Source organism: Bufo bufo, chromosome 9 (genome assembly GCF_905171765.1).
Source record: "Bufo bufo chromosome 9, aBufBuf1.1, whole genome shotgun sequence".
Taxonomy (NCBI): Eukaryota; Metazoa; Chordata; class Amphibia; order Anura; family Bufonidae; genus Bufo; species Bufo bufo.
The window spans coordinates 170,866,555-171,010,733 of NC_053397.1; the positions used below are offsets into that span (position 1 = coordinate 170,866,555).

The 144,179-nt window shown below is 44.8% G+C and overlaps 2 protein-coding genes across 4 annotated transcripts; one reads left to right on the plus strand and one right to left on the minus strand.

Moving 5' to 3' along the window:
- Nucleotides 1–8,991: 8,991 nt before the first annotated feature.
- On the plus strand, nucleotides 8,992–34,864 carry TEX33 (testis expressed 33). Of its 3 annotated transcripts, none has more exons than XM_040407591.1 (5): nucleotides 8,992–9,074; nucleotides 26,273–26,544; nucleotides 26,626–26,776; nucleotides 28,949–29,068; nucleotides 34,019–34,864. In XM_040407591.1, the coding sequence occupies exons 1-5, from the start codon at nucleotides 9,056–9,058 to the stop codon at nucleotides 34,285–34,287; spliced, it is 831 nt and encodes a 276-aa protein (XP_040263525.1). In that variant the 5' UTR covers nucleotides 8,992–9,055; the 3' UTR covers nucleotides 34,288–34,864. The 3 variants fall into 3 exon arrangements, with proteins under 3 accessions (XP_040263525.1, XP_040263527.1, XP_040263526.1); XM_040407593.1 differs by having other exon boundaries at nucleotides 33,949–34,152; XM_040407592.1 differs by lacking the exon at nucleotides 34,019–34,864 and adding an exon at nucleotides 31,045–31,831.
- Nucleotides 34,865–35,678: 814 nt separating this feature from the next.
- CSF2RB (colony stimulating factor 2 receptor subunit beta) lies at nucleotides 35,679–110,426 on the minus strand. Its single transcript, XM_040408785.1, has 14 exons — nucleotides 110,304–110,426; nucleotides 107,093–107,165; nucleotides 106,108–106,237; nucleotides 105,216–105,385; nucleotides 103,705–103,859; nucleotides 100,294–100,459; nucleotides 98,330–98,486; nucleotides 95,922–96,105; nucleotides 92,103–92,174; nucleotides 91,404–91,598; nucleotides 81,242–81,285; nucleotides 74,755–74,821; nucleotides 72,267–72,349; nucleotides 35,679–36,827 (listed from the first exon to the last, which is right to left on the minus strand). Exons 2-14 carry the CDS (start codon nucleotides 107,151–107,153, stop codon nucleotides 36,098–36,100), a joined length of 2,214 nt encoding a protein of 737 aa, XP_040264719.1. The 5' UTR covers nucleotides 107,154–107,165; nucleotides 110,304–110,426; the 3' UTR covers nucleotides 35,679–36,097.
- Between the last annotated feature and the right edge of the window lie 33,753 nt (nucleotides 110,427–144,179).

Below are 144,179 nucleotides of genomic sequence, written 5' to 3' on the forward strand. Positions count from 1 at the left end.
GCTTTCACAAAATACTGATTAAGTGGTCTGATATACCTGCTTCCACCAAATATTGATTGAGGCCTGTGATACACCTGCTTCCACAAAATACTGATTAAGGGGTTTGATATACCTGCTTCCACAAAATACAGATTGAGGGGTGCAATATACCTGCTTCCACCAAATATTGATTCAGGGGTTCTATATACCTGCTTCCACATAATACTGATTGAGGGGTGCGATATACCTGCTTCCAAAAAACACTGAAAAAGCTGTTTGAAATACCCGCTTCCACAAAATACGGATTGAGGGTTGAGATATACCTGCTTCCACCCAATATTGATTAAGGGGTTCTTTATACCTGCTTCCACAAAATCCTAATTAAGGGGATTGATATTGTCACGGATCAGAGTGGGGGTAACTCTAATCCGTTGGATGTCAATATGAAAGATAGCTGCTAGGCCAGGACAGGAATCAGGGAGCAGGTCACCTCCTATAACATCCCTAATTCTGACCCTGTCTCCTAGCCGTATGAGCCCACCCTGATGGTAGGAGGGCTCATACTCAAGAACCTAAGATCCCTACTAGCCCTCAGGGTGGCCCTGGACTAGGAGCAGAGTAAGACAACCTGTTCCTCCACATCACAGACGAACAGGAGTCTCACTGGCCAAGCTGCAAGGAAAGGGGCACATGTACAGCATATGGCAATGGCAGGTAAGTAAACTAGTATTACACGTACCTGCCATAGACACACAGCCTGGAACCCATGCACGAGAGCTGCTGTCCACAAGAACACAAACGGACACAGCCCACACCACACATCACACAGGAACCCAGGACCATAAGCTGCAATAAAGATAAAGACACCACTAGACATATAACAATACAAGGACAATAATGTCTAACATAACTTATGACCACAAGGGTGGGCCTCATTGGCAGATGGTAAATAACCAGGAGGATGACTCCAGCTAACCATGGCTGAAGTACCCCTCAAATACAGGCATCCAGCAGGAGCTAAATAACCCAAGTAGCCACACCCACACACAGACACACCCAGTGTTCACACACAAAGAAGGGAGTTAACCCTTCCTACACCAGGCAAGGGAAGAAAGCCACTTAAAGGGGAAGTGTACCAACAACTAACAAACTGCAGCTGTTACCGCCGGCAACGACATGCGTGGCAACCATGTCCTGGGAAATAGCCAGAAGGCCGAGACAGTGCCACGACATGTACACAGCAACACACGTTGCCACGGACAACCACAAGTGACGAAAAGTGTCACAATGCACACATACACAACCTTGTGCACAACAAACGGGGAAAGTGCACACATACAAAGATAGGTTGCCAGGTGTAACCGCATGCACTTGACAGCAAGTTGCCTAGCAACCGCTCAGGCTGCTATACTGCCAAATACAGTCATGTTGCCAGCGGCAACCACACGTGAGGCAACCACAAGCAGCCCTCACCATGTGGTTGACAATAAAACCAAACCGCAGGCAACTGCATGCGGATCCAGGAGTCACGACCATAAACATGGGCGTGACAGATATACTTGCTTCCACCAAATATTGATTGAGGCCTGCGATACACCTGCTTCCAGAAAATACTGATTAAGGGGATTAATATACCTGCTTCCACCAAATATTGATTGAGTCCTGCAATATAGCTACTTCCGCAAAATACTGATTAAGTGGTTTAATATTCCTGCTTCCACAAAATACAGATTGAGGGGCGTGATATACCTGCTTCCACTAAATATTGATTAAGGGGTTCTATATTCCTGCTTCCACAAAATACTGATTGAGGGGTGCAATATATCTGCTTCCACAAAATACTGATTAAAGGGTTAGATATTCCTGCTTCCACCAAATATTGATTAAGGGGTTCTATATACCTGCTTCCACAAAATACTGATTAATGGGTTTGATATACCTGCTTCCACCAAATACTGATTAGGGGTTTGATATACCTGCTTTCACCAAATATTGATTGAGGCCTGCGATACACCTGCTTCCAGAAAATACTGATTAAGGGGATTAATATACCTGCTTCCACCAAATATTGATTGAGTCCTGCAATATACCTACTTCCACAAAATACTGATTAAGTGGTTTAATATTCCTGCTTCCACAAAATACAGATTGAGGGGTGTGATATACCTGCTTCCACTAAATATTGATTAAGGGGTTCTATATTCCTGCTTCCACAAAATACTGATTGAGGGGTGCAATATATCTGCTTCCACAAAATACTGATTAAGGGGTTAGATATTCCTGCTTCCACCAAATATTGATTAAGGGGTTCTATATACCTGCTTCCACAAAATACTGATTAATGGGTTTGATATACCTGCTTCCACCAAATACTGATTAAGGGGTTTGATATACCTGCTTTCACCAAATATTGATTGAGGCCTGCGATACACCTGCTTTTGCAAAATACTGATTAAGGGGACTGCTATACCTGCTTCTACAAAATACTGATTAAGTGGTTTGATATACCTGCTTCCACCAAAGATTGATTGAGGCCTGCAATACACCTGCTTTCACAAAATACTGATTAAGGGGTGTGATATGCCTGCTTCCACCAAATATTGATTGAGGCCTGCGATACACCTGCTTCTACAAAATACTAATTAATGGGTTTGATATACCTGCTTCCACCAAATACTGATTGAGGCCTGCGAGATACCTGCTTCTACAAAATACTATTTAAGGGGATTAAAATAACTGCTTCTACCAAATATTAATTGAGGCCTGCGATACACCAGCTTCCACAAAATACTGATTAAGGGGTGTGATATACCTGCTTCCACCAAATATTGATTGAGGCATGCGATACACCTTCTTCCACAAAATACTGATTAAGGGGATTAATATACCTGCTTCCACCAAAGATTGATTGAGGCCTGCAATACACCTGCTTTCACAAAATACTGATTAAGGGGTATGATATGCCTGCTTCCACCAAATATTGATTGAGGCCTGCGATACACCTGCTTCTACAAAATACTAATTAATGGGTTTGATATACCTGCTTCCACCAAATACTGATTGAGGCCTGCGAGATACCTGCTTCTACAAAATACTATTTAAGGGGATTAAAATAACTGCTTCTACCAAATATTAATTGAGGCCTGCGATACACCAGCTTCCACAAAATACTGATTAAGGGGTGTGATATACCTGCTTCCACCAAATATTGATTGAGGCATGCGATACACCTTCTTCCACAAAATACTGATTAAGGGGTTTGATATACTGCTTCCACCAAATACTGATTGAGGCCTGCGATATACCTACTTCCGCAAAATACAGATTAAGTGGTTTGATATTCCTGCTTCCACAAAATACAGATTGAGGGCTGTGATTTACATGCTTCCACTAAATATTAATTAAGGGGTTCTATTTTCCTGCTTCCACAAAATACTGATTGAGGGGTGCGATATACCTGCTTCCACAAAATACTGATTAAGGGGTTAGATATTCCTGCTTCCACCAAATATTGATTAAGAGGTTCTATATACCTGCTTCAACAAAATACGGATTAATGGGTTTGATATACCTGCTTCCACCAAATACTAATAAATAGGTTTGATATACCTACTTCCACCAAATATTGATTGAGGCCTGCGATACACCTGCTTTCGCAAAATACTGATTAAGGGTATTGATATACCTGCTTTCACAAAATACTGATTAAGTGGTCTGATATACCTGCTTCCACCAAATATTGATTGAGGCCTGTGATACACCTGCTTCCACAAAATACTGATTAAGGGGTTTGATATACCTGCTTCCACCAAATACTGATTGAGGCCTGTGAGATACCTGCTTCTACAAAATACAGATTAATGGGATTCAAATACCTGCTTCTACCAATTACTAATTGAGGCCTGCGATACACCAGTTTCTCAAAATACTGATTGAGGGGTGTTATATATTTGCTTCCACTAAATATTGTTTGAGGCCTGCGATACACCTGCTTCCACAAAATACTGATTAAGTGGTTTGATATACTGCTTCCACTAAATACTGATTGAGGCCTACAATACACCTACTTCCACAAAATACTGATTGAGGGGTTTTATATACCTACTTCCTCAAATTACTAATTGAGGGGTGTGATATAACTGCTTCCACAAAATATTGATTAGGGGTTCTATATTTCTGTTTCCACAAAATACTGATTGAGGGGTTCTATATTCCTGCTTCCACAAAATACTGATTAAGGGGTTTATGCCTGCTTCTGCAAAATAATGATTGAGGGGTGCTATATACCTGCTTTCACAAAATACTGAATAGGGGGTTTGATATACCTGCTTCCACACAATACAGATTGAGGTTTGCGATATACCTGCTTCCACAAATATTGATTAAAGGGTTCTATATATCTGCTTCCACAAAATACTGATTAAGGGAATTGATATACCTGCTTTCCCCAAATATTGATTGAGGACTGCGATATACCTGCTTCCGCAAATTACTAATTAAGGGGTTTGATATACCTGCTTCCACCAAATACTGATTGAGGCCTTTGAGATTCCTGCTTCCACAAATATTGAGTAAAGGGTTCTATATACCTGCTTACTCAAAATACTGATTAAGGGGATTGATATACCTGCTTTTACCAAATACTGATTGAGGCCTGTAAGATACCTGCTTCAACAAAATACTGATAAGGGGATTTATATACCTGCATCCACCAAATATTAATTGAGGCCTGCGATATACCTGCTTCCACAAAATACTGATTAAGGGGTTTGATATACCAGCTTCCACCAAATACTGATTGAGGCCTTTGATACACCTACTTCCACAAAATACTGATTGAGGGGTTTGATATACCTGCTTCCACAAAATACTGATTGAGGGGTGCGATATATCTGCTTCCACAAAATATTGATTAAAGGGTTCTATGCACCTGTTACCACAAAATACTGATTGAGGGTGCAATATTCCTGCTTCCACAAAATACTGATTTAGGAGTTTGATATATCTGCTTCCACCAAATATTGATTGAGGCCTGCGATACAACTGCTTCCAGATAATACTGATTAAGGGAATTGATATACCTGCTTCCACGAAAATATTGATTCAGGCCTGCGATATACCTACTTTCGCAAAATTCTGATTAATTGGTTCGATATACCTGCTTCCAGAAAATACATATTGAGGGGTGCGATATACCTGCTTCCACCAAATATTGATTAAGGGGTTCAATATTGCTGCTTCCACAAAATCCTGATTGAGGGGTGCGATATACCTTCTTCCATAAAATACTGATTAAGGTGTTAGATATGCCTGCTTTCACCAAATATTGATTAAGGGGTTCTATGTACCTGCTTCCACAAAATACTGATTAATGGGTTTGATATACCTGCTTCCACCAAATACTGATTAAGGGGTTTGATATACCTGCTTCCACCAAATATTGATTGAGGCCTGCGATACACCTGCTTCCACAAAATACTGATTAAGGGGTTAAATATACTTGCTTCCACCAAATACTGATTGAGGCCTGCGAGATGCCTGCTTCCACAACGATGCCTGCTTGCTAACGTTCAGCGGCGACACCACCTGCCCATCAGACGTCTGATTTGTGACTGCCCGACGCGCTTGTATATGCTTGATAGGCTAGGCTGCTCCAGCAGCAACATGCCATTAACGACTACCTGTACGAACTCTGCAGCAGGACAGGTTCTGGGGAGCTTGTTTTTTTTCACCTCGCCAGTGCTGCTCATGCGCGATGCATACAGACTTCTGCGGCCATTTAATGAGATCACCAAACTGGTCAGTCGCAGCCAGGGCACTATAAGTGACATCGTACCTTACACTTTCTTTCTGGAGCGTGCATTGCATAGTGTCATTGATCAAGCAGTTGAGGAGCAGGAGCTGGAAGATGAGGAAGTCGCAATGCTGAATGAATTCCCAGGGGGGCTACTCCATCTGAGACAAGTCAGCAGGAGTCTGAACAGGAGTAAGAGGAGGATGGTGGCTAGGGGGGAGGAGGAGGAGGAGGAGGAGCAGGATTCGAGGGGGACTAAACTTTTCGGGGATCCCTGGTGTTGTCCGTGGCTGTGGGAGGAGACTGAGGACGACATTCTCCTGGACGATGAGCATGAGCAAGGGTGCTCCACTGCTTCTAATTTTGTGCAAATGGGGGCCTTCATGCTCCAGTGCTTGCTGAGGGACCCCCGTATAAAAAGCATAAAGGGCAAGGACCAGTACTGGGTGGCAACGTACTTAGATCCTCGGTACAAACACAAAATGGCGAACATGTTACCAGCATCACAAAGGGCTGTCAGAATGCAGCATTTCCAGGCCTTGCTGTGAGAGATTCTGCATTCTGCTGTTGCAGGTGCTGGCAGAGGAATTTCCACCCACAGTGAAACAGGTGCGGGTACTAATCCTACCGCGCCTGCAAGAAGAGGAGGGTTTAAAGATGTGTTGGTCACTTCGGATATGAGATCATTCTTGCAGCCAACCCATCAACAGCCGCCCTTCGGATCCAGCCTCAGGGAACACCTAGACGGACAGGTGTCTGACTACATCAGGTTAACGGCCGATGTGGACGCTCTGAGAAGCGAGGAACCCCTGGACTACTGGGTGTGCAGGTTTGACTTGTGGCCAGAGCTGGCACAATTTTCCATGGAACTCTTGGCTTGCCCCTCGTCAAGTGTCCTGTCCAAAAGGACGTTCAGCGCAGCAGGGGGATTGTGACCGATAAGCGCACTCGCCTAGCTCACGACAGTGTAGACTACCTCACATTTCTAAAAATGAATGAGGCATGGATCTCGGAGGAATTCAACACCTGTAATGACCAATGTCTAATTTTTGGGGCCTCCACTCCAGTGGCCTACAGTAAAATAGTTATCCAGTGACTATCTAATATACCTCCAGCCACATAATCACTTGTTCTTTACTGTCAGGTGAATGCCTAATTTTTGGGGCCTGTACTGGCCTACAGTAAAATTGTTATCCAGCGACCAGTGCAAATTAATAAATTGTAGCATCATATGGTGGCTCCTGCCTATTCTGCTGGGTAAGATAAATCTTGGTTTGTTTTAACACTTTGGTGGTCCTAGTGCAACTGTTTCACAAGTTCCCCATCTCGAACATTGTTCATTATCTTCTGAAGTTTATACAGTTAAATAGTATAAAAACTATTTTATCTGTTTAGGGAACCTTTTTTAGACATAAGAATAGGGAAGCGTTTTGACTCATAGGTGACCCCTTCTCTAAGTGTGGTCATTCTATTTACCTTTTCTTCTCCATCTGACCCAGACTACTGTGACAACTTCTCTCAGCAATGACTCATCGCTGTGGAGGGAACAGACCAGATATCTTTGGCTCCTTGGTTTTGAGCATATCATCAACATCATCTCCAACATGAACTTCCAATTCTGCTTCTCCCTTAACAATACCATGCTTCTCCTAATAATGTGCATGGTGCTACCCTTGATGCCTTCATAACTATAATTACCCTCCAAATATAGTGAGAAATAGATAGTGCTTCAGATGGTAATAGTGTTCAACATAATAATATTGCAATCCTTTGCATCCTATACTTATTGCCCTCCTTTGCAACCTATACAGTAATTGTGTTCCAATAGTAGCATCAAACCATATTCAGGAATAGTGCCTCCACACAGCAACAGTAACCAACTTTGTGTCTGCACACAGTAGTAGTGCCACTAATACAGTAGGAGTGCCCCACACAGAGAAAGTGCCCTTCCCCCATTAACAATGCCCCTTACTACCCCTACACAGAAATGGTCTTCATTAACAAGACGTGTGCCCTGTTTGTAAATATTGTGTGCGCTACATAAAAAATGGTCCAAAAGAACTGGTACTGTATATTGTAATTTTGTAATTACTAGTTATAGTTATAGGTCCTGAAGACCTTAACTGGTGGCAGGGGCATATTTAGGAGGGGTTTGGTGGGTCATTTGCTGTGTGTGCAGGGTGCCGGGGGGGGCCAATAAGCCACTTTCTGTTAAAGGGGTTATCCAGGAAATAATAATGATAACTTATTCTCAGGATAGGGCATCATTACCACATTGATGGTGGTCTGAGTAGTGGCACCCCCGCCGATCAGCTGATTCAGTGAGCCGTGGCGCTCACCAGAGCTCTGTGGACCCCCGTCAGCTTTCCAAGCACATCGCTGTACACCGTATAGTGGCTGTGCTTAGTATTGCAGCTCAGCCTCATTCAATTCAATGGAGCTGAGCTGCAACAAGGCGATGTGACCGATGTATGATGATGTTATGTGACTCATGGATCGCCTGGCCTCTTCTAACAGCTAATCGGCGGGGTCATAATAGTCGGACCTCCACTGACCTGATATTGATGACCTATCCTGAGGATAGGTAATCAATATTAATTCCCGGATAACCCCTTTAAAAAATGTTTTTACATATATAGTGGACCAAGGGCACCAAGTGAAGGAAAGCGCCTAGTCCAAATGGTGGAGTTGCTGTTGCCTGTCTAGAGTTTGCTGTACTAGAAGTGGACACAAACACCTGCAGTGTCTACTGGATTCAGATGTATTTGCAAACTTGTTGGGAGCTTAGGCATGGTGTTGGCGGTGTATGGAGACTTTTTAGCAATGCATCATCGGAAAAAAATATGCAAAGAGGTATCTTCCAGGGAAAAAGAACCATCTCACTAGTCTGACTAGTCAACAAGCTTTGAAACATGACAAACCTGTTGGAAAGTAAGTATAGCCTGCATTTTCTTTTCTGTCAATTTCAGTTTTTTTTTTTGTCAAGTAGCTAATAGACAAAATGGTTACTTTTATTAAAAGCGACTTAACTTTTAATAAAGTTTGGGGTTACAATTCCCAGAACAATCTTCTTGAGGTCTATGAGCAGTTGATGAATGACTCTGCCTTTTCCTGCTATGAGGCAGCGCCATCTAGAGGTAACTGAGAGAATTGTGCTCTCACCGACATTCATTCCTGTTCTGTCCTTTTTGCCGTAACAACCACAACAAAATGGTTTCCTAGCAACAAGCTTAAAGGGCAAAAGAGAATGAGCATTGTGCTGAATGTCTACAGACGTCTTCGATGGAGTCTAAAAGCTCAGGTGAGATAAGACTCTGGATCATACTGTCCCTCTCTTGTCTCAGTAGGAAAGCCTATGCGTGATTGAGTTGTAATGCTATCTGAACCACTCACGAACAAGTACATTCGCTCACACAAATAGCTTCATGTAAAGGTTCTCTATAAAAGTAAATTGGGTATGCATGTCTCCACCTGTTACAGTCTTCAAAGTACCAGATTTGTTCAGTCTATACCGCCAAGAATCCTTGTATTAATATTTCAGATGCCATGTGTCTATCCGTGGTCTACTGGATTTGTGTATGCTCGTAGGGATACTGTGGTTTTTATAACGAATCAATTAAAAATGTCTTCAATATACACCCCTCTTTTTTATTTGGTTTATTAAAGGGGTTGTCTCACTTAGGGCTCATGCACACGACCGTATGTATTTTGCAGTCCGCAAAACATGGATGCGCAAAAAATACGGATGACATCCGTGTGCATTCCGTATGTTGCGGAACGGAAGAGCTGGCCCCTAATAGAACAGCCCTATCCTTGTCCATTATGCGGACAATAATAGGACATGTTCTATTTTTTTGCGGAACGGACACAAGGAAACGGAATAACTTCTGTTTTTTTGCAGACCCATTGAAATGAATGGTTCTGCATACAGTCCACAAAAAACCCGAACGGACACGGAAAGAAAATACGTTCGTGTGCATGAGCCCTAAAGCAAATGGCATTTATTATGTACAGAAAGTTAATACAAGACACTCACTAATGTATTGTGATTGTCCATATTGCCTCCTTTTCAGGCTGGAGTCATTTTTGCCATCTCATTATACACTGCTCATTCCCAGGGGTTCTGGCCACCACTGCAGCACAGATATAATGTGGCTGGCCACCAGAGAGGCTGGCGGTTTTTCCTACAGTGTGCAAGCATGACCACCGATACTGGATTGTAGGTCCTAACCCCTGGGAACGAACAGTATGTAATGTGATGGAAAAATGAATCCAGCCAGCAAAGGAGGCAATATGGACAATCACAATACATTAGTAAGTGCCTTTTATTAACCTCTTCTACATGATAAATTCCATTTGCTGAAGTGAGACAACCCCTTTAATGGATTTCCGTAACTTACAATAAGGACTCATGTGCTGGCCATGCCCGTGTTGCGGACCGCAAATTGCGATCCGCAATGTACGGCCACTGACCGTGTGCGGACCCATTCACTTGAATAGGGTCTGCGATCCGTATCAGACGGTCCGCACCGCAAAAAAAAATTGTGTATGCAAGTCTAATGAGTGTATGCGGGCCACAATACGGGCACAGCCGGCACAACGGTCGTGTTCATGGGCCCTAAGACAGCAGCTACAAAATGATACAGCAAATTGGTCACCTCGGACAGTGCACAAAGAGACATCTTAGACATATCGTATAATGTTAGCCTATCACTTTAGGGCACATGGTTCATGGGGGAGTCAGAATAATCGGCATTGGCATCTGTGACTGTTAAAACTAAAGAACGAAAAGAACCCCTACCTGGTACCCTCTTTTTCCTTTTTATCAGCAGATCTGCTAATTCTCTGGCTCTTCTTTTGCCCTCCAAGATGGCCACGCCACTTCTCATCCTATCTGATACACACTGTGTATCGGTAGCCCAAGACACTTCCTACTTGTCTAGCCTGGCTCTTGGATTGGTCAGCACTGTTCATGTGAGCAGTGCTGGCCAATCCAAAGGCAGCAGGAAGTGTCTTGGGCTACCAAATGCACAGTATGCATCAGACAGTCTGAGAAGCGGTGCGGCCATCTTGGATTTGGATCTTGAATTGACGGATTTGTAGCCACAAAGATGAAAAGGAGGGTGCCAGGTAAGTGTTCTGTTCATTCCCCAGTTTATGTGAATTTTTTTCTTAAACTGGACGGTCGCTTTAAAATGATATGAGTGATAATTAGAAGTATCATTATTGCCTAGATGGGTAATGGTGGAACAAAAAAGGAGAGGGGAGAGGTTAGAATCAGCCTGAGGCTACTTTTACATCTGGGTTCAGTTTTGTCCCCATTCATTGTCAATGGGGACAAAACTGATCAGTATGCAACTGTTCAGTTTTGTTACGTTTTGGTGCCGGACGCAAACCACTACAAGCTGCGGTTTTGTCTCCAGTTTGCGAAACAAAACGGATCCGGCGCCCATTGACTTGAAACAGATGTATCTGGATGTATTAAATGACACAGATTCATTTCATTCTGGTTTTGAGACCCTCTGCTGGAGGATTACAATGCAGATGTGAAAGTGCTGGCCGGACCTGCGGCTGGAAGCCTGGGGGAAGGCCAGGCATGACTACGATTGGAGGGAGTGATAGTGAGGGTAGGCGAGCATAGGGTTAATAGGGGGGCAGGAAGGAGCAGTGTTTTAGGGGAGGAGGTTTAGGTGTTATATAGGGGTTGTTGGGGTGGGAAAAGGTGCCATTTTGGGGAGACAGAGAAGCGAGCAGCCTGCTAAAAACCCCAGTGACTGTTCCCGGTACCTGTTTGTGGCGGTCCCGATGTCGGACGTTGAAGCGCTGTTGGTGCAGCTTCGGGCTGCGACGGTGAGCAGAGGGGCGGACTGGTTGGAGGAGGCCATCCAGGGATTTCAGCAGGGGTCAGGGGAGGCAGGTGCCACAGCTTCCCCCTGTCGCCGGCCACGGAGGACCAGGCCTCCGGCGCGCCTCAGCCTGGAAGAGACCCCGCGGGTTCGGCGCCGGATCAGGAGCCCCTCCAGGGACCGGAGCTCCGTGGCCCGGTGTGCGCGTGCCGGGAGGAATCCTACTGCAAGGCGGGACCCGGAGAAGGGGAGGCCGGACGTCTCCTCTTTAGCAGCAGGCGGCAGGGATGCAGGACCAGGATCAGCAGCTGCCCCAGGCGGGGGTGAGCATGCCCGGCGTGGGATGGTGCGGCAGGCAAGTCTGGTGGAACGGCGGGGTCAAGATGGCGGCCCTGTGCTGGATATATTCTCGTTACTCCCACTGGAGAGATTTAATTTGGATAGGGACCGAGGGGAAGAGAAGAAGGAGGAGGAGGAAAAACGGCGGCATCGGCTGATTCCGCGGACGTTTTCCAACTGGTTGCAAGCGTTTGTGATCCTGGCTAGTGTGATTGGGGAGAAGGCGCCTGAGAACTGTTCTGCGCTGTTTTGTTACCTGGATGCGGTGGGGGAGGCGTACCGGGTATACGGGGGCCAGGGATGGCTTCGGTACGATGAGCAGTTTAGGCAAAGGAAGGCGGTACGTACGAGCATCCGTTGGGACCACAAGGACATTGGATTGTGGATGCGGGTGATGGCTCCGAGTAGGGCAGGGCAGTCCTTTCAGGGAGTAGCCAGGAGTTCCGGGCAATCAGAGCGCTCGGTGGCCTCTCAAAAGGGGTTATGTTTCTTGTTCAATGAAGGGGGATGCAAATATGGGGACAGGTGCAAGTTTAAGCACGAATGTTCCTCGTGGGGGGGGAGTCACAGGGCACAGAGGTGCTTCAGGGGACGCAAACGGGAAGAGTTGGGGGGGATGCAGCGGGAAAAGGGGCGGACGCCAATTCGGGTGGCCGAGATGGTGCCATTTCTAAATAGATATCCGAATGCGGCGGCGGAGTTCCTTCTGGCGGGTTTTAAGGAGGGTTTTCGTATTTCGTTTGTGGAGGGCGGTGTTGAAAAAGGGGGGAGGAACTTGAGGTCGGCGGCAGAGTTTCCGGGGGTGGTGTCGGAAAAATTGCGGAAGGAAGTGGAGTTGGGTCGCATGGCAGGTCCCTTTAGGGAACGGCCGATGCCGGAGTTAAGGGTGTCGCCATTGGGGGTGGTGCCAAAGAGGGAGCCTAACAAATTTTATCTTATCCATCACCTTTCCTTTCCGAAAGGTGGTTCGGTTAATGACGGGATTGCGCCGGAGTTGTGTTCAGTGGTTTACACTTCCTTTGACGAGGCAGTTCGTTGGGTTAGAGAGTATGGGCGGGGATCTCTTTTAGCTAAGGTGGATATTGAGGCGGCTTTTCATCTTTTGCCTGTGCACCCGAAGTGTCAGCATTTACTGGGTTGTTTTTGGGAGGGGGCGTTTTTTGTTGATAGGTGCTTACCCATGGGTTGTTCGGTTTCGTGTGCGTATTTTGAGTCGTTCAGTACGTTTTTGGAATGGGTAGTTCGCGAGTGGTCGGGATGGGGGTCCATCATCCATTATTTCGATGATTTTTTGTTTATCGGCCCGCCGAAGTCGAATGGTTGTTCAGTTATGTTACGCTCTTTTAAGGTTATGGTGCACAGTTTTGGGGTTCCCTTGGCATCTACTAAAACGGAGGGCCCTACTACCGTGCTGAGTTTTTTGGGGATAGTTATTGACACGGTGGCGATGGAGTGTAGGTTGCCTGAGGATAAGGTGGAGGACTTAAGGCAGGTCCTGGCGGCGGCATGCGGGCGTAAAAAGTTGCGGTTGCAGGAGGTTCAGTCATTGTTGGGAAAGCTCAATTTTGCATGCCGTATCATGCCCATGGGGCAGAATTTTTGTAGAAGATTGGCTACATCGTGAGCTGCGGGATGATTTGGGGGTGTGGGCGTCCTTTTTGGAATCATATAATGGGCGTTTGTTGTGGATGGCGGAGGTGATGGGGCAGCGGACCTAGACTTGGTTACGGACGCGGCAGGGGGTATGGTTTCGGGGCTTATTTGCAGGGCCGGTGGTGGGTGGGGCAGTGGCCAGCGCAATGGAGGGATGAGGGTTGGGTAAAAAATCTGGTGTTGTTGGAGCTCTTCCCCATTGTGGTGGCGGTAGTTATTTGGGGGGATTTTTTCCGGAATAAAAAAGTGTGCTTCCATTGCGACAATCTGGGGGTGGTGGAGGCCATTAATCAACTTTCGTCATCATCTCCACCGGTTGTGCGCTTGCTGCAGCATCTAGTTCTGGTCGGTTTATCCTTTGAATGCTTGGATTGTAGCGGCCCATGTTCCTGGGGTGGAAAATTCTATTGCGGATGCTTTGTCTCGTTGTTGGTGCACGAAGATGGATCATTCTTGTCGCATTTTCAGTTCATGGCTGTTTTAAGAGGGTGTTTGAAAAGAATGGGGAAGGACCCCTCGCTTTTTGGGAGTCATTCATTCTGTATTGGGGCGGCTACTGAGGCGGCCCGTAGGGGTTTGGGGATGATGTTATTCGTCGGATTGGTCGTTGGGAGTCCATTCGATTTCGGTCGTACGTTAGGCCGGCGTTGTTATGAATACAGTTGGTTTGGGGGGAGGAGTCAGGTCGGGGGAGGGGGGACTTCTAGTTGTTGACTTTGTGTTTTTTGTATTTTGCAGGTGGTGCGGCTTGTCTGGTCTGGATTATGGGCCACTCCTATGTTTTTTAGGGGGCATTGCGGGCGGATGTCAGGCCGGATGGAAGGCAGCTACGTTTTCCGAGGGAGGTAGCAGTGATTAGGTGGTTGGGGTAGAGGGGCATGCGGTGGAGTAGGGTGTTACCAGAATTCCACAGGTTTGTGAGATTAGATACTTCTCCGGGGGTTTTAGTGTTGCATGTGGGAGGTAACGATTTGGGTGTGCGTCCGTGCAGGGAGTTAATAAAAGATATAAAATTCGACCTGCTTCGGCTTTGGGCGCAGTTCCCGGATATAGTGACAGTTTGGTCTGACATTGTGCCGAGTAAGCATTGGAGGGAGGCCAGGTCGGTGGAACGGCTGAACAAGGCACGGATTAAGGTCAATAGGACGGTGGGTCGTTTTGTGGCGAGGAATGGTGGTGTTGTAGTGAGGCACAGGGAGCTTGAGGCGGGGGAGGGGGCGTTTTGGAGGAGTGATGGGGTGCACCTTAATGCGGTAGGTATTGATCTGTGGTGTGTAGGATTGCAGGACGGGATTGAGGTGGCTTTTTCGGGGGTGGCGGGACGCAAGGGGATGAGGTATGTCTCCCCGTTGGGTCGTGGGCGGTGGGGGGTCCTTGGAGTTAGTGGTTATGGTGGCTTTGGCGTGGTGGGGAGGGAGCCAAAAGAGGCTCTGGACTGCCCAGGGATTGGTTTATGGAGTGGCGTATGGCGGGTATCTGCCCTCGTTGTTGCCCAGGGTTACCAGTTCTGCCTCTGAGCTGGCGTTTAACGACTAGAGGTAATTTAAAAGGAGGGGCGGGGCAGTTACCCGTCAGATTTGCGGGGCTCCAAGAACTCCCCCCGTGATTGGTAACAGGCTTTAGGTTGGGTTTAGGTTCTGGAGGCAGGCCTTCAAGTGGGAAGGCCTTGGGTACGGGGTTATTTAATATTTATGTTATTTATGTTAATAAAATGGCTGCTGTGGCCAATAAAATCCACCTTTTGTGTTGTGTCTTATTTGGAAAGGGGGTATTGGAAGGGTGAACGAATTGACAATACGATAGTCAAGTAGCCTTACTCAGTCATCCACAGGGACTAAAGTGTCTGCAGATGCACACCAGGAGGACCACACCTTCTGAAACTTCTGTGGGCATTTCCAGTTCTGGTATATTACCTTCTCAAAAGGTAAGATGTTATTAATCAGGGCCTGCCTTTGTGTCAAGAGTATTTGGTGCTATGATTGCTATCCATCAGAGGGCAATAGTCTTTCTGGCCTTAAACAGTGTTGCTCGCAGGAATTTTTTTGGGTGGTACAACCATTAGATGTCATCCAGTAAACAAAAAATTCAGAATTTACTATCTAGTGTAGAGCTTGCACCCATATTAGAGCTTAAACAGAGGATAAAATCCTCTCAGAATTGCGGGTAAATAGAGCCTGACTAACATCAGTCAGGCTCTGCCCATCCGCTTTATTTGTGAATAGTATTAGTAGGGGAGCGCTGGGGCCTGATCAGTCTCGGACTGTCCCACAGGGATACAGGTGAATCCCCCGGTAGGCCCCTGAGCGAGGTGGGCCCCTAGTCTCCCACTTCCTGCACAAGTGGCACATAACACAGTAGACTCACTGCACTACAGACATATATTCAATGCACAGCACCTGAACCAGCCTATGTTCTTATAAAAAAACTTGATAGATTATTAAATAAACTCCCCAGTTTAGTATTATAGACACGATCAGAGCTGAGATGACTTCTAGGTATAGAGGAAAGCTACCAGTGTCCCATTTTCTCCAGAACCTACCTTCTCAAAATTTCTGCAGGGACCCCCATATTCAATCATCTGGTAGCATCTTGCTGCTGTGTGAGCAGGTAATATTTGAATGTATCTGTATGGTGAGCCCCCAAAATAAATGGGCCTGATACTGGGCCTGACAGATACTGGATCCTGCAGCTGAGATGAGCGCTTTGATGGGGCCCAGCTCCGATGGGGCCTGTTACATGTGAATGAAGACTGGGGGCAGTGGGGGACATTACTGGGGGCAGTGGGGGACATTACTGGGGGCAGTGGGGGATATTACCGAGGCAGTGGAAGGACATTACTGGGGGGAGTAAGTGACATTACTGGGGGCAGTGGGGGACATTACTGGAGGCAGTGGGGGACATTACTGGAGGCAGTGGAAGGACACTACTGAGGGCACTATAGGGATATTACTGTGTACCAGTGGTGTGCCCAGGGTGTTTGGCACCCGGGGCGGGTCATTTCTCTGGCCCCCCCCCCCCCCCCGCCCCAATACTTGACCACATACCTCTTACATCCAGGGACATCTCCTGTCATGTAGACCTTCTCTTTCCTCTTCTCCTCCGTTGAGAGGAGAAATTCTTTCAGCCGCATCTCGTCTCTACAGAGTTTGTAACACAGACACGTTAGATTTCTAAATTTTTCCATCAACCTCTCCATCCTGGTGCCCCCACAGTGTCATCCTGCTGCCACCCCCAATACCTGTGCCCATTGTGCCCCCAATGCCCCAGGTACTATACTGCTGAAAAAATAGTTACCCTAATAGACATAATTGGAGTCCTTTATCAAACTGGTGTAAAGTAGAACTGGATTTCCAAAAAGAGCTGTCAAAAATAAAAGGTGGAATCTGATTGGTTGCTATGGGCAACTAAGTCAGTTCTACTTTACACCAGTTTGATAAATGACCCCAAATGTTCCTATAGTGTCCACAGCAGCTATAACGTCCCCTAGAATGCCCCCAGTAATAATAATAACACCCTATATTGTGCTCCAGGTAATAATCCCTCTATAGTGTCCCCAGAAATAATAGACTGGCCTCTACAGTGCCTCCCCAATAGCAATGCCCCCATGCTGCCCCCCACACAGTAGTGCCCCCCACACAGTAATTTCCCCCACACTGCCCCCCACACAGTAGTCCCCCCACACTGCCCCCACACAGTAGTGTCCCCCACACTGCCCCCATACAATAGTGTCCCCCACACAGTAATTTCCCCCACGCTGCCCCCCACACAGTAGTGTCCCCCACACAGTAATTTCCCCCACACTGTCCCCCACACAGTAGTGTCCCCCACGCTGGCCTCCACACAGTAGTGTCCCCCACGCTGCCCCCACACAGTAGTGTCTCCCACACTGCCTCCATACAGTAGTGTCCCCCACGCTGCCCCCAACACAGTAGTGTCCCTCACCCTGCCCCCCACACAGTTGTGTCCCCCACGCTGCCCCCCCACACAGTAGTATCCCTCCCATAATAAATTGCCCCCCCCCCCACTGTGCCACACAGTATCCCACCATATTCCCCCCACGTCCTCCTGTGTGCACCCCCCTCATGTCCCCCAAAGTTGCCACATTATAAAATAAAATAAAAGTTTGCCCCCACACATCCTCTGTCCACCTCGGCCCCCTCATGTCCCCCAAAGTTGCCACATTATAATATAAAATAAAAGTTTGCCCCCACACCTCCTCTGTGCACCCCGGCCCCCTCATCTCCCCCCAAAGTTGGCACATAAAAGAAAAAAAAAAAAAAAAGAAGGAAACCCTAAAAGCTAAATACTTAACTGCGCTTGCTTGCAGAGTCCCGACACTGTGCTGCTGAGTCCCGGCACAGGCACGCGCGATGACGTCATCACGCGCGCCTGCGCCGGGATTTCACTACCGCATAGGCTTCAGGCCTACTAGGCCTGAAGCCTATGGCGGTGATCGGCGGCGGGGCAGGGAACTATGCGCTCCGCTCCCTGCCCTGCCGCAGTATGTGGGACTGGGTCAGGGGAGTCAGCGCTTCAGCAATGAGCGCTTCCATCTGTATTGATGGAGCTCATTGCTTCTGGGCCTGCTGGCACCCCCGTCAGAGCCGGCACCCGCGGCTATAGGTACATTGTGGCAGACACCCCAAACACATGGAAGAAGGTTTTTAGATGAGACTAGGGGCTTATGCACGCAAACGTATTTTTTCTCCGTGCGTGTTCCATTTTTTTCTTGCTGCCCATATGTGGAACCATTCACTTCAATGTGGCCGCAAAGTAACGGAAATGACTCTGTGTGCATTCCATGTCCATATGTCTGCATAGCTGTTCCTCAAATAAATAGAACATGTCCAATTATTGTCCACATAACGGGCAAGGATGAGACTGTTCTATTAGGGGCCGGCCATTCCATTCAGCAAAATGCGGAATGAACACAGTCGGCATCCGTGAAAATTGTGACCATCATGCAATGCTATGTGGGTAATATATCAAACCCTGCACTTCAGAATTCTGGCTCAAAAGATGCAAAATAGGGCTTTTACAATGTTTAGGGCCTACTTGCACAAAAAAAATTGCAACTTTTTGTTGTTTTGTACTACTCAGTCTAGTTTTGAAAAGTGGGTGGGAAACTGGGTGTTATTAGCTACATTAATTATCTTCACTCCAGATTTATCATTTCAACTTTTTTAAAAGTTGCAAACTGATTCTGGTAGTGGAGGGGTTGTGCAAAAAACTGGAGTAACTTGGCACTGGAACTGGAGATCGGGTGCCTTAGGCTACTTTCACACTCGCGGCAAGCTTTTCCGGCAGGTTGTTCCGGCAAAAAAAGATGTGTGCTGCCGGAAGTCCGGCCCAGTCCCATTCACTATAATGGGAACCGGCCGCAGCAAGACAAACATGCAGAGAATCTGTGGCATAACTTGAGACCGCTGTACACCAATGCAGCCCATCTAGCGTGAAGGAGTTGTTTTACCATGAAGAATGGACAAAAATCTCAGTACCTAGATGTGTTAAGCTAATAGAGACCTACTCCAAAAAACTTAGGTGGGTACTCAAAGTACAGAATTTCAAGGGTTGAAAACTTATGCACAGAGGTGTAGGTAGTCTTTCCCGCACCTGGAACAAGGTTTCAGCATTGCGCCCCCAAAGACACCCCTCGCCGCTTTTGAACACCAGGAAGTCGCTGGTGTGTCTGCAAGATGTCCACTGGATCCTGAACAAGATCCAGAGCAAAAGGAATAATCACATAAGGAAGGGATGGTAGCTGCCCGTTTGAAATCCTCAGCAGGGGGGCTCTGTGCTGCCCTGTAAGACCGAGCTATCCCAATGTATAACAAGGTAATCTAGGGCATTTACCCTTAGTGCTAGCACACAGTACTAATGCCCACATTGTGCCCCCTCTCAGTAGTTATGCCCACCTTGTAGCCCCTTCACAGTAGTTATACCCACCTTTTTACCCTTTTTATAGTAGTTATGCCCACCGTTGTGCCCTTTCACAGTAAATATGCCCGCCTTTGTGCCCCATCACAGTAGTTATGCCCACCTTTGTGCCGCTTCACAGTAGTTATGCCCACCTTTGTGCCCCATCACAGTAGTTATGTCCTCCTTGTGTTCCCTTCACAGTAGTTATGCCCACCTTTTTGACCCTTCACCGTAGTTATGCCCATCTTTGTGCCCCTTCACAGTAGTTATGCCCACCTTTATGCCCATTCACAGTAGTTATGCCCACTTTTGTGCCCCTTCACAGTAGTTATGCCCCTTCACAGTAGTTATGTCTTCCTTGTGGCCTCTCACTGTAGTTATGTCTTCCTTGTGCCCCCCTTTGACCCCTAGTGCCCTCTCCAGCTCCATTAAAAAAAACACAAATACTTCCCTGCTTCCCTGATGATGAGGCACATACTGCATTCTCCAGCAGCAGCACAACGTGCTCCCACACACATCATGCTGCTGGCTGTGCAGGAGGCTGATTCCCGGGCTTTGACAGCTCCTCCCACAGTCAGCAGCACGATGTGTGGACTGCTGGGAAGCGCTGGAGACCAGCAGAATGGTAAAGCAGAGAGCAGACGGCTCATCATGGAAATAAACCACCTGGTTGGTGTGCCCCCCAGCCTCTTCTCCCGGGGCATGTTCCCCAGCTGCCCCCCTCCCCCTGCTTATGCACATTAAAGTCCTCTTTTTTTGTCTTAATTGTTGTTTGTGGCACAGGAGAAAATGTTTTGCACCTTCAGAGTGACAAAGTGATCACCCCCCCCCCCCCCAAAAAAAATATAATAATAATAATTCCAGGTTGTAAGGCAACCAAAGAGAAATGAATACTTTTAAAAATATGTAGAGCTGGGTTGGCTCATTCATAGCTGCAGAATCAGATGAGACCATAGTATGGGAGGCAAGCATGTGCATCCTGCTGGAATTTGCTTGCGCCTTTAAAGGGGTTGTCCCAATACAACAACTTATCCTCTATCCACATAATAGGGGATAAGTGTCTGATCAATGGGGGTCTGATTGCTGGGGCCCCTGATGATTACGAGAATGGGGGTCCATGTTTCCTTGTTTGAATAGAGTAGATGACAAGCATGTGTGCTGTGATTCCATTACATTCTATGGGGCTGACAAAAATAGCTGAGTACTTGTACTCAAATGGGGGATTTGCCTCTGTTCTTGTGGTCAGCTGGAACCCCAGCACCAGCAGTCGCATCCCCCTCTGATCAGACACATATCCCCTAAGGGATAAGTTCTTGAGTTCTTGTAATAGGACAACCCCTCTAAATGCAGTTTATGGTTTTCCAGAAATCTAAAAAATGTAAAGGGTCAACGAGTTTTCAAAAAAACTTCTGATATGTAGAGAGACATATCAAAAGTTTTGATTGGTGAAGGTCTGAGTGCTGAGACCCCCACTGATCCATAAAATGAGGAGAGAGAAGCGCTTGCATATCACTCTCTCCTAACTGCAGAGAATGGAATCAAGATGGGACCATAGACTTTCTATAAAGGCCATGTCCCTCAGCTTGGGGGGAAAGCACGATATGCGAGCGCTTCTCTGTCTTTGTCTTAGTGATCGGTGGGGATTACAGCTCTCAAACCGTCACCAATCAAAACTTTTCATATATATCTATGACATCAAAAGATTTTTGAAAACTCAGTGACCATTTAAAACGTATATATAGGGATATTTACTGATTATCTATGGAAAATGCCTGCAAAATACAAAGGAAATAGTAACAGTTTGTTATCATGATGTTCCTTGGGACATCATTTATTGCACGTTACTAAAGATGGCCTTGTGGTTCGCCCGGCAGTCATTTCGTGGCGAACTTTGCACATTCGCGATTCGCCGAACAAGCGAACATATGGCGATGTCCGCCGGTGCCATATTCTTTTGCATTGCGCCGAACTTTGACCCATGACACACACATTAGGTGGAACGGGACAGCCAATTGAGACGTTTCAGCACATGGACACACCCCCACCCTATAACAGAACCCGATCTGGCAGCCATTTTAAAATCTGTGTTTTGCCAGTGTAGGAAGAGGTTGCTTTGTGGAGCAGGGACAGACTGTTAGAGACACCAAACGCTAGCTAATAGGGCCACAAAAGTCCTTTCAAGGACTGGTATAGGTGTACTAGCGATAGGTGTGATATACTGAGGGGTGTGATATCCTTATAATATACTTTCTAACATAGAAAGTATATTATAGTGCATTTGTATTGTGCAGCAGTTGTGTGCAGTTCTGCTGCGATACCGCAGCTATATAGAGGGACAAACGCTATTGGAATAACTATTTGCAACAGGTGAGATATACCTGTTGTCCCCCCAAAAAAAACTGATTGAGGGGAGTGATTTACCTGCTCCCACAAAATACTGATTAAGGGGTTTGATATACCTGCTTCCACCAAATATTGATTGAGGCCTGCGATATACCTACTTCCACAAAATACTGATTGAGGGGTGCGATATACCTGCTTCCACCAAATATTAATTAAGGGGTTCTATATACCTCCTTTCGCAAAATACTGATTGAGGGGTGCGAAATACCTGCTTCCACAAAAAACAGATTAAGGGTTTTTTATATACCTGCTTCCACCAAATATTGATTGAGGCTTGCAATACACCTGCTTCCACAAAATACTGATTAAGGGGATTGATATACCTGTTTCCACAAAATACTGATTGAGGAGTGCAATATACCTGCTTCCACAAAATACTGATTAAGGGGTTTGATATACCTGTTCCACAAAATACAGATTGAGGGATGCGATATACCTGCTTCCACCAAATATTAATTAAGGGTTTCTATATACCTGCTTCCACAAAATACTGATTAAGGGGTGTTATATATCTGCTTTCACAAAATACTGATTAAGGGGTTTGATATACCTGCTTCCACAAAATACTGATTGAGAGTTGCGATATACTGTACCTGCTTTCACAAAATACTGAATAAGGGGTTTGATATACCTGCTTCCACAAAATGCAGATTGAGGGTTGCGATATACCTGCTTACACAAAATATTGATCAAGGGGTTCTATATACCTGCTTCCACAAAATACAGATAAAGGGGATTGATATACTTGCTTCCTCCAAATATTAATTGAGGCCTGCCATACACCTGCTTCCACAAAATACTGATTAAGGGGTTTGATATACCAGCTTCCACCAAATATTAATTGATGCCTGCGATACACCTGCTTCCACAAAATACTGATTGAGGGGTGAGATATACCTGCTTTCACAAAATATTGATTGAGGCCTGCGATACACCTACTTCCACAAAATACTGATTAGGGGATTGATATACCTGCTTCCACCAAATATTCAACGTGTCAGCTGCTGACATCTGCAACCTGTGCTGCCAACGCATACGTCGCGGTAAGCCCAACACTCACCTAGGGACGAGCGCCTTAAGAAGGCACCTGCCCTCCCATCACCGAGCCCAGTGGGAGCAACACCGTTAGAACCCACGAAGCCACACTCCCGTCACTCCACTTCCTGCCTCTTCTCATTCTTTTCTCTCCTCCCACTTGTCCTCCACTCCACCTTCCACCGTGCCGTCGTCGAGTTCATCTGGTAGAAGGCAGGCTTCCGTGGCCCAAATGTTCGAGCGTAAAAAGTTGAAGACGCCGGATAACACTCTTACACAACGGCTGACCGCTGGCTTGTCGGAATTGCTAGCCCGCCAACTACTGCCCTATAAACTGGTGGACTCGGAGGACTTTAGAAAATTTGTGTCCATTGACACACCTCAATGGAAAGTACCCGGAAAGAACTATTTCTCCCAGAAGGGCATCCCAGAGCTACATGGCCATGTTTAGCGCAAGTGAATATTTCTCTGGCACACAGTGTCGGTGCCAAGATACATCTGACCACAGACACAAGGTCAAGCAAACACGGGCAGGGAAGGTATATAACTTTTACTGCCCACTGGGTGAACCTTCTGACGGCTGTTAAGCATGTAACCCGTTGCACCTGTGTGGATTTGGTGTTACCGCCACGGATTGCATACAGGCCTGCCTCTTCTTCTCCTCCTCCTACTCCATCCTCCGTCTCCTCCTCGGCTGACTCCTCCTTTTCCACTGCTACTGCCTCTTCCACTGCACCCCCAAGCTCCCCAGAAACTATTCGACATCCCAGGTGAGACGTTGCCATGCTGTGCTGCGGCTGTTGTGCCTGGAAGCCAAGAGCCACACCAGTCCTGCACTACTTTCAGCTCTGTGGTCACAGGCCGATCAGTGGCTAACCCCACTCAATTTGACAGTTGGTAAAGTGGTGTGCGACAACGGTGCCAATCTGCTGAGCGCGCTGAAACAGGGCAAAATGACACACGTGCCATTCATGGCACACATCCTGAACTTAGTCGTGCAGCGATTCGTTGCCAAATACCCCGGGTTCCAGGACACCACTTGCCCGTCAGATGTTTGATTTGTGACAGCCCCGACGCGCTGGGACTCCACCTTGTATATGCTTTATAGGCTGCTCCAGCAGCAACGTGTCGTTAACGAATACTTCTACGAACTATGCAGCAGGACAGGTTCTGGGAGCTTGGTTTCTTTTCACCGCGTCAGTGACTGCTCATGCACGACGCATGCAGACTTCTGCAGCCATTTGATGAGATCACCAAACTGGTCAGTCGCAGCCAGGGTACCATCAGTGACATTGTACCTTACACCTTCTTTCTGGAGCATGCATTGCGTCATTTCATTGATCAAGCCGTCGAGGTGCAGGAGCTGGAAGATAAGGAAGTCGCAATGCTGAATGAATTCCCAGGGGGGGGGGCTACTCCATCTGAGACAAGTCAGCAGGAGTCTGAAGAGTAGTCAGAGGAGAATGGTGGCTGGGGGGAGGAGGAGGAGCAAGAAGAGCAGGCTTTGAGGGGATCACTGGTGTTGTCTGTGGCTGGGGGGAGGAGACCGAGGACGACATTCTCCTGGGCGATGAGCAAGAGCCAGGGCGCTCCACCGCTTCCAATTTAGTGCAAATGAGGGCCTTCATGCTCCAGTGTTTGAAGAGGGACCCCTGTATAAAAAGCATAAAGGGCAAGGACCAGTACTGGGTGGCAAGGTACTGAGACCCCCGGTACAAACACAAAATGGCAGACATGTTACCAGCATCACAGAGGGCTGTCAGAATGCAGCATTTTCAGGCCTTGCTGCGAGAGATGCTGCATTCTGATGTTGCGGGCGCTGGCAGAGGAATTTCCACCCACAGCGAAACAGGTGCGGATACCAATCCTACCGTGCCTGCAAGAAGAGGGCGGTTTGAAGATGTGTTGGTCATTTTGGATATTAGATCATTCTTGCAGCCAACCTATCGACAGCCGCCCTCTGGATCCAACCTCAGGGAACACTGACTATATTGGGTTAACGGCCGATGTGGACGCTCTGAGAAGCAAGGAACCTCTCGACTACTGGGTGTGCAGGCTTGACCTGTGGCCAGAGCTGGCACAATTTGCCATGGAACTCTTGGCTTGCCCCTCGTCGAGTGTCCTGTCCGAAAGGACGTTCAGCGCAGCAGGGGGGATCGTGACCGATAACTCGCTTAGCTCACGACAGTGTGGACTACCTCACATTTCTAAAAATGAATGAGTCATGGATCTCGGAGGAATTCAACACTGTGACGACCACGTGTAATTGAATTTCCTCATGCCAGCCCACACATATCCGTCACCACCCAGAACAAAGAATGGTCCTTGTCTAATGTACTGTATATACAGTGGCATAAAAGGCCTTTTCTGTCAGGTGAATGCCTAATTTTTGGGGCCTGTACTCCACTGGCCTACAGTAAAATTGTTATCCAGTGACCGTCGAATATACCTCCAGCCATATAATCACTTGTTCTTTTCTGTCAGGTGAATGCCTAATTTTTAGGGCCTGTACTCCACTGGCCTACAGTAAAATTGTTATCCAGTGACAGCCTAATGAACCTCCAGCCACATAATCACTTGTTCTTTTCTGTCAGGTGAATGCCTAATTTTTGGGGCCTGTACTCCCGGGTCCTAAAATAAAAAATGTCTAAGCTCCAGCAGGGCACATTTTTGAGAGTTTCCCTTTAAGACGCATAAAAATGGCCCCTGGTTAAAATACATATTTTTTGTGGGAATTTTTGCCATTGATTCCCCTCTGGTATGTCACTGTCCATGTTGTGGGACTATTTGTGCACTTCTAGTAAGTATTTGGTGGCTGCAAATATGTCCTAAAGGTTTTTCAGGTTCGCCTGCCATTAAAGTCAATGGGGCCCGCCGCAAATGCGCGGTATGCTAATATTTGATCACTAACGTGCATTCGCGAATTGTCCTAGTCGATGTTCGTCCATCACTACATGTTACCCCCCCCCCCCTATGTACTGAGTAAAAATTGTAGAATGCATATACAGTCCATTAGACTACAATCATTTCAGCACAGAATAGCATTTTATTATTCAAGACATGTTTAGAAGTGCTGCATTCTCTGTCAGGAAACGTCCATCACTTACCAGTGAAGGGAAAATGTTCTGCAGCTGTGTATGTCATTATTTATTGCTTGACTTTTAGATCTCAAAGCTTTTAAAACATCACATTTACAGTATTGCTAAATGGCACCGCATTGTCAGATTTCACTTGTGCCTTAAGTGACACATTGAAGTGTTTCATATACCGTAATTCGGAATCTCTGGTTATCCTTTGCTTCCAGTTAGCAAGTGCTATCCGTCTTTACCCACCACAAAATCCACACCCTCCCATGCAGTCCATCTTCCTAATGAGAAGCTTCAAATGAGCTCAGCAAAATTATACAAGATGAATCCACACTCTAAGAGAAGCCAAAGTGGAAACTGTGGTAGAAGAAGGAACACCTCTGAAGGTCATATAGAAGCTCAACAGGAGGATGTCATGAACCTGATACCAGCTAATATTAGACACAAGTATGGCAGCTCTGTGGTTGCCCAGCTTATCTATCCAGAGCAGGTAAGATGTGTGGTGTAGAAACATTTTCTTAAGTCTGCTCCATAACTTTTTAAAATAAGCTTTTCTTCTTGTCCCACATAGGCAAGAAGCTGTTTGAATGAGGAGGAGAGAGCACATTGCCACCAAGGGTATTGCATACCAAGAATGAGAATAAAACCATGTTTCATCGAGGACTATCGACATAGGATCTATCATGAACTGGGACATTGCCTCCGCAGTAATCTGTTCCCAGGTCTTGCTCAGTCTCTTGTCGCCTACCTTCAACTTTCCCTTCTCTTTGGACTTCTTGTCTTATCTTGTCTTATGATTTTGTGTTTTCATAATGTTCAAAATTGTTCCCTAAAGTGACCCTCTGGTTCAGGAGTAAAAAATCACATTAACTAAAGAACACGGCCTAACAGCCCTTGATTGGCACCGGTGATATTCCTTGAACAGAGTGCGGTTCCTCACTTTACTACACATTAACTAAAGAACAAACAGAACACTTACCTGCAGCAGATCCATCATTTCCCAGGCTGCACTACTGTCATCCAGGTTGTCCGCACCACTTCTCAGACTATCTAATGCATATTGTGTATTTGGTAACCCAAGGAACTTCCTGCTGCCCTTGGATTGGATAGCACTGCTCACGTGAACAATGCTGACCAATACAAGGGCAGGGCTGGACAAGTAAGAAGTTTCTTGGGCTAACAAGTGCACAGGGTGCATCAGGTAGTCTGTGAAGCGGTGCAGCCATTTTGGATGGTAGAAGAGGAGTCCGAGAATTAGCAGATATGCAAATAAAAAGATGAAAAGGAGGGTACCTGGTAAGTGTTCTGTTTGTTCCCCAGTTAATATGAATGTTTTTTTCTTGAACCATACGGTCGCTTTAAAGGGATATTGTTGTTATATCACGTTATTCCCCACATAAAGGATAGGGAATTACTATCAGATCAATGGGGGTCTGACCGCTGGGACCTCTTCAGATCACGAGAACCTGAGACCCGTACCCCATGTGGCCCTCTAAATGAATGGAGCAGCCGATCGAGCATGCACACTGACGCTTCCGTCATCTCTATGGGACTGCCAGAGATAACTGAGTACAGTGCTTGGCAATCTTGGTCACACCCATAGACTTTAAATGGACGATCAGCGTCCATGCTCAACCACCACTCCATTCAATCTCCTCCTTACTGCAGTCATACAGTAAAAAGGAATGAGGGTCTCCAAACCTCTGTTCTGCTGATTGTGGGGTCCTAGCAATGGAGTCCCAAGCAATCAAACATTTATTACCTATTTTGTGGATAGGTGCTCCATGTCGATTGTAGGACATCTCCTTTAATGCATTTTGCTATACATGTATGACATCACCTTGTAGTGAACATATGGAGCGGGCTCACACTTTGAGCTCACGCTGTACTTGTTGGGTACTGGCTTTATAATACAGCTGACACCCACTGGCAGTGATCCTAGATTGGTGATGATGTCGATCTTTTGCGGTTAGACAAAGGGAGGGGGCTCCCTCTGTCCTCCGATTGGAACACCAGCCTTGAGAAGACTCCCAGCACTGCTATAGCAAACTGCCTGCTAAACTGTGCCTGTGCTTAGCAGGCAGCCTGTCAGAATCACATAGACTGCAATAGTATTGTACTGCAGTCTATGGTACAAGTGATCAGAAGATCGTTTATAAAAGTCCCTATAGGGGACTACAAATTGCAGTAATTTTTTTAAGTAAAAAAATATATAAATAAATAATAAATCAAATAAATTAAAAGATAAAAAATTCAAATAATCCCCTTTCACAATTTTACATATAGGTACTGCCATGTCTAAAAAATCTCCAAAAATATTTTTCCTGCATGGTAAAGGCCGTAATGAAAAAAAAAAACTCAATACACCACTTTTTGGTCACCTTGTCCCCACAAAAACTGAATAAAAATGTGATCAAAAGTCATACATACCCAAAAATGGTACCAATAAAACTACAGATTGCCCAGAAAAAAAAAAAGCCCACACACAGCTCTGTAAAAGGAAATATAAAAAAGTTATGGGTGTCAAAAATTGCGATGCAAAGAAAATTTGTATTTTTTTGCCTTTGGGCTCTCTCAGGCACTAGGGACCAGGTGCAACATCAGGAGAGTCCATCTCTTTTCAATCAGGATAGCATGCTGTCTCCAGTCAGTGGGTGACAGAGCATCAAAGCCTATGATGAGTTACTCCTTTCTATTGCTCACTTGTTACATTTTGCAATGTTATTTTCTCAGCCGGTGTATGCGAAGCTGCCACTTGTCAGCGAGTATATGAAAAGCTGTCTCTTGCCTGACTTGTGCTGTCTGATGTTGTAAATCAACCTCTGTTCTGACTTCCCAATCTAGTCACTATCAGTTCTCCACTCTTGTAATATATGATGTCATACCTCTTGCAGGGGCGCCCATAAAACATAATAGCTTGGTGCATGACTCCTATACGGCAGAAGTGAATGAGAAGGGAAGGCTGGAAAGACACAATACTCATCAGTGGTATGGAAGGAGGACCGACGAGTTAGGTATGTATCATTTTAGTTAAAGCCAATATGTTTGAGACTTTGCTTGTGTGCCTAGAGACACAACTTGAAGCCCCTGGTATACTCTGCTTGTGTGCTTAGAGAAGTAACTAGAGGTTCCTGGAACCCGATGCTTAATCTGTACCAGGGTACCCAACTATAATTTGATAATATTGGATACCACTTGTGTGGTAGAGGGAATGTTTTGCCCTGTATGTAACTGTGACTTCTGTGCCCCCTATAGTGTGCATATTATTTTATTAGGCTACTATACTTTTATTTATAATACACCTATCTATAGCTGTCTCCTCTGCAGTTACTGTAGGTGAGCTAGGCGTCTTCATATCCTTGGGGAAAAGAATATACAAAATAGACCGCTTAAAAAAAACTTTGCCAGCAGGTTTAGGAGCTTATATATAAAGTCATACTTTATTTCTCATAACTTCTTCATAGACATGAACACTCCTGACCCTTCCTACCCCCTACATCTGTTACTGGGTGAGAATTAGACATCAGCATTACACATAAAATTATTGGTGATCCCACTAAAATCAACAATCAAGAGTATTGTCCCAAGATCTATATTTATCTATATTTACAGGATTAGTGATAAATGTATGATCCCTGGGGGTCCCACCACTTCATTTTCACAACATGGCCGCAATAAGTACAAGTTTGAATACAATATTGGTCGAACGTGCTGGACTGCCACTCCATTTGACCTCCTCACTCGAGGGTTGGGGGTGTGGGTTAGGATGATGCACTAAAAAGGAACGGGATAAGGGCCATTGTTCTAGGGACCCAGCAATCAGACACTTATCACCTATCCTATGGATAAGTGAGAAATGTTGATCTTAGGAGTACAGCCCCTTTAGATAGTGGACCCAGGAGCTTCAAGCTACACCTCTGAATACCAGTACAGACTTACAGCTGCTGGGGGTTGCTGTATCAGCAACATAAGGGTGCCTGGCAAAAGACAACCCCTGAGGTCTATATTGTGAAACATGGGGGCACATTTATTAAGACCGGCATTTTAGACGCAGGTGGTTCTGCCGAAGTTATGAAGAGGCGCTGATCCTCTGCCAGTTCTAGATGTAAGACAGCTTCCTAGCTGTCTTACATTTAGACCTTTTTCTACGTTTTTTTCTACTAGCTGTTGCGATGCAATCAGTGCCTGATTAAGTGTCAGCTTAATAAATGATTGTGTTTGGCCCACATGAATACAAAAATTGGATTGAAGGGAGTCCTGTTCCTGACTCATCTCTGGGACAGGACTCATCTCAGGTTAATTTGCATATGTATCAAATCATTTTTTTTTTACACAATAAAAGCACACAGAGCTATGGGGACTGGGTATTGCAGATGTGCTAGTGACCATCTAGCAACCCATGTCCTTAACTCTATACACAAAATCCCGGTGACAGGTTCCCTTTATACACTCAAAAATTGGATTAGCCCACCCATCAGGTAGATATACTCTACTTTATCTACAATACATGTAGATGGTCATTTTATGCATTTTATTTTATCCACAATACATATAGATGGTCATTTTATGCAGATTTTATATTTTATTTTCAGAACAGTATTACGGTAAATTGTAAAATAACCAATAAATATTTGTGAAGGTTTAGAGAATAAGGGATTTTTTATAGAGTGAAATTTGTGACTGTGAAGATGAGTAGAAATAGTACCTTTTATGTACTGATAGCAGCAAAACTTCTGAATTGTTTGAACCAGGTTTTCACTGTAATGTCAAAGGGTCAAAACAATTTTCCAGTTTTTCTAGTTTATCTATGTCCCTATTGACATGACCTTCACAGGACTGCAGATATCTTCAGTGAGGACAATTGGAAAGGCAACCACATACGCTACGGTATAGCAAACACACAGGCCTAGTCTAGTGGGATAATTCTGCATGACGTCATTTTGAATATGGCAGTGATCCTGTGGCTGACCGGTGTCCTCTACTTTTCCAGGCAGGTGGCATGAGAGGAACTTTAATTACCTCAACCTAAAGAAGGCTGTAGAGCAGAGAACCAGGGAGACTCAGAAGTGATACATGACAATAAAACAACTTCCCAATCTGACTCTTTTTATAATGAATGCACCATATTTCAGCTTTGACGTAATTTTTCTCAACCACTGTTTCACAATTGTTTCTCATTCTAATTGTATTTGTCTAGTAGTTTTCTTTACCGTCAAGTATGAATTCAGGTTTTTGACCATAAAGGGACTAATCTCCCAACCTAATCAACAACAAAAACATTATATGTAACCGACAGTGGACATGGACCCACTGAGCCAACTAACCAATTTGACTTTGGGCTAAACCCTTTTAACCCCTGTACAGAGATCTGGACTTCACTGCAGAGAACCAACCAGGCTGTTACCTCCTGGAGTAGTCCTGGTGTATTTGGAAGCTGACCCATGGTGATCAGAAATGCCAGTGCGAAGCACAAGGGATCAGGCAAAAGAGTTAGTCTAAATATAAACCAAGGTCAGGGCAGGCTGAGTATGCATGTAATCTAGATAGCAGATCCAGTCAGGCGGCAAGAAGCAAAACAAGACACAGCCCAAGGTCAGGACATGTGATGTGACAGCAGAATCAGTAGTCAGGCTGAGTGTGGTACACAGGTAGTCCGACATTAGAGCACACCTACGCTGGTTACTAAATACCAAAACAACCTAAAGCTCAGACACCCTCCTTCTGAGGAGGACATCTTAAATACCCAGGGAGAATCAGCCTTTGGCTAAGTACACATTTGAAAGTGCATGCGTTCACTCTTGGACTCTTAAAGGGCCAGCACATGCACTGCACCCTAGGAGACAAGTCAAGAAAAGCCTAGCAGCACATGCAGGCCTCAGCTTGCAGAAGTCACAGCCTGCGCTGGCGCCACCAGCTAGGACAGGAGAGAGAGCGCGGCAGCAGGTGGGGACCAGAAGGCAGAAAGATGCGGTGTCCGTGCCCACAGGAGAGGGCGGGCACCGACTGCCAGGATATCAAATTGACTTTGATCCGAATTCCAGGAAAAATTTGATTGGCCACAAAGCCTAATTTCCTCCTACTTCGTGGTAATAAATACATTTTCTCTAAAATGGCAGTAAAAAAATAATAATACATACTCACCTAATCCATTTGCACGTGAAGAGGCTGTCGCTGCCATGTTGATTGAAGATATCGTACAAAATCTTGCGCGGGGAGATGAATGACTTCAACACACCAAGCGCGATGATGTCATCAGCAGTGTCTTCAATCAAGATGGCTGCGATGGCCTCTACATGAGCAAATGGATAAGGTGAGTATTTTATTTATTTTTACCCTGATTAACCCTTAAAAGGCCTAAATGGTAGCCTCAGATGCCACAATGATGGGGGACAGCGCGAATCGCGATCGCCGTTCCTCGTCATTGCGCCTGCTACATACAAAGAAATGCACTTTGTGAAGCAGCCGAATCGAATTTTTCATAACTTCGCTCACTACCTATGATATTATGCATTGGGGGACCCTAGGGAAACAGAATTTTGGAGGTGAATATCAAGTTTAGTCCGACTCCGTAGTCTTTTTAACAACGATTACATACAATATATTCAATGTTCTCTTCAGAAATTGTGAATTTTCCCCAGAAATTTATAGCACAACTCCAGTTATATTCATGGGGTGTTGATTTGGGCTGCTCTATTTTGGATTTCCATACTGAAGAACCGAATTAGCTGAATTGATAAGGCAGGTAGCCACCAGCGAGTATGGTCAACTAAACTCGATGGGGGAAATGTATCAAGATGTGACTTTTGTAAGTGAGTTTTGCTTTGATGTAGGATTGGTGCAGGGTGCAACAAATTTATCAAAAGTCTTGTAAGTGATAATTTTGGTGCATTTGTAAACTATCTAGAAATGCTTCTCCACCTTTCACTTGCTGGTGTGCGTTTGCAACTTTTTTTGCAAGTTTGCAAGTTTTGCAAATTTTTGCAAGTTTAAAAAGTAGCATTGATAAATATGTAGAAAGCCATTACCTCACCAAAGAATGGCAACCTTCGTGACACTTTTCAAAAGTGGCAAACATGCCATTGAGTGAGGTTCCTTCATACAGCAGCACTGATATCTGCGAGTATGACTGTGACAGTAGTGCCATATGGAGTTTGGTGTCAGTAAACCCTTAGGGGGTCATTTATCAAACTGATATAAAGTAGAACTGGCTTAGTTGTCCATAGCAACCAAATGAAAATGAAAGGAAGAATCTAATTGGTTGCTTTGGGCAACTAAGCCAGTTCTACTTTACACCAGTTTGATAAATAACTCCCTTAGTTGTTAGAGGGAGGTAGAGATGAGTGAATTGTTTCCACTGGTTCAAAATTCATTCCGAATTTCCCAAATAATTTGGATTCTAACGTACCCAAATTTCTTGTGAAGACCCACATGTAATGACCACTGGAAATGAGATTTGCAATCCAGTTCTTCTTCCAAAAGGACAAGATTACTGGGTGTCCCAGTATTATGAGTCATGCAAATACATTCTCCTTTCAAAAGGACAAGAGTACTGGGTGAAAATTGCCCTGGTTAGCTGAGTGGCCTTGGGGGTACTCTTGTGGGTGCTCTTTCTGACTAGGGAGACAAAGTATGCATGAGAAGTATTGTAGTCCAGCCAATGCTGCTCAGAGTTTCTAGAAAAAAGTGGTGTTCTCTCTCTCACTTTCTCTCTCTCTAAGCATATTTCATTTGGACCAGAAACATCTTTCAAGACATTTGCTCATCTCCAGTGAGAGATATAATTTAAAATTAGGAACTCCATTTAAAATGTTTGAAATGTTTTTTAATCTTATGTAATAAACTTGGTAAATGGGTTCAGATTATTTATTAAGTTTTTTCTTCCCTTACTCTTCAGTGATCTTACTCTCATAACTTATCATCTTCTGATATCATGTCGCTAACTGCTTTTATTCTTATTGTGTAAGCCATTTGGTCTGAAATGTTAATGAGAAGGAAGGCCATAGCCAAGATCCTGCAGAGCCAACTTAAACCATCTTGTGCTTTCCCACTCCCCATCCGGACTAATGTTCCCAAAGATGTTCCTCCTCCAACATCTCCACCACTACAACCACCAAAGAAACCAAGAAGACAGAAACACCAGACAAATAATGGGAAGCCAGAAGTGCATCTTCCTCCAGTCTCACTACCCAAAGAAGAGGATTACTTTTGGGATTTCTATGATAAATCTATTTAGTAGTCTCAGACAAACAGACAGAACTTTATTACCTGACAATCTTCAGGAACCACCATCAATGTTCATTTGGCTAAAAACTGGTCCTGGTCATATAAATGGCATACAGGTGCTTGGCTCATTACAAGACAGACCTCTGAACTATAACTCTAAGATTCCATTCAAATTATGCTGCTGATTTACATTTGGAGTATACTCCCGATGTGTGTGCAGAACTCCCAACATATGCAACTGTATGCCAATTTTGAAAATTGAGCTATGTTCATGATATAATAAATATAGGTAAAAAAAACCTGCTCTATAGAGAGGTTTCAGTAAACTTACTGCCTGTTGAACTGCTCGAAACAGAATGTGAATAGTGGCCACAATGCTGATGTAGAGATTATGCTAGCTGACTATTTAATAAAAATGTTCTCTGGGTATGATTTCAAAAGACTGCCAGCAACCTGTCCTAGAATGTGAGGAGGTCTGGTTGCCTCCACTTGCAGAGTTGCCTAAGGGTGTGTGAGGGAGTAGGGACTCGCCACTCACTACACTCTGGCACTTGCATATACTATATATTGGTGAGTGCTCCTGTCAGGCTGTTTAGCCATGATGGCATATTGTAGGCAGGATCACATCATTACCATCTATTGTAGAGCAGTGTAATGAGGGCCCGCCCACTCACACCCTCCTAGGCAGTTCTGGAAGCCGAGGCAAGCAGTTCTTTTCACATTCTAGGACAGGTTGCTGGCTGCCATTTGAAATCATTCCCAGAGAGCCCATTTAAGGTTGGTGCCCCATAACTGCTCTGTTGGAATATACAGTTATTTTGGCTCATACATATTCATACATTCATATGCCACCATTGTAAAGTAGTAAGAATCCAATGTGCATAGCGTTATGCAGCTTCCAGATGACATTTTGACTACACATTCACTGCTGACCCATGGCTGAATGTGACTGACCAGAATGTCCTATTGACTTTTTTTAGTCTCTGGAATACCTTACTGCATCTTATGGCATATTATTAGTGAAGTGCTTGATACTTCCCGTTCCCAGGCCAATACCCTTATGATAGAAGGGTTCCCTGAGACTATCACAGGGTGTCCAACTACTGGGAACCCATGCATTCAGCTGTAATCGGAGCTGGGCCAAGCAGCATTAGGTCTATTCCCATGCACAGGACATGCCATAAGTGTCTAACTTTGCGATCTGCATTTATCTCGACAATGGGGCCACCTCTCCACTCACAGTGACACTCTCCATTCACTTCTATGGGCATTCTGAAAATAGCTGAACATGCTTATTTGGCTATTCTCTAAACTACCATAGAATGGACTGGAGAGAACTGTGCGTGCCAGGCAACTCTCCACTCACAGCAGCCATGAGGCAGGACCCCATTTTCAAGATGACATGAATGTGGAGATAGGAATAATCCTTAGGTATTACACGGTTCTTACTAAGCCCTTCATGGCTCTGTCTAATAGATGAGAGTTTTGAATAGAGGACCCCCTTTATTTACACAAAATTCTTTAATAGGGCATTTGAAAAAGTTTTCCTTAAACCAGACAACATCTTTAAATGTAGACTGATTTACATTAAAGCATGCATACAATAGGTATACTGTATAAAAGGGCATTTGCTGCCAGAAACCCTAAATTGTATGGTTTCTCATCTCACTGTCCATCAAGACATCTATGCAAGTTTTATTGTCTTGGACATATCTTAGCAGTAGTATAAAGTAATTGCTTCGGGCTATACTGTTCTATGAAATGCATTATTCATTCTTTGCTAGCTCTGAAGATATAGTACATAATTTCACCATAGCTTGCTAATTTTGTGGTAAAGCAAGGTAATCTCTTTGCATGACTTTAAATTCTTGCACAGCAGGAAGAGATGGATCTTTTGCCATGTGTGGAGGCACTTTGTCATTTACGGGCGTCATCTTCTTTTCTAAATTCTCTTGACTTCCATGAATTCCAGGGAAGAAGCAATAATCTCCCACCTGCTTCAACACAAGAGGACCGGTCCCATCAGGATTAGTGATCATCAAGGGTCCTTCTTGGGGAACTTTGACATCAGAGGGTGATGGAATGGTAAAGTACCTGCTTTTCTTAGGATCATCATCCTTCTGGGGTGTCTGCAGAGGAGGATGTTTTTTCATATTCAACACGTAACACATTTCATTTACAGGGGATATAGTCTGACACGATGGGATGAACTCCTTGGGAGGACTCAACATCTTGCTGTTACATTTAGGCAGCATAAAATAATCTGACGACTTTGATTGTTTTGCAATTAAATTTGACATTGATTGCGCTTGAGTAAAAATGAAGTATGGACTGTTGTGGTCCATCTTGGAAAGATGTTCTGTAGGTTGTGATAAGAGTGGTGCTTTTACTTCATGAGCAATGTCTAGCAATTTGCAAGAAGCTTGGTGATTCTGGACATTTTCTGCAGTTGGTGGAGCCATTGAGTATGGTCCCAGTGGAGATGCATTAGGCTTTGCTGGTGTCTCCATTACAAATGCTTCTGAAGTGGATTTCGGTGATTCAATTGGACTGTGAAGGATAAAGTAGAACACATGTTTTTAAATTATTTTCACTTGAAAATACATGACACATCATAAAGAATGACACGCTGTGTTAAAGGTGTATTCCAACACAATGAACATGCTCTTCCATGACCTGCAAATGGTTAAAAAATAATCTTATACTCACTGGCGGGATTGCCACTCAACCAATCACTTGCTGTAGCGATGACCCACCTCAACCAGCCAATGATTAAGCATTCCCAGTCATTTCCTGCTGTGTCAAGAACAGGAGAGGAGCAAGACATAGAGTGCAGCTGGGACCCGGGCACCATTGGACTAGCAGTGATAGGGAAAAGTCAAGGTGTTTTTATTTTAACCATTTGCAGGCCATGATACAGCTTTTTGATTGTGCTGGAATACCCCTTTAAACTTTTGTTATCCTCTATATAAGACAACCAGTTTATATAGTTTACCGGTGAATGCAGTGCTTTATTAAATCGTTGGCATATTGGGTCATTGACTGTGGGAAGAGATTACTGATCATTTAAAACATTCTAAGAAAAGGCCCTGACACATATTTCGCTGCACCGCTTCTTCTGAGGAGAACTGGGATTTGAGGTGGAGATCAAGCCCATATAACTAGTGATACCTTACACTGGTTCATAATCGGTTTCCTTTCTACAACATTGTCACTAATCAAGTAAGGCGAGTCCTGACAAAGGCAGCCAGAGTGTTCCGAAACGCCTTTCTAGACTGCTGTACACTAAAGTGTGATGTCACAGTCAGGAAGTGTAGAGCTTGTATGGGAACAGTTGGAACTGGAGTGTCTCCCGGACTAATAGCTATTGCAGGACATTCACTCTGTCTACTAACTACAAGCTACTGAACTATTGGAACCGGAACTAATGCATTACATGCATGGAAACGACTGCACTTGGAAGGGACACTAGCTGCAGTCTGAGGATCACCGCTGCCAACTTCTTCACAAACACTTTGTGCAGTTAGCAAGTTTTTTTACTACCTATGTAATTTATACTGTATGGCACATATGTAGTAATAGGTGTATCATGCTGTATGGACTTTTTGGCTTTTATAGACAGAGAGCGGTGCATGTGATTAAAGGGGATGTTCAGTTTTTTTTTTATGTGCTCCCCACGAGCGGTATCTGTGAAGAGAGCTGAACTCACCTGCTTCCTGACACTCCATTTGGGTTCTGTGGATCCTGGGGTGTCCTCACCGGATTTCCAGTCCCGCATGTAAAATTCCTGCCAATGACTGCTGGGTCACATGCCGCTTGGGAACATGTGAACGCTGAGGCCAGTCATTGCCTGTAACAGTACATATAGGGACAGGAAGCCTTCTGAAGACAGTGCAGGAGCTATGGAGTCTGGCCAGAGTGGCGGGCAGCAGTTTAGTATAAATCTCTTCACAGGTACCACTGAGGTTGAGGGGGGGGAAGGGGGGGGGGGGCACTGAAAAAAAAAGTTCCTGGATAAACCTTTTAAGGTGGAAGTGTTTTTGTTTTATCAGTGTGGAAATATGCCATTGAGAATCGTACCATTGGTTAAGTGCCTATGTTCTATTCACTTATTAATTTATATTTTGTGCTTGTGCGCTGCATATTACCTAAAGAGTCACTGAGTTTTGAGAAAACTTTTGATATGTCATAGACATATCAAAAGTTTTGATCAGTGAGGGTCTGAGTGATAGGACCCCCAACGATCGCTAGAACTAGGGGAGAGATCGCATATCACTCTCTCTTTACTGCAGAGCACGGGGTCGCAGAGGACCCATAGGCTTCTATTGAGTCCGTCTCGCTTCCTCTCCTGCAGTGAGGAGAGACAGCACACTATGCCGCCACCCCCAAAAAAGGGTGCATAACCTTAACTTGTTTTTAATTATTTAGTTAGAATTAATAACATGTATAGTATTTTCACAATTGTGACTCGGTTTATTAGATATATCAAGGGTATTGATGTTCATACCTGGAGGTGACTGATGGGGCTTTTGTCTGGACTGTAGGAGTCACTCACTGTGCCAGCTTATAACTGGCATAGATTTGTTTTACTCTCACAGCGCCCACAGCACATCATGATGGTGATTGCTAGTATCACTGCCATGGTTTCCTTGGCAAAGAAGATAATATTAGGCCTCTTTCACACTTGCGTTGTTGGGATCCGGCATGCACTTCCGTTGCCGGAGGTGCCTGCCGGATCCGTAACAACGCAAGTGTACTGAAAGCATTTGAAGACGGAACCGTCTTCCAAATGCTTTCAGTGTTACTATGGCACCCAGGACGCTATTAAAGTCCTGGTTGCCATAGTAGGAGCGGGGAGCGGGGGAGCGGTATACTTACAGTCCGTGCGGCTCCCCGGGCGCTCCAGAATGACGTCAGAGCGCCCCATGCGCATGGATGACGTGATCCATGTGATCACGTGATCCATGCGCTTGGGGCGCCCTGACGTCACTCTGGAGCGCCCGGGGAGCCGCACGGACGGTAAGTATACTGCTCCCCGCTACACTTACCATGGCTGTCAGGACTTTAGCGTCCCGGTAGCCATGGTAACTATTCAGAAAAAGCTAAACGTCGGGTCCGGCAATGCGCCGAAACGACGTTTAGCTTAAGGCCGGATCCGGATCAATGCCTTTCAATGGGCATTGATCCCGGATCCGGCCTTGCGGCAAGTCTTCAGGATTTTTGGCCGGAGCAAAAAGCGCAGCATGCTGCGGTATTTTCTCCGGCCAAAAAACGTTCCGTACCGGAACTGAAGACATCCTGATGCATCCTGAACGGATTACTCTCCATTCAGAATGCATTAGGATAATCCTGATCAGTATTCTTCCGGCATAGAGCCCCGACGACGGAACTCTATGCCGGAAGACAATAACGCAAGTGTGAAAGAGCCCTTAACTGAGTCTGGTTCTGATTTTGTCTGTTGCCCCATCCCATGCAATGACTGTGTATTTTCATGCTTAAGTAATCTTGGCTGGAATACACAGGCAGTTATGGAAGTTCCATCTGTTCACCCAAGACGCTGTATGCCCTGTGTTTGGGTTTTATGTACAGAACGTGTGTAGTTGGCATTCTTCATCTGGGAGCTCAGCCAGCAACAAAAAAATCTGTTCAACAGTCTAGATAACGTATGAGCACTGCGGCTTAGTGAAAACTGAGACCTACAACAATGGCTTCCTTTCTAATAGATATTCATCACGGAATGTGCATCTTTATACATTCAATTTCAGCTCTTTATAGACACATCCAACCTCTAATACATAAAGACACCTGCTCAGAGAAGAGAAAATAGATGGTTTTTCCAGCAACCAAATTTGAACACAGTTCATTTAAAAATTGTCAGAACCTATTGATGTCAAGCAAAAAAAAAAAAAAAACATTTGAATGCTACTCTACATCCACGTTTGTCCTTTTATTGCTCCAGTGCATCTAAAAAAGTAAGAAGCTTTGCAAACAGCCAGGGTAAAAAATATTCTGCTCTCTTTAGGGTACCTGCACATGGTGCCGATTTCTGTGCAAAAATTTTCTGCATGAACTTCCAACACCAAAGTCGCACACAAAAAAATAAAAAGGACATAAATCTGCACTATTTATTGTCGTTTTGGTGTGGTTTATGTTGTGGATTTTGTTCAGATTTTCTGTTTATGTAAACAACCCTATTGAAGTCTATGGGAGAAACCATCCACGGAAGGAGTGGAATCGCACAAATAATTGACACGCTGCGAATTTTAAAATTCGAAAAAACAGGTCATTTTCCGCGCCTAAGACAAAAAGCATAGATACTTTTCTGCATTGTGTGCATGACAGATTATGCTCCACAAATTTCTGCGACTGAAAATTGGGTCCATTTAACTGAATGGGGCTGTTTTGGCAGAAAGCACATGGATTTCTGCAAGTCACATTCAAGTGAATGGAACAGATTTTCAGTTGCATAAAATTTCTCAAGTGTAGCATAATTCCAGTTTAGGGCTCTTTCACACCTGCGTTCTTTTCTTCCGGCATAGAGTTTCGTCGGGGCTCTATGCCGGAAGAATCCTGATCAGGATTATCCCCATGCATTCTGAATGGAGTGAAATCCGTTCAGGATGCATCACGATGTCTTCAGTTCCGGAACTGAACGTTTTTTGGCCGGAGAAAATACCGCAGCATGCTGCGCTTTTTGCTCCGGGACGCTAAAGTCCTGGCAGCCATAGTAAAGTGTAGCGGGGAGCGGGGGAGCAGCATACTTACCGTCCGTGCGGCTCCCGGGGCGCTCCAGAGTGACGTCAGGGCGCCCCAAGCGCATGGATCATGTGATCGCATTGGACACGTCATCCATGCGCATGGGGCGCCCTGACGCATGGGGCGCCCTGAAGAATACTGCTCCCCCGCTCCCCGCTCCTACTATGGCAACCAGGACTTTAATAGCGTCCTGGGTGCCATAGTAACACTGAAAGCATTTTGAAGACGGTTCCGTCTTCAAATGCTTTCAGTACACCTGCGTTTTTCCGGATCCGGAGTGTAATTCCGGCAAGTGGAGTACATGCCGGATCCGGACAACGCAAGTGTGAAAGAGCCCTAAGAGGTGTGTTATGACATAAGCTAAAAATAAAGGGGGTCATTTACTATGCTGAATTACGCCTAAGTTAGGCCGGCACATCTCATTTGCAGTTTTCTTTGCCTGTTTCAAGTGTAGAAAAAGGTCTAAATGTAAGACAGCTCAGAAGCTGTCTTACATTTAGAACTGGCGCTGGATGTGCTGAAGTTATGGAGCCCTAGTTTATGGCTTTGTTAAGATCAGCGCCTAAAACGTCAGTCTTAATAAATGTGCTGCAAAATAATTATTTTAGGCCAGATTCACACATGACAGTTTGTTGCAATTTTTGAGTTGTGTTCATTTATTTTAGTAGCTGATGGTGAATCCTGAACACAGAAAGAGTCAGAAAAATAGCACATCATGAAAAGCCCTGTGTTATTTACTCTTAGGCCTCTTTCACACAGGCGAGTTTTCCACGCGGGTGCAATGCGTGAGGTGAACGCATTGCTCCCGCACTGAATCCGGACCCATTCACTTCTATGGGGCTGAGCGGTGATTTTCACGCATCACTTGTGCGTTGCGTGAAAATCGCAGCATGCTCTATAATGTGCGTTTTTCACGCAACGCAGGCCCCATAGAAGTGAATGGGGCTGCGCGAAAATCGCAAGCATCCACAAGAAAGTGCGGATGCGGTGCGATTTTCACACATGGTTTCTAGATGACGATCGGGATGGAGACCCAATCATTATGATTTTCCCTTATAACATGGTTATAAGGGAAAATAATAGCATTCTTAATACAGAATATAAGTAAATTATGGATGGAGGGGTTAAAAAAATTAAATTAAATTAAACTCACCTCATCCACTTGTTCGCGCTGCCCGGCTCATCTTCTTTCTTCTTCTTGATGACCTGGGAGAAAAAGAACCTTTGGTGACGTCACTGCACTGATCACATGGTCCATCACATGGTCCATTACCATGGTGATGGACCATGTGATGAGCGCAGTGACGTCCCCAAAGGTCCTTTTCCTTCCAGGTCATCAAAGAAGAAGAAATAAAACGAGCCAGGCAGCGCGAGCAAGTGGATGAGGTGAGTTTAATTTTTTATTTTTTTTTAACCCCCCCATCCATAATTCACTTAGCATTCTGTATTAAGAATGCTAATATTTTCCCTTATAACCATGTTTAAGGGATCGCTGTACTTGGGGGGGGTCATTCTCACAAGAATCGTCGTCCACTGCAGCTTTCGAGGCCAAACATTGCATTTATTGGGACATTTTTCATACACGGAACAGTCCAGTTAATAATCACTGGGTGTGGTGAGGTTCCCACATACATCAAAACAAAACAAATACCTGCCCGGCTGGGCTCTCACCACACCTGTTAATGTGGCCCTGACTCAGCTACAGAACCCTGTTCACACACGGAACCCATATGTGGCTTTTTCTCAGCCCGTAGTTCCCCAGCCTCTCCGGCTGTAATCAGTCTGTACCTGTATGGGGAAGTGTGGCCCAACAGTCCTCCCGACTCCGGCCTTGTGACCCTTGAATCCCGGCGTCACAGCGTTCCCCAAACTTCGGGCTGTCACAGTGCCCCGGGGTCTCTCAGCCTGGCGAGCTTAGACCACGCACAGAGCCTCTGCTCTGGGTCTCTGTATCTCACAGCATATCTCTCCCCAGACTGACCTACTCTGAGGCGCTTTATGCCAGCCTGATTACAGCAGGCCTCACCTCAGGTAGAAAGGAAAACCGTACTGGAAGGGTGTGGACTGGCAACTCCCTCTACCAAGCCTAGCCACCAGTCCAAGTAAAATCCAGCCCAGAAAATGTATGCAAAAATGTCTCAGCAAACTATGCTTTGCTGAGACTACTGCCACTCTCTGGATTTTATCTGTCTCACCCATCTGAGGTACCTGAAGTGGGACAACACAATTTCCAGCACTGTTCACATTACCACACATGTTGTAAGGGAAAATAATAAAATCTACACAACACCGATCCCAAACCCAAACCCGAACTTCTGTGAAGAAGTCTTGGTTCGGGTCTGGGTACCAAACATGCCAATTTTTCTCACGCATTAAAACGCTTTGCACTCAGGCGGAAAAAGCGCACATTTTCCCGCGACGCACCCGCATCCTATCCCGCCCTCACACGCGACGCCCATGTGAAAGAGGCCTTATACTTCTTTTTATGCTGTTATGGCCCAATCTGCTGAATATATTCTGACAGACAGAGTTATTTGTGTCTTAAAGAGGTTTTCCGGGATTTTTATATTGATGAGTCATAATAATAATCTTTATCATATTCTGCAGCGCTTTAAAATTCAGAGTGTTCATGCACAAATCAAAAGACATAACAAAATGACAGGGTAATAAATAAACAACTAAAACACCAGGAGTGAGGGCTCTTCTCGCAAGAGTTTACAGTCTATGAGGGAATAGGGGGACACAAAAGGTAAAGTGGTTCAGCCAACCTACGTACTAAACAGATTTGTGCAGGCTGAGCTGCATGAACTACTGCATTGGACGTGGGGATTAATGTCAGAAGTTGTTCAGTTCACAATAAGAGTTCGAGGCGGTAAACGGTGAAGAGTCAGTTTACCGAACATGATAACTAGAGATGAACGAATTTCAAAAAAATTTGATTCGGCCGTTTCGCCTAATTTTCCGAAAAGATTCAATTCAATACAAATTTATTCGTAGAGAATCGCATTAAAAAACAGCTATTTCCTGGCTGCAGAGAGCCTTTATAGTGCTGTAGATTTGTAGAACACTGTGCCTTGCAGTAACACACATAGGGAGTCTGCTGTGGTAGTGAAACAATACTGTGAGTCAGTATGACATGCAGATGACAGGAGTCGCTCTTAGAATCAATGCACACTTCACTTATTTGGGCAGTTACGGGGCCAAAACTGACCAAATAACTCAAGTGTGAACTCAGCCTTACAGGTCGATGTTACCTCCTTTTACACCGTTGTCAGCTGATTCCACATAGATGTCTACAGAATCTGTTCTATTAAACGCTTATATGAGTAGAGCCCCCTCCTGACAGAGTGGAAAGGGTGTCAGCAGTAAGTTTGTGTTGACATCACTGATTATTTTGCCCTTCCTCTGATTCGTCAGAACAATAGCCCCCAAAAAACGGATCCTGTCTGTTGAGCATCCGCCATCACTCGGTCAGCATTTGGTCAGTAATCCATCAGTATTGCTAAAGCAAAAAAACAGGAGTGGATCCAAAACAGAGATGACACGTAAATAGAATATTTGCATATCTTCTGTGTTTTGTACCCACTCCTGCTTTTGGCTATCAAATCATAACCCAATTCTGATGGGACCATACAGGTCTTACAGCTGCTACATAGACAGGATCCATTTTGCGTAAAATTTTTACTTCCTTCTCACAGATCAGAAAGAAGGGTCAAATAAATGATGTCAACCAGGCCAAAAATGCAAAATAGTGTCCCAGTCATGAAGTGGGGAGGGTAAGAACTGCACAAGAAGTCCACAGAGTGGCCCAATAACATAGTGGTGAGGTGGAAGCAGCATGAGAAGACCACAGAGTGGCCCAGTGACATAGTGTTGAGGTAGCAGCAGCATTAGGAGACCACAAAGTGGCCCAGTGACATAGTGGTGAGGTGGTAGCAGCATGAGGAGACCACAGAGTGACATAGTGGTGAGGTGGCAGCAGTATGAGGAGACCACAGAGTAGCCCAGTGACATAGTGTTGAGGTAGCAGCAGCATGAGAAGACCACAGAGTGGCCGAGTGACATAGTGGTGAGGTGGCAGCAGCATGAGGAGACCACAGAGTGGCCCAGTGACATAGTGTTGAGGTAGCAGCAGCATGAGGGGACCACAGAGTGGCCTAGTGATATTGTGGTGAGGTGGCAGCAGCATGAGGAGACCACAGAGTGGCCCAGTAACATAGTGTTGTGGTAGCAGCAGCATGAGGAGGCCACAGAGTGGCCCAGTGACATAGTGGTGAGGTGGCAGCAGCATGAGGAGACCACAGAGTGGCCCAGTGACATAGTGTTGAGGTAGCAGCAGCATGTGGAGGCCACAGAGTGGCCCAGTGACATAGTGGTGAGGTGGTAGTAGCATGAGGAGACCACAGAGTGGCCCAGAGACAGAGTTGTGAGTTGGCAACAGCATAAGGAGACTACAGAGTGGCAAGGTGACATAGTGTGGAGGTGGCAGCAGCATGAGGAGGCCACAGAGTGGCACAATGACAAAGTGTGGAGGTGGCAGAAGCAGCATGAGGAGACCTGAGGGATGAAGTGGTAGCAGCATCAGGAGACCACAGAGTGATCCGGTGACAGAGTGGGGAGGTGGGTGGCAATAACAGCACCCGTTGACGATGGTGGGTGTAAGAAGGAGCTCTTAGCATCAGATGTGTGGCATCAGGCAGGTGGCAGCATCAGAATAGTAGCTGAGGCAGGTAGCCAGAAGAAACCGGTCTCTTGTCAAGGTTTGGGTGAGGCAGCATGGATGATCTAATATGATGTATCAGGCATTGGTGGGTTGAAATTCTGGCTGATCCACGCCTGATTCATCTTGACAAAGGTCAATCTCTCCACATTTTGAGTTCTCCTTGGGGTAACTATGGCCCCCACCGCACTAAACACCCGCTCTGATGCCACACTTCTAGCCGGGCAGGACAGTTTTTCCAGGGCAAACTCGGCCAGTTGCGGCCACAAATCCAGTTTGGCTGTCCAGTAGTCCAGCGGATCTTCAATGTAGGGTCGCAGGGTGCTGTCCAAGTATGCCACCACCTGCTAGTTCATGTTCTTCTCCAGGTCTAGCTGCTGGTGAGTATTTTCTTCACTAGGTGGGTGAAGAAAGCTGCTCATCAGCGACTCTAGACTCAAGTTGCTGCTGATGGAGCTGGTGCTGCTCCTACCCACACACCCACCCCACCACAGCAGCCATGGCAGTGGAACGTGAGTGCAGAGGGCCCCCCTGGTCAGACTTGCGAGAGAATGGGCGATGGCGCACATAGGCAGCAACCAACTGACTACATAAGATGTCTCTATAGTAGTTCAGTTTATCCTCTCTCTCAGCTGGTGTAAAAAAGGCCCCCATTTTGGACCGATAGCGAGTGTCCAACAAGGTGGAGAGACAGAAGTCATCCCTCTGCCAAATGGTGACAATTCTGCTGTCACTACCCAAGCAAGTGAGCATGCAGCGGGCATTTGCGCAAGTGACTCGGAGGGACTCCCTGCCTCCGTCTGCACTGCATACTGCCACGGTGTGCCTGGGTCATCTGCCTCATCGTCCTCATCTCCCTCTTGCTCCTCCAGCTGCTCCTCCTCTCCTGTCACCTGTGTAGAAAAACCACCCATTTCCCTACACATTGTTTGTGCTCCAATGTCCTCCTCCTCCAGTTCAGCCCTCACAGTGCTCATGTGGCCGTGACCAGCCAGATTTAGCAGCATCTGTTCCAGGACATATAGTAGTGGAACGATGTTGTTCATCCCGTAGTCCTGGCAACTGACAAATAACGTGGCCTCCTCAAAGGGCCTGAGCAAACGGCAGGTGTCACGCATGAGCTGCCACTGGCTAACATCGAAGTTACACAGGGGAGTTGTAACGATTCGGTGTGGGAGGGAAACACCACACCGAGCATATGTGTGAAGGGGAAACAGGGAATCAGGCCTGAGAACTAGGGAAGGAAGATGGACACATCATAATTAAAACCCTAACCAAAATCCTGACTGACTACCAGTATTAAAGGACCCCAAAGGTAGGTGAGTTCATACGCAGGAATACCTAGAGTCCTATCTAGCCCCATAGGACCCTGGAACTAATGGCAGGGACGAGACTACCTGTTCCTCCAAAAGGAAGGGCGAACAGGAGTCTACTTTAGGCCTAATACAAACAATAGGGAAATGTAACGCACAGAACCCAAACAAAATACAAAAGGGAAAGGAAAGACTTAACTTCAAAGAGTCTATGGAATCACCAGGATCTTAGCTGAGATCCAACCACAAACAATCCACAGGCACAGAAGCTATAAACCGCACAGCATAGTGGGAGAAACAACTATAAATAAGGAAGGTTAAATAACCACATAAGCAACACCTGGAGGCAAGGGGTGTGGCCATTACCAGAAACAACACAGACGCCTATTGATCCACAAGGAAAACCCTCTCAGATCAATCTCCTGCCACTCACTGTCACGAGACGTCCGTATGTCTCTGTACGTCCGTGACAGGAGTACCTCTGTCCGCCTGGATCATCAAGAAATCGTTTATGGCCTCTCTCTGTTCATATAGTCGGTCCAACATATGAAGGGTGGAATTCCAAAGGGTTGAAACGTCGCATATCAGCCTATGTTGGGGGATGCCTTTCTGCCGCTGCAGCTCAAGGAAGGTGTGCTTTGCAGTGTACGAGTGGCTGAAGTGCATGCAAAGTTTCCTGGCCATTTTTAGGATGTCTTGCAGATAATTGGAAGACTTCAGGAACCGCTTGACAACCTGATTGAACACATGCGCCATGTAGGGCGCATGGCTCAGCCCTCCTTGACGCAGCACCGACACCATTCTCCCCGTTGTCGGTCACTATTGTTCCGATTTTGAGTTGTTGCGGAAAAAGCCAGGATTCGATTTCTTGATTAAGGACGCAGAGAAGTTCCTCCCAGGCAAACGAGGTGTAGAACAGCGTGACAACACTGTGCCCTGCACATGTGGTATGCTGGAGAGGCACTGTGAATTGTCCCTGCAGTGGAGGCTGAGGACACTGTGGAGGATGAGGAGGCGGACATTGTCGCAGGACCAACGGCGTGAGAATGTGTAGGCAGAAGTGGCGTCACCTGGCCAAATTGCTGGTGTGGCTGGGCAGGAACCACATTTACCCAGTGGGCCGTAAAGGACATATATTGTCCTTGCTGTAGTTACAGCTCCACATGTCGGTGCTGCCGTGCACTTTGGCAGACACCGACAGGCTCAAGGACTGGCCCACCTTCTGTTCTACATACGTGTGCAGGGCTGTTACTGCCTTTTTGGCAAATAAATGACGGCTTGGGACTTTCCACCTCAGCTTGGCACAAGCCATCAGTTCTCTGAAAGGTGCAGAGTCCACCACTTGGAAAGGGAGGGACTGCAGCACCAGCAACTTGGCCAGGAGCACGTTCAGCTTCTGCGCCGTTGGATGATCACACGTGTATTGCTGTCTCTTGCCAATCGCTTCGGTGATCGACTGCTGACGAAATGCATGATGAGGAGTAGGAGGACGAGGAGCATCAGGATCGGTAGATGATGGGAAGGACAGACAGCTCCCTTCGGCTGAGGTGGTGGAGCCTTGACTGCCTGAAATCGGGTGCATGCCACTGGGTGATGCAGCGGTTTCTGCAGTAGGCTGGACCACCACATTGGAGCCACGGTTTTCCCAGGCCACTTTATGTTGACGCTGCATACGTTGACGGAGGGCCGTGGTGCCAACATGTTGACACCCTGACCACGCTTACCCTTCTGCCCACAGATTCCTCAAATGGCTATGTTAACCTCCTCCGGCGGCTTAACGAAAAACGGACACACCACCGATTAGGTGATTTTACCCCCAACACTACGCACTGACTGACTGCTACTGCTTCTGCCTCTGTGAACCCCAGTACCACTATTTTACAGGCAGGTAGGCTCCTGCGAAGCGGGTGTCTACCCCGGGCACATTTGGCTCTTGATCTCCCACTGCTGTCACCCTGCTGACTCCTGGCCACGCTACCAATTTGCTGGCTCCGCCACTGCCTTACGCGCAAGCTGCCTCCCTCTTCTCTCAATGATGATGAAGCCCCTTCGTCACCCGGCTCCCAATTGCGATCGGCTACATCATCATCGAGTACTGTCTGCACGTCACTGATGTCCTCCTCAACGGTCTCTGAGCCAGGAGCCTAACCGCTCGCAACACCAGCTCCCACGCCATCTTCCTCTTCACTACTTGCCAGCCTACCGGAGGAAGCGGTGGATGTCTCCTCCAGATGTTGGCTGGGCAGTAGCTGCTGACTGTCTTCTAGTAGCTCGTCCTCGCTGTATAGTGGAGCTGAGCCCACAGCATATAATACTTGTCTGGCTGAGGGAACAGAAAAGGACAGAGGCAGGTCGAGGACAGGTGAGGACACAGGGCCTTGCCAAGTAAGGGTTGTGTCTGAAAAACCCACAGACGCTTGGCTGGAGGTGTCTGATGTCACTTGGGATGAAGTGGATGACCGAGTCAACAATTTAAGCAACCCTGGGTTGCTGGTCAAGAGACAACTGCTACATGACACCGGGAGCTCAGGTCTCTCAAAGTGACCCCTGCTGCCATGCCCCCTTACTCTGCTGCGACCTGTGCCTAAATTAATAAAAAGGAAATTAATACACCCCAAAAAAGGCTTTAGAACATATAACTGCACCGCTGAACGGCAAATAATACTTTTTTCCCACTAATACACCCCCAAAAAGGTTGTAATTTTGTAACTTCACCACACAAGGCCTAATAAGCCTTTTGTTTCACTTATACACCCAAAAAAAGGCTTTAGAACATATAACTTCACCGCTAAACGGCAAATAATACTTTTTTACCACTAATACACCCCAAAAAAGTCTTTAGAACATATAACTGCACCGCTGAACAGCTAATACTACTTTTTTCCCACTAATACACCCCAAAAAATGCTGTAATTTTGTCACTTCACCGCACAAAGGCTACTAAGCCCTTTTTCCCCACTAATACACCCCAAAAAAGACTTCAGAACATATAACTGCACCGCTGAACAGCTAATACTACTTTTTTCCCACTAATACACCCCAAAAAATGCTGTAATTTTTTCACTTCACCGCACAAAGGCTACTAAGCCCTTTTTCCCCACTAATACACCCCAAAAAAGACTTCAGAACATATAACTGCACCGCTGAACAGCTAATACTACTTTTTTCCCACTAATACACCCCAAAAAATGCTGTAATTTTGTCACTTCACTGCACAAAGGCTACTAAGCCCTTTTTTCCCCACTAATACACCCCAAAAAAGACTTCAGAACATATAACTGCACCGCTGAACCTGAACAGGTAATACTACTTTTTTTCCCACTAATACACCACAAAAAATGCTGTAATTTTGTCACTTCACCGCATAAAGGCAAATAAGCCCTTTTTTTCCACTAATACATCCCAAAAAAGGCTTCAGAACAGATAACTGCATAGCTGAACGGCAAATAAGCCCTTTTTTTCCACTAATACACCATAAAAAATGCTTTAGAACATATAACTGTGCCGCTGAATGGCAAATAATACTTTTTTTTCACTAATATACCCCAAAAAAGGCTTTAGGAAAATATAACTGCACTGGTGAATGGCAAATAATACTTTTTTTTTACCACTAATACACCCTAAAAAGGCTTTAGAACTTATAACTGCACCGCTGAACAGCTAATACTACTTTTTTTCCACTAATACACCCCAAAAAAGGCTATAATTTTGTCACTTCACCGCACAAAGGCTAATATGCCCTTTTTTCCCCCTAAGACACCCCAAAAAAGGCTTCAGAACATATAACTTCATCGCTGAATGGCTGATAACACTTTTTTTCCCCACTAATACACCCCAAAAAAGGCTGTAATTTTGTAACTTCACCGCACAACGGCTAATAAGCCTTTTTCCCACTAATACACCCCAAAAAAGGTTTTATAACATATAACTGCAACTCTGAATGGCAAATAAGCCCTTTTTTTCCACTAATACATCCCCAGAAAGCGTATTTTGAAGAGGGATAATCAATTAAGCTTACAAAGACAAAACCCTCTAAAACATAACCTTTAATATGACATGATAAAAATCGCAAATTATGGATACCCCCACAAAATATAACAAACATATAATTTAAAGTGTGCCCACAATTAAAGTGTGGCCAGATACGAAAACAGATACTGAGGCATTTCCTGGGCACATATGCATAGGTGGTACCTTACGATGGTAGTGTGGACCACGAGGGTCTTACTCACGTTTCCTGTGTTTTTTTCTGATAATAAGCCCACTGGTTCAATTCACCACAATACATGTTGGTGTCGGGAGATGAATTGTCCATGGGTGTCCCTCTTAGGCTATCTCTGCCTAAAAGCGGAGCACCCACCCCAAAAGGGGCAACTCCACTTATTAGTGGCTAGACCCTAAGTGACCCTGGAAATGCCCTATAGAATTTGAAGTTACTGGCCCCGACACGTTTCCCCGTTGAAGATAGTCATCGGTTCCTCAGGGGACAAAATACAGAAGATAAGGTGTAGATAGTGGCAACCAAGATGTTATGTTTTAGAGGTTTCTTTTTTTCGTAAGCTTCACTAATACACCCCAAAAAAGGCTTCAGAACATATAACTGCACCACTAAATGGCAAATAATACTTTTTGTCCCCACTAATACACCCTAAAAAAGACTGCAATTTTGTCACTTCACCACACAAAGTCTAATAAGCCCTTTTTTTCCCACTAGTACACCCCAAAAAACGCTTTAGAACAGTGGTACCCAACCTTTTTTGCACCAAGGACCAGTTTCATGCAAGACGATTTTCCCAGGGAACGGGTGGGGGCTGGGAGTTCTGGGGCGGGTCTTAGGGGGTGGGCGGGGCTTAGGGGTGCTGGTCGTCGCTGACTGATTAATATAATACACCATTTTGAGGGTCAAACAAATCTAGGCGGAGATGTGTTCAGCCAGGTGCCGCCTTCTCACTTGGGCGGTCTTGCTGCGCTCCGCTGCTAACCGGAAGTGACATGGTGCTGGGGAGTGGCTAGTTGTCAAGGGGATCTCACGCCGCGTGCCCGGCCGGCTCACTGTATAGTAAGATTCTGGTTGGTGATGGCTATATGTCATCTTGGGCTAAATAGGATTCAAAAGAAGGAGTTAGCAATTACACAATTAGATATTGCATCGTCCCTAACTACCATCGATGTTATAATGCAGTTTTTAGGCACTATGATATCTACATTCATATACTGACCAGGGTAAACAAACCCTAGTGTAGAGAGACATCTCAAATAGATAGTCATTGACTTGACTACTATATAGTTATTTATATATGGAAATATTTATTATTAAGATCATTCTACATTATATTGTTTTTACAGTCCAAGACAGTAAATGAGTATGGAGGTATACTGGGTCCATTTATTTATGCATATATACATATATATATATATATATATATATATATATATATATATACACACACATGTGCTGCATGCCTCCATACACATACATGTATACACTGCATATTTTACAGGAAGGGTTTATAGGAAAGGTATTCATTTAATCCATTTGGTGTTACTGATTCCATTTTGTAGATCCACCTTGTTTCTGCCCTCAATATCATTTTGTCCCAGTCTCCTCCCCTCCTGGGCTTAGGCACCTGTTGGATACCTATGAATTTAAGGCAGGCAGTATTTCCGCCGTGGCAGAGGTTAATATGCCGTGCCACTGATGTGTCTTTGTTGTTTTGAATATCATTATAGTGGTCTCTAATCCGTCGCCTAAATTCTCTTTTTGTTTTCCCTACATAGTCAAGGGGGCAGGAGCATTGTGCCAGATACACTACACCCATAGTTAGGCAATTCACATAATCACGGATGACATATTCTCTGCCTGTATGTGAACATGTAAAGGTCTTGGTGTTAAGTACCTGGCTGCACGCCATACATCTGCCACATTTGTATGTACCAGTAGGCTTCCTTGACAGCCAATTGCCAGGATTAGTAGGAGGCTGGTAATGGCTGTTAACCAGTCTGTCTTTGAGGCTTCTTTCCTTCCTGTAGATAATCATAGGGTAGGGTCCTATTATATCCTCCAAGTCTGGGTCCGTTTTAAGGATATCCCAGTGCTTTGAAAGTACCTTTCTGACCTCCTGATGGACATCGTCGAAGGTCCCTATGATACGAGTAGTGTTCGAGAGTATGATAGGCTCCGACCTCTTTTTCTTTGGTATGAGGAGCATGTCTCTGTTCTCCGAGCATGCTGCCTCATATGCTACCCTCAGTACTCCATCTGGGTATCCTCTTTCCCTAAATCTGTACCTTAGATCCCTTGCTGCGCTTTTAAATTTTCTCATGGTGGAGCAATTGCGCCGGAGTCTAAGGTACTGACCTTTGGGTATGCCCTTACGTAGAGCATAGGGATGAGAGCTCTCCCAGCGGAGTAAACTGTTGGTAGCTGTTTTTTTACGATATACAGAGGTAATTATGTTATTGTTTGGGCCTCGTTATATTAGCACATCTAAAAATGGTAGTGAATCATGACTAAATTCAGATGTAAACCTTAGACCCAGAGCATTATCATTAATCATCTCCATGAAATCCATAAAGGAGTCTTCAGTCCCTTTCCACAGTACAAAGACATCATCTATGAACCTCAGCCACAGAACTATCATGTCTTGCCACTTATCCATCCTCTCTGAGCCAATATCATTGGCTTCCCTCCAGCCCAGGAGCAGGTTTGCGTACGACGGCGCACAAGAACTGCCCATCGCCGTGCCCCTGAGCTGGTGGTAGTGGCGGTCGTCAAAGACAAAACAGTTCTTAGTGAGGCTAAAGTTCAATAGTTCAAGTACAAATTGGTTATGTCGAGACCGTCTTTTGTCTCTCATAGATAGATAACTTTCCACTGCCTTGAGGCCTAGATCGTGTTTGATCGAACTGTATAGGGCCTCGACATCAATGGACACAAACATAGTTTCATCATCTATACATACGCCACTCAGTCTCAACAATAAGTCAGAAGTATCCCGTATGTATGACGGCAGTGTCTCCACAAATGGTCTTAGAATTTTATCGACATAGATACCTATATTTTGCCCTAGGCTACCTAACCCTGACACTATCGGGCGCCCTTTTACGGGTGTAGTACCCTTATGGATCTTGGGTGTGGAGTAAAAGGTGGCTGTGACCGGGTATTTTGGAAGAAGGAAGTCTAGTTCTGTCTGGTCAATTAGTTTTTCCCTCAGTCCCTGGTTTAGAATTTCCCTAAGTTCTGAGAGAAAGAGAGGTCCAGGATCTTGTGGTAAAATTTCATATGTTCCCCTATCCTTCAGAATGTCTAGGCATATACTTTTATATGCGTCTTGATCCATTATGACCAGATTTCCTCCCTTATCTGCTGGTTTTATTATTATATTTCGGTCTTTTTCTAGACTAATTAGGGCTTGATGTTCTTCCTTACTCATGTTCGATATCACCCTGGTGATATTTATTGATTTCAGGTCCCTCGACACTAGTTTATGGAATATGGACACACTAGAGTCTGGTAGAGGTGGTGGCATCTGGGTACTTTTTAATTTCAACTCAGTGAATGGACCCTCTGCTCTATCTTTCTTACCTTCTTCCATCAGTTCTACAAGGGTGCGTGTGGCTTCCAACTCTCTGGGGTTCATGTTGAGCTCTTCAAATTTCTTGCGGTCCTGAAGGCGGAAGTGTTTATGCCAAAGTAGTTTGCGTGTGAATAGGGCTAAATCTTTGCTCCATTCGAACGTATCGTATTTTACCGTAGGAACAAATGACAAACCTTTACTCAGGAGGGATATGTCACTAGAGGACATGTTATAGGATGAAAGATTAATAATTTGCATCGTACTTGGCGGATTCACTTTTTGTATATATCCCCCTACACTTTGTTTCTTAATTGATAAGGCATCTGTGTGGGGGCCTGGGCCAAAAAAGTAGAGGATTCAGCTGATGATGAGTGGGCAGGTGTAGATCCTAGAGTGTTGCATGTTTGATAGCTTTCCCCGTAGGTATTCCTAGCTATTCTGGGTCTACCCCTGCCTCCTCTCCCTCTGTATCTCTGTCCCCTGCCTCCTCTTGTTCTGCCTTGTTCCCTTTCAGAGCCTACTGAGTTGAAATTAAAAAGTACCCAGATGCCACCACCTCTACCAGACTCTAGTGTGTCCATATTCCATAAACTAGTGTCGAGGGACCTGAAATCAATAAATATCACCAGGGGGATATCGAACATGAGTAAGGAAATACATCAAGCCCTAATTAGTCTAGAAAAAGACCGAAATATAATAATAAAACCAGCAGATAAGGGAGAAAATCTGGCCATAATGGATCAAGACGCATATAAAAATATGTGCCTAGACATTTTGAAGGATAGGGGAACATATGAAATTTTACCACAAGATCCTGGACCTCTCTTTCTCTCAGAACTTAGGGAAATTCTAAACCAGGGACTGAGGGAAAAACTAATTGACCAGACAGAACTAGACTTCCTTCTTCCAAAATACCCGGTCACAGCCACCTTTTACTCCACACCCAAGATCCATAAGGGTACTACACCCCTAAAAGGGCGCCCGATAGTGTCAGGGGTAGGTAGCCTAGGGCAAAATATAGGTATCTATGTCGATAAAATTCTAAGACCATTTGTGGAGACACTGCCGTCATACATACGGGATACTTCTGACTTATTGTTGAGACTGAGTGGCGTATGTATAGATGATGAAGCTATGTTTGTGTCCATTGAAAAGCGCAGCAAGGGATCTAAGGTACAGATTTAGGGAAAGAGGATACCCAGATGGAGTACTGAGGGTAGCATATGAGGCAGCATGCTCGGAGAACAGAGACATGCTCCTCATACCAAAGAAAAAGAGGTCGGAGCCTATCATACTCTCGAACACTACTCGTATCATAGGGACCTTCGACGATGCCCATCAGGAGGTCAGAAAGGGACTTTCAAAGCACTGGGATATCCTTAAAAAGGACCCAGACTTGGAGGATATAATAGGACCCTACCCTATGATTACCTACAGGAAGGGAAGAAGCCTCAAAGACAGACTGGTTAACAGCCATTACCAGCCTCCTACTAATCCTGGCAATTGGCTGTCAAGGAAGCCTACTGGTACATACAAATGTGGCAGATGTATGGCGTGCAGCCAGGTACTTAACACCAAGACCTTTACATGTTCCCATACAGGCAGAGAATATGTCATCCGTGATTATGTGAATTGCTTAATTATGGGTGTAGTGTATCTGGCACAATGCTCCTGCCCCCTTGACTATGTAGGGAAAACAAAAAGAGAATTTAGGCGACGGATTAGAGACCACTATAATGATATTCAAAACAACAAAGACACATCAGTGGCACGGCATATTAACCTCTGCCACGGCGGAAATACTGCTTGCCTTAAATTCATAGGTATCCAACAGGTGCCTAAGCCCAGGAGGGGAGGAGACTGGGACAAAATGATATTGAGGGCAGAAACAAGGTGGATCTACAAAATGGAATCAGTAACTCCAAATGGATTAAATTAATACCTTTCCTATAAACCCTTCCATATGTGTATGGAGGCATGCACCACATGTTTGTATATATATATGTATATACAGTACAGACCAAAAGTTTGGACACACCTTCTCATTCAAAGAGTTTTCTTTATTTTCATGACTATGAAAATTGTAGATTCACACTGAAAGCATCAAAACTATGAATTAACACATGTGGAATTATATACATAACAAACAAGTGTGAAACAACTGAAAATATGTCATATTCTAGGTTCTTCAAAGTAGCCACCTTTTGCTTTGATTACTGCTTTGCACACTCTTGGCATTCTCTTGATGAGCTTCAAGAGGTAGTCCCCTGAAATGGTTTTCACTTCACAGGTGTGCCCTGTCAGGTTTAATAAGTGGGATTTCTTGCCTTATAAATGGGGTTGGGACCATCAGTGGCGTTGAGGAGAAGTCAGGTGGATACACAGCTGATAGTCCTACTGAATAGACTGTTAGAATTTGTATTATGGCAAGAAAAAAGCAGCTAAGTAAAGAAAAACGAGTGGCCATCATTACTTTAAGAAATGAAGGTCAGTCAGTCAGCCAAAAAATTGGGCAAACTTTGAAAGTAAGGGCTATTTGACCATGAAGGAGAGTGATGGGGTGCTGCGCCAGATGACCTGGCCTCCAAAGTCACCGGACCTGAACCCAATCGAGATGGTTTGGGGTGAGCTGGACCGCAGAGTGAAGGCAAAAGGGCCAACAAGTGCTAAGCATCTCTGGGAACTCCTTCAAGACTGTTGGAAGACCATTTCAGGGGACTACCTCTTGAAGCTCATCAAGAGAATGCCAAGAGTGTGCAAAGCAGTAATCAAAGCAAAAAGGTGGCTACTTTGAAGAACCTAGAATATGACATATTTTCAGTTGTTTCATACTTGTTTGTTATGTATATAATTCCACATGTGTTAATTCATAGTTTTGATGCCTTCATAGTCATGAAAATAAAGAAAACTCTTTGAATGAGAAGGTGTGTCCAAACTTTTGGTCTGTACTGTATGCATAAATAAATGGACCCAGTATACCTCCATACTCATTCACTGTCTTGGACTGTAAAAACAATATAATGTAGAATGATCTTAATAATAAATATTTCCATATATAAATAACTATATAGTAGTCAAGTCAATGACTATCTATTTGAGATGTCTCTCTACACTAGGGTTTGTTTACCCTGGTCAGTATATGAATGTAGATATCATGGTGCCTAAAAACTGCATTATAACATCGATGGTAGTTAGGGACGATGCAATATCGAATTGTGTAATTGCTAACTCCTTCTTTTGAATCCTATTTAGCCCAAGATGACATATAGCCATCACCAACCAGAATCTTACTATACAGTGAGCCGGCCGGGCACGCGGCGTGAGATCCCCTTGACAACTAGCCACTCCCCAGCACCATGTCACTTCCGGTTAGCAGCGGAGCGCAGCAAGACCGCCCAAGTGAGAAGGCGGCACCTGGCTGAACACATCTCCGCCTAGATCTGACAGGTAACCAGGGGGGGAGAGCACTGAATGCGCAGCCCACATCCTGATCGATTGGTCAATTCAAACATGGGTGGAGCGGGACGCACATAAAGAGACGCAAATGCACTAAAAGCTTGCCACTGCCGCTTGATCCAAATAGGCGCACAGCCACTGCTCCTGGCGCCCGAACAATCCTTTATTCTCCCTGAAGAGCCAGGTTCCTACCTGGCGAAATGCGTCCGAGGAGGACACAGAACATATCTACTAGGGAGGTAAGAGCATAGGGACATATAGTTTAGGCCCGAGGTTCCTGAGGCTGGGGGTCGTCCTTTTAAGGACGAGTACCCCGACTACAGCCAGTAAGGCACTTCCACTGACCAGACTAGGCCAAGTAGGGTTAGTAAATAGGGAGAGTTACTGGTCCATTCAGGCCCATCCCTAATATACACTATACACCCCCTACAGGCAATCTAGCAGGCCTATATCCTATTTATTCAGACCCTATCCCCCTTCCCTAAATAGCGCAGGAGTTCACTTCACTCCACAGTCTCATTTATTTAATTTTTTGGATATAAATTAAAAGTTAAATCTTAACCTAAATACAATAAGGCATACTCAGTACAGATTACATATAAAACTGCAGAATGGCTGTAAACTGACTAAAATGGCTGCTGCTGGCCTCAGGGAGTCTCTCTGCTGCTCTGAGTGCCTCTCACTCACACATCCCACTACCCTGCCCTGCTGCCCCTCAACATTCATTCAAATTTACTATTGATGGAGCTTTGGCTGCTGCTAGTCTTCCTTTTTGCTGCTTTCTTAGTGGCCACAATGACACTTCTAATCTGCAGCCGCCCACAGACCCAGCCGAAGCTGTGCTGGCACTGAGAAGACTGGGGACGGGCACATCGGCGCTGGTGGGGATAAAGCACTGCAGCTTCAACTTCTGTGCCGGAGGAGGAGGCGGAGCTGCCTGAAGTGAGTGACTGAGTCATGGAGCCTTCCTCTCCTCTCTTCCACCACGGCGCTGATAGGGGCGAGACCAACCTGGCTGTTAGAGTTTGCAGCAGGCAGCGGTAAGTGAAGCGGTGCTGCTGCAGATATGTAATTTGCTCTTACTGTGGCGCAATCGCAATGTCGGCGATGGGCCCTTTTGCCGCAGCCCGGCAAACAATCTTCCAGGGTCCGGTCCTGGGCTGCGGCCCGGCGGTTGGGGACCGCTGCTTTATAACATATAACTGCACTGCTGAACGGCAAATAAGCCCTTTTTTCCACTAATACACCCAAAGAAAGCTGTAATTTTGTCACTTCACCGCACAACGGCTAACAAACCTTTTTTTTTTTCACTAATACACCCCAAAAAAGGCTTTAGAACATATAACTGCACAGCTGAACGGCAAATAATACTTTTTTCCCCACTATTACACCCCAAAAAAGGCTGTAATTTTTTCACTTCACCGCACAATGGCAAATAAGTTCTTTTTCCACTAATACAGCCAAAAAAAGGCTTTAGAACATATAACTGTGCCACACAAGGGTTAATTCAAGACGTACAAATATTTCCTAGTAATACACCCTGTTAATGGCTGTATCACATAGCACTTGCACCCCCATAACAAGCAGGGTTTGCTAGAATTACAGAGATATCATCTATTGCAAACCTAAAAGCAGCAGAATAATTCCTCCCTATCCTTTCCCTACACCTAGACTAATCTTTCCCTGAACTTGTAAATTGTTTTATCAGTACAATAAAGTATTTTCTAGCACTGTCCCTAGCGCCTGCTGACGTCTCTTTCTGCACTAAGCAAACTGGAAAATGGCAGAATCAAAAATGGCTAAAGCTTTTTATAAGGGCTGTGACATCACAGGGGCTGGCTGCTGATTGGCTGCATGCATGGCATTGTGGGTGTTCCCTCGTTCAGAAATAGTAGAGTAAGTGGTCAGTGATTAAAACGTAACATTTAATATGATAAACTTTAGAAAATAAGTCCCACGATAATTAGATACATAACATAAACAAAGAAGCAACGCGGCGGTTCACCACACAGGTAATAGTGGTGCTAGCAACCAAAACACACTTAAGAAAGAAAAAGGTGCTCGGCGGCACCAGAAAATAACCAGGTTGTCCTACCGCTCTGATGAAAATGCTCCTTGGTACAACAGGTGCCTAGCCGGTGTTAATTGATGAACACACCGTTGCTAGAGGCAGTTGTTAAACGCAGGGCAGTATGCTAGGCTAGTTGGCCCTAGTAATACCCTAGGGACCTACGATGACCTAAGTGACCTGACCATGGATCCCCATGACCAGTCACAAGCAGGAACCTCACCCTGGAATTAGTGCGCCCTAGAAATCCCTCGCCTACCTGATCCCTACACGCATGTCTCGCTAAAAAAGATGAGTAAAAAGCTCATCAGGGGAAACACGGGAGCTTGGGCTGAAACTGTGCAGGGTGCACTGACAGTGATGTTGAATGTGCGCTCTGCACAGAGGCAAAGTGTGACCACAATCCTGATGTGGATACAAGTGGGCAGACTAGCTATAGGGTAAGAGGGGAAAAACTGATATAGAACCCCTCTCCTATTAACAGACTCTTGGCGCATGGGCTGATGTAGCCTGAGGTAGCGCAGAAAACCGCTACCTTTGAGGCTTGGCTGGGACACTCCTACCTCACTCAGAGGATGCGGTGCACGCCTGCGCATGCGCAAAACGACGGATCACATGAAGAGAAGGGAAGGTCACTGGGTAGACGTGAGTGATGAAGATGACGTCACCGCGTCCAATCTCGTTTGTTCACATGAGATGACGCGACAGTTGCCAGGCAATCGGGACGCTGTTTCCAGGCACTGTCGGACAGCACAGCTCCTGATATGCAGCTGTGCTTATTAAATATATGGCATTAATGGCAAAAAGGAAAGTATTAGAATCATGAATATGTTAGCGATATATGGACACATATGAAAAGGGAGAGAGGGAGTGGAATAGAATATCAATCAAAGAAAGGGTGGGGTGGGGGGGAGGACTGGAGTATACTGGATTATGAAGTATACACATAGACACAGGACAGCTAGATGAAACAGCTGTAATTGAGCTGCTCGTTAAGGCTCGTGGGTGAGACTGTACCTAGTGTGTAAATCCAGCGGGACTCTCTCTGGAGTAACACACGATCCCAGTCTCCACCACGGATTGAACGTCCAACCTTTTCGATTCCCATTGCTTTTAGGCAGCTGGGGTTACCCCGATGACAGTCATGGACATGCCTGGACACTGCTGTGTCCCTATTGTTGGCAATGTCGCCGAGATGCTCACTCAGACGTCTGGGTGAGCATCTCGGCGACATTGCCAACAATAGTAACCAGCTCTGTCCACTACACAATGAACGGACCTGTGTAAATAGAGTTGTGCAGGCTGAGCTGCATCATAGTGCATTGGGCTTAATGTCAGAAGAATGTGTTCAGTTCAGAATAAGAGTTTGAAGTCCTTCACGCGCTGTGACCTCACACTGTGCGTGCCCACACAGCAGACTATACAAGAGTGGTGAAGAGCGGCAGCATCCGTAGCAGGAACAGTGTTTTTTTTTTGGGGGGGGGGGGCTAATGGAGGCACTGGGGGCTGAAAAGAGGCTGCTGGGGGGCTTATATGAGGCACTGGGGGGCTGATATGAGGCACTGGGGGGCTGATATGAGGCATTGGGGGCTGATCTGATGTGAGGCACTGGGGGCTGAAGAGGGGCATTGGGGGCTGATGTGAGGCACTGGGGGGGCTGAAGAGGGGCATTGGGGGCTGATGTGAGGCACTGGAGGGCTGAACAGAGGCTGCTGGGGGGCTGAAGAGGGGCACTGGGGGGCTGATATGAGACACTGTGGGGCTGAAGAGGGGCATTGGGGGCTGATGTGAGGCACTGGGGGGCTGATGTGAGGCACTGGGGGGCTAAAGAGAGGCTGCTGGGGGGCTTATATGAGGCACTGGGGGGCTGATAAGGCACTGGGGATTGATATGAGGCACTGGGGGGCTGAAGAGGTACACTGGGGGGCTGAAGAGAGGCACTGGGGGCTGATATGAGGCACTGGGGGCTGGAGAGAGGCTGCTGGGGGGCTGAAGAGGGGAACTGGGGGCTGATATGAGGCACTGGGGGCTGAAGAGGGACACTGGGGGGCTGAAAAGGGGCACTGGGGGGGCTGAAGAGGGGCACTGGGGGCTGATATGAAGCACTGGGGCTCTTATCTGAGGTCTGATTGGGGGTCATTCACATTGGGGTCTGATCTGAGGTCTTATTGGGGTCCTATTAACATTGGGGGTCTTATTGGGGCTGTCAGCTGAGGTCTGATTAACATTGGGGGTCTGATTGGTGATCTGACCTCGGGTGTAATGAAAAATATTTTTTTCTTATTGTCCCTCTCTAAAACCTAGGTGCGTCTTATGGGCCGGAGCATCTTATAGGGCGAAAAATACGGGTAAGTTTAAAAATGATTTCTTCTCCCTTCATTATATTGATAGTGCAGGTCTGTATGTATGTATGTATGCAGAATGTATTTGTATGTATATATATATATATATATATGTGTGTGTGTGTGTATGTGTATATAATATATACATACATACACGCGCGGTGTGTGTGTGTGTGTGTTTGTGCTTTAGGGTATTAGGCTATTCCTAGCCGTCTGGGCTATCCCACAGATCATCCCCCAACCCCCCTTGTACTTGTTCCGATACTTGCAGGTTGCACGGGCATGAGTTCAGAACTTCAGTCACTTCGGTCCGAAATTCTGAACTCATGCCCGCACAGCCTGCAAGTAGCGGAACAAGTACAAGGGGGGTTGATGGGTTCCAACTTCTGTTATTAGTTTATACTACCCCGGTGTAATATATGAATCATCATCAATTTTCATTATTTATTGTTTATTTGTCATTATTGACTATTATTGGCACATGTTTTTAGAGCACCCTATCATCATATATATTTTTAGACTCATTATTGTGTTTTTTGCATTTTTCTTGGTATTATGCATTATTACTCATGTATTGTTTATGCACATTTGCACATTACATCAATAAGTATATGTGTTGTTATGTAATATTGTTATGTAATATTGTTATGTAATATTATAATTGTTTGTATCAGCACAAAATGTATTTACACTATTGTATTCATTATTATATACATGCTTATGTTCATGCACTTATGTATAGTCACACAATGCATTTATTATGTATCATTATTCTTTTGTATTTTTTTGTATCATTCACTATTATGCTTTATATATTTAATATTTAAGAGAGGTGCATATAACTTATGTTACATTTTGCGCAGATGATCAATTTATATAATGTGGCGTATGTTATTGTTCTTCTCCTCCCCTGTGATGTGTGCGCGCGGTGCACGGCGCCGCCCCCCGGCGCCTCTCGCCTGTGCGTCCTCACACTGTCATCGTCCGATCATGTGGCTTCATCACGTGATGTGGGCGTGTAGGCGGGACGCCGGGGCCGGGAGGTGGCTGGGCGCGGTTTGACTGGAGCCCCGCGCGCCAGCATACATGCGCAGGTGGGGACAAGTACATACAATCAACATCCGATTGGTGGAGAGAGCCTGTAAATAGGTGATTCACAGTGATGGCGTTACCCCTGGACGAAGGCACGCCGAAACGCGCGTTGGGGTAACGCCATCCTGGGTGATATAGCACACGGTCTTTTCTGGTAAGTCTCTGCCTCCTTTTTTACCTATACGGCATTAGATTCAGGTTATTTGATACCTGGCTACTATTGGGGTTTGCCTCTATTTGGTTTATGCTGCACTTGCATGCAACCCCTGTTCATTTTGCCGTGTAGGTATCTATTTGATTGTTGACTCAACCGATACCTATGTTTCTATTTTTGGTCAATTGCTGGTCACTGTACCATATATAACCTATTTCATTGATCATCATGTTGTACATTTGACACGTGTGCTATCCCAGGGTGGCGTTCTTTTCTCTGCTTCTTTTCACTTTTTAACGGTACATTATTTATCGCCTTATATTTTAATCATGTCATAATAAAATTATATATTTTTATACACGGTACTATGAGCTCCGTTTCCTTGTTTCCTGTATGTATGTATGTATGTATGCAGAGTGTATTTGTGTATATATATATATATATATATATATGTGTGTGTATGTGTATATAATATATACATACATACACGCGCGGTGTGTGTGTGTGTTTGTGCCTTAGGGTGCACACCCTAATGCAATAAGCTGCGCACGCCTATGCTGGTGGGATTTTTTTATTTATTAGCCTATTCCTAGCCGTCTGGGCAATCCCACAGATCATCCCCCAACCCCCCTTGTACTTGTTCCGATACTTGCAGGTTGCACGGGCATGAGTTCAGAACTTCAGTCACTTCGGTCCGAAATTCTGAACTCATGCCCGCACAGCCTGCAAGTAGCGGAACAAGTACAAGGGGGGTTGATGGGTTCCAACTTCTGTTATTAGTTTATAGTTGGGGGGTTTGCTTCATTTTAAATTAGGCTGACCATAGGTTAAGATGATCTGTGGGGTTGCCCAGACGGCTTGGCCCTTCATTAAAGTTATTAACCCCTTTCAGCAGTCCCCCATTCACTGAAGGGGTGACTGCTGAAAGGGGTTAATAACTACTGTGAAGGCCCCCGATGCCGATGAGGGCGTGGCTTCATGGGGTGGGGGCGTGGCTTCACGTGGGCTCGTGCCCCGGATGTCTTCAGACCCTAGCAACGCCCCTGCTTTAGACCTTTATTGTGAGCCCCTATTTTAGGACTCCACTTTGTTACGCCTTCGCCAATATAATAAATGTGGCGTACGGCATGTGCAGAGCGATGGCGTGCTATATCTACTAGGTGAGGAATGGTTCATTCTTAAATTTGGCCCATTTCTTATAATTTCTTGCCAAAACCAGACTACCCCTTAAAGCTACATACTTTTTGGCTTCCTAAAGTGGTGGTTTCATATGTGGTTGTGGTGTACTGTAAATTTGGTTATGTCAGACATTTAAAGGGGTTGGCTCATCTTGTACATTGGGGGCATAGCTCTAGGATATGCCTCCAATGTCTGATGCCTCCAGAGGCGTGACCCGCACCTATCTTTAGAACAGAGTCCGCAAAGTAAAGAGGGATGCACCATGCACGTGTGGCCACCCTTCATGAACTTCTATGGGAGTGCCAAAATGAATAGGAAGCGCTCCGCGCTCATCTCTATGGGGCTGACGAAAATAGCTGATCTAGCACTGGACTATTTTCGGCACCCCCATGGAAATGAATGGAGGGTGGCTACACATGTGCGGTGAGCCTTCCTTCACTTTGGAGACTATGTTCTAAAGATAGGTGGGACCCATACCTATCAGACATTGGGGGCATATCCTAGAGATATGTACCCAATGTACAAGATGGGCCAACCTCTTTAATATTATTATACTTGCAGGTGTATAGTGTCCAAGCACCTCATATGCCACTGTATGGTGTCTCCATAATTTGGCATGTGATGGAGCAACCTCCATGTGTTTTATATCTAAAATTGAAGGCATACGATGGTACGGTATTGGTCCATGGCAGTCTACGGTGCAATATTGGTTCACAACAGTCTATGGACGCCGTATTAGGTATCGTCTGTAACGTTCGTAATATAGCCGTGAGCATAGGCCCAAAGTCAATGACACTAAATCATATATCTCACTTTACAGACATACACTAGATTCAGTCAAGCAAGTCTCTGCAAAGTGAAAGGGGTGGCAGATTTCGCTTTTGTAATTGACCATCAGGGGGACGCAGGGGGTCAAGTACCTTGGGGTGTCTAAGTGACAGAGAAATTATGCTATGAACTTACCTTTATAATGTTGTTAAAAAAACTAAGTGCAACATAACTAGGACTCACTTACTCCCTGTTTTTTTATAATTATATGAACAGTGTGGTATGGGACTTGTACCCGTTATTCGGCATGTACCCATCTGCACTGACTCATTTTTATAGTAGAGCGTCTTGTGAGAAGCTCTGTTCTGCACATTACATGACAGAACATGTTTTTATTTAAATGATTCAGTTTGTAATAGTTCATGCACTGCTGGGTGTGCGCTTCCGCTTGAGACTAGAAAAAAAGTACAAAATGTCACATGAGAAATGAAGTATGGGCCAAAAACAGGAACTTTAAAAAAAAGTCTTAAAATGAGTGTCAGGTTTCTGCCTGTTCCCGTGCTCTAGCTTGTTTTGCTTTATGACAGTATTATGCAGCTAGAGCAGCAGGTCGAGAAGAGGAGTGGAGGACAGGAGTGGTGGTAGCAATAATGGTAGTAGACACATTGGTGGTCCTTACACTGGCGCCTCCTGGAGCTGTGCAGTGATGGGAAAAGGGGGACTCTTGGTGGAGATTAGAGATGTCGCGAACATAAAATTTTCAGTTTGCGAAAGGGCGAACGCGAATTTCCGCAAATGTTGGCGAACGGGCGAACCGCCATATTTTTCAATAGGCAGGCGAATTTTAAAACCCACAGGGACTCTTTCTGGCCACAATAGGGATGGAAAAGTTGTTTCAAGGGGACTAACACCTGGACTGTGGCATGCCGGAGGGGGATCCATGGCAAAACTCTCATCGAAAATTATGTAGTTGACGCAGAGTCGGGTTTTAATCCATAAAGGGCATAAATCATGGAATAACGTGCTTTAAAACATCTAGTGTGTGTATACGATCAGGTATGATGTTGTATCGATCAGGTAGTGTAAGGGTTATGCCCGCTTCACAGTGACAGACCAAACTCCCCGTTTAACGCACCGCAAACAACCTCAAACAGTCCATTTGCACAACCGCAAACTCCCTATTTGCACAAGGTTGGATACCAAGCTAGCCATGTCCCGTTCCTTGTCCTCACTGACGTCATTGAAGGTCTCTTCCTCCACCCAGCCACGTACAACACCAAGGGTCTCCGAAAGGTGACAACAAGCCCCCTGGGACGCCTGCTGTGGTTGGTCTTCCACCTCCTCAAAGCCACCTTCCTCCTCTGACTCCTCTTCTTCAGACTCCTCTCTCTGCGTTGCCGCAGGTCCAGCAATCGACGACGACAAGGCTGCTTCTGGTGGTGATGGTGACCACAACTCTTCCTCTTCATGTTCATCTACGGCCTGATCCAGCACTCTTCGCAGGGCACGCTCCAGAAAAAACGTATATGGGATGAGGTCGATGATGTTGCCTTGGGTTTGACTGACCAGGTTTGTCACCTCCGCAAAAGGACGCATGAGCCTACAGCCATTGTGCATGAGCGTTCAGTTACGCGGCCAAAAAATACCCAGATCCGCAGAGGCTGTCCTCTTTTTTTAAATTAAAAAAAATCTGTTCTTACCAGTTTAATCTCTGTTTAATCTCTGTTTTGTCCCCTATCAGGGGCCGGTGTATGGAATAGATTTTAGGAACCGGGAGATGGAAAAAGATGGTTGGTCGGCCCTCTTACTTTCAATTTGGGGCACTGCGCGTGCGCCGTGCAATGTACTGTGCCACCCTATATGAGTGGTGTGTTAAGTAGTACTATTCCTATCAGTTTAATCCCTGTTACGTCCCCTATCAGGGGCCGGTGTATGGAATAGATTTTAGGAACCAGGAGATGGAAAAAGATGGTTGGTCGGTCCTCTTACTTCCAATTTGGGGCACTGCGCGTGCTCCGTGCAATGTACTGTGCCACCCTATATGAGTGGTGTGTTAAGTAGTACTATTCTTATCAGTTTAATCCCTGTTATGTCCCCTATCAGGGGACGTGTATCAAATAGATTTTAGACAACCGCAAAGAGTTGTCAATAGTCCTCTATGCGTCAATCTTGGTGTAGTGATGACTGTGCTCGTGCGCACGTTTGGGAGATTGCAGGCGATGGTGGTTTTTCAAAGCCTATGGTCGTGCTGAGGTAGTTCAGTGACAGTTAAGTGACCCAGAAAGCAATGATTCTGCAGTGTGTGCCCATTGTTGGCCTAGTAGGCTTTAATGATCACCTTAGATGATCACAAAGAAAATTAATGTTTTTTTCTATGCAAAATTATCCAGCCGATCGCTTTTGGTCTGTTCACAATGAAGCAACGACCTTATCATCTGGGCTGTGCCAACATTGCCAACACACTCATAGAGGTGATCGCTTCATTGTGATACGCAAGCCCCTTCACCACAACAAGGTAACGGTCACGAAGGGGAATTTACACATATATGTGCCTTTTTTTTTTGTTTTGTTTTTGCAGCCACAGTGCAGCACCAGAGGCCAGAAAAATTAGGCATGTACACAGGCCTGAAAAATTAGGTATTGTAGCAGCGGCCGGAAAAATCTATGTTTTCCAGGCAGAAAGTGCACTAAAACATTGCGGTTTGAACCCTAGTTGGTGGCGGAGAAGTCACGCAAGTCATCCGGCAAGATTAAATACAGCAGCGTGTGGACCATTTTTAGCCCAAGGCATCTCATCAGGCCTTTTTTAGTCAAATGCATCCCCCACTGTCAGTCCCTTCAGGATCCATGCCTCATTCATCTTAATAAAGGTGAGGTAATCTAGACTTTTTTGACCTAGGCGACTTCTCTTCTCAGTGACAATACCTCCTGCTGCACTGAAGGTCCTTTCTGACAGGACACTTGAAGCGGGGCAGGCCAGAAGTTCTATCGCAAATTGGGATAGCTCAGGCCACAGGTCAAGCCTGCACACCCAGAAGTCAAGGGGTTCATCGCTTCTCAGAGTGTCGATATCTGTAGTTAAGGCGAGGTAGTCTGCTACCTGTCGGTCGAGTCGGTCTCTGAGGGTGGACCCCGAAGGGCTGTGGCGATGCGTAGGACGTAAAAAGCTCTGCATGTCCTCCATCAACAACACGTCTGTAAAGTGTCCTGTCCTTGCCGGCGTGGTCGTGGTAGGAGGAGGATTACTTTCACCTCTTCCCCTGTTAGATTCCTGTTGTGCTGTGACATCACCCTTATACGCTGTGTAAAGCATACTTTTTAACTTGTTTTGGAACTGCTGCATTCTTTCCGACTTCCGGTAATTCGGTAACATTTCAGCCACTTTCTGCTTATACCAGGGGTCTAGTAGCGTGGCCACCCAGTACAGGTCGTTCTCCTTCAGCCTTTTTATACGAGGGTTCCTCAACAGGCATGACAAAATGAAAGACCCCATTTGCACAAGGTTGGATGCCGAGCTACTCATGTCCCGTTCCTCATCCTCACTGATCTCATTGAAGGTCTGTTCTTCCCCCCAGCCACGTACAACCCCTTGGGTACCAGATAGGTGACAACGAGCACCCTGGGATGCCTGCTGTGTTTGGTCTTCCTCCTCAAAGCCACATTCCTCCTCTGACTCCTCTTTCTCAGACTCCTCTTCCAGCATTGCCGCAGGTCCAGCAAGCGATGATAAGGCTGTTTCTGGTGGTGATGGTGGCCACAACTCTTCCTCTTCACGCTCATCTACGGCCTGATCCAGCACTCTTCACAGGGCACGCTCCAGGAAGAAAACAAATGGGATGATGTCGCTGATGGTGCCTTCGGTGCGACTGACTAGATTTGTCACCTCCTCAAAAGGACGCATGAGCCTACAGGCATTGCGCATGAGCGTCCAGTAACGTGGCAAAAAAATACCCAGCTCTACAGAGGCTGTCCTAGCACCCCGGTCATACAAATACTCGTTGACGGCTTTTTCTTGTTGGAGCAGGCGGTCGAACATTAGGAGTGTTGAATTCCAACGTGTCGGGCTGTTGCAAATCAAGTGCCTCACTGGCATATTGTTTCGCCGCAGAATAGTGCGCCATGGCCGTGTAGGAACACTGTGTGCCAGACAAGCCATGACTTCATTTTCCACAATAGAGTACAGGTTGGGGATTTTGTGAAAAAAAAATTCGTCCGGGTACCTTCCACTGCAGTGTCCCAATAGCTATAAATTTTTTGAAGGTCTCAGACTCCACCAGCTTGTATGGTAAAATCTGGCGGGCTAAGAGTTCCGACAAGCCAGCTGTCAGACGCCGGGCAAGGGGGTGACTCTGTGACATTGGCTTCTTATGCTCAAACATTTCCTTGACAGACACCTGACTGTGGGCAGATGAGCAGGAACTGCTGAAGGTAAGAGGCGGAGTGGTGGGTGGTTGAGAGGGGGCAAGGAGGACAGCAGTGGTTGACGTGGCTGAAGATGCTGGACCAGGAGGAGGATAGTGGCTTTGAGTTTGTGTGCTGATTGTACTCATGTGCGTTTGTGATGTGAGATCATGTGCCTTCGCAAAGCAGATGTACCTAGGTGGGTGTTGGACTTCCCACGACTCAGTTTCTTTTGGCACAGGTTGCAAATGGCATCGCTGTTATCAGAGGCAGACACACAAAAAAAATGCCACACTGCTGAGCTTTGCAATGACGGCATTCTGGTGGTGGCAACAGCATGCATTGATTGGCGTGCTGTCTGGCTGACCCCGGGTGCCGATACATGCTGTCTGACTGTGCCACTAGCTCCTTGCGACGACCTCCCCCTGCTTCCAACTCGTCTCCCCCTCCTCTCTGTCTCCCCATCTGAACTTTCCCTCTGTTCTTCTTCTCTTCGAGCGGGCACCCATGTGACATCCACGGACACATCGTCATCATCAACCGCTTCACTTGTATCTGACAACTCAGCAAAGGAAGCAGCAGCGGGTACAACATCATCATCATCACACAGTACATCCATGTGTGTAATGCTGCCTGACTGAGACATATCCCTGTTATCTACATCCTCTGGCAATAATGGTTGCGCATCACTCATTTCTTCCAACTGATGTGTAAATAACTCCTCTCACAGATCAAGTGAAGCGGCTGTGGTGCTAGTGTTGGTGGTGGCGGCGGGTGGGTGAGTGGTAACTTGAGAGGTGCCCGAAGCTGAGCTGGAGGAGGATGGTGCATCAATGTTCCGAGCGGAAGCTGTAGAAGATTGGGTGTCCTGTGTTAGCCAGTCAACTATGTCCTCAGAATTTTTCGAGTTCAGGGTATGTGGCCTCTGAACACTCGGCGTTATTCTGGGGCCAAAGGGAATCACAGCACCACGACCACGACGGCCCCTGCGGGGTGGCCTGCCTCTGCCTGTCATTTTTTTTTAGATTAGTGGTACTATGCGTGCAAGGTACTGTGCCACCCTATATGAGTGGTGGGCAGTGGGCACAGTACAGTCTGTGGGCCTGACACACACTGGCAGGCAACTGCAATTATATTACAGATAAAAAATTAAATGACTTTTTTATCTGCAAGGTACTGTGCCACCCGATATGAGTGGTGGGCACTGGCAATGGGCACAGTACAGTCAGTGGGCCTGACGCACACTGGCAGGCAACTGCAATTATATTACAGAGAAAAAAATGTATGACTTTTTTATCTGCAAGGTACTGTGCCACCCGATATGAGTGGTGGGCACTGGCAGTGGGCACAGTACAGTCTGTGGGCCTGACACACACTGGCAGGCAACTACAATTATATTAAAGGGTAAAAATGAAATGACTTTTTTATCTGCAAGGTACTGTGCCACCCGATATGAGTGGTGGGCACTGGCAGTGGGCACAGTACAGTCAGTGGGCCTGACACACCCTGGCTGTACTGTGCCCACTGAACACCACTCATATCGGGTGGCACAGTACCTACCCACTGACACGCTGTGTGCTGTCCGCATCCATTCCTGCCCCATAGAGAATGAATAAGTCTGCACCCGTTCCGCAATTTGAATGGATGTGGTCCCATTCTGCGGACGTGTGAATGGACCCTTAAGACCAGCAAATGACCCTTTTACGGGGAGATAGAGAAGCAATAATCAGGAATGAAAAATGTTTGTTCCCAATCACTATCTGTTCATTAACTGTAATGAGGCTACAATCGTTGGATGGAATCTGATTGGTTGCGATGGGCAACTGAGACAGTTTTCCGTTACTTCAGTTTTGATAAATCTCTCCCCATGTTTTAGGGTCCATTTACGTGTCCATAGTGTATTGTGGATCGGCAATACACCCGGCCGGCACCTCCATAGAATTGCCTATTGTCGTCCGCAATTGTGGACAAGAATAGGATATGTTCTATTTTTTTTCGGGAGCCGAGGACCGGAAATATATAGTGTGCTCTCCACATCCATTCCTATAGAGAATGAAAGGGTCCGCACCCGTTCCACAATTGCGGAACGGATGCGGACCACACTTGCGGACGTGTGAATGGAGCTTTACAGTATAGGAAATCTCCACAATGTTGGTTTCTTACCTGATATGAGATACCAATGGCCCTTCCACATCTGCAAAGAAATCCTGACTAATGAACGGGGGGAAATTTGTACCTCCGTATCCCTTATAAATATAGAAAAGAAGCATTAATTATTATTTCCATATTCATATACTTTCAGTACCTACAGTATGTATACATGAAGCTAATTCAGCATTTCCAGAATATCATGAACATGGTTATGAGAATATATGAAACACAGGAGATGACCCAATACTAGACTCCATACTGAAATATTTTTGGGTCAAATCAGGGACAGGAATTAAATAAAATCCCCCAAGGCTTTAACTATCAAGTTTAATTCTTTGTCATATATTAGTAGGCCTGAAAACGGTGGTGGAAACACAATGGGGGAGATTTATTAAAGCCGGTGTAAAGCAAAACTGGCTTAGTTGCCCATAGCAACCAATCAGATTCAACCTTTCATTTTTCAAAGCTGCCTTGGAAAATGAAAGATGGAATCTGATTGGCTGCTTTGGGCAACTAAGCCAGTTTTCCTTTACACCCGTTTTGATAAATTCCCCCCAAAATATACATCCAAATACCTATTTACTATTCTAGGTTCATCAGCTATGCAAACCATGTGCTTGCAGGGCCATTATTAGGAAACTCAGAAATGAAGGGGGCGTCACCGAGAACTTAAAGGGCTTGCTTGGCTTAGGAGCAAACATGTCAGGAGAGGTGACAGGTCCTGTTTTACCACCAAAACCACAGCTGTAAATTATCAGTACACTTTTTTTTTCTTAGAGCTCTTATAGTACTAGTATAATAGTGCTCCAGAGAATGTCAAACCTAATGTGATTTAAAGGGGTCATCCAGCATTTTGCTATTGATGGCCTATCCTCAGGACAGGTTATCAATATCTGTTCAGTGAGGGTTTGACTCCAGGGAACCCCCTCTGATCAGCTGTTTGAAAAGGGCGATCCGGTGAGCGCTGTGGCCTCTTCCTAGGCCAGTGATGTCACATTCGTTGATCACATGACCTAGGCGCAACTCAGTCCCAGTCAAGTAAATGGGCCTAAGCTGCAATACCAAACACAGCCACTACACTGTACGGCGCTGTGCTTTGTATGCTGTCAGCAGTCCACAGAGCTCACTGGAGTAAAGTGACCTCTTTGAACAGCTGATCGGCGGGATGTTAGGTGTCAGACCTCCACTGGACCACTGATATTGATGAACTGGTAAAACCCTTTAAATACTGCTTTCCACTAAATTGACACATTGAATGGACAATTAGGTGCGCAATATGCCGGATGCTATCGACCATACAGCATGTGGTGGCTTCCCCCTATCTAGCAGCCAGAAACACTACGAGGACTCACTATAGTTAGGCCTCTTTCACACTACAGTATCGCTATTTCAGTGTTTTGCGGTCCGTTTTTCACGGATCCGTTGTGTTTCCGTTTCCGTTCCGTTTTTCGTATGGCATATACAGTATTACATTAAAAAAATTGGGCTGGGCATAACATTTTCAATAGATGGTTCCGCAAAAACGGAACGGACACGGAAGACATACGGATGCATTTCCGTATGTGTTCCGTTTTTTGGGCGGACCAATTGACTTGAATGGAGCCACGGAACATGATTTGCGGGCAATAATAGGACATGTTCTATCTCCTACGGAACGGAAAAACTGAAATACGGAAACGGAATGCATACAGAGTACATTCCGTTTTTTTGTGTGGAACCATTGAAATAAAAGGTTCCGTATATGGACCGTTTACGGAACGCAAAAAACGGCCCGCAATCGAACCGCCATATCAATTGGGCCGCAAAAGATGCGGACAGCACTCCGTGTGCTGTCCGCATCCGTAGCTCCGTTCCTCGGCCCCACTAAAAAAATATAACATGTCCTATTCTTGTCCGCGCTTTGCGGACAAGAATAGGCATTTCTATTGCCGGCGCCTGTTCCGCAAATTGCGAAAGGCAACACGGTTGCCTTCCATTTTTTGCGGATCCGCGGTTTGCAGACCGCAAAAAACGGCACAATCGTGTGCATGAGGCCTTACTAGGAGCTTCCTTGTGGCTCCTTCATTCATATGACTGATAGGGATCCTGAAACCTCACCCGATCACATATTTATTGGCTTATCCTAGTAATATATCATCAACCACTAATAGCACAAAATCCTTCCTTTAATCCTTTAAAGGAGTTGTCTCATCTCAGACAATGGGGGCATATTGCTAGGATATGCCCCCTTTGTCTGATAGGTGCAAATCCCACTGCTGGGACCTTTACCTATATCGAGAACGAATCCCCGATAGTGGTGGAGGGTGCACTGCACATGCTCAACCGCCCTCTATTCATTTTCTATGGGGCTGCCGAAAATAGCTGAGCACTGGCTCGGCTATTTCTGTCAGGCCCATAGAATTGAATGGGAGCTGGGGCTGCTCATACGCAGTGCTCTCTAATTCACTCCTATGGGGAGCACTCTTTAAGATGTGCTATTCATCTAACTTCGTATACTTACCAGTAGAAACTTGCTGAGTTTACTTTTTTTGGGGTCCGGGATGGAATTCTCCCACTGCTGCTTTAGTCTGAAAAAAATGTATTTAGTCAGTAGTTTGCATCAGAATTTGTACGCTGAAACCAGGAATGAGTCTAAAGAATAGAAGAGGCGCAAATGTTTCCATTTTAGGTTTTCTCTGTTTAGGTTTCTCTGGTTTTTGGCTTAGAAATACTTACAAAACACACAGGTGTGAAAGTAGCCTAAGGGTCCATTCACACGTCCGCAATTTCGTTCCGCATTTTGCGGAACGGAATTGCGGACCCATTCATTTCTATGGGGCAGCACGATGTGCTGCCTGGATCCGGAATTGCGGATCCGCACTTCTGGGTCCGCAATTCCGATCCCGAAAAAAATAGAACATGTCCTATTCTTGTCCGCAATTCACACGTCCGTGGATCCGCAAAACACACACGGACGTGTGAATGGACTCTAATGGACATGAAGTGCAGTGGCCAGAAATATACTGCCATATGGCCATATAAAGAGAGCCTCCCAGTCTTGGAGAACCCCTTCAATTAATTTTACTCTAGATTTATCACTGCGGCTTTAAAAAAAAGACGTGGTAAAAAAGATAAAAACTCACTGCTAGGGATGAGCGAATCGACTTCAGATGAAACATCCGAAGTTGATTCGCATAAAACTTTGTTCTAACACTGTACGGAGCAGGAGCTCCGTATAGTATTAGAATGTATTGACTCCAATGAGCCGAAGTTATTGCTTCGCGAAGTCTCGCGAGACTTTGCGCAATAACTTCATAAATTAATTAGTACTGTAAAAAAACATTTCCCCAACTCGGGTTCGGTTCCAAGGTACCACTTTTTTTGCACTGTTTTTGCACAGGCTGCCCAATGCCTTGCACGGCATCGGGACCTGCCTTCTACGGGGGCCGAGGAGATCCAGCCCCAGGCCCGGTCTCCTAGGCAACCTGTTAGTGTATTACTCAGTGTAATACAGTAACAAGCAATGCATTACAATAGAGATATATTGTAATGCACTCTAGAGGGGATCAGACCCCCAAAAGTTGAAGTCCTAGAGTGGGACAGAAATAAAGTTTTAAAAAGAAAATAAATAATATTTAATTAAAAATTTAATAAAATAAAAAAGTTTCAAGTAAAAAAAATAAAAAAACACCTCCTTTTCCTGATTTTATAATAAAAATTTAAAAAAAAGGAAAAACACACATATTAGGTATCACCGCGTCCGTTACGACTGGCTCTATAAATATATCACATGATCCACCCCATCCGATAGACACCATAAAAAAAAAACGGTGTCAAAAAAAGCAATTTTTTTGTTTCCAAAATGCTATTATTGTGTTAAAGTGAAATAAATAAAAAAGTATACATATTAGCTATTGCCACGTATGTTACAACCCGCTCTATAAAAATATCATATGACCTAACCCCTCAGCTGAACACCACAATTTTTTTATAAAAACAGTGCCAAAAAAAGCTATTTTTGTCACCTTGCATCACAAAAATTGCAACACCAAGCGATCAAAAAGGTGTATGCCCCCCAAAATTGTACTAATCAAACCGTCACCTCATCCCGCAAAAAATTTGATCCTACCTAAGACAATCGGTCAAAAAATAAAAAAAACTATGACTCTCAGACAATGGAGACACTAAAATATAATTTGTTTTGCTTCAAAACTGCTATTATTGTGTTAAAGTGAAATAAATAAAAGAAAGTAGGCATATTAGGTATTGCCACGTCCGTAACAACATGCTCTATAAAAATATGGCATGAGACTTAACCCCTCAGGTGAACAATGTAAAAAATAAAAATAAAAACAGAGCCAAAAAAGCTTTTTTTTATCACCCAACATCACATAAAGTGCAACACCAGGCGATCAAAAAGGTGTATGCCCCCAAAATAGTACCAATCAAACCATCACCTCATCCCACAAAAAATGAGACCCTACCTAAGACAATAGGTCAAAAAATAAAAAAGCTATGGCTCTCAGACTATGGAGACACTAAAACATATTTTTTTTTTTGGTTTAAAAAATGCTATTATTGTGTAAGACTTAAATAAATAAGAAAAAGTATACATATTAAAGGGTTTCTATCACTTCGTTTCACCTATTTAGCTTTCAGACACTAGCGATCCGCTAGTGTCTGCTCTATCTAACCATCCTAATATAAGAGCTTATTGTCCTGCCGTTTAGCTAAAAAAATAACTTATATAGATATGCAAATGAGCCTCTAGGTGCTATGGGGGCGTGATTAGCACCTAGAGGCTCCGTCTACCTTAACAAACTGCCGCCGCCCAGCGCGTCCCTCCAGCCCGCCCATCTCCTCCGGAATGCGATGCTCCTCGTATTCGGCGCATGCGCAGTGAATGTCTGATCGCTTCCCTGCTCAGACATCTCCACTGCGCCTGCGCCGATGACGTCATAGTGCTCCGAGGAACAGGTGCAGTGGAGATGTCTGAGCAGGGAAGCGATCAGACATTCACTGCGCATGCGCCGAATACGAGGAGCATCGCATTCCGGAGGAGATGGGCGGGCTGGAGGGACGCGCTGGGCGGCGGCAGTTTGTTAAGGTAGACGGAGCCTCTAGGTGCTAATCACGCCCCCATAGCACCTAGAGGCTCATTTGCATATCTATATAAGTTATTTTTTTAGCTAAACGGCAGGACAATAAGCTCTTATATTAGGATGGTTAGATAAAGCAGACACTAGCGGATCGCTAGTGTCTGAAAGCTAAATAGGTGAAACGAAGTGATAGAAACCCTTTAAGTATAGCCATGTCCAAAACTACCTGCTCTATAAAAATGTCACATGACCTAACCCCTCAGGTAAATGCTGTAAAAAGAAAGAAATAAAAACTGTGCCAAAACAACCAATTTTTTGGTCACCTTGCCCCCTAAAGTGTAATAATGAATGATCAAAAAATCATATGTACCTAAAAATGGTACCAATAAAAACGTCAACTCTTCCTGCAAAAAACGAGCCCCTGTCGATCGTCTTTTAAAAAATAATAATATGGTGTTCAGAAAATGGAGACTCAAAAACAATTTTTCTTTTCAAAAATGCTTTATTATGTAAAACTAAAACAAGCAAACAAAGTAGACATATTTGATATCATTGCATCCGTAACAACCTGCTCTATAAAAATAGCACATGATCTACCCTGTCAGATGAATGTTGTAAAAAATAAAAATGGTGCCAAAACAGCCATTTTTTGGTTACCTTGCCTCACAAAAAAACGTAATATAGAGCAATTCAAAATCATATGTACCCCAAAATAGTACCAATAAAACTGCCACCTTATCCCCTAGTTTCAAAAATGGGGTCACTTTTTGGGAGTTTTTATTGTAGGGGTGCATCAGGGGGCTTCAAATGGGACATACTGAGTTTTGTTTGGCTGTTAACCCTCGACGGTGTTAAAGAAAAAAATGGATTTAAAATAGAAAATCTGCCAAAAAAGGGAAATTTAGACTGTCATCTCTATTTTCCTTTAATTCTTGTGGAACACCTAAAGGATTAACAATGTTTGTAAAATCAATTTTGAGTAACTTAAGGGGTGTAGTTTCTACAATGGGGTCATTTATGGGGGGTTTCCACTATGTAAGCCCCACAAAGTGACTTCAGACATGAACTGGTCCTGAAAAAGTGGGTTTTGGAATTGCTTCTAAAATTCTAAGCCTCTATCGTCCTAAAAAATAAAAAATTACATTTCCAAAATGATTCCAACATAAAGTAGACATATGGGGAATGTTAAGTAATACATATTTTATGAGGTATCACTTTCTGTTTTAAAAGCAGAGAAATAGAAATTTAGAAAATTGCACATTTTTAAAACATTTTGGGAAATTTGGAATTCTTTCATAGGTAAAGGTGAAATATATTGACTCAAATTTATGACTATCATGAAGTACAATGTGTCACAAGAAAACAATCTCAGAATGGCTTGGATAAATAAGTGTTCTAAAGTTATTACCACATAAAGTGACACATGTCACATGACCGTTTTGCAAAAAATGGCCTGGGTAGGAGGACGAAAACTGGCCCGGGGTATAAGGGGTTAATGATGGGCCCAATTTAGTAAACGGGGTCACTTAAGAAATTTGGGGCAAAAAACAGCAACACAGACTCAAGCAAAACTGACTTAAAATATTACCCTCATGATGAATCCCCCCCAGTATATATGAGTGAATAGAATAAACACTGAAGTGTTGGCGATATATAAAATTTGCTAAATGAATACAAATAATAAAAAATAAAAAACAGCAGCCCTGATATGAATTCTTGTGAATTGTAGACTATATTGTATACTGCAGGAGATAGCCAAGCCCTGTACTCTACCTGCAGCAGTTCCATAGAGAATGAATGGAGAAGCAGCATGCTTGAGTCTACTGTCACCGCATTCATTTGGGGAACTCAGGATCTCCACTCTTATCAGTCATCAGTATGACTCCACCAATCAGCAGTCATCAGTCTGACCCCACCAATCTCCTATTCTGTGGATAGTTGGATGTTTGTGTCTTAAAGGGGTCTTCTGACACTTTTATACTGATGACCTGTCCTTTGGATAGGTCATCAGTATCTGATCAGTGGGGATCCGACACTCCGGACTTCCGACGATCAGCTGTTTGAGAAGGCACCGGCACCTGCAGTAGCGGCGCAGCCTTCTCCTTGCTCACCAAGCACAGCGCTGTACATTGTATAGTGGCTGTGCTTGGTATTGCAGCTCAGCCCCATTCACTTCAGTGGGACTAATCTGCCCCTAGGACATGTGATCGATGAACGTGATGTCACTGGCCTATGTTAAGTAACAAGAAGACCGTAGCGCTACTGCAAGTGCTGCTGCCTTCTCAAACACTCGTTAGCGATTATCTGCCGAAAAATTGGGCAGTGTAATACAGGCTTAAAGGGGTTGTGTCACTTCAGCAAATAGTGTTTATCATGCAGGGAAAGTTAATACAAGGCACTTACTAATGTATTGTGATTGTCCATATTGCCTACTTTGCTGGCTGGATTCATTTTTCCATCACATTATACACTGCTCATTTCCATGGTTACGACCACTCTGCAATCCATCAGTGGTGCTCGTGCTTGCACACTATAGAAAAAAAAGCACTAGCCTATGCATGCTTCCACAGTCCTGGCCACTAAATACGCCAGTACTTTTTCCTGTAGTGTGCCACCACTGATGGTTGCAGCGGTGGTCATAACCATGGAAACAAGCAGTGTATAATGTAATGGAAAAATGTATCCAGCCAGCAAAGCAGGCAATATGGACAATCACAACACATTAGTAAGTGCCTTACATAATAAATGCTATTTGCTGAAGTGAGACAACCCCTTTAGGAGTTCCTGCTTTAGATTCCATTTAGTGATTGAGTAAATATTGACCCAGTGATAGGTTTGTTCCAATTACCACAATTACTCAGTGCTTTTTATGAGCTTATTAGGTTTCCAAATATGTTAGAGTAACCTCTTTTAACTGTTTATTAAGGCCTAAAATCAAGAGTGAGGTACATTTTATGGCCTGATCAAATCACTTTCAAGTGCTTCATTTACAAATTATAAATGCTCTACATATTTTCTCATACACAAGGCCTATTATGGCTTTGTTCAATAATATGGTGCCCACAGAGTTCTCTCGGCTTTCATTTGAATCTGACAATCAATTTCCCCATCAGATGCCATGTTACAGAACTGTTCTCCTCTAGAAGCATTGTATTCCATATTCCATAGGACAGCATAAAGGTGTCTAGAGCTACAACATATGAAGCCTCAGAGGCCTAAGACAAAAGTTAAAGATTCCACTAGGTACCAAACTCTGAGTCTTCCACCACCTATAGGAGTTGTCTGCCATCTTCCCAACTCTGTTGGGGAATAGAATCTACATGAAACTAGTTTCTGCCCAATAGATCCACAACAGTGCAGAAACCATTAAAGGGTTACTCCCATATCGGTCTTTCATGCTTGAGATGGAAATAACCACAGTAAGCCCGAGTAGCTCCCATTCACTGCTTTGGGAGTAATTGGAATCAGCAGACCGCCAGCTGTCCAGATGTTTCCATAACTCTGACCACCTGGTGGTTACTGTGATTATTCCCAACTTATCCATGAAAGACTGAGAAGGGAATAGCCCTTTAAGTCATGATTATATAGATATTTATTGCTAAAGAGATTGAACGTGCTGCACCCACACATTTTGCATAGCGTGTGTGATAGTTACAGTTGATAAGGTTGAAAAAAGACACTGGTCCATCAGTGTCAACCTATAATGCTACCATATTGATCCAGAGGAAGACCTATACCGGGGAAAAAATCCTTCACCAAACCAAATACGGCAATCAGAATAAATTCCTGGATCAATGATCCGTCACCAAAAGTCTGGTACTTAAAACCTGAAATATTATATTTTTCATCGACCATCAGTCACAATGCAGGGCAGAGAGTTGAGGTATCTAGAATTCTGACACCACTCACCTTTTGAAATACGTAATCACAAAATACAAGCCAAGCCAAGAATCCTACAGATGTAATAAATGTAGTAACACCTATTGGCACTGTATTCATGGCTGGAAGAAAAGAAAAAAACATGAATGTGAGAGAAAAAAATTAAGCATCAGCTATTAATATTTAGATTTGTTCTCCCATTATACATTGTAAAAACTTTCTTTATTTCAATAGGTGAAGGGAGACAAGTTTTTGCTAAAAATCACATTTTCAATTGTCCTTTATTAAAAATATTGAGCTGTTCTGTCACAAAGGGTTAACTGTTTTTCTAGCTGTGTGACTGGTACTTTCACTTTCACTTTGTGCCTGTCATTAGAGATGAACGAATTTCTCAAAAATACGATTCGGCCGGTTCGCCGAATTTTTCTAAAAAATTTGGTTCAATACGAATTTATTTGTGGTGAATTGCGGTAAAAACTGCTATTTCCTGGCAGCAGAGAGTCTTTATAGTGGTGTAGAACACTGTGCCTTGCAGTAACACGCATAGGGAGTCTGCTATGGTAGTGAAACAATACTGTGAGTCAGTATGACATGCAGATGACAGGCGTCGCTCTTAGAACCACTGCACACTTCACTTATTTGGGCAGTCACGGGGCCAAAACTGACCAAATAACTTAAGTGTGAACTCAGCCTTACAGGTCAATGTTAACGTCAAGAAGAAGTGCACTCCTTTTATACCGTCGGCAGCTGATTCCACATAGATGTCTACAGAACCTGTTCTATTAAATGCTTATACAAGTAGAGCCCCCCCGACAGAGTGGAGAGGGTGTCAGCAGTAAGTTTGTGTTGACGTCACTGATTATTTTGCCCTTCCTCTGATCCATAAGAACAATAACCCCCAAAAAAACGGATCCTGTTTGTGAAGCATCTGCCCTTCACTTGGTTAGCATTTGGTCAGAATTCCATCAGTATTGCTAAAGCAAAAAAAACAGGAGTGGATCCAAAACAGAGATGGCGCTTGAATGGAATATTTGCATATCTTCTTTGTTTTGTACCCACTCCTGCTTTTCGCTACCAAATCATAAGCCAATTCTGATGCAAAATAGGGGACCATGTCATGCAGGCCTTACAGCTGTTACATAGACAGGATCCCGTTGTGCGTCTCATTTTTCCTTCCTTCTGACAGATCAGAAGAAGGGTCAAATTAAAGGATGATGTCAGCCAGGCTGAAAGGCAAAATAGTGGCTCAGTCATGAAGTAGGAAAGGGTGGGAAAAAGCATCGAGAAGTCTACAGAGTGTCCTTATGACATAGTTGGTGAGGTGGCAACAGCATGATGAGGATCAAACAAAATGTATGGTAGGACAGGCACCACTTACTTGAATGCACTCAAGAAACTTTGCGGCGGTGCTCGTGGCTGTCAGGTCTCGGCCTCAGAGACCCCCAATATACCAGCAGAGATGAAGAAGGTCACGGCACTCCAAAGAGCAAATTCAATGTGTTTTTAATCCACCAAATGTTCGCAGCAGCGACGTTTCGACAACAGTCTTTATCAAGCTGCATACAAGTTTACAAGTGACTCACATTACATATATATAAGGGTACAATTCATACCAATTAATCAGTGGGTGTGCTACCACCAATAAACCCGCCTCCTCTCAGGTACAAATAATCATATAATTAATTCAGCCTACCAACCACCAGTGTAAATTAATATAAGGCTTACCGAGCGTTCATACTTGGGCTGTTATTCCATAGTGTGTCATGATGAGCGGCGTCTTCCGCATGCGACTGCGGCTGCGCGAATGTTCGAACGGGATTCACATACATCACATGTTCAACTATACAGTCATGTGATAAATGACGCTACTCCCGGTCACCTGACAGATGACGCGCCTAAGCGTCTAGTCACTGTCATAGTAATCCCAGGGTCCTACTGAGAGAGTATGTCATTTCCTGTGATTCTCTTTATCCAGCATTATTTCAAAGACGTATAACTACATGCCTAGACGCCGGTCACCATGGACCCAACAACCGAAAGATGATACTATTTAAGGGAAAATATAGTTTCGTTTAACAGTGTCATAGGAGCCGATCTATGTGGGTGAGACCACACAGGCCTGCAAATTGAGGATTAACCAGCATAGGTACTCCATCCGGAAATTGTTCACAAGGATGGAGAATGCGTCTGAAAATTTGGAAGGTGAACTTCCAGTCCCGAACATTTCTATAGATGTAGACACAGCGTTGCACAATTGAGGTTCAGGATTATCGATGGCGTCCCCGCACCACGGAGAGGTGGTGATCTGTGAAACGGCTATTAAATCGCCTCTAGAACCTCAGATGGATCTTTGGAGATGGACACCATTGTGCCTAAGGGAACTCAATCGGGAGTTCAAGGGTGGGCTCCCCTCTTTTGAGTCGTTATTTAGGATGTGAAAATAAGGTTTTTTTTATATTAGATGTCAGTACCCGTTATTGCATCGAGATTATTAACAGATTTTATTCTTCTTGTTCTTTCCATTTCCCTTTTTTGTTTATCACTTATAGATAAGGCTGCATGCGGGAAAAGGGCGAGGGATGGACTAAGGTGTTTTGGGAGCAGTGACCTGGGAGACGTCCAGCAAGAGTTCTTTTTACCATCGCACGAAATTGGTGTGGATGGTTTTGATTCCATAGAATGGATATGAGGGACGGTAGTAGAACCAATATATGACGGGGTGGTATTTTTACTAGACCCTTATTATTCACCTGGGGAGTGATATGTAGTATTAGGGTGTATATCGAGCTCTGGTGGCGTAGGGTGATGCTTATATAGAATACGAGAAAATATTTATATTTACAGGAGGCATTGGGGATTAGCGTGGTAGGGGTCTCCCACTTGGTGGTGGGGCCCAGACCAGGCAAGGGCACATATCGGTTGTCTCTCTTTTGACAGAGGGAGGCAATGGTTGTGGCCCTAACATCCCTTGTCCAAATGCATTCTTTAGCATATTGAGAGTACAACACACCAATACATCCCTGGGTATTTACCTATGGGAGGTAGGGGTTTGTTTACTCTATACCGTGTGGCACACGGGATTTACCCTATATGCCATTTTTTTTAACTCATTTTTTTGAACTTATTGCTTTGTAAACGACTGTTGATAGGATCGCATTTATTGATCAGCTCCAAACTCCTATGAAAGGGCTTTCCTTTATGTCTATGTGTGGCATTATACTATTCCGTTTTTCGCATAGCCAGTCAGATACTGAACCGCGGTATTGATATGATTGAGGTGTCATATATCCTGCTGAAGATCGGCTCCTATGACACTGTTAAACGAAACTATATTTTCCTTAAATAGTATCATCTTTCGGTTGTTGGGTCCGTGGTGACCGGCGTCTAGGCATGTAGTTATACGTCTTTGAAATAATGCTGGATAAAGAGAATCACAGGAAATGACATACTCTCTCTGTAGGACCTGGGGTTACTATGACAGTGACTAGACGCTTAGGCGCGTCATCTGTCAGGTGACCGGGAGTAGCGTCATTGATCACATGACTGTATAGTTGAACATGTGATGTATGTGAATCCCGTTCGAACATTCGCACAGCCGCAGTCACATGCGGAAGACGCCGCTCATCATGGACACACTATGGAATAACAGCCCAAGTATGAACGCTCGGTAAGCCTTATATTAATTTACACTTTGGTTGGTAGGCTGAATTAATTATATGATTATTTGTACCTGAGAGGAGGCGGGTTTATTGGTGGTAGCACACCCACTGATTAATTGGTATGAATTAGTACCCTTATATATATGTAATGTGAGTCACTTGTAAACTTGTATGTAGCTTGATAAGACTGTTGTCGAAACGTTTGCTGACTGAACATTTGGTGGATTAAAACACATTGAATTTGCTGTTGGAGTGCCGTGAACCTTCTTTCATCCTCTAACAGCATGATGAGACCACAGAGTGGCCCATTGACAGAGTCTGGAGGTGCAGCAGCATTAGGAGGAGGCCAAAGAGTGGCACAATGACAGTGTGGAGGCGGAAGCAGCAGCATCAGGAGGCCACAGAGTTGCACAATGACAGAGTATAGAGGGTGGTGCAGCAGCAGCATCAGGAGGATGCACAGAGTGGCATAAGGACAGTGTAGATGTGCAGCAACAGGAGGCCCACAGGTGGGCACAATGACAGAGTGTGCAGGTGGCTGGCAGCAAGCATCAGGAGGAGGCCAACAGGGTGGCACAATAACAGTCTGGAGGTGGGCAGCCGCAATTAGGAGGCCATTAGATTGGCACAATGACAGAGTGTGGAAGTGGCAGCAGCATCAGGAGGCCACAGAGTGGCACAATGACAGAGTGTGGAGATGGCAGCAACATCAAGAGGCCACAGAGTGGCACAATGACAGTGTGGAGGTTGCAGCAGCAGCAGCATGAGGAGACCACAGAGTGGCACAATGACGGAGTGTGGAGGTGGCAGCAGCAGCATCAAGAGGAGGCCACAGGGTGGAGGTGGCAGGAGCAGGATTAGGAGGCCACAGAGTGGCAAGGTGACATAGTGTTGAGGTAGCAGCAGCATCAGGAGACCACAGAGTGGCAAGGTGACATAGTGTGGAGGTGGCAGCAGCATCAGGAGACCACAGAGTGGCAAGGTGACATAGTGTGGAGGTGGCAGCAGCATCAGGAGACCATAGAGTGACAAGGTGACATAGTATGGAGGTGGCAGCAGCATCAGGAAACCACAAAGTGGCAAGGTGACATAGTGTGGAGGTGGCAGCAGCATCAGGAGACCACAAAGTGGCAAAGGTGACATAGTGTGGAGGTGGCAGCAGCATCAGGAGACACAGAACGGCAAGGTGACTTAGTGTGGATGTGGCAGCAGCTTCAGGAGACCACAGAGGTGAACCCGATGACAGTGTGGGGAGGTGGGTGGCAATACAAGTACCAGCTAAAGATGGTAGGATGAAGAAGGAGCACTTGTCATCAAGTTGTGTGGCATCAGGCGATGTGGCAGCATCAGAATAGTAGCTGAGGCAGATAGTCAGAAGAAACCGGTCTCTTTTGTCAAAGTGTTGGTGTGGCACCATGGATGATCTAGTCTGATGCATCAGGCATTGGTGGGTGGAAATCCTGGCTGATCCACGCCTGATTCATCTTGATAAAGGTAAGTCTTCTTGGGGTAACTATGGCCCCCGCCTCACTAAACACCCGCTCTGAGGCCACACTACTTGCCGGGCAGGACAGCTTTTCCAGGGCAAACTCTGCCAATTGTGGCCAGAAATCCAGTTTGGCTGCCCAGTAGTCCAGCGGATCTTCAACTTGGGGTGGCAGGGTGCTGTCCAAGTATGCCACCACCTGCTGGTTCAGGTTCTGCTCTATGTCTACCTGCTGCTGCTGGTGAGTAGTTTCTTCACTAGGCGGGTGAAGAAAGCTGCTCATCAGCGACTCTAGACTCAAGTTGCTTCTGATGGAGCGGAAACTGCTCCTACCCCCCACCCTGCCACAACAGCAATGGCAGAGGCACGTGATCACAGAGGGCCCCCCGGTCAGACCTGCGAGAGGATGGACGATGGTACAGATAGGCGGCGGACAACTGACTACATAGGATGTCTCTGTAGTAGTTCAGTTTGTCCTCCCTCTCAGCAGGTATAAAAAGGCCCCCATTTTGGACCGGTAGTGAGGGTCCAACAAGATGGAGAGCCAGAAGTCATCCCTCTGCCGAATGGTGACAATTCGGCTGCCACTACGCAAGCAAGTGAGCATGCATCGGACCATTTGTGCAAGTGACACGGAGGGACTCCCTGCATCCATCTCCATTGCATACTGCCACGGTGTGTCTGGGTCCTCTGCCTTATCTTCCTCATTACCCTGTAGATCCTCTGGCTGCTCCTGCTCCTTCTCTCCTGTCACCTGTGTAGAAAAACCACCCATTTCGCTACACATTGCTGTGCTCCAATGTCCTCCTCCAGTTCAGCCCCCACAGGGCTCATGTGGCTGTTAGATCTAGGTGCCACGTCTCCAGTCCCCTGACCAGCCAGATTTACCAGCATCTGTTTCAGGACATGAAGCAGTGGAATGACATTGTTTATCCGGTAGTCCTGGCGACAGATAGTCGGTCCAACATATGGAGGGTGGAATTCCAACAGGTGGAAACATCGCATATCAGCCTATGTTGGGGGATGTTGTTCTGCCACTGCAGCTCAAGGATGGTGTACTTTGCGGTGTACGAGTGGCTGAAGTGCATGCAAAGTTTCCTGGCCATTTTTAGGATGTCTTGCAGATGGGTGGAAGACTTCAGGAACCGCTTAACAACCAGATTAATCAGGTGTGACATGCAGGGCGCATGGCTCAGCCCTCCTTGACGCAGCACCAACACCATGTTCTCCCCTTTGTCGGTCACCATGGTTCTGATTTAGAGTTGTAGCAGAGAAAGCCACGATTCGATTTCTTGATGAAGGACACTGAACAGTTCCTCCCCTGTGTGACTCCGTTCACCCAGGCAAACGAGGTTCAGAACAGCGTGACACCGCCGTGCCCTGCACATGTGTTATGCTGGAGGGGCACTGTGAATTGTCCCTGCAGTGGAGGCTAAGGACACGGTGGAGGATGAGGAGGCAGAGGTGGACATTGTCGCAGGGCCAACGGCATGAAAACGTGCAGGTGGAAGCGGCGTCACCTGACCAAGATGCTGGTGTGGCTGTGCAGGAACCACATTCACCTAGTGCGTAAAGGACATGTATTGTCCCTGACCATAGTTACAGCTCCACATGTCGGCGCTGCCGTGCACTTTTGGCAGACACCGACAGGCTCAAGGACTGGCCCACCTTCTGTTTTACATACGTGTGCAGAGCTGGTACCACCTTTTTGGCAAAGAAATAACAACTGGGAACTCTCCACCCCAGCTCGACACAAGCCATCAGTTCTCTGAAAGGCGCAGAGTCCACTACTTGGAAAGGGAGGGACTGCAGCACCAGCAACTTGGCCAGGAGCACATTCAGCTTCTGCGCCGTTGGATGAGTGCACGCATACTGTTGTCTCTTGGCAATCGCTTCGGTGATCGATTGCTGACGGAATGGCTGGCGAGGAGTAGAAGGAGAAGCAGGAGCATCAGGACCAGCAGATGATGGGAAGGACAGATAGCTCTCTTCAGCTGAGGTGGTGGACCCTTGACTGCCTGAAATCGGGTGCGTGCCACTGGATGATGCAGCGGTTGCTGCCGGAGGCTGGACCACCACATCGGAGCCATGGTTCTCCCAGACCACTTTATGCTGACGCTGCATATGTTGACGCAGGGCCGTGGTGCAAACATTGGCACCCTGGCCACTCTTCACCTTCTGCCCACAGATTCTACAAATGGCCATGTTCACCTCCTCCGGCAGCTTAACAAAAAACTGCTACACCTCCGAGTAGGTGATTTTACCCCCAACACTATGCACTGACTGACTGCTACCGCCGCTGCTTCCGTGAGTCCCTGCGCCACTACTCTCCAGGCAGGTAGGCTCCTGCGAAGCGGGGTGGTCTACCCCGGGCATGTTTGGCTCCCGACCTCCCACTGCTACACCCTGCTGACTCCCGGCCACGCTAGCGACTTGCTGGCTCCACCGCTGCCTCACGGAACCGGCTGCCACCATCTTCTCCCCAATGACGATTGAAGCCCCCTAATTCACCCCGGCTCCCAAGTGTGATCAGCTACACCAATCATCATCGAGTTACTGTCTGCATGTCACTAATGTCCTCCTCAACGGTCTCTGGGTCAGGAGCCTGACCGCTCGCAACACCTGCTCCCATGCCACTCTCATCATCACTACTTGCCCATCCATCGGAGGAGGAAAGCGGCGGATATCTCCTCCACATCTTGGCTGGCCAGTAGCTGCTGACTGTCCTGTTGTAGCTCGTCCTCACTGTATTAGTGGATCTGAGCCCCACAGCATATAATACTTGTCTGGCAGAGGGAACAGAAAAGGACAGAGGCAGGTTGAGGACAGGTGAGGGCACAGAGCCTTCTCCCGGGCCATGCCAATTAAGGGTTGTGTCTGACGAACCCACCAACTCTTGGCTGGGGATGTCTGATGTCACTTGGGACAAAGTGGATGACCGAGTCAACCATTCAAGAACCGCTGGGTTGCTGGTCAAGACATGACCGCTAGATGACACCGGGAGCTCAGACCTGTGCCTGCACAAGAAACATTTAGGCCTCTGACAGTCCCCTGTGCAGGGCCTGGCACTTCTCTGTCTGACATACTATTAGATCAAATAAATAAATAAGAAATTAAAACACCCTCAAAAAGTCTGTAATTTTCTCACTATCTTACACACAAACGGGTAATAAGCCCTTTTTTTTCCCACTAATACACGCCAAAAAAGGGCTTTTGAACATATAACTGCACCGCTGAACAACAATAGTCACTTATTTTTTCCCACTTATACATGCCACAAAAGGCTTTAGACATATAACTGCACCGTTTTTGAACAGCAAATATATATATTTTTTTCCACTAATACACGCCAAAAAGGGCTTTAGAACATATAACTGCACCGCTGAACGGCAAATAATATAGATTTTTTTTGCCACTTAATACACGCCAAAAAGGGCTTTAGAACATATAACTGAACACGCTGAACGGCAAATATATAATTTTTTTTTGCCACCAATACAAGCCAAAAGGGTTTTAGAACATATAACTGCAGTGCTGAACGGCAAATAGGCTCTTACTTTTTTCCACTTATACACTCCACAAAAGGCTTTAGAAAATATAACTGCACCGCTGAAGGCAAACAATATATATTTTTAGCCACTAATACACACCAAAAAAGGCTTCAGAACATATAACTGCACCACTGAACGGCAAATATATATTTTTTTTTTGCCACTAATACACACCAAAAATATACTGTAACAGCACCGCTGAACGGCAGATATTATATATTTTTGTGCCACTAATACACGCCAAAAAGGGCTGTAATTTTCTCACTTCACTTCATAATAAGCTAATAAGCCCTTTTTTTCCTACTAATACAAGCCACAAAATGCTTTAGAAACATATAACTGCCCTGCACAAGGGCAAATAAGACGTAGAAATTTTCCTTGTAAATAAACCCTGTTAATGGCTGCATCAAACAGCACTTGCACCCCAATAACAAGAATGTTTTTCTGGAATTACAGAGCTGTAAAATGGCAATTTGGATCCCCAGTCAGTGCAGGAAGGTGTAATAGGATTGTTCCTATTACCCAGGCTGTAAACTCCCCTACTGAACCCTGTTCTGCTTCAAAATTGTGGAATGATTCCTCCCTATCCTTTGCTGCTGAACTTTCTATACAGCAAAATTAAAGTTTTAAAGTCTTTTCTACCACTGTCCCTAGTGCCTGCTGACGTCCATGTCATTGTTCCATGTCTTAAACACGTGCAGCAGCCATTAAAAAATGTGATTCGTTACCACGAAGCGTGAGGTAATTCGGATTCGGTGCGAATCGAATTTTTATGAAATTCGGATCGAATTCCACTTCATCAACTTTGATTCCCTCATCTCTACAGGTCATCTAATTAACTTCTCTCTAAACTACTAAGAGGTCATAAACACTTATTTAAGCCCATTCTTATCAGTAAGATAAGAACTGAGCTATAATGAGTGTTTAGGAGGTCAGAGATCAGAGATAAGGAGCCTGTCAGCTCCCAAATGACAGGAAAAAAAAAAGAAAACCCAGAGGTTGCTTCTAGAGCATCTCAGCTCTGTACAGAAAAAGGGCTCTATATTTTTATTAAAGACCAATTGAAAAAAATGTTTGTTTGTTTTTTAGCTCAAATGAGTACAATGCAATAATTTAAAAAAACTTGCCCCAAAGGTGTACATAACCTTTAAAACTAACATGTGGATCCTGACTTCTCACAACAACTGAAATAGGGACGATCTGGAGGCCTCTTAATAAAATTAAATTGTCTATGGACAAGAAACTAGCTATACATTAAAATAGGCCACATTCCAACTTCCCATGACCAGTAGGAGGCAGTTTACTCTACTGTAGATTTGGCCACCAAATAATTTTTTGTCCCCTGCCAAATATAGATTAGTGGCTGTTGTGTGAAAAGAACAATGAGACTGTTACTATGTATGTTATGATTATTATTATTCTTTGAAGCGTTACATGACCATTAATTAGAGGTAAAGAGGATATAATGTGGACATCATGTCAGCAAATGACCTCACCTGTGTCAGTTGTCCATGGAATAGCTCTGACTCCAGGTCGCTCCATGGCCCATTGTATCCAGAACTATCATCAGGCTTTGCTCTCAACTTAGCTATGTAATTAGTTGAGCTCAATAGTTCAGAATTTGGAATGTAATATTCAGGCACATTACCAGACACATTAACCAGTAAGAGATCAGGACATTCTTCATCTCCCTACAGGTAAAAACACGATAAATAGTGCCACCTTACATAGTATATAATGACAATGACTAGAGGCACCCTACAGGTATAAAGTGTCACTCTACAGGTACAGTGACAATCACTACTTTCACACTACAGGTATAAAGTATCACTCTACAGGTACAATGACAATAAACAGTCACGCCACAGCTATAAAGTATCACTCTACAAGTATAATAGCAATTACTATAGTCACTCTACAGGTATTAAGAGTCACTCGGCAGGTATAATGACAATGAACAGTCACTCTACAGGTATAAAGTATTACTCTACAAGTATAATTGCAATTACTTTACAGGTATATAAGAGTCACTATGGGTAAAATGACAATGATGAGAGTCACTTTACAGGTATAAAGTGTGAATCTACAGGTATAATGACAATGATTATAATCACTCTACAGATATTATGACAACAAATTTGTCAGAATCACCACCAGAAAAGTACAGATAAGGTGATAATAATCTGCAGGATTACTTGCTTCCAGTAGCACAACTGGTACGTCAGCTTGATGGTGGAATATGAAACCTCTGGTGGACTCCATCCCAACTTGTATTATGGTGTACCGTTCCAGTTAGCCGGAGATGTGTGGGATGGTCAGTCTGAACTAGAAGACATGAAAATACACGAATGTGTTAAAACTAAAGATAAGAAGTGGCTCTTAACTGTAACCCGTGTGGTCACAGTAAGTCTGCCCGAAACCAGCAGAAGCGGTCTCACTGCGTGGCATCATTGTAGCAGGGTGCTGCAACAATCCATCGCAAAATAAATTGTTGTAAAAGCTGGCAGGGGAGCTCTCTTCTCATATGAGAGCACCTCCTGCTGGTCCATAAAATGAATTATTGAGCCTGCACTCTCTGAATTAACCCCATACTGCCCTAAACTGTTTTTCATAAAAGAAATGTAAAAAAAATAATACAAAAATATAATTAATTAAAAAAAATAAAAAAGTTAAATAAATGAAATAAAAAAGTACTGCGAAGCTGGCAAAATCAAATTTTCAAAACTTCGCTCATCTATAGTTATAATTCTTCTTGATGTAGTCTTTTTATATTCTTGGGGATTTATCATGTGTGTATAAATTGCTTTTTTTTAGATGTAGGGCTATTTTTAAATGTCTTTGATCCCACTTATTGTCAGATAGTTGCCGGACGTGCACCTTTTTCCGGGAACGGACATGCTCAGCTATTTTCGAAGTCCTATAGAAGCAAATGGAGATCCACACTGCGCAAACGCAGCTACTGCTCTATTTACTTCTACAGGACGGCCAAGATAGCCGAGCCAGCACTCGTTATTTTCGGCAGTCCCATAGAGATGAATGGAGGGGGTCATGCATCCGTGGCTCACAAATGGGTGTCCCATTTTGGAGACCCGCATCTATCTGACATTGGTGGCATATCCTAGCGATACAGTCCCTTTAATGGGTTAGATGATAGGATGATAAGAATAAATTTAGTTGCTGTGATTTAAGACTTGTTTAATGCAGTTTATAGCTATGAGACTTTTTTTTTGCTTTCTTTGCTTATAGCACCAGGATGGGGTGGGGGGAGGAATGGGTGTATTGGGGTGGTGTGTTTTTTGAGACTATATACTACTTTAAAAAATAAAATAAAATAAATAAGGCATAAAGACTGGTGAAATTATAAACCTGTAAAGTGCTATATTTCTAATATGGAAATACATTTATTAAGTAGATTTTTGTGTTTTTTTCATGATTCTTGCCATAAATGGCTGAAAACTTATATAGGGTCATATCTCCACTATAAAAAAAAAATTGAAATATCAACCTACAGTTGTAGCAGTCTTTAAAAGCGACACTTAAAGTGCATTAGAGTGGCAGAACTTTTAAACTGACACTTAACACAAACAAAAGCCATTGAAAGCCAAGATAACGTCTACGGCAACTTAAGTCTGTTTTAATGCACCGCAAGTGTCAAGTTAACCAGTGCTTCATCTATACACAGATCCATATCTGTTGGCAGATAAAACCATAAATGGAGTCTGTCCTAAATGGACTATATGTGGTCATCATCATCTAAGCAATACGGTCCCACCTTGAATATGATGAATATCAGAATAGTTCTGAATAACCGATACCAACAGGTACCGTTGGTAGAGTTTGTGGCTCTACAATGGGAGATTACTTCAATGGTGCTATTCATGTAAAACAGAATGGGATTACATTGCATGTGAACATATGTATAAAGCAGTGTAATGAGAAAATAATGTAGATGACAAAAGAATAACAGAGGCCATTATAAAAGATGAAAAGGCTCTGTCCGTAGGAGCCTGCAATCTAAAGGTAACAGGAGAAAGAGACAGAAGTGGGGTCGGTAGGAACTATATAAGATTATGTATGTAGTTCTACTGGAGAGGTAGGTTGTACGCTTGTCTGAAGAGGTGAGTATCTTGGTTGCTTCCGAAAGCTTAAAGGGTAGGAAACAGTCTTATGTGTTGGGGTATTGAGTCCTGAAAGCAGATACAACAGGAGGAGTCCTTGAGACGAGAATGAGAGGACCAGACAAGTAGAAGGGGGAGACAAAGACATCATTGGAAACGTGAAGATGTTGCAGTAGTCTAACTGAGATATGATCAGGATAATATGAGTAAGGAGTGTACAACCATACAGTATATTATAACATTTCACACATTTTCTATAACTACAGTTGCACGAAAAAAGTATGTGAACCCTTTGGAATGATATGGATTTCTGCACAAATTGGTCATAAAATGTGATCTGATCTTCATCTGAGTCACAACAATAGACAATCACAGTCTGCTTAAACTAATAACACACAAAGAATTAAATGTTACCATGTTTTTATTGAACACACATGGTAAACTGTCACAGTGCAGGTGTAAAAGTATGTGAACCCTTGGATTTAATAACTGGTTGAACCTCCTTTGGCAGTAATAACTTCAACCAAACGTTTCCTGTAGTTGAAGATCAGACGTGCACAATGGTCAGGGAGTAATTCTTGACCATTCCTCTTTACAGAACTGTTTTAGTTCAGCAATATCTTGGATGTCTGGTGTGAATCGTTTTCTTGAGGGTCATGCCACAGCATCTCAATCGGGTTGAGGTCAGGACTCTGACTGGGCCACTCCAGAAGGCGTATTTTCTTCTGTTTAAGCCATTCTGTTGTTGATTTACTTCTATTCTTAGGTCGTTGTCCTGTTGCAGACACCCATCTTCTGTTGAGCTTCAGCCTGGTGGACAGATGGCCTTACGTTCTCCTGCAAAATGTCTTGATAAACTTGGGAATTCATTTTTCCTTCGATGATAGCAATCCGTCCAGGCTCTGACGCAGCAAAGCAGCCCCAAACCATGATGCCCCACACCATACTTCACAGTTGGGAAGAGGTTTTGATGTTGGTGTGCTGTGCCTCTTTTTCTCTCCACACATAGTGTTGTGTGTTTCTGCCAAACAACTCAACTTTGGTTTCATCTGTCCACAGAATATTTTGCCAGTACTGCTGTGGAACATCCAGGTGCTCTTGTGCAAACTGTAAACGTGCAGCAATGGGTTTTTTTGGACAGCAGGGGGCTTCCTCTGGGTATCCTCCCATGAAATCCATTCTTGTTTAGTGTTTTTACGTATCGTAGATTCGCTAACAGGGATGTTAGCATATGCCAGAGACTTTTGTAAGTCTTTAGCTGACACTCAGGATTCTTCTTCACCTCATTGAGCAGTCTGCGCTGTGCTCTTGCAGTCATCTTTACAGGACGGACACTCCTAGGGAGAGTAGCAGCAGTGCTGAACTTTCTCATTTATAGACAATTTGTCTTACCGTGGACTGATGAACAGCAAGGCTTTGGGAGATACTTTTATAACCCTTTCCAACTTTATGCAAGTCAACAATTTTTAATCGTAGGTCTTTGAGAGCTCTTTTGTGCGAGCATCATTCACATCAGGCAATGCTTCTTGTGAAAAGCAAACCCAAAACTGGTGTGTGTTTTTTATAGGGCAGGGCAGCTGTAACCAACACATACAATTTCATCTCATTGATTGGACTCCAGTTGGCTGACACCTCACTCCAATTAGCTCTTGGAGATGTCATTAGTCTAGGGGTTCACATACTTTTTCCACCTGCACTGTGAATGTTTACATGATGTGTTCAATAAAAACATGGTAACATTTAATTCTTTGTGTGTTATTAGTTTAAGCAGACTGTGATTGTCTATTGTTGTGACTTAGATGAAGATCAGATCACATTTTATGACCAATTTGTGCATAAATCCATATCATTCCAAAGGGTTCACATATTTTTTCTTGCAACTGTATATCACAGTACCATATAAGTAGAAGATAACTCACTATGTTCATAAGGTCTGAAATTTCTCAGTTCCTCCTGTGGTTGGACTTGAATGTGAAAAGATCTGTTTGCTTGAGAAGATGGGATTTGGAATGTACAACTGTACAGTATGTAAGGAGTTTCATCTTTCAGTTGACGTGACAGGTTATTGCATGGCTTCCTCCTGCACAAAAAGACACACATCCTCTATTAAAGAAAGGAGCTAGAATTATGTAACTACATGTCCCAACATTAATTGATTTCTGCAACTTTACAGTAATCTGGTGTAACATCAAAAAGAATGGAGCTTATCAAAGATGTTATATATGAATTTACACAACTAGAAAATGACAGGCTTCTGCATACAGTTGTGGATTTTCAAAGAGATTTACAAACATGAATAAACTCCATAAGCTCCTGAATTTTTTATTGCGGATCCGCAAAACACGGATACCAGCCGTGTGTGTTCCGCATTTTGCAGAACGGAACGTCCTGCCCTCTATAGAACTGTCCTATCCTTATCCGTAATATGGACAAGAATAGGACATGTTAAAAGATATATTTGTGTGCATGATCCCTAACTGCAACTGAGGCAACAAGCAGACAATTACAGTCTCTGATTAAGGACACAAACCTGACTGTTACACACTCACACACAGAGCTTGGCAGCAAGGTGGCTCAGTGGTTAGCACTGGGGTCCTACGTTCGAATCCAACCAAAGACAACATCTGCATAAAGTTTGTATGTTCTCCCCATTCTCTCCTATCCAAAGACATTCTAATAGGGAATTTAGATTGTAAGCTCCACTGGGGACAGAAAGTGATGATAATGTCTGTAAAGCTCTGCGGAATATGTCAATGCTATATAAATTAGTAAAATAAATAACTCAACAGAGGACAAAAGGACAGTTTCTATAACTCCTCAGGTGGTCGCCCCTATCTACAAGATGGTCTCTTTCCTTAGATTTTAGTACACTCACATCAGACAGTTGCATAGCAACTGGGTCACAGTCTCTGGTCACCACTGAAATCCAGGGTATCCGACTGAGGCCTACCCACATTGTAGTCTGTAGGCTGGAAGTGGTCCAGGACAGTGGCGTACGTAGAGAAGTAAGGGCCCATAACAAAGATAAAACCAGGCCCCCCACATAGGGCAGAAGGGTTTCTGCCTAAACCCTTTTCAATGACCCTTGAGCCATTTTTCCACTACTTCATTTGCTAAAAGTTGTTCCTTTAGAGGGTAGAGTCCTGACCAAGTTTTCACCTCCAGTAGAAGAGGGCACCATAGCAGTCACATGGTCTGCCACTATGGTAGTTACGCCCCTGCTCCAGGACTCCAGAACCACTTGCAATATCAAGGGTTATGTCTATCTTTGGAGCAAGTACTTTTTCCAACAGGTCCAATCAGTGACAGAAGTCCACAGCAGGTCCATGGTAAAGGCAGTGGCCCATAACCAACCTGTTGCATCTCAGGGTCGCTACTCTTCTCATCAGGCTCAACTAAAGCCACCAATCTTCCTCAATGGTAACTAGCTCAGGCAGGTGTGCCTTAAGTTAACAGCACTGTGCCATACATTGACTGACCACTAGGAGCTGGGAGCTCCTCCTATTTATGACCCAGCCCCATCTTGAAAGCAAGCAGGAGCGTAGCTATAGGGGAAGCAGGGGAAGCGGCTGCTTTGGAGCCTGAACTCAGAAGGGGCCCACTTAGGAGGAGAACTACAGTAAAAGATTTTACTGTCAGGGTCCCCTAAGCAGTATGTACACAATGACATTATAGGAAATGGACGGGACGGCTGCCGGGCCTCGTCTGAGAGTGCAATCTTGACTAGTCACAGGAGTGGGGGTTGCACAGGAGTCGGGAGTTGTGAAGAATGTGCTGGGGGAGAAAGGCTCATTCAAAAAATTGCTGGTTACGCCACTGGAAGCAAGTAATCATTGCATTAGCGCTTCTTCAATTCGATATGCTTTTATTCCCATAACATAAATCGTTACATTAGGACACATATTGGCCCATCCTGATCCTTTCTCAGCATATTGAAGTGAAGAAGAGCCAGTGCTGGGATTACTTGCTTTTTGAAAAGATGAGAAATGCATACCTTCTACGTGCACCGCCAGTCCCAAGTGCCAACCAAATCCCTTACTAGCCCCATCTAGACACAACCTGTGATGTGCAACACTAGTGCTTTGGCACTGTGACCACAACTACACAGCATTATCACCTTAAAGGCACAGAACACACCAATTGACATATAGGCACCACCTTACTCACCTACCATATGCCATTTATAACACAGGTTTCTTCTTATGTGGAACACAGGCCAATCTCAAGCACCAGAGCCTAGGTGCGGCTGCTACCCCTGCACCCCCTATAGCCACAGTGCATCTCTGAATAAACTCATAACTTACTCATGAATAGACATCTTGGTTGTACCATAATCAGCACCATCCGTGTAGTATAACACGTAGGACATGGACCTCAGCTCTTTTCTCACTTCCCAGTTGCACTTCATCTGTGTAAGGCCATCATATTCACAGTGCAGGTTTTGAGGGATAGCTCTGTCCTCTGAGGAAACAACACATTCTGAAGAGTTGTGTAGTAAATCAATAACTAACTAATAACTAAATAGGTAATAATTAACAATAAAAAGTGAAAAGTGTAATTTCCCAATGACTGATGTATAATAGCTATTTGGGCACTATACGTATTTTTGTATAAGGAACCATTAACCAGTTGCCAACCACAACGCATGGACACGGGTGGGAGTCACTCATCAGGAGATTTCATGATTTCATTACATGTATGTGGATGTCTCCAGAAATTTGGTAGTTTGTTAAAGACACGGATGACATTAATGTATTCAAGGGCCTATGTTGGAGGTAGTAGTTTACTGTAATCAGTATTCAATAATTCAATACCATTCACTAGGGGCTCTTGGGTTTCCGAAGATGACAGCAGCTGAGCACAGACTGCATTATGAGTCCATCACCCTTCATATAACAGCATGAATAATAAGTCTGCATTCATTAGGGATGGCTAATCACTTAATTTACTTTAGGGTATACACAGTAAAGAAAAACTTGTCCTGGACTTCTGCTCACATGATGATGGGATGGTCACAACTGGAACCAACATGAGGACCAGCAGCAGACAATCTCGTCTGAAGCTCTCAGTAGAACAGGACTCCACTGCGGGGCACTTATCACTTTTGTGGGCGATTTCACAAGTAACTTACATAATTGTATCATCAAGACAACCCCTCTCCATATGTTGGATAGGGGGCATATGACAACATAGAGGTGGAGGGTCCAGTAACTCTCTAACCTGGTTCATTCATTAGACAGTTATTCATTTGAATGGCTGTGTGTAATAGTAAATTTTCTTGTAGAGAAATGTGCAGCCAACAGCAACAAAATAGTTTGTTTTGATGGGGGTCTTTGGTGTCAGACCTCATTAAAGGGCATCTATCAGCAGATTTGTACCAGGCATGATGAAGTTCCCACCCATTGCTCCTTGAGCCTCATTTGCTTATATTAAAACATCATTTTTCTCAGCAGTGCGGGCACATATGAACATGGGACCAACACAGATGTCTTCAGCTGCCAAGCGCACATGTAACAGGTCAGCTAAGATGACACAACCTCTTTAAAGATGAGCATTTGTTCTGGAGGGTCACTATATTCCAGCTGACACCACTTTGGTGGGAGACTATAAATACAAATAAAATCCAGAAAAGAGTAAAGGGGTTCTCCAGGACTTTGATGACAATCCTTAGTAGGAATCCTGCCTCCGAACACCCTGTCTCCACAGCTGTGTCTGACCCTCCTTTTCCATTAACCCACTGAGGTTTGTAAGGTCTACATTGTCCTTTCTATGGTTATCTGATAAACCAGAATATTTGACCCAGGTTCACAGACTAGATACCGTACATGCGCAATCTACCTGGTTATACAGAAATATTTCCTACTCAGCATTATAGGGACATGGCCACACGTGTTGGATAAAGTGCAGATAAAAAAAAATCACATCCACACACTGCAAACTTCAGAAATGGAATCCACACATAACTTTACATGCAGTGTGTATTTCAGATCTGCAATGCAGTGGGTGAAATTCCTTGCAAACCCACAGCAATTAGGCTATGAATTCTGCAACATGATCCATACTATTTGGTTCTGATTGTGCTGCTGCGGAATACCTGCAGATGCGCTGTGGATATTTTCCGCTGTGGATAATCTGCAGATGACCCATTCTGTGTGGACATACACCAACAGTTGTGATAAGATTTGCAGAGCAGTAACTGGGAATATATTTTTAGTTTGTACTGGTAGCATTGGTCTTTGGTTATATGTCTGTTTTGTCCAAAAAATACCTTCTTCGGGCATTATCCATGCTATATGGTTACTCCAGGCACTCCGATACAGTTGTTCTTGGTCTGGTACAGAACGGACTCTGAATATGTAGGTGCTCCCTGGTACAAAAAGCTGTGGACTGAAGCTGATTTCTGTCTTTCCCATAACATTAAGTACAGCTGCATCCTGAAAAGTAAAGATTCTAATTATATGCAGCCTGCAAATAGGAAAGCTCCCACTAATGAGACAATTATTAAAGGGACACTGTCACCTGGGTTTTGGGTATAGAGCTGCGGACATGCGCTGCTAGATTGCTGCTAGCAGGTCCGCAATATACATTCCTCATAGCTCTCAGGCTTTTATTTATATGTAAATGAGGCAAGTAATGAGCCCAAGGGCTGTTACTAACGTTTCAGGAGCCCAGTCACGTCCACTGAGAAGAAGCCAGCACCGCCCGCATCCTCCGAATCTCCTCCTTACTCCCCTGATGTCACATAGTTGAAGCGCCGTAATCTTGCGCGTGCTGGCAAGCGCATGTGCAGTTCGTTTCCTGAGGCTGATGCCAGCACCATAGGCGTGCGCACAGGGTGTGCTGGGTGTGCCTGGGCACACCCTAATCAAGTCTGTTGGCCGGTGAATACTAATGAAGCGCTTCCAGGAGCAGAGAGGTAAGTGTGTGTTTTTTTTTTTTTTAATGAGGCTGCTGGGGGCATAATGGAGGCTAATGAGAGGCATAATGGGGGCTAATGAGAGGCATAATGGGACTACTGGCATAATGGCTATATTATAATATATTATATTATATTATATATATATATATATATATATATATATACACACTGCTCAAAAAAATAAAGGGAACACAAAAATAACACATCCTAGATCTGAATTAATTAAATATTCTTCTGAAATACTTTACATAGTTGAATGTGCTGACAACAAAATCACACAAAAATAAAAAAATGGAAATCAAAATTTTCAACCCATGGAGGTCTGGATTTGGAGTCACACTAAAAATTAAAGTGGAAAAACACACTACAGGCTGATCCAACTTTGATGTCATGTCCTTAAAACAAGTCAAAATGAGGCTCAGTAGTGTGTGTGGCCTCCACGTGCCTGTATGACCTCCCTACAACGCCTGTGCATGCTCCTGATGAGGTGGCGGACGGTCTCCTGAGGGATCTCCTCCCAGACCTGGACTAAAGCATCTGCCAACTCCTGGACAGTCTGTGGTGCAACGTGACGTTGGTGGATAGAGCGAGACATGATGTCCCAGATGTGCTCAATTGGATTCAGGACTGGGGAACGGGCGGACCAGTCCATAGCATCAATGCCGTCGTCTTGCAGGAACTGCTGACACACTCCAGCCACATGAGGTCTAGCATTGTCTTGCATTAGGAGGAACCCAGGGCCAACCGCACCAGCATATGGTCTCACAAGGGGTCTGAGGTTCTCATCTCGGTACCTAATGGCAGTCAGGCTACCTCTGGCGAGCACATGGAGGGCTGTGCGGCCCTCCAAAGAAATGCCACCCCACACCATTACTGACCCAATGCCAAACCGGTCATGCTGGAGGATGTTGCAGGCAGCAGAACGTTCTCCACGGCGTCTCAAGACTCTGTCACGTCTGTCACATGTGCTCAGTGTAAACCTGCTTTCATCTGTGAAGAGCACAGGGCACCAGTGGCGAATTTGCTAATCTTGATGTTCTCTGGCAAATGCCAAACGTCCTGCACGGTGTTGGGCTGTAAGCACAACCCCCACCTGTGGACGTCGGGCCCTCATATCACCCTCATGGAGTCTGTTTCTGACCGTTTGAGCAGACACATGCACATTTGTGGCCTGCTGGAGGTCATTTTGCAGGGCTCTGGCAGTGCTCCTCCTGTTCCTCCTTGCACAAAGGCAGAGGTAGCGGTCCTGATGCTGGGTTGTTGTCCTCCTACGGCCTCCTCCACGTCTCCTGATGTACTGGCCTGTCTCCTGGTAGCGCCTCCATGCTCTGGACACTACGCTGACAGACACAGCAAACCTTCTTGCCACAGCTCGCATTGATGTGCCATCCTGGATAAGCTGCACTACCTGAGCCACTTGTGTGGGTTGTAGACTCCTTCTCATGCTACCACTAGAGTGAAAGCACCGCCAGCATTCAAAAGTGACCAAAACATCAGCCAGGAAGCATAGGAACTGAAAAGTGGTCTGTGCTCACCACCTGCAGAACAACTCCTTTATTGGGGGTGTCTTGCTAATTGCCTATAATTTCCACCTGTTGTCTATCCCATTTGCACAACAGCATGTGAAATTGATTGTCACTTAGTGTTGCTTCCTAAGTGGACAGTTTGATTTCACAGAAGTGTGATTGACTTGGAGTTACATTGTGTTGTTTAAGTGTTCCCTTTATTTTTTTGAGCAGTGTATATATACACATACACACGCGCAGTGTGTGTGTTTGTGCTTTAGGGTGCACACCCTAATGCAATAGGCTGAGCACGCCTATGCCCTGCACAGGGAATGAACAACATGCTGGCACTGCTCATGAGCCACCTCTCGCATTGCGAGATTACAGCGCTCTAACTTTGTGACGTCGGGGAGCAAGGAGGAGATTCGATGGATGCGGGCGGTGCTGGGCTCCTTTACAGTGGGCGTGGCTGGGCTCCTGAAACGTTAGTAACAGCCCCTTGGGCTCCTTACTTGCCTCATTTACATATATATAAATCGCTTTTTTTAGCTAAATAAAAGCAATGAGAGCTATGGGGAATGTATATTGCGGACGTGCTAGCGGTGATCTAGCAGCGCATATCCGCAGCTCTATACCCAAAATCCAGGTGACAGTGTCCCTTTAAGATATACAACATTGTGGAGGTTAAATGCTTCCTTTCTACAAAAAGGGTCTGTGTCTGGTTCTAGTCTTGTGTCTGTGCACTGTACCTGGTACTATTATTGTGTCTATGTACTATGCCTGGTACTATTATTTTGTCTGTGTGATTTGCCGTATACTATTATTGTGTCTATGCACTGTGGATGGTTTTATTCTTGAGTCTTTGCACTGTGCTTGGTACTTTTATTGTGTCTATGTACTACACCTGGTACTATTATTTTCTCTGTACTTTGCCTTGTGCTATTATTGTGCCTGTGCACTGTGACTGGTTCTATTGTTATATCTATTTACTATGCCTGGTACTATTATTTTGTCTATGCACTTTGGCTGGTATTATCTTTGTGTTTATGTACTATGCCTGGTACTATTTTTTGTGTTTATGCACTGTGGCTGGTATTATGCTATCTATACAGTTTGTCCATTACTATTACTGCATTTGTATATTATGTCTGGTGCTGTTATTGTATCTTTTCACTATATGACAATGACTGGCACTGATGTGGTTCCACACCACCCCCAACCCAACTCCCAGACCCCATAGCAGTTATAAGCATACCTCCCAAGTCTCCCAGTCCTTTCTATAGTATGCGATTTGGTACAGTAGAAGTCTAGGGTATGAAACATTATCAGGCATCCTCCAGCGTAGAGTTATTGAACTGTTTCTTGAGCCAGACTTTTGGACCATTAACCCTTCTGGTGGTGGCATCCGAACTGGAAAATAAACAAAACATGATTCATTGTTAATGGACGATAAGTAACTGTGTGCTCCTTCTTTCTACAATGTTCATCGTTTACAAGCCTCCCATAGCTGTATTTTGTGAATTTTCCCAAATCATTGACATGTGACTTTAGATACCAGTCCACCAGTCTTGGTTCCAATTTAGTTCAGTTAAAAATGTGGTTAGCGTTAGATTTTCAAGTAAGTCCATGGTGTATTGATAGGATATGCCATCTATGTCTAATTGGTGGGGGTGACCAACCATGTGGCCTCCTGAATAGACAGGAGAAGTAATGGCATGTCTCTTTCCTAGCCATTAGTGGAAGTCACTATGGTCAGACCCTTACAGATTGGACATTGATTCCATATCCTAGCTCCCAATGCTTGTTTTCAAGCAACTCATTTAAAAGGAGTCTTTCACCTATAATGACCATTATAGAACACTAACACCATTATCAGCATTATAGTCCCCATATTGGAATGCTACTTACTGATTAGCTGTCCGTCGCTTATTTTCTTCAAAAAACACTTTTATTCAAAATGCTAACTAGGTCTGAAGGTGCCCAGGGGCGGCGTTCAAGCGGCCGGTGGCCAGGCCCCTCGTCGCTATTCATATGAAACACCTCCCCTTTCACCCCTCTGGCCCGCCCTAGGTCCTTCAGAAATCCAGCGCCAGCGCCATTCACAAGGTTTGCCGCGCCTGCGCACTTCATTCCCCATTCCAGCACATGCGCATTAAACGCTCTTGTGCCTCTGCCCATAATGGGGAATGAAGTGCGCAGGTGCGGCGAATCTTGTGAACGGCGCTGGGGCTGGATTTCTGAAGGACCTAGGGCGGGCCAGAGAGGGGAAAGGGGAGGGGTTTCATATGAATAGCGACGAGGGGCCTGGCCACCGGCCGCTTGAACGCCGCCCCTGGGCACCTTCAGACCTAATTTGCATATTGAATACAAGTGTTTTTTAAGAAAATAAGCAACGGACAGCTAATCAGTTATTAGCATTCACATATGGGGACTATAATGCTGGTAATGGTGTTAGTGTTCTATAATGGTCAGTATAGGCGAAAGACTCCCTTTAAGTAAATGGATTCTGAAGTTCATTTTCATTAATTCACTAATCTAATTTATCAGTGCAAACTCTCCTTTTACATTGGGCCTCTTCTTTGATTGACCACCGCTCTAGAAGACCATTTATACTGGGTGTTCATTTCAAAGTGGTGTCACTGTATATAGGGGCTGGAGCTTCATTTCTGTAATACAATTCTCTCATTCACATGCTCATCTTTACAGCCAGCATCATATATTGTATTTTTTTTCCATTGCCTAGGGATTTGTTGTCTATTACCTTACCATTAGAGTTAGGGATGATGTGAGTATTTCTACTCACATCACGTTTTGGTTGGAAGGTGTATGTGGTAGTCATTGTATAGATGAACTTTTCATTTATTCGACAAGTCATATATAATTCTCCATCTTTTATCTCACCAGAGTCATCTGGTTCACAGAGCTGACTTCCACTGCTGCAATTGGGAAGAAAAAAAATATAGAAATTATGATCTTACTTTATATAATTCCCCTGCTTAACAAATTGTGTATGGTGGGTTGCAAGTTATTTCTCGCTAATACTTATAGAAGTGCTGGTGATTATGGATGGTGATTGTCTCCTGGAAATTCAGAAATTCCACCCAATTTTGACATGATACCATGACTACAGCCCAGTTTTCCCCTGGAAGGGTTGGGCGGGAGGCGTAGCAGTTAAAGGGGTAAACTGATCCCCATATGTCTGGCACACTGATGATTTTTTTTCCAGTAGATTCAGCCATCTATGCACTTTGCCAGAAGCCGCAGGGAAAACTGAGTATTACATGGTAGCCATTGAGATCAATGACAGTGCACATAATAAATGAGCAGCTCTAGTCCACCAGTGAGACCCTCTGCTCGTCATCGGCTTTCTGCTCTGGTTCTTGGAGGAGGGTCCCAAGTGGAAGTCCCATCAGTATGAAGTACATATGGTCTTAAAAGCAAGTGGACAAGGCACCGTCATTATAGGACAACACCTTTCACAGACACAAAGTAAATCCCCAGGGTTCATGAGCAAATTGGCCCAACAGAGTACCGTAGAATCTTCCAGTGGTCTTACACAAATGATAACTAACATTAGCTACTGTCCAATCATGAAACAAAGCCATAATTGCTTCCAAAGCTTCCTCGGGAGTTTTTAAGTCTTTCACACAAGAAATACCTGGTCACATCACTCCAGTAGATTAGGTTCATGGGGAGCAGTTCATGAGCTTCTGCACTTATTTTCCATTGACACCGCCAGTGTGTTTTGTAGTTGTTGACACAAGTAAGAGAATCCAGAACTGCAGAACCTAATAAGTAACGTAAGGCAGATGTCTAAATGGGAACCAGGCTCTTATTTATTAAGTGCTATGATAAAATAGGCAGAAAAAGTGAATAAAATATGGCAATCATAGTAACATAGTACATAAGGCCGAAAAAAGACATTTGTCCATCCAGTTCGGCCTGTTGTCCTGCAAGTGGATCCAGAGGAAGGCAAAAAAAAAAACTTGAAGCCAATTTTCCCTACTTAAGGGGAAAAAAAATTCCTTCCCGACTCCAATCGGCTCAGTTATCTTCTTCTAATGCTCCTATAATTGACATAACTGTTATACAACTATACAATTAGCAGATTTTGCATTATGCACAATTGTCTTGTATAGTTATAGATGACAATGAAGACAATCATGACGTGCATATACTTGGTACATGGTCCGAAATATAAAATACAGAGTAAGAATAAATCATGTGAGATTGTTGTGGCCATACCCTGTGGTCTGCGCAGAGGTCATTGTGCAGGGATTGGGAAGAGATGAGCTGTGGCCATCATCTATTGTACATGGTATGATCCTGTTTTATCTATAAGTAGGTGATGCCTTTCATTGTAATCCCTCTTGTGACGATAATGAGGTGAATGCAGAAAAGTGATCTCGACAGAACAGCAAGTGTCAGTCTATTATAAGGCTTAGTGACCAAAGTGAAAACAAGCAAGATTTCAGGAGTATGAATTTTAAAAATTCACCAAAATTCTTTAAAAAAATCAGGAAGCCCTATATGAGTTAGATTGTCGGACACATTAATATAACTTTAGTCAGCAGAGTTAATCTTGCTGTTCAGCTTGATATCAGCTGCATAGACATTTTACTAGAGAGAAATATTATACATACCTTGTATCCCCTGTATGTGTTGCAGGCTGCAGAGTAGCACAAATAGCCCCCTTGTTCCCATTTTCACTTCATCCTTAAAAGCATGAAAACGTCAACAGAGTTACAAATGTCCCCACTAAATCAGAACACGAGGACAATAACAAAGTTATAACTTTACTAATCTCTTCCAGTCTTGCATAAAACGATCTTCCCTTTTTGTGGGTTTGTTGATCATGGGGAATTTTGTAACACAAAAACAAGAAAAAAGCTAAAAAAATTTAAGGCAAGATTTTAGTTTTTTCTCTTCAATAAATTAATAGATTTCAGTCACGCTGTTTTCACTTTCTGGGTGGGATGTTGAGTGCAGAATAATTGGGGGGGAAAATTGTTTTTTATTTTATTTTAGCACAAGGCCGCAACATAAAATGTGAAAAAAAGTGAAACGGTCTGAGGATTTTCAAATGCACAGCATATTTTATAAAGTGCAAGGTATGATATCGCAGAGTTTTTTATATGTAAAAGACTCTGGAATGTGTAGGACAAAAACTTTGATCTCTTTCATGGACCTTTTACTATTAGATTTGTCTACGTGACCTGAGTAATAAAAAAAGTGTACAATTTCAACATGGTAAGGCCTCATGCACACGACCGTTGTTTTATTCCGTGTCCGTTGTTCCATTTTTCGTGATTTTCTGCGGACCCATTGACTTTCAATGGGTCCGTTGAAAACTCGGCTAATGCACCGTTTGTCATTCGCATCCGTGATCCGTGGTTCCAGTCTGTCAAAAAAATATATCCTGTCCTATTTTTTTCGCGGAAAACGGTTCGCGGACACATTCAAGTCAATGGGACCTCTAAAAAACACGGAGGCACACAAGATTGTCATCCGCGTCCGCGTCCGTTTTTTTCCTATCATTTGCATGGCAAACCTGTCTTAGATTTATTTTTACTTTCCTTCATGTCTGGTGATCCTCCAAAAATAAAGGAAGACACACGGAAACGGATCACGGAACAACGGAACCCCATTTTTCGGAACGGAACACAACAACGGTCGTGTGCATGAGGCCTAAGGTAATTGAAGGTGAGCAGCACTGCAGGTTTTGTCAGGCTGAGTTTGCATCTAGGTTAAGGTCATGGGGTTAAATGTCTCCTTTTCTTAGGTCCCTTGCAGACGAGCGTGAGCGGATTAGGTCCGGATGCATTGCTGATGCGTTCAGTGAAAAATGCGCGATTTCGCAAGTAGGTGCATTCAGTTTTGTATGCGATCGCGTTCAGTTGTTCAGTTTTCATCACGTGGGTGCAATGCGCATTGATGCGTTTTTCACGCACGTGATAAAAAACTGAAGGTTTACAAACAACATCTCTCAGCAACCATCCGTGAAAAACGCATCGCATCCGCACTTGCTTTTCACGCAGCCCTATTCACTTCTATGGGGCCAGCGTTTCGTGAAAAACGCAGAATATAGAACATGCTGCGATTTTCACAAGTGATGCGTGAAAACCAACGCTCATGTACACAGACCCATTGAAATGAATGGGTCAGGATTCAGTGCGGGCGCAATGCGTTCGCATCACGCATTGCACCCACGTGGAATACTCGCTCGTGTGAAAGAGGCCTTGCAGATTCTTTGTACGACACAACAATTACTGAAGGAGGGTATGGGTACACTTTTCTCGACCTGTTTTTAGAAAAGGCATAACAAGAAAGGTAATGTTAGCCAGTCCGCAATTTACATCTCAAAAGCCTGTATGCGCATTGTCTGACACCTTAGACCCCACCTAGGCCATGTACAGCCATGTAAGTCACATATAGCAATAAAATGTTTGTCTGTTGTTACAGTATAAGGCCTTGTTCACATTTTCATTTTTCACTGATGTGTGCTGTCCGCATTTTCTGCAGACAGAACACGTACCCATTGATTTAAATGTGTCGGTTCACATTTGAGTATTTTTTTTACTGACCGTGGGTCAGTAAAAAAATCACGGGGACATGTGCTACTTTGATCTGTGATGCGGACCAGGCACGCCTATTGAAGTCTATGGGTCCGTGAAAATTACTGAGACAACACAGATAGCATCCGTGTTGTGTCCGTGTTGCGTCCGTTTTTCACTGAAGACTAATAGGAGAATCTTTGGAAATGCATTTTCAGCTGAGCAACTTCCGTGAATTACGGATGACACATGGATGGTAAAAACAGCCCAACCACGGATCCTTCATGGACATTTTCACAGATAAAACGCGTACGCTTTTTTCATGGACGTGACACTGACACGGAAATGTGAACAAGGCCTAAAGCAGAACATTGTGGAGTGTCCTGTCATATAGCACTCTCTAAGCCTTCTCCTTCCTCTCCAGGTGTCTCATTGTATCAAATAAAAGAAAATCATGGAAACAAACAAAGTACCATGTACATCACATAAATGAGTCCAGTCCATGAGACATATCATTTCATTGCACAGGCATTTGCTCAGCATATACATCAAACATATATATGTTGCCTATGTCACTGGGCCAGGTGCCACATGAAGGACATGTAACCGCCTCAGGCTGCTGTTCCCCCAAACAACCCAATCAAACTGAATGTTGACAAGTGGGACAAGACGGCTTCAGTGGCTATGGGGGACCAAAAGAGCAAAAACCTAGCAACGGGGAGCAGGTAAGTATGCTTCGCTCCACAGGTCCAGCGATATGGTGGAGGGGGTATTGGCCAAAGGCCCCCAAACCTGGACAACCCTTTTAAGACTGTGAGGAAAACAACGATAATCTTTTTAATTTCTCAAATTAGTATGCTGCTGATTGTGGTTATTATGGTAAGGGGGTCTATTACCAATTTTTGACATCTGGCTCCATGCTTACTTATTATGTTGAAGACAAGGCCCTTGTGTGCAGAAACTATGCCACCAACCCAATTTTCACCTTCTATACTTTCCCTGGTAATGAAATTACAGGTGGCAAATTATATAAAACCTGACTGATTTTGTACATTTTATGTATATAAAGTCAATTCTATAAGGTTCACACAGTTCACGATATCTCACAGAATAGAAGAGCAAGTCATAGGCATGATACAAATAATAGCTATATATACAGTGTTACAAAGATGGCCGCCTTCTATTTTTACTTGAGCAAAAAAATATCCACTCTCTACTACCAGTTAGCACGTGTATTCTTATCCAATCTATTAGACAATATCATATTGTCCACTATAAGTTCCCTTATTCTTTATCTTACCTGTTTTCATCTCAAGGTCTTGATTTTCTAGATGTCTATACACAGATCGCATCAAGTGAGAATTGTGCTTGATCAGTCTTTGTGTGCGTGTACAAGAAATATGTGGTTAACTGTTTCCTGTTTGTTGCATCCACTTCTAGGAATAGGGAAGTGGCTTTATGACATTTAAGATCACAAATAGGTGGGAACTTGGAAGAGAATTCTCTTCAGAATGGGGAATTCCAAGTGGTACAGTCTTATTTAAAGGGGTTGTCTTATAACTTTAGTATTGCATATGTGCAGCGAGCTCTGGAGGAGCCGGTGCAGAGGATGGGAGTGGTAGGGGCCCTGATGAAGTGCTGTGTCTTGATGTACTCCCTCAGGCCATTGCTCCCTGGGGGAGCAACATATAACAGTCTCTTTTTACTAAGTGCAACATATAACTTTTGGTACGGACTCAAAGTGCAATGTCTGGCACCAGTAAAGGAAGTATGGAGGCAAGTTGGATGGATGCAATTTAACACTTGTGGGTATAAATGTCCACTACTAGGTCTAGACTTGAGCTTTAACAGACCTAGTAGTTGTCTTGGGTGATGGGGGTCTTAGCTGTAGTCCCTCAACTTACAGCAGTGTCTTCAGCTGTTTATCTGCTGTCTGATTTCTCAAGTATTTGCTTGAGGATGACTTCAGTTGTTCTTTCTGGAGAATCCTTTACAAAAGCAGGAGCTCTGGTGTGTGCTTTCTCTCCTCACTGTCTCTTAACAGTAACTCCCGCTCCTGAAAGGAAGCAAGACCAGCCCACTCCTACCAAGAGGGCAGAAACAGGGTGATTAGCTCTGTTCCTGCCAACCTTTGCCAACCAAACCTTTACTGTTAGGGTACTTTCACACTTGCGCTGTTTGATTCCGGCAGGCAGTTCCGTTTCCTGAACTGACTGCCTGATCAGGCAAACTATATGCAAACGCATGTCATTTTTTCTGACTGATCAGGCATTTTTCAGTCTGAAAAATGCCTGATCAGTCAGAAAAATGCATTGCAATACCGGATCCGTTTTTTCCGGTGTCATCAGGCAAAACGGATCCGGTATTTATTTTTTTCTCATTTTTAAAGGTCTGCGCATGCGCAGACCCGAAGGACGGATCCGGCATTCCGGCATTTTGAATGCCGGATCAGGCACTAATACATTCCCATGGAAAAAAATGCTGGCATTCAGGCAACTCTTCAGTTTTTTTTTTGCCGGAGATAAAACCGTAGCATACTGCGGTTTTCTCTTTTGCCTGATCAGTCAAAATGACTGAACTGAATGCATCCTGAACGGATTACTCTCCATTCAGAATGCATAGGGATATGCCTGATAAGTTCTTTTCCGGTATAGATCCCCTGTGACGGAACTCTATGCCGGAAAAGAAAAACGCTAATGTGAAAGTAGCCTTAGGCCTCTTTCACACTTGCGTTGTTGGGATCCGGCATGCACTTCCGTTGCCGGAGGTGCCTGCCGGATCCGTAACAACGCAAGTGTACTGAAAGCATTTGAAGACGGAACCGTCTTCCAAATGCTTTCAGTGTTACTATGGCACCCAGGACGCTATTAAAGTCCTGGTTGCCATAGTAGGAGCGGGGAGCGGGGGAGCGGTATACTTACAGTCCGTGCGGCTCCCCGGGCGCTCCAGAATGACGTCAGAGCGCCCCATGCGCATGGATGACGTGATCCATGCGCTTGGGGCGCCCTGACGTCACTCTGGAGCGCCCGGGGAGCCGCACGGACGGTAAGTATGCTGCTCCCCTGCTCCCCGCTACACTTACCATGGCTGTCAGGACTTTAGCGTCCCGGCAGCCATGGTAACCATTCAGAAAAAGCTAAATGTCGGCTCCGGCAATGCGCCGAAACGACGTTTAGCTTAAGGCCGGATCCGGATCAATGCCTTTCAATGGGCATTGATCCCGGATCCGGCCTTGCGGCAAGTCTTCAGGATTTTTGGCCGGAGCAAAAAGCGCAGCATGCTGCGGTATTTTCTCCGGCCAAAAAACGTTCCGTACCGGAACTGAAGACATCCTGATGCATCCTGAACGGATTACTCTCCATTCAGAATGCATTAGGATAATCCTGATCAGTATTCTTCCGGCATAGAGTCCCGACGACGGAACTCTATGCCGGAAGACAATAACGCAAGTGTGAAAGAGCCCTTAGTTACGGCCAAAACATACAATTGCAATACATAACAATTTACAATGTTACAATGTTAGCAAATACCCCCAGATCAGGGGTACTGCTGGACACTTTGAACTCCCTCTATGAAGCAGAAAAGAATGCAAATCTGTAAGCATGGATTCTGATCTAGTTGGAACCTGTCTGTCTGTGAATGGATGGTCAGCACTCATTGAAATGTAATGCAGCCTCTCCAGGGGGAATGTACACTCTGGTGAGATGTGGCTTCCTCTAATCACATTTTTTTGCCTTCCTCTGGATCAACTTGCAGGATAACAGGCCGAACTGGATGGACAAATGTCTTTTTTCGGTCTTATATACTATGTTACTATGGCTTATCACTAGGGTGTGTATTAAATGAAACGGGGCAGCACTCTGCTGGAATGTTGTATTCTAATTTATCCAAGTATTTATTACTTTACTCACACTGAACCACAAACCTCTTGATGGTTACTATCACTTTAAGGCCCCTTTCACACGGGCGAGTATTCTGCGCGGATGCGATGCGTGATTTGAACGCATTGCACCCGCACTGAATACCGACCCATTTATTTCTATGGGGCTGTTCACATGAGCAGTGATTTTCACTCATCACTTGTGCGTTGCGTGAAAATCGCAGCATGCTCTATATTCTGCGTTTTTCACGCAACGCAGGCCCCATAGAAGTGAATGGGGTTGCGTGAAAATCGCAAGCATCCGCAAGCAAGTGCAGATGCGGTGCGATTTTCACGCACGGTTGCTAGGAGACGATCGGGATGGAGACCCGATCGTTATTATTTCCCCTTATAACATGGTTATAAGGGAAAATAATAGCATTCTGAATACAGAATGCATAGTAAAATAGCGCTGGAGGGGTTAAAAAAATAATAATAATAATTTAACTCACCTTAGTCCACTTGATCGCGATGCTGGCATCTCCTTCTGTCTCCTTTGCTGAACAGGACCTGTGGTGAGCATTCATTACAGGTAAAGGACCTGTGGTGACGTCACTCCGGTCATCACATGATCCATCACATGATCTTTTACCATGGTGATGGCTCATGTGACGACCGGAGTGACGTCACCACAGGTCCTTTACCTGTAATGAATGCTCACCTGTCACGGATGGTGTACAGGAAACAAGACAATACCATATAAACAATGACTCTCTGGATCCACAACTAAGGAACAAAGGGAGACCCCTGCAATAGACCTGCCACTCTCCCTCACTGCTCAGCCTATGCGAACACCCCAAAGGTCGATGGGCGCATATCCACGTTCCTCGGATATCTATTACCTGAAGACCCTACAATAGTGAGGGGACACGACCACCGGCTCCCTACACTGACACGGAGGGAGTCAGGGTCACCTGGATCCAGAAAAGAGAAAATCATAAATACATAAACAGCACTTATCTTGCAGACGACTGACGACTGAGGACTGGGAACTGGGAACTGGGAACAGCATGCACACACACTCCAGGAAGTTGTATCAGCCGCACACTACTGCATTATGGGGAGGAACTTAAAGGGCAGCAATCAGTCCAACTGCATGACAGCTGAGATAGACTAACGAGATGAGAAACTAAACCAAAACAAAGAAATTCAAGGAGGAGGATCTGAAAAGCTCCTGTCAGCGCTTCTCAGCTGTCTGGCTGTGACATCACCACAGGTCCTGTTCAGCAAAGGAGACAGAAGGAGATGCCGGGCAGCGCGATCAAGTGGACTAAGGTTAGTTAAATTATAATTATTATTTTTTTAACCCCTCCAGCGCCATTTTACTATGCATTCTGTATTCAGAATGCTATTATTTTCCCTTATAACTATGTTATAAGGGGAAATAATACAATCTACAGAACACCTATCCCAAGCCCGAACTTCTGTGAAGAAGTTCGGGTTTGGGTACCAAACATGCACGATTTTTCTCACGCTAGTGCAAAACGCATTACAATGTTTTGCACTCGCGAGGAAAAATCGCTGGTGTTCCCGTAACGCACCCGCACATTTTCCCGTAACGCCCGTGTGAAAGAGGCCTAAGGGTCCATTCACACGTCAGCAATTTCGTTCCGCATTTTGCGGAACGGAATTGCGGACCCATTCATTTCTATGGGGCAGCACGATGTGCTGCCCGGATCCGGAATAGCGGATCCGCACTTCTGGGTCCGCAATTCCGATCCCGAAAAATATAGAACATGTCCTATTCTTGTCCGCAGTTGCGGAAAAGAAAAGGCATTTTCTATTAAGTGCCGGCGATGTGCGGTCCGCAAAATGCGGAATGCACATCGCCGATGTCCGTGTTTTGCGAATCCACACACATGGACGTGTGAATGGACCCTAAGTGGTACATAAATCTCTGTGGGATGTTAAATTTGAACAGCTGAAGAACAGATGAACCGCTGCAGAACTGTAAACCTTAACTCAATCTTGGTTATATGTTTCACAGTTTTGATAGCTATAGACATCAGAGTCACTAGTCACTAGTGTAACTTAATTATAATGTAATCACAGAGTACCTTCACCAGTGTAAAATGTAACCTTTACTGATGATCATTAAAAATCACCCAATTTGTGCCCTTAAAAAGCAATTAACAATGAGGCTGGGCAGGACAAGGAAAGGAAAATTGACTCACCCTCACACTTGCCCTATCAAGCCTATAGGCTTTGCCTAGCAAAACGGAATGGCCGTCCCAATAGGGGCGATCCCGTGTCAGGAACCTCCTGATAGGCCCTATATGTCACTGACAAGGGATAGATATTGCCACCCGAGAAGAGACCTAATATGATTACAGTCCAATAGTAATGTCATAAGTCAGTGCATGTATCAAAAAATAATAAAGTTACAACAAAAATAATCGCACATAATACATATATGCTCCAAAATAAACCAGTGGCGTCCAGGTTTTGATAACCAGTTGGTACCTGCATCCCTTGTAAGTAATGGAGCCCATTATGGCACCAAAAATGGTAAAAGGCAGAGTGCATGTTGATCCAACACTTTATGGCGGCCATTATGGCGCATAACAGGTAGCATTTAGTGTTAGGTTCCCGTCTTACAGAGATCGCCTTGACGTTTGGCAGACGGGCTCAGATGGTTTTGTACAAAATGCATTTGCGAAGCATCTCACTTTATAAATAAGCGTATCATTAGCACTATAAAATTTTTTGTTACTATGGCATTATTGTACTTTATCTGGCATGCAAGGTGCTGTTGCATTGTCTTTTTTTCTCTATATTTTTAGCCATGGCAGCATGCACCTGTGTATAGGGATGTGCTGTCTAACCCCTTTTTCTTTGCAGACAATGTGAAAGACACCATACTGCTCATGGATGCGGCCTGGCTGCCTCAAGCTCGGAGGGGAGAAAGAGGTAACTCCTGCCTCTGTTTGCCCATAGGATGGGGTGATGCTGCTTCATGTGGTTTAATAGCACTGTGGTGCCTACATTTGTGTTTGCCTACCTGCAAGGCAATTTTTTTTGTCTTTCAGCAACATGGAGAAAAACTGCCAGACGGGAGATAGAGGGGTAGAGGCATCAGTGGCATCACCAGATCCCAAAGCAGAAGTGGCCCTGGCTGTTCATTGGGAGGTACGTGGCCTCTGCTCTTTATTGCTGCCACCATCACCCTCCTCCTCTGATGTTACCTACTCCTCAGCACCCTGATGCGGTTCCCAGGTCATCAGAGTCCTCACCCTACCTTTCACTTCTATCAGACTGTGGGATATCATGGTTGGTTCTTTGGCCCCCCTACTGGGGTCTGCATCCTCCTCCTCTACCTCCTCCTCAGGGCAGTACAACCAAAGACTGCTCTCTCAGATCAGCCCCCCATGTCTTATATCAGCCCCCCATGCCATATATCAGCCCTCCATGCGATTTATCAGCCCTTATGCCATTTAACAGCCCCCATGCCATTTATCAGCCCCCCATGCCTTATATCAATCAGCCCCCACGCCATTTATCAGCACCAATGGCTTATATCAATCAGCCCCCATGCCATTTATAAGCCCCCATGCCATTTATCAGCCCCCATGCCACAGAGCAAATAATAAAAAAAAAAACACTTACCTCTCCTGTTTCAGACACCGCCACTCCTCACCTCCAGAACTCTCTATTCTTACTGCTGTCAGCTGTGACCTGACGCACACAACGCGAGGTCACAGAGCGCCCTCACGCTGTCCGCAGCCACAGCACAGCTGAAAATCAAGGCCTTTAGGATGTTCCAGCCTAAAATAGTGTGAAGATTCCTTAAAAGGTGGAATCATAACCTATCAACATTTACAAAATGGAAAAAAATGAAAAACAGCAAAAAAAAAAAAAAGGCACAATGTATTTTATTTGCTGACTGTATAGAAATATTGCAATAGCGGAGCTTCAATTTCATTTATAACTTTCAATTATCATTATTATTTTGGCGCCTCTCTCTTTGCAGAGCCAGGAGGCTAATTAGAATTTAACATAAGGTTGAATTTATGTGAGGATTGTGGCAGCAATAGAATTTCTAAAAAGTCTAGTATTTTAAGACTGAAAAAAGTCTGCTAATCTCAGTGCGAGAAATGAATGCTCCTCAAGCTTTAAGGCAAGTGTCACTGGTGACATGCCCCACTAATTGTTGGTGAGACATGGCTGGAAATGTAGTATTAAAGGGGTTTTCCAGGATAACCATATTGATGACCTATCCTTAGGATAGGCCATTAATATGAGATCTGCGGGGGTCCAACTCCTAGCACCTCCGCCATCAGCTGTTTGAAGAACAGTGCTGTGGTGAGCGCTGTCCATTGAATAGTGGCTGTGCTTGGTATTTCAGCTCAGCTCCATTCATTTAAATGGGACTGAGCTGCTCCTAGGCCATGTGACTGATGAATGTGATATCACATGCCTAGGAAGAGACTTAAACGCTTATGGAGCACCATGGCATCTTCATACAGCTAAATAGTGGGGATGCCAGGAGTTGGACCCCCACAAATTTGATATTGATGATCTGTCCTGAGGATAGGCCATCAATATTAAAATATTAAGTTATTACAGTATTTTATTCACATGCATTTGTCCAGCTTCATAAAGAAGGAAGTACAAAAAAGTCAATTAGTAATGTGATTCCGTGAGTTGATTTATCATTTTATTATTATTTTTTGTGTTTTTGTACTTCTTTCAATGTTATACTGAGTTCAGTAGACAAATGAAGGATAAATTCAGACAACTTTTGAATTTCAGCATGGACTTGACCACTAGTAAGAAGCAGACATCGCTACTTTCCAGTTAGTGAGACCCAAGTTAAAAAAAAGTAAAGAAAGTCTACTATAGAATTTATATGTGAAAGCGCAGAGCCTGAAGTTGGCCTTAAAGAGGACCTTTCACTACTGTACAAACTAAAAACTAACTATATCAGTGGGCAGAGCGGCGCCCAGGGGTCCCCCTTCACTTACTAGTATGTCTGGGCGTCGCTCCGTTCGCCCGGTACAGGCTCCGGTGTCTGCGCTCCCTCTGTTGTACTGGAGTGATTTCTTGTATGAGGCGTGTCCCTTGCTGCAGCGCTGGCCAATCGCAGCGCACAGCTCATAGCCTGGCTATAAGCTGTGCGCTGCGATTGGCCAGCGCTGCAGCAAGGGACACGCCTCATACAAGAAATCACTCCAGTACAACAGAGGGAGCGCAGACACCGGAGCCTGTACCGGGCGAACGGAGCGGCGCCCAGACATACTAGTAAGTGCAGGGGGATCCCTGGGCGCCGCTCTGCCCACTGATATAGTTAGTTTTTAGTTTGTACAGTAGTGAAAGGTCCTCTTTAACACTAGATAGCTTGTTTGGCCAACAGCTACCTCTCCTGATCTGCCCATACAGCTACAGTGGTGTTTGAAAGTTTGTGAACCCTTCATAATTTTCGATATTTCTGCATACTTTTTGCCTACAACTACATCACAAGTTCTAAATGTAGGTAAAGATATCCAAATCAAACAAATTAGTCAAAAATATTTCACTTGGTTATCTATTTATTGAGGAAAATGATCCAATATCATATGTCTGCGAGTGGTAAAAATATGTGAGCCTTTAGAATCAGCAGATAATTGGAAGGTGAAATTAGAGTCCGGTGTTTTCAATTAGAGTTGAGCGGTTCGGGTTCGTACCGAACTTTAGGGTTTTCGGCACCCGGACCCGAACCCGAACATTTACGTAAAAGTTCGGGTTCAATGTTCGGCGATTTTTATGGCGCTTTTTGAAAGGCTGCAAAGCAGCCAATCAACAAGCGTCATACTACTTGCCCCAAAAGGCCATCACAGCCATGCCTACTATTGGCATGGCTGTGATTGGCCAACTGCAGCATGTGACCCAGCCTCTATTTAAGGCTACTTTCACACTAGCGTTCAGAGCGGATCCGTCTGATGTTTCATCAGACGGATCCGCTCCTATAATGCAGACGTTCGCATCCGTTCAGAACGGATCCGTCTGCATTATAACTTAGAAAAATTTCTAAGTCTGAAAGTAGCCTGAGCGGATCCGTTCAGACTTTACATTGAAAGTCAATGGGGAATGGATCCGCTTGAAGATTGAGCCATATGGTGTCATCTTCAAGCGGATCCGTCCCCATTGACTTCCATTATAAGTCTGGACGGATCCGCTCGCCTCCGCACGGCCAGGCGGACACCCGAACGCTGCAAGCAGCGTTCAGGTGTCCGCTCACTGAGCGGAGTGGAGGCTGAGCGCTGGCAGGCGGATGCATTCTCAGTGGATCCGCCTCCACTGAGAATGCATTAGAGCTGAACGGCTGCGTTCAGGACCGCTCGTGAGCCCCTTCAAACGGAGCTCACGAGCGGACACCTGAACGCAGGTGTGAAAGTAGCCTAAGGCTGATCCACTGAGAATGCATCCGCCTGCCAGCGCTCAGCCTCCGCTCCGCTCAGTGAGTGGACACCTGAACGCTGCTTGCAGCGTTCGGGTGTCCGCCTGGCGTGCGGAGGCGAGCGGACACTAAGTTATAATGCAGACGGATTCGTTCTGAACGGATGCGAACGTCTGCATTATAGGAGCGGATCCGTCTGATGAAACATCAGACGGATCCGCTCTGAACGCTAGTGTGAAAGTAGCCTAAGCTGGAGTCACGTAGCGCCGCCCGTCACTCTGCTCGGATTAGTGTAGGGAGAGGCTGCAGCTGCCGTGAGGGAGAGATCAGGGAGAAATCTCATCAAGAACTGGTTTATGTACTCAGCGATCTACAGAAAAAGTGTTTTGTGGGTGCAGTGCACAATTTTTTTAAGCTTGCCCTGAGCCAACTACTGCTGAAAACGAACATTTTTTTCTTCAGTTAGTCAATATCAATACATGATCGGCAGCCATTTTATGCAACGATAGTGCACCAGCATAGGCTATCTGCAAGTCCAGAAATACAGCTTTGGCATACTGGGGTGAAAAAACCCTCTAATATACTGCACATCTGGGATTAGACAAGCATAAGTGACTGTCACATTTAGGACAGAAATACAGCTTTTTGGCTAGGGTGAAAAAACCCTCTAATATACTGCACATCTGGCATTACACATGCATAAGTGACTGTCACATTTAGGACAGAAATACAGCTTTTTGGTTAGGGTGAAAAAACCCTCTAATATACTGCACATCTGGGATTACACGTGCATAAATCACTGTCACATTTAGGACAGAAATACAGCTTTTTGGTTACTAGGGTGAAAAAACCCTCTAATATACTGCACATCTGGGATTACATGTGCATAAGTCACTGTCACATTTAGGACAGAAATTCAGCTTTTTGGTTACTGGGGTTAAAAAACCCTCTAATATACTGCACATCTGTGATTACACGTGCATAAGTCACTGTCACATTTAAGACAGAAATACAGCTTTTTGGTTAGGGTGAAAAAACCCTCTAATATACTGCACATCTGGGATTAGACAAGCATAAGTGACTGTCACATTTAGGACAGAAATACAGCTTTTTGGTTAGGGTGAAAAAACCCTCTAATATACTGCACATCTGGGATTAGACAAGCATAAGTGACTGTCACATTTAGGACAGAAATACAGCTTTTTGGTTAGGGTGAAAAAACCCTCTAATATACTGCACATCTGGGATTACTCGTGCATAAGTCACTGTCACATTTAGGACAGAAATACAGCTTTTTGGTTACTAGGGTAAAAAACCCCTCTATTATACTGCACATCTGGGATTACACGTGCATAAGTCACTGTCACATTTAGGACAGAAATACAGCTTTTTGGTTACTGGGGTTAAAAAACCCTCTAATATACTGCACATCTGGTATTACACGTGCATAAGTCACTGTCACATTTAGGACAGAAATACAGCTTTTTGGTTACTGGGGTTAAAAAACCCTCTAATATACTGCACATCTGTGATTACACGTGCATAAGTCACTGTCACATTTAGGCCATAAATACGGCTTTGGCATACTGGGGTGAAAAAAGCTTCTAATATACTGCACATCTGTGATTACACGTGCATAAGTCACTGTCACATTTAGGACAGAAATACAGCTTTTCCCCACGCCTCCACAACGGCAGTAACATGGAGATTATCCCGCCTTCTCAGGGACAGGAAACAACTTTGTGGACCAGCCCATATAAGGCCTCCTCCCTCTTACCTCTCCAGTTGTTTTCCTGTCCCTTAGAAGGTCAAGACTTGCTGGATGGATCAGTCATGCGCCCAGCCTTTTTTGGTTTGTTATCCCAGCTCTGGCCGGAGGGCTGAGGCAGGGGATAGGGTCGCAGAACTCTGCCAAATTGTTCCTCCTTCCCTTTAGTTTAAGCCCAGCGATTCTGGACACCCCGGGCTATGGACCCGCGTCCAGTGCGGACCGGCCCTGTTCTGTGAGCCGGGGGAGCGTTCCTGGGCCTGGGAACGCTCTCCACATCTTCCCCTGTGCGCGTGCGCCGGCAGCAGGATCCTAAGTCACGTCAGTGGCCGGCGCGCGGCGCAGGAGGGGGGCGGAGCCGGATGTCGTCATCATCGGGGACCAGGAAGTAAAGGAGCGTGGCTGCCGGCGTTCCGATGCAGCTCCTGCGCTCCTCTCCTGAGAAGATGTCCCAGCAAGCAGACGAATCGCCCAGGCGGCCCACAGACACTTCCAGGCCCTCTAGCCCGGTAAGCCTCCTCCCGTTACTAAATGTCAGGTTGCTTTATCCTGCACTTAGGGTCTCCTTGGTGGTGGTTCTTTACCCTTTTTAAAGAGACTAAGGATAATAAATTTCCTCTCCAAATTTTGTGTCTCTTAGAGTAAAGAATGCTCAAAACAAAGATCCACTCTTGAAGAAAAAATGCGCTATGTGCAAAAAATCACTGTCTAGCTCATACAAGAAATCCCTGTGCCAAAAGTGTTGTGACAAGGTTGTATCAGAGGAGACCCCATCTTTAATAGAAAGCCTAAAAACCATAATTAGAGAAGAAGTGGGTGCAGCTGTAGAAGCTAAATTATCTACATTGTCTCCCAGACCATCTACCTCCGGAGCCATAGTCTCTATACAAGACTCTGACCTGGATGAAGGTGAAATTTCCTCTAAGTCTGATTCTGATATCTCAGACCAAGCAGGCGGTAAACCTCTCTGTTCAGTTGAAGAGACGGATTCTCTACTGAAAACAATCAGGGCTACAATAAATCTAGAAGAACCCAGAGAACCCCTTTCAGTACAAGATCAATTGTTTGCTGGGTTAGGGGACAAGAAAAAACGAGTTTTTCCCGTCCACCCTAACATCAGGGCATTAATACACTCAGAATAGAGAGACCCTGAGAAAAAACAATCCGCCTCTAAATGGTTAAAAAGAAAATACCCATTCGCTGAAGAAGATTCTGTGGCCTGGGATAAGACCCCTAAAGTAGATGCCCCAGTGGCAAGAATCTCTAAAAAAAACTGCCCTTCCTTTTGAAGACCTCGGTCTTCTTAAAGATCCAATGGACAAAAAGGTGAGAGCCTCCTTAAAAAGATGTGGGAATCTTCTACGGCTACTCTAAGACCTGGGATCTCCGCAACGTATACTGCAAGAACCCTGGGCCTTTGGTTGGGACAATTAGAGGAACATTTAGAGTCAGGCACTCCACGGGAAGACATCTTGGCCTCTATACCAATGTTGAAGCAGGCCGCTAATTTCATGGCAGATGCATCAGCAGATATAGTAAAACTATCAGCCAGATCTGTCGCCCTCTCTAACTCTGCTAGAAGAGCAGTATGGTTACGCACCTGGTCTGGTGACACAGCCTTAAAAACAAGCTGTGCACTTTACCATGTGAGGGGGATAGGGTGTTGGGTACGGCCTTGGATGACATTCTGGAGAAAGCTTCGGATAAGAAGAAAGGGTTCCCTACAGAATCAAAATTCTTTCAGAAAAGGCGCTCCTTTCGGTCCCAGAAGCGTGGTAGACCTGACCAAAAGAGAAAGGACACAAGACCAGCCTGGCAGTCCAATAAGGGTAGAGGCAGAGGGTTCCTGTTTAACCCTGATAAATCCACCCACACCTGTTCTCAATGACGCCAATGGCGTGGTGGGAGGAAAACTGTTCCAATTCTATCCTGCCTGGATAAATATCCAGGCCTCTCCATGGGTTCTATCAGTAATAAAAAACGGGTACAGTCTAGAACTAAAATCCTGCCCACCAGACAGATATATGGAGAACCCTCGTCTGGAGGAAATAAGCCAGAAAGCTATGAATCATCAACTGACACTTCTGCTGGAGAAAGGGGCCATCATCCCAGTTCCAAAGCAGGAACAGAGGAAAGGTTTCTATTCCCCGATCTTCTTAGTAAAAAAACCAAACGGCTCGTTCAGGTTAATAATAAACCTGAAGATATTGAACAGATACATCGTATACAAAAAGTTCAAAATGGAAACTATAAAGACAGTCATCAGCCTGCTCCCAGGGAACGGCGCTATGGTAACACTAGATCTGGCAGACGCCTACTACCTTATACCAGGTAGCATCAGAAAAGAAGATCAGAAATTCCTGAGACTGGACGATGTGGTTCAAGGGAGAACTGTGCCACTTCCAATTCTGGGTACTTCCGTTTGGTCTCAGCTCAGCCCCAAGACTTTTTACAAAGGTCATGACAGAGGTATCAAAATTCTTTCACCTAAAGGAAATTCAATTTTTCCTTATCTAGACGATTTCCTAATAGCAGCCCCATCAGCGCATCGGTTACTTCTGCAGCTACAGACAATCCAGACCACACTTACCAGCCTGGGGTGGATAATCAATATGGAAAAATCCTGTCTCCTACCCTCAACCCAGATAAGATTTCTAGGAGTGCTATTAGACTCACAGAAAATGACCTCTTTTCTTCCTCTGCAGAAACAAGACTTCCTGATCACAGCTGTGAGGAAATTTCAGAAACAGAGCTCGGTCTCTTTCAGAGAGATAATGGTCATCCTGGGTCTAATGACATCCACTATCCCTTCAGTAAAATGGGCACAGTTTCACTCAAGGATCCTTCAATCATTCCTCTTAAGATCCTGGGACAAAAAGCAGACATCCTTAAACAAGAAGGTAAAGATCTCACAGGCAGTAAAGACATCCTTGAATTGGTGGTCAGATCGGAAAAACCTTTCGAAAGGAGTGCCCTGGAGACCATCAGACCAGGTAGTTATTACTACAGACGCCAGCCAACAAGGATGGGGAGCCCACATGGAAGGGGAACTAGCCCAGGGCCAGTGGGGTCTCGTTCTGCAAGAAGCCTCTTCCAACAAAAGAGAATTATCTGCGGTTTGGGAAGCCCTGAAAACATTCGCTCCCTCCCTCCTACAGAGGAATGTAAAGATCTTGTCGGACAACTCTACGACGGTGGCATATGTGACCAAGCAGGGAGGCACAAGAAGTCTATCTCTAGCCCTGGTGGTTGAAAAAATCTTCAGTTGGACGGAAAAAAATATTCAGTCTCTTTCAGCAGCCCATGTGAGAGGGAAAGAGAATTAAGTGGCAGACTTCCTCAGCAGGGACCAGCTAAACACAGGAGAGTGGATGCTAAACCCCCAGGTATTCAAACAGATCTGTTCCAGGTGGGGAACGCCAAAGATCGACCTGTTCGCCAGAAGAAAGAACAGACAGGTTCCGGTTCTCTGTCAGTAGAAGATCAACCCTTAAGAGTGGACGCACTTTCGGTACCCTGGCCACCAATCCTGTTATATGCGTTCCCGCCATTCTCCCTCATACAGAGGGTCATAGCAAAAATTTTGGAAGAAAAAGTCCAAATCATCCTGATCACGCCATTTTGGCCCCGGAGATCGTGGTTTCCGATCCTGAAGAATCTTGCAGGAGAAGAATTCTGGATTCTCCCCCCTCGCCCAGACCTTCTACTTCAGGGTCCGGTTTCTCATCCTCAGGTCTCTCAACTCCGTCTGACGGCCTGGAGGCTGAAAGAAATATCCCGAGGAACAAAGGTTTCTCTGGGAAAGTGATCTCCACTTTATTACTTAGTAGGAAACCTGTCACCTCAAAAATATATCTGAGGGCCTGGAAATCCTTTCTGCTCTTTGGGAAAAACAGATACGATCCATCAGGAGAGCCTCAATTGTCCCTCATACTGGATTTCCTTCAAGCAAGGTTGGATAAAGGTCTCGCAGTAAGTACATTGAAAGTTCAGATAGCAGCCTTGAGCGTGTTTATGGAATGTAAACTGGCTAACATGGAAATAATAACAATAAGTAATAAGTTTTTTTGAAGCAGCCTCCCTGGGACTTGAACTTGGTACTGTCCAAACTTATGTACCCTCCATTTGAGCCAATTGCAGATATACCCTTAAGAATTCTTACTCTTAAGACATCATTCCTGCTAGCCATTACTACGGCCAGAAGGGTAGGCGAAATACAGGCCTTTTCTATCCTGCATCCATACCTTTCTGTTTCAGACTACAGGATCACGTTAAAACATGCTCCTGAATTTTTTCCGAAAGTAGTCTCTAAATTCCACTGCCAACAGGAAATTACCCTTCCCTCCTTTTGTTCTCAGGCAAAGAACGAAAAAGAGAAACTCTTTCATAAACTGGACGTCAGGAGATGTGTCCTCCAGTATCTGGAAGCCACTAAGGAGCCACTAAACGAATCAACTACTAATTCAATACCTGGGCATGTTCAAGGGAAAAGACTTAGATTACTCTTACCAGTAATCGTTTTTTCCCTTTAGCCTCCACAACGGCAGGAGGAATTCCCCCCCCAAAATAAATAAATAATAATAATATATACATTATTTAATATATATTCTATGTATTCATATATATATATATATATATATATATATATATATATATATGTATGTATTTCTATTAGTGGAATATATATGTTCTTCTAATCCTGTAAGTTAGAGAGTTCTGGCTCTGATATTTGTATTTTGTTGCTTATATTTCTTTATTAAACCTTCCTTGCATTTCTCTCTGAGTACTAGGTTACTAACTTGAGAGGTAAGAGGGAGGGGGCCTTATATGGGCTGGTCCACAAAGTTGTTTTATGTCTCTGAGAAGGCGGGATAATCTCCATGTTACTGCCGTTGTGGAGGCTAAAGGGAAAAAACTATTACCGGTAAGAGTAATGTAAGTCTTTTTGGTTACTGGGGTGAAAAAATCCTCTAATATACTGCACATCTGTGATTACACGTGCATAAGTCACTGTCACATTTAGGACAGAAATACAGCTTTTTGGTTACTGGGGTGAAAAAACCCTCTGATATACTGCACATCTGGGATAAGACGTGCATAAGTGAGTGTCACATTTCGGCCACATATAGAGTTAAAAAAAAATAAAAATAGAGCGCAATACCCTACATCAGGGTTTATATTGGCGGTTAATTATTTTTAACATACTTAACCACTTTTTACTTTGTTTTGTGAACGCTAACTATGAGGCAAACATCTAATAAGGGACGCGGTCATGGTCGTGGTGGTGGTGTTGGTGGAGCCTCTGGTGCAGGGAGAGGACCTACTACCTCAGGTCCCAGTAGCCGCCAGAATCTACAGCGATATTTGGTCGGGCCTAATGCCGTTCTAAGGATGGTAAAGCCGGAGCAAGTACAGGCGCTAGTCAATTGGGTGACCGACAGTGGATCCAGCACGTTCACATTATCTCCCACCCAGTCTTCTGCAGAAAGCGCACAGGTGGCGCCTGAAACCCATGCCCATCAGTCTGTCACATCAACTCCATGCATATCGGGCAACCTGTCTGAGCCTCAAGTCATGCAGCAGTCTCTTATACTGTTTGAAGACTCTGCTGGCAGGGTTTCCCAAGGGCATCCACCTAGCCCTTCCCCAGGGGTGGAAGACATAGAATGCACTGACGCACAACCACTTATGTTTCCTGATGAGGACATGGGAATACCACCTCAGCACGTCTCTGATGATGATGAAACACAGGTGCCAACTGCTGCGTCTTTCTGCAGTGTGCAGACCGAAAAGGAGGTCAGGGAGGAAGACTGGGTGGAAGACGATGCAGGGGACGATGAGGTCCTAGACCCCACATGGAATGAAGGTCGTGCCACTGACTTTCAGAGTTCGGAGGAAGAGGCAGTGGTGAGACCGTGCCAACAGCGTAGCAAAAGCGGGAGCAGGGTGCAAAAGCAAAGCAGCCGCCGCCAAAACAGTTCGCCTGCTACAGGCCACCGTCAACAGGGACCGAGCACACCAAAGGCAGCTTCAAAGAGTTCCCTCGCTTGCCACTTCTTCACACAATGTGCTGACGACAAGACGCAAGTGGTTTGCACGCTGTGCCATCAGAGCCTGAAGAGAGGCATTAACGTTCTGAACCTTAGCACAACCTGCATGACCAGGCATCTACATGCGCGACACGGGCTGCAGTGGAGTAAGCACCTTCAAAACCAAGAAAGGGCTCAGGCCCCTCCTGCTCCCTCTTCTGCTGCTGCCTCGGCCTCTTCCTCCGCCTCTGGAGGAACGTTGGCACCTGCCGCCCAGCAAACAGAGGATGTGCCACCACCAACACCACCTCTGTCACCAAGCATCTCCCCCATGTCACACGGAAGCGTTCAGCTCTCTATCTCACAAACCTTTGAGCGAAAGCGTAAATTCCCACATAGCCACCCTCGATCCCTTGCCCTGAATGCCAGCATTTCTAAACTGCTGGCCTTTGAAATGCTGTCATTCAGGCTGGTGGAGACGGACAGCTTCAAACAGATCATGTCGCTTGCTGTCCCACAGTACGTCGTTCCCAGCCGCCACTACTTCTCCAGGAGAGCCGTGCCCTCCCTGCACAACCAAGTATCGGAATAAAATCAAGTGTGCACTGCGCAACGCCATCTGTGGCAAGGTCCACCTAACCACAGATACGTGGACCAGTAAGCACGGCCAGGGACGCTATATCTCCCTAACTGCTCACTGGGTAAATGTAGTGGCGGCTGGGCCCCAGGCGGAGAGCTGTTTGGCGCACGTCCTTCCGCCGCCAAGGATCGCAGGGCATCATTCTTTGCCTCCTGTTGCTTCCTCTTCCTACTCAGCTTCGGTCAGCGACAGACCTTCACCACCAACTTCAGCACAGCCCGGGGTAAACGTCAGCAAGCCATTCTGAAACTGATGTGTTTGGGGACAGGTCCCATACCGTGCAGGAGTTGTGGCGGGGTATAGAACAACAAACCGACGAGTGGTTGCTGCCAGTGGGCCTCAAGCCCGGCCTGGTGGTGTGTGATAATGGGCGAAATCTTGTTGCAGCTCTGGGACTAGCCGGTTTGACGCACATCCCTTGCCTGGCGCATGTGCTGAATTTGGTGGTGCAGAAATTCATTCACAACTTCCCCGACATGTCTGAGCTGCTGCATAAAGTGTGGGCCATCTGTGCGCGCTTCCGGCGTTCTCATCCTGCCGCCGCTCGGCTGTCTGCTCTACAGCGTAACTTCGGCCTTCCCGCTCTCCGCCTCATATGCGACATGCCCACCAGGTGGAACTCCACCTTGCACATGCTGGAGAGACTGTGCGAGCAGCAGCAGGCCATAGTGGAGTTTCAGCTGCAGCACGCACGGGTGAGTCGCACTGCGGAACAGCACCACTTCACCACCAATGACTGGGCCTCCATGCGAGACCTGTGTGCCCTGTTGCGCTGTTTTGAGTACTCCACCAACATGGCCAGTGGCGATGACGCCGTTATCAGCGTTACAATACCACTTCTATGTCTCATTGAGAAAACACTTAGGGCGATGATGGAAGAGGATGTGGCCCAGGATGAGGAGGAGGAAGAGGGGTCATCTCTAGCACTTTCAGGCCAGTCTTTTAGAAGTGGCTCAGAAAGAGGATTTTTGCAACAGCAGAGGCCAGGTACAAACTTGGCCAGCCAGGGCCCACTACTGGAGGATGAGGAGGATGAGGAGGAGGATGGGGATGAAGCATGTTCACAGCGGGGTGGTATCCAACGCAGCTCGGGCCCATCACTGGTGCGTGGTTGGGGGGATACGGAGGACGCAGACAATACGCCTCCCACAGATGACAGCTTGTCCTTACCTCTGGGCAGCCTGGCACACATGATCGACTACATGCTGCAGTGCCTGCGCAACGACTGCAGAGTTGCCCACATTTTAACGTGTGCTGACTACTGGGTGGCCACCCTGCTGGATCCCCGTTACAAAGACAATGTGCTGTCCTTAATTCCCTCACTGGAGCGTGATCGGAAGATTCGCGACTTCACGGCAAAAACCCCTTTTTGCCGTGAATAAACCCCTGCTGTGCCTGGGTGACTGGGGCCTAAATCTCTCAAAATCCTCTGTTGTATTGCTGGGTGACATGAACCCCCTTTTGCCGTGAATGAACCCCTGCTCTGCATTGCTGACAGGGGCCTAATTCTCTCAAAATCCTCTCTTGTATTGCTGGGTGACATGATCCCCCTTTTGCCGTGAATGAACCCCTGCTCTGCATTGCTGACAGGGGCCTAAATCTCTCAAAATCCTCTGTTCTATTGCTGGGTGACATGAACCCCCTTTTGCCATGAATGAACCCCTGCTCGGCATTGCTGACAGGGGCCTAAATCTCTCAAAATCCTCTGTTCTATTGCTGGGTGACATAAACCCCCTTTTGCCGTAAATGAACCCCTGCTCTGCATTGCTGACAGCGGCCTAAATCTCTCAAAATCCTCTGTTCTATTGCTGGGTGACATGAACCCCCTTTTGCCGTGAATGAACCCCTGCTCTGCATTGCTGACAGGTGCCTAAATCTCTCAAAATCCTCTGTTCTATTGCTGGGTGACATGAACCCCCTTTTGCCGTGAATGAACCCCTGCTGTGCCTGGGTGACTGGGGCCTAAATCTCTCAAAATCCTCTGTTGTATTGCTGGGTGACATGATCCCCCTTTTGTCGTGAATGAACCCCTGCTCTGCATTGCTGACAGGGGCCTAAATCTCTCAAAATCCTCTGTTGTATTGCTGGGTGACATGAACCCCCATTTGCCGTGAATGAACCCCTGCTCTGCATTGCTGACAGGGGCCTAAATCTCTCAAAATCCTCTGTTCTGTTGCTGGGTGACATGAACCTCCTTTTGCCATGAATGAACCCCTGCTCTCCGTTGCTGACAGGGGCCTAAATCTCTCAAAATCCTCTGTTCTATTGCTGGGTGACATGAACCCCCTTTTGCCGTGAATGAACCCCTGCTCTGCATTGCTGACAGAGGCCTAAATCTCTCAAAATCCTCTGTTCTATTGCTGGGTGACATAAACCCCCTTTTGCCGTAAATGAACCCCTGCTCTGCATTGCTGACAGCGGCCTAAATCTCTCAAAATCCTCTGTTCTATTGCTGGGTGACATGAACCCCCTTTTGCCGTGAATGAACCCCTGCTCTGCATTGCTGACAGGTGCCTAAATCTCTCAAAATCCTCTGTTCTATTGCTGGGTGACATGAACCCCCTTTGCCGTGAATGAACCCCTGCTGTGCCTGGGTGACTGGGGCCTAAATCTCTCAAAATCCTCTGTTGTATTGCTGGGTGACATGATCCCCCTTTTGCCGTGAATGAACCCCTGCTCTGCATTGCTGACAGGGGCCTAAATCTCTCAAAATCCTCTGTTGTATTGCTGGGTGACCTGAACCCCCTTCTGCCGTGAATGAACCCCTGCTCTGCATTGCTGACAGGGGCCTAAATCTCTCAAAATCCTCTGTTCTATTGCTGGGTGACATGAACCCCCTTTTGCCGTGAATGAACCCCTGCTGTGCCTGGGTGACTGGTGCCTAAATCTCTCAAAATCCTCTGTTGTATTGCTGGGTGACATGAACCCCCTTTTGCCGTGAATGAACCCCTGCTGTGCCTGGGTGACAGGGGCCTAAATCTCTCAAAGTCCTCTGTTCTATTGCTGGGTGACATGAACCCCCTTTTGCCGTGAATGAACCCCTGCTCTGCATTGCTGACAGGGAACTAAATTTAGTGAAAACACCTGTTACTGATCGGAAGATGCGCGACTACAAGCGCACGCTGATGATAGCATTCCCATCTGACAGCGGGGGCACAGTGGAAGCACAAGGCGAAGGCAGACCTGCCCTGCAGCCAGTGTATAGTGTGAACGTGTGTTTAGCATGGCAGAGAGCATTATCACAGGCCACTGCCAATGTGGACAAGCTTACATTTATTAAAATGAACTAGGCATGGATCCCACAGGACTTGTCCGTACCTTGTGCAGAATAGACATTTATACCAGCCTCAACCATCCATTCTTGTACTGAAGTGCACTTATTCTTTGTTTTATTTTGTTATATGTTCCAATATTTTGGGGGATACCCCAATTTAAAAATAAAAAATAACATAAATCGGTGTTGGCTACCTATTCCTCCTTCACCGCCGCTTCCACCTACACCGCCACGTCAACCTACACCGCCACATCCACCCATCCACCGCCTCCTCAACCTCTTACTCCTAGATCCAGATTGTTATTTTTAATTTTTTTGTAGTTTATGTTATTTTTTAAAGTCATTTCCCTATCCACATTTGTTTGCAGAACAGTTGTCATGCTCTTAAGCACATTTTGATGCCTTTTGCAGCCCTCTAGCCCTTTCCAGAGCTATTTTAGTGCCCAAAAGTTTGGGTCCCCATTGACTTCAATAGGGTTCGGGTTCAGGGTCAAGTTTGGGTCAAGTTCGGGTCCCGAACCCGAACTTTTTTTTCAAGTTCGGCCGAACCTGCCGAACCCGAACATCCAGGTGTCCGCTCAACTCTATTTTCAATCAGTGGGATGATAATCAGGTGTCAGCAGGTGACCTGTTTTATTTAAAAAGCAGGGATCAATCAAATTCTGATCATCCCTATCATCACAAAGACAACAGAGATTTCTGAGGACCCCAGAAGAAGATTTTTTCATGTTCATCAGGCTGGTAAGGGTTACAAAACCATATCTACAGAGTTTGAACTCCACCAATCCACAGTCAGGGAGATTGTGTACAAATGGAAGAAATTCAAGACCATTATTAATCTCCCCAGGAGATTAATGCCAAGAGCAAGGTGTGTAATAATCCACAAGGTCACAAAGCAGCCTTTAAACAACTAAAGGCCTTTTCTACGTTAGCTAAAGTTAATGTTTATATGAGTCCACCATCAGGAGGACACTAAACAGCAATGGTGTGCATTGCAGGATTGTAAGGAGAAAGCCTCTGCTCTACAAAAAGAATGTTGCTGTCCGTCTGCAGTTTGTTAAAGATTACTTGGACACGCCAGAAGGCTATTGGAACAATGTCTTGTAGACGGATAATGCCAAAATAGGAATATCTGGTTTAAATGAGAAGTTTCATATTTGGAGAAAGGAAAACAATGCATTCTAAAATAAAAACCTCATTCCATCTGTGAAACAAGGTGGTGGTAATATCATGGTTTGAGCCTGTTTTGCTGCATCTCTGCCAGAACGGCTTGCCATCAATGATGGAACAATGAATTCTGAAGAAAATATCAGGACATCTGCCTGTGAGCTGAATCTCAAGAGGTCTTGTGTCAAGCAGCTAGACAACGTCCCTAAGCACACAAGTCATTCTACCAAAGAATGGTTAAAGAAGAATAAAGTCAAAGGGTTGTCTCATCTTAGACGTTGGTGTCATATCGCTAGGATATGCCACAAATGTCAGATAAGTGTGGTTCCTACATCTTGGACCCACTCCTATCTCCATAATAGGACCCCTGAAGTGAGCGAAGAATAGCCGCACTTGCTTGGCCACCCTCCATTCATTTCTATGCTACTGCCGTAAATAGCCAAAGGCTGACTCATTTATCTCCAGGAGTCCTATAGAAGTGAATAGAGCAGTAGCCTCACTCGCTCGGCTATTTTCGTAACTTCCATAGAAATGAATGGACAGCATGCCGCGCATGTGCTGTGCCCTCTCCATCACTTTAGGAGGACTTTTCTGGAGATAATTGGGGGTCCCAGAGGAGGGACATGCACCTATCTGACATTGGTGGCATATCTACAATTGTTTAAGATGAGGAAACCCCTTTAAGGTTTTGGAATGACCAAGATAAAGTCCTTTATCCAATAGAAATGTTGTGGAAGGACCTGAGCAGTTTATTGGAGGAAAACCATCTATATAACATAGTTGAAACAGTTTTGTAAAGAGGAATGGGTTAAAATTCCTCTAAGCCGATGTGTGGGACTAATCAACAACTACCAGAAACTTTTAGTTGCAGTTATTGCTGTACATGGATGTCAAAACAGATACTGAAAGCAAGGTTTTCATACTTTTGCCACGCACAGACATGTGATATTGGATCATTTTCCCCAATAAACAAATGACCAAGTCTCATTTGTAAAGGTATGGCTGATCAGTGTATGCATACTTTAGAGTATCATCATATGGTACATACGGTATGCAAAGCAAGAACATTAATGACCAATATATTGTGCGAAATGAGGTCCCTGTAACACATACCGGTCATTTTTTTATCTAAAACAAATATTCTGTGTTAATTTAGTAGGCTTAGTTCACATGAATATATTCTCACCATTCATCCCAGCAAATATGTATTTGTGAATCTTTCCCATAAAATAAAAGTTTACTAGATTGTGTAGTCTCTCATTTTGGTGCATATTAATCATCATCTTGAGTCTGTGCAGAATGTTTAGCTCAGTAATATACAGCAGGTAAGGCAAGTTTCACACTAGCGCTTGCATATCCGGCAGGGAACAGCGTGGCGGATCTTTCTGCGTTCCAGGTTGCAGTTCCAGTCCGGCATTTAAAGTCCACCATTCCTCTTCCTGCTTTCTCCTATAGGACATTCTTATTCACCATATAAAATCTATATTCAGTACATAATATTTAATAACCAATTATTACAAATCAAATTATGTCACAACAGAACCAATTGCATTTACAATACAAGGGTGGAAATTGTGATTGGTTGTCATGGGCATCTAAGCCAGTTCCCCTTTACACCAGTTTTGCTAAGTCACCCCCAAGGTTTATAAAGTTTAAAAACATTGCGTTCTTCTTTCATTTCTTACCTCATGAGTACAGTACATACCTTCAATCATATCTAGGATTCCCTGTTCAGTCTCTCAATCATACCACATGTGCATCAACCAACCAATATCTTTGGAAAAGCACTTTACATAATTTTATCACATGATATTCACCAACCAGTCACCAAAGGGATCCCCCCCCCCCCCCCCCCATCATACAGATCTATACCTACCAATGTTTAGGTTGGTAAAATCAGGGCATCCAAAACTCAGTCCTGGGAACACCCAATCCTGACAGGAAACAGCCACAAATGGGTGTGATTACCATTAGCCCCGGCCATTTTCAGCCCGGGACAGCCCAAATTTGGTGGGACTGTCTCTGAAAATCAGGGACAGTCCCTGCAAATTCAGGACAGTTGGCGACTATGCAGATTCCTTTGTGTTTTTACAGTGACTAAGTGAAGACTTAATTGCAGCATCCTTTTGCGACAGACTCCATCTAGGATTGCATTTTGTGTTAGATTACCTATTAAACAAAAGAATTTGGCTTGCCATACATTTAGGATAGCTGTTGGTTGAACGCTCAGTTGGCAAACAGCAGTTCCTCCCTACCCCACCATGCACATGCACTGTGATGGCAGTTTATCTTCGTTGAAATAAGATAAATGAAAATGAAATATGTTGGAATTCAACAACCTGATTGTGAGGAAGTGGTATCCCTTACACTGATCCTCCTTCTTTTACCCTGACATCTGCCATCGGGATTATCATCTGCACTCACTGGATCTTCATTGGACTTGGCTATCAATAATCGAATGTGTATGGCCAGCTTTAGTCTTCTGAGTAGAGGGGAGTCCGCTATTGTTACTATCACATCAAGCATGGATTTCTGAGGACACATGCAGACCTTTGGTCACCCCTGTGCCTTAGAGTTAAACAGTAGAGATGAGCAAAGTTTTGAAAAATTCTACACAGCAACTTCGCTGAAGTTTGCCAAGAAATTTGTTTTGTTCCGAATTCATTTGTCACTAATCGCTATAAATCAGGTATACCCTGGCCACTCTGCCTTAGAGTACGGCCACAAAGAGCAGCCGTGCTGCGGATGGGTTGAGGCCATGCAGTGAATCAGCTGAGGCATACCCGCTTCCTGCCATACAGGTGGGAACTCTTCTTCTGCCATCTGCTTTTCCTCCTTTTACACATCATCTAATACCAATGAAAATGTAATCAGGAACATCCAGGTCCTTCTCTCTCTGCATCTTGATGACTTTTATAGGAAATGGAGAATTTGAAGGGTGGATTGAAAGAAGTAAAGACAGCAAAAAATTAGGACAGTCATCATTAAGACCTGGCCCCCATTAGGGGTGCAGACTGGATGGTATTGGTTGGCATTAGTGATGAGTGAAGCGAGCTTCGAATGCTACATCCGAAGTTGCTTTGCTCAAAACTTCGGATTAATGCTATACGTCTCCGCACAGCATTAAAAATGTACAGGCACCAATGAGCCAAAGTCAGTTATTCGCGAAGTCGCGCAAGACTTCGTTGAATAACTTTGGTAGTTGATTTTTAAAGCGGAAAACCACTTTAACCACCTCCGGACCGCCTAACGCAGGATCGCGTTCCGGAGGTGGCAGCGCTGCGCACAGTCACGCATATACGCGTCATCTCGCGATGGCCGAGATTTCCTGTGAACGCGCGCACACAGGCGCGCGCGCTCACAGGAACGGAAGGTAAGAGAGTTGATCTCCAGCCTGCCAGCGGCGATCGTTCGCTTGCAGGCTGGAGATGTGTTTTTTTTAACCCCTAACAGGTATATTAGACGCTGTTTTGATAACAGCGTCTAATATACCTGCTACCTGGTCCTCTGGTGGTCCCCTTTGTTTGGATCGACCAGCAGAGGACACAGGTAGCTCAGTAAAGTAGCACCAAGCACCACTACACTACACTACCCCCCCCCCCCGTCACTTATTAACCCCTTATTAGCCCCTGATCACCCCTGATCACCCCATATAGCCTCCCTGATCACCCCCCTGTCATTGATTACCCCCCTGTCATTGATCACTCCCCTGTAAAGCTCCATTCAGATGTCCGCATGATTTTTACGGATCCACTGATAGATGGATCGGATCCGCAAAACGCATCCGGACGTCTGAATGAAGCCTTACAGGGGCGTGATCAATGACTGTGGTGATCACCCCATATAGACTCCCTGATCACCCCCCTGTCATTGATTACCCCCCTGTCATTGATTACCCCCCTGTAAAGCTCCATTCAGACGTCCGCATGATTTTTACGGATCCACTGATAGATGCATCGGATCCGCAAAACGCATCCGGACGTCTGAATGAAGCCTTACAGGGGCATGATCAATGACTGTGGTGATCACCCCATATAGACTCCCTGATCACCCCCCTGTAAAGCTCCATTCAGATGTCCGCATGATTTTTACGGATGCACTGATAGATGGATCCGATCCGCAAAACGCATCCGGACGTCTGAATGAAGCCTTACAGGGGCATGATCAATGACTGTGGTGATCACCCCCCTGTCATTGATTACCCCCCTGTAAAGCTCCATTCAGATGTCCGCATGATTTTTACGGATGCACTGATAGATGGATCGGATCCGCAAAACGCATCCGGACGTCTGAATGAAGCCTTACAGGGGCATGATCAATGACTGTGGTGATCACCCCATATAGACTCCCTGATCACCCCCCTGTAAAGCGCCATTCAGATGTCCGCATGATTTTTACGGATGCACTGATAGATGGATCCGATCCGCAAAACGCATCCGGACGTCTGAATGAAGCCTTACAGGGGCATGATCAATGACTGTGGTGATCACCCCCCTGTCATTGATCAACCCCCTGTAAAGCTCCATTCAGATGTCCGCATGATTTTTACGGATGCACTGATAGATGGATCGGATCCGCAAAACGCATCCGGACGTCTGAATGAAGCCTTACAGGGGCGTGATCAATGACTGTGGTGATCACCCCATATAGACTCCCTGATCACCCCCCTGTCATTGATTACCCCCCTGTCATTGATTACCCCCCTGTAAAGCTCCATTCAGACGTCCGCATGATTTTTACGGATCCACTGATAGATGGATCGGATCCGCAAAACGCATCCGGACGTCTGAATGAAGCCTTACAGGGGCGTGATCAATGACTGTGGTGATCACCCCATATAGACTCCCTGATCACCCCCCTGTCATTGATTACCCCCCTGTAAAGCTCCATTCAGATGTCCGCATGATTTTTACGGATGCACTGATAGATGGATCGGATCCGCAAAACGCATACGGACGTCTGAATGAAGCCTTACAGGGGCGTGATCAATGACTGTGGTGATCACCCCATATAGACTCCCTGATCACCCCCCTGTCATTGATTACCCCCCTGTCATTGATTACCCCCCTGTAAAGCTCCATTCAGACGTCCGCATGATTTTTACGGATCCACTGATAGATGGATCGGATCCGCAAAACGCATACGGACGTCTGAATGAAGCCTTACACGGGCGTGATCAATGACTGTGGTTATCACCCCATATAGACTCCCTGATCACCCCCCTGTCATTGATCACCCCCCTGTCATTGATCACCCCCCTGTCATTGATCACCCCCCTGTCATTGATCACCCCTCTGTAAGGCTCCATTCAGACATTTTTTTGGCCCAAGTTAGCGGAATTTTTTTATTTTTTTCTTACAAAGTCTCATATTCCACTAACTTGTGTCAAAAAATAAAATCTCACATGAACTCACCATACCCCTCACGGAAACCAAATGCGTAAAATTTTTTAGACATTTATATTCCAGACTTCTTCTCACGCTTTAGGGCCCCTAGAATGCCAGGGCAGTATAAATACCCCACATGTGACCCCATTTCGGAAAGAAGACACCCCCAGGTATTCCGTGAGGGGCATATTGAGTCCATGAAAGATTGAAATTTTTGTCCCAAGTTAGCGGAACGGGAGACTTTGTGAGAAAAAAATTAAAAATATCAATTTCCGCTAACTTGTGCCAAAAAAAAAAATTTCTATGAACTCGCCATGCCCCTCATTGAATACCTTGGGGTGTCTTCTTTCCAAAATGGGGTCACATGTGGGGTATTTATACTGCCCTGGCATTCTAGGGGCCCCAAAGCGTGAGAAGAAGTCTGGTATCCAAATGTCTAAAAATGCCCTCCTAAAAGGAATTTGGGCCCCTTTGCGCATCTAGGCTGCAAAAAAGTGTCACACATCTGGTATCGCCGTACTCAGGAGAAGGTGGGGAATGTGTTTTGGGGTGTCATTTTACATATACCCATGCTGGGTGAGAGAAATATCTTGGTCAAATGCCAACTTTGTATAAAAAAATGGGAAAAGTTGTCTTTTGCCAAGATATTTCTCTCACCCAGCAAGGGTATATGTAAAATGACACCCCAAAACACATTCCCCAACTTCTCCTGAATACGGCGATACCACATGTGTGACACTTTTTTGCAGCCTAGGTGGGCAAAGGGGCCCACATTCCAAAGAGCACCTTTAGGATTTCACAGGTCATTTACCTACTTACCACACATTAGGGCCCCTGGAAAATGCCAGGGCAGTATAACTACCCCACAAGTGACCCCATTTTGGAAAGAAGACACCCCAAGGTATTCCGTGAGGGGCATGGCGAGTTCCTAGAATTTTTTATTTTTTGTCACAAGTTAGTGGAAAATGCTGATTTTTTTTTTTTTTTCATACAAAGTCTCATATTCCACTAACTTGTGACAAAAAATAAAAACTTTCATGAACTCACTATGCCCATCAGCGAATACCTTGGGGTCTCTTCTTTCCAAAATGGGGTCACTTGTGGGGTAGTTATACTGCCCTGGCATTCTAGGGGCCCAAATGTGTGGTAAGGAGTTTGAAATCAAATTCTGTAAAAAATGACCTGTGAAATCCGAAAGGTGCTCTTTGGAATATGGGCCCCTTTGCCCACCTAGGCTGCAAAAAAGTGTCACACATCTGGTATCTCCGTACTCAGGAGAAGGTGGGGAATGTGTTTTGGGGTGTCATTTTACATATACCCATGCTGGGTGAGAGAAATATCTTGGCAAAAGACAACTTTTCCCATTTTTTTATACAAAGTTGGCATTTGACCAAGATATTTATCTCACCCAGCATGGGTATATGTAAAATGACACCCCAAAACACATTCCCCACCTTCTCCTGAGTACGGAGATACCAGATGTGTGACACTTTTTTGCAGCCTAGGTGGGCAAAGGGGCCCATATTCCAAAGAGCACCTTTCGGATTTCACAGGTCATTTTTTACAGAATTTGATTTCAAACTCCTTACCACACATTTGGGCCCCTAGAATGCCAGGGCAGTATAACTACCCCACAAGTGACCCCATTTTGGAAAGAAGAGACCCCAAGGTATTCGCTGATGGGCATAGTGAGTTCATGGAAGTTTTTATTTTTTGTCACAAGTTAGTGGAATATGAGACTTTGTATGAAAAAAAAAAAAAAAAAATCATCATTTTCCACTAACTTGTGACAAAAAATAAAAAATTCTAGGAACTTGCCATGCCCCTCACGGAATACCTTGGGGTGTCTTCTTTCCAAAATGGGGTCACTTGTGGGGTAGTTATACTGCCCTGGCATTCTAGCGGCCCAAATGTGTGGTAAGGAGTTTGAAATCAAATTCTGTAAAAAATGACCTGTGAAATCCGAAAGGTGCTCTTTGGAATATGGGCCCCTTTGCCCACCTAGGCTGCAAAAAAGTGTCACACATCTGGTATTGCCGTACTCAGGAGAAGGTGGGGAATGTGTTTTGGGGTGTCATTTTACATATACCCATGCTGGGTGAGAGAAATATCTTGGCAAAAGACAACTTTTCCCATTTTTTTATACAAAGTTGGCATTTGACCAAGATATTTATCTCACCCAGCATGGGTATATGTAAAAAGACACCCCAAAACACATTCCCCACCTTCTCCTGAGTACGGAGATACCAGATGTGTGACACTTTTTTGCAGCCTAGGTGGGCAAAGGGGCCCATATTCCAAAGAGCACCTTTCGGATTTCACAGGTCATTTTTTACAGAATTTGATTTCAAACTCCTTACCACACATTTGGGCCCCTAAAATGCCAGGGCAGTATAACTACCCCACAAGTGACCCCATTTTGGAAAGAAGAGACCCCAAGGTATTTCGTGATGGGCATAGTGAGTTCATAGAAGTTTTTATTTTTTGTCACAAGTTAGTGGAATATGAGACTTTGTAAGAAAAAAAAAAAAAAATCATCATTTTCCGCTAACTTGTGACAAAAAATAAAAAGTTCTATGAACTCACTATGCCCATCAGCGAATACCTTAGGGTGTGTACTTTCCGAAATGGGGTCATTTGTGGGGTGTTTGTACTGTCTGGCCATTGTAGAACCTCAGGAAACATGACAGGTGCTCAGAAAGTCAGAGCTGCTTCAAAAAGCGGAAATTCACATTTTTGTACCATAGTTTGTAAACGCTATAACTTTTACCCAAACCATTTTTTTTTTACCCAAACATTTTTTTTTATCAAAGACATGTAGAACTATAAATTTAGAGCAAAATTTCTATATGGATCTCGTTTTTTTTTGCAAAATTTTACAACTGAAAGTGAAAAATGTCATTTTTTTGCAAGAAAATCGTTAAATTTCGATTAATAACAAAAAAAGTAAAAATGTCAGCAGCAATGAAATACCACCAAATGAAAGCTCTATTAGTGAGAAGAAAAGGAGGTAAAATTCATTTGGGTGGTAAGTTGCATGACCGAGCAATAAACTGTGAAAGTAGTGTAGGTCAGAAGTGTAAAAAGTGGCCTGGTCTTTCAGGGTGTTTAAGCACTGGGGGCTGAGGTGGTTAAAACTTGGAACCAAACTCATCACAGCTCGTATATTTTAATGCTGTACAGAGACAGATCTCCATATAGCATTAATCTGAAGTTTTGAGCGAGGTGACTTCAGATGTAGCATCAGAGGCTCGCTTCCCTCATCACTAGTTGGCACGCTGGCACTGGAATAATAAAGGCTTCCATCCTTTTGGTATTGAATTACATATCTTAGTTTACAGCTGATGTAGGAATAAATAAATAAAACTGACGCAGAATACGTCTCCCTGCACTCTGCCTCTCCAATATTCTTCTATTAATCGTTTTCAGCAACACTGTCCCTAGCGCATGTCTTGCCATGTCTCTCCCTATACTCAGCTCACAGGACAATAGCGGAGACCGCGCAGGATGGGGGTTTTATAAGGCTGTGATATCTGCAGATTGGCTGGCTGCGTGGCATTATGGGTGATCTTGCGTTCCCTGGCTTGTCTCCTCTACACTTAGTTTTGCTTTCTAACATGTGCAGCTGCCACTTTCGGAAAACTGATTTATTAACATGAAGCGCGAGGAAATTTGATTTTATTTAAAATCGAAGTTTTCCTAAACTTCGGACCGAATTCCGCTTTGGATGCTTCACTTTACTTAACATTATTAAACAGTATCAGAGCGATCATATCCGATAGGATGTGCTTATACTGTATTTGTTAAATTTCAGTATCTACTTAGCGAGGAATACAATTGCTTCTGTTACAAGGCAATATTAATATAATTAATATCATTAATAAAGTGCAGGTTAGAGTACACCACTCACTATTTTCAGGCCTTAAAGGGGTTGTGCCATGAACTACTTTTCACTCTAAATTGTATTTTCATCCATTACTCTAGCTCCCATTCCTGTTTCAATTTACCTCATTAGCAGTTTTCTCTTATCTCCCATGCTTGAATCCTACTTCCTGGTTTGTGTGTGACTACTGTCTCATCATGTGTTAGGGCAGTGAAGTATGTCCTGACATCAGCAGGACATGTGACACTAACCACACCCCTTGTTCTTACTGGACGTAACCAACAGCAACTGAAAATCAAAACTGATTTGCCCCAGGGTGCAATGGTAGGCTAATAACTTTTGAAAAAGGCAGTTTTTCAAAAGCTATATAACAGCGATAGCTATATTTATATCAGTGGCACAGAGGGTGAGGAGAGGAGAGAAAAGGAGAAATAATTTTTCTTTTCTCTATTTTCTTTTAGATAAAATTCTTGAAATGTCCAAGGGTTAAATAATAGAATGGAAACTAACCCCTATATGTAATACATTAAGAAAAGAAAAAACATTGGATGTTCATTTACAAGAAACACATTTGATGGTTGAAAGATAAGATTTTTCATGGGTTGATTGGGTGGGACACCAGTTTCACTCGACTGAATCTCACTTTTCTAGAGGTGTTACAATTATTATTAATAGAAATGTAAATTTCCAATTAAATGATAAAGTGATTGACACTAGTAGGTGGTAGATTTTTCGTACTGTTATATGAATTGAATTGAATGTATAATTGGTTCACTAGTTAATCTTTACCAGGTAGGGAGTTTTCAGGATTTTTAATTAGGCAGAGAGGAGGTTTTATTTTACTTGATGGGGGATTTTAATATGCTGTTGGATGGTGCTTTGAAAAGACTGGGTAAGGTAAGGACGCAGGATCGGAAACTAAATTGGTTGGGGAAACTTTGTCATAAACTGGGTTGGGTTGATATTTGGAGAGAGAGAAATAAAAAGGAAAGAATTTACTCATGTTTTTCGAGCACATATATGTCTTTATTTAGAATACATTTTATTTTGGGAAATAGTTATGCACAAGGACTTACACAAGATATAGATTAGTCTACTTTCACACTCGCGTTTTGGCTTTCCGTTTGTGAGATCCGTTCAGAGCTCTCACAAGCGGTCCAAAATGGATCAGTTTGCATTCTAATGCATTTTGAATGGAAAAGGATCCGCTCAGAATGCATCAGTTTGCATCAGTTCATTCTCCATTCTGCTTTGGAGACAGACACCAAAACGCTGCCTGCAGCGTTTTGGTGTCCGTCTGATGAAACTGAGCCAAACGGATCCGTCCTGACTTACAATGTAAGTCAATGGGGACGGGTTAGTTTTCACTGACACAATCTGGCACAATAGAAAATAGATCCGTCCTCCACTGACTTTCAATGGCGTTCAAGACTGATCTGTCTTGGCTATGTTAAAGATAATACAAACGGATCCATTCTGAACGGTTGCAGACGGTTGTCATTATCTGAACAGATCCGTCCATGACAGATCCGCACAAAACGCGAGTGTGAAAGTAGCCTTAAAGAGGTCTTTCTGATCATGCAATAAGGTTAGTAGTTGAGGTAGAGCCATATAGGGTAAAATGGAGTTGAAAATTAAATCCATTTTGGTTGGATATAGTGGATCTAGATAGGGAAATTGATGAGGAATTGAAGCTTTTTCTAAGGAGAATATAGGATTAGCATTGAGAGGTGTGGTCTGGGACAGAGAATTAGCTGGGATTAAAAGAGAAGAGATAAAAATGAAGAACATAAACTTAAGCTTCAGGAACTAAATAAAAAGGTATATAGTATATAGAATGTTCAGATGATGCTAGAATACAGGCCTGGAATAATGCTCAGAATGCATATAAAAAGATATTGGTGAAGGAAGGTAAGGCCAGGTTCACATCAGCGTTATTGAATTCTGTTATAACACAGTTATAATGGAATTCTAGGACGGAATTCAATAACGCCAATGTGAACCCGGCCTTGTCATTAGGATTACATAATTTGATTGAAGGAGGCAAAATGGGTAGATGGCTTGTAAGAAAAATTTATAAGATATACCAGCCTAAAAATATTGCATGCATGATTGTAGAAGATGTTAAAACACAGTAATCTGCAGAGATTGGAGAGATATTTTCCACATATTCAAAAGAGTTATATGATAACAGAAAGTCTTATGATGCTGATGATGCTGGTGAACTGGATCAATACTTTATTAAAGTTGTTTTGCCCAGCAGGGTTTGAATTTAATTCTATTTCACATCCGCCAGGGTTTACTACTGCTGTAGTGATTCTGGTAATAGCACCATCTAGCGGTCTTAAAAATGTACTACACCTTGTTTTTCTGTTAATAAAGATTATTGTATTGTGGGAGGTGCAAAGCATTGTGGGACTGTAATGCATCTTGGGAAAGAGAAGCCCAGTCTCCAGTCTTCATGTGACAGGAAATCAGCAGTGCTGTCTCCTGCATATCTCCTTTTAAAACCTCACAATCCTTGTACAAGCATATCTGGTAAGACATCTTCCTTTGTTTCAGGGACATTATGTATGCAGTGCTGTTTAGCTAGGTATAAGTGTTACTTAGGGAAGGAAGTTGTAACTGTTAGATACTAGACATGCAATCCATGTATAGGCAGCCATTTTGGACATATGCCCAGTGTTAATGCAATGTTATAATACATGCTGTTTTATGCTTTCTGCTGATACA

Coding starts and splice junctions, on each gene's coding strand:
- TEX33 (XM_040407591.1), top strand. Junction 26,777..28,948: donor CCGCAGTAATCTGTTCCCAG/GTCTTGCTCAGT, acceptor TACCTCTTGCAG/GGGCGCCCATAAAACATAAT. Junction 29,069..34,018: donor AAGGAGGACCGACGAGTTAG/GTATGTATCATT, acceptor TTATTGTGTAAG/CCATTTGGTCTGAAATGTTA.
- CSF2RB (XM_040408785.1), bottom strand. CDS start 107,153: ATGGGAACAAGGGGGCTATTTGTGCTACTCTGCAGCCTGCAACACATA. Junction 100,460..103,704: donor AGGACTGGGAGACTTGGGAG/GTATGCTTATAA, acceptor TTTACTTTTCAG/GATGCAGCTGTACTTAATGT. Junction 81,286..91,403: donor TCCATGGACAACTGACACAG/GTGAGGTCATTT, acceptor TTACATCTGTAG/GATTCTTGGCTTGGCTTGTA.